General features: G+C 36.6%; 4 protein-coding genes and 1 pseudogene across 4 annotated transcripts; 3 read left to right on the top strand and 2 right to left on the bottom strand.

Annotated features, from left to right (window-relative positions):
- Positions 1-21,065: 21,065 nt before the first annotated feature.
- LOC108977325 (achaete-scute complex protein T8) lies at positions 21,066-23,999 on the top strand. The gene has a single exon (XM_018946942.1). The coding sequence runs from the start codon at positions 21,431-21,433 to the stop codon at positions 23,603-23,605; it is 2,175 nt and encodes a 724-aa protein (XP_018802487.1). The 5' UTR covers positions 21,066-21,430; the 3' UTR covers positions 23,606-23,999.
- A 31,628-nt stretch (positions 24,000-55,627) lies between these two features.
- On the bottom strand, positions 55,628-67,107 carry LOC108977308. Its single transcript, XM_018946918.1, has 8 exons — positions 66,708-67,107; positions 65,791-66,623; positions 65,134-65,721; positions 63,997-64,116; positions 58,759-59,053; positions 57,964-58,689; positions 57,727-57,839; positions 55,628-56,338 (listed from the first exon to the last, which is right to left on the bottom strand). The coding sequence occupies exons 1-8, from the start codon at positions 66,931-66,933 to the stop codon at positions 55,748-55,750; spliced, it is 3,492 nt and encodes a 1,163-aa protein (XP_018802463.1). The 5' UTR covers positions 66,934-67,107; the 3' UTR covers positions 55,628-55,747.
- An 11,201-nt stretch (positions 67,108-78,308) lies between these two features.
- Positions 78,309-79,903, bottom strand: LOC108977327 (leucine-rich repeat-containing protein 57). Its single transcript, XM_018946944.1, has 4 exons — positions 79,826-79,903; positions 79,593-79,749; positions 79,388-79,522; positions 78,309-79,320 (listed from the first exon to the last, which is right to left on the bottom strand). The coding sequence occupies exons 1-4, from the start codon at positions 79,847-79,849 to the stop codon at positions 78,734-78,736; spliced, it is 903 nt and encodes a 300-aa protein (XP_018802489.1). The 5' UTR covers positions 79,850-79,903; the 3' UTR covers positions 78,309-78,733.
- A 60-nt stretch (positions 79,904-79,963) lies between these two features.
- LOC108977326 (AP-3 complex subunit mu-2) lies at positions 79,964-81,926 on the top strand. The gene is made up of 6 exons (XM_018946943.1): positions 79,964-80,090; positions 80,256-80,343; positions 80,405-80,730; positions 80,781-80,940; positions 81,002-81,454; positions 81,527-81,926. Exons 1-6 carry the CDS (start codon positions 80,056-80,058, stop codon positions 81,710-81,712), a joined length of 1,248 nt encoding a protein of 415 aa, XP_018802488.1. The 5' UTR covers positions 79,964-80,055; the 3' UTR covers positions 81,713-81,926.
- Positions 81,927-89,043: 7,117 nt separating this feature from the next.
- LOC108977309 lies at positions 89,044-91,475 on the top strand (annotated as a pseudogene).
- The last annotated feature ends 52,704 nt before the right edge of the window (positions 91,476-144,179 follow it).

The following is a 144,179-nucleotide window of genomic DNA, read 5'->3' on the forward strand; positions in this document are numbered from 1 at the left end:
TCGTCAATAACCAAAATATTCGTTATTGGTCACTGCATGAGTCACTATTGCATCCTAAACAAATTGCGGTTTGGTGCAGTTTATGGGTCGGCGGCGTCATTGGGCCGTACTTTTCCGTGACAAGCAAAACCGGCACGTTACTGTGAATGGTAATCGTTACTGCCAAATGATAACCGAATATTTTTAGCATGAATTGGATGATACAAATCGATTTACTGAAAACAAAGTTTGGTGAATGTGTTGTCTCACCAAAGAGCCCAGTCAATTGGCCATCTAGATCGTGCGATTTGACGCCGTTTGACTATTTTCTATGGCCCTACGTCAAGCCTATGTCATGGAAAAGCAATCGCGTTCCGTACATAATGCCATCGAATGTACTTTCACAGGAATTGTAGCGCTCTTATTGAAAAATCCTTATATTAAGGTACATCTTTCAGTCCATAATCAAATTCTTTATAGAATGAATCCAATATTATCCGATTCTGTATCACTTTCACTTGTCAATATGTTGGGGCTTTTTGTACCTCTAATAAACAAGAGTCATATTATCTCTAGAATTTCAGAGCCTTTGTCTGGGTGAATATCACGTTTTCTTTTCGATTTGATCACACCGATGTATCCACCCAACATTGATTCAGACTTGCCGCTTTCGCTCCACTCTGCAGCTACCTAAGTCCATAACTAGTTTACGACTGTGCTACAGTGAAATTTTATACATAAATTCTCTCGCATAATAGGTAAATAATCGTTCTAGTTTCGGCAGCCACCCCAATCAGCGTGAAAATCGAGACAAACGAAAAATACCACGGACGAAGGCACAATCAATCCGTTTCAAGGATAAGCTTTGATTAAATCGCAGGTGCAGACGCGGCAGAGGAATGGAATGTGAGCGCGCATGTGCGCCGAGGGTGCGTAGTAGCGAGCACCCAATAGCAGGAGTTATCTGCCTATTCTGCAAGTAAAAGTGTATAAAATGGGTAGACACCACCACGAGCCGCTGCATAACGATTACGATTACTATTTTTATGATTTTTAATTTTTTTTTTATAGAAAAAAAATAAAAGAAATACTTTTAAAATATGAGCAGTTTTTTACCAAACAATAAAAAGCCGGAGATACGTTTGATTATAACTGTATGCATGTTTGTTTGTTGCCAACGCTCGGAGGGTTGATTTTTTAGCTCCTGCCAGCAGCTACGAACATTTGTGCAATCCGCTGATTAATTGGTTGCTTGGCTGAATAAATGACTGACTGACTGGCTGACTGACAGAGTGACTAGCTGCCTGTTGTCGCAGCGCACTACGTCAACTAGCTGCCGGTTTGCCTGCGCCCGCATGACATGGCGTAAGGTTAAGGTTCCTCGATTGAGCTCGGTGTCCTGACAGTAATACCGATAGCGCTTGCGCGCCGTAATTGCCACGCAGCTGAGCAGATGTTTTTTATGCAGGCATGTTTGTGTGACTGCATGTGTGTGTATGTTGTTCAGCACGGGACACTGTCGTGTTGGTATTTATCTACCAAACCCCATACAAGCTTATTGTTGTTGTCTGCCTTTTTTTCTTCTATGTTTTTTTTTTTTTACTTCTTGCCTTTATATTATCCTTTGTGCGAGGAAATGAAATTTTATTTCCTTCTTCCCCCCTAAAACGCCATTTTTTGGGTTGATAGACAGTTAAAAAACGACAAAAAGCAAAATAATTTCGAAATAGTCCCGCAGTTGTGTACACATAGGAGTTGCCATTATTGATTCCTTCTGGTATGTATATGCCATTGACGGCTATATCTCGAGGCAATACAAGCCGGCTACCGGTTTGCAGCCAGGCTAAGTAAACTTTTGCTCAGCAAATGACGGAATATAGTTTGTTCTGTTGTTGTAAATTTTGCAGCTCGCCTGCAGGATTAATCTAGTTGAAGTCGCTTGTCGGTTAGTTTTCAGTTTAGCCGGTTTTGGGATATTTGGTTTGGTACGAGCCTGCCCCCTTGGGCGTTACCGCTTAAACATTCTTCATATTTTCGTTTTCGCTCCATTTTTGGTTTACTTGAATTTCTCTCATTACAGGGTTGATTTTTCGGCGATCTGTTTGCTTTGCTGTCGTAATTGTTGCATATCAGTACGGCGATCATTAAACTAGACTGACAGTGCCTGACAGCRTGCGTACATACATACATATATACATATATATATGTACATGCATACGAGGACTTCGTGGAGGGGAGGGTATTTTCTATACAATGCGTTTCTATTGAAAACCATTCTATTATATTATTTGTCGAATGGAAATGCATTTACGCGAAAAATCCATTGTTCTGGCATTTTCCATGAATACGCATGCGCGCACACTTTGCGCACGTGCCAACGTCGAACTGGACGAAGTATTGTTACCTATGTAATTTATGTGTGCAGTTAGTCCACATTTCTATATAAATATGTACATACATATGTATTTATATTGATATGATCGTTTAGAAATTCATCATTTCCTTAATGGATTACTTTAGTAGTTTTGCGAGGCTATAAAACTTAGTAATAAAATTAAGCAATTAAATTAGGGTCTTATAAGAGATGAGTGGTATACTTTCCACCCTTTTAGTAGTTATGGAGGTATGTTGAACAAAGCTTATAAGAACAAATTTTTAGGCTGCCCAGGACAATCTCAGATATAAGCACAACCCTTCTTCTAAACATTCTCCAAACATGGAAAGGTTATGCTAGAAATATATGTACTTCAGCACATGTGAAACTCATTGCTCAATTAGTTGCGAGAAGCATTACGAACGACCTAGCCTGATAGACCTGATCGTGTAATCTATAAAGCCACCAGATGATCAAATTTATTATTTTAGAACACCTAATTTGTATTTCAACATTTTCAGTCAAAAGAATTTCCCTTTTTCCTTCTAAAGCCTTGAGGAAGTGAGGACATTTGTACTCTATGTCTCATATTCTCGTAAAAGGTTGGGAACGGCCTCAACGAAACAAACTTTTTTCTTATTTTGTTTGAAAAACAAATTTGTCTTGTATTATTTTCTACTATTTCAAAATTATTGCACACTAAAAGATCTAAATTATCTAAGGTTAAAAACTGGGCCGAGACAAAGCAGTAGTGTAACTCAAATCATACCTTATTGGTCCTTTTGAGACTAAATGCATTGATTCTCAAGTTAGCGCCAAAGTTCAAATATCTCGCTTTCCATACTTTTTACGAACTTCGAGTGTTGACTGGACTTTATGTTGGCCGCCTCAATAGATATGTTGCAAATCTCTAATCTTTTTGTCGATATGCGAGGGTCCTTTTGATCCAAATCTAGGAGTTTTGAGCATCACAACGAACAAGCGTCTCTAGCAGTTCAAGTGGAATTAACCTAACTTAGATCCACAATGGATGCCTAATTAATAGGATTTTCAATAAGAATCAGGAATATTAACTTCAGTATTTGTATTCTTTTTTTATTAGGATTTGCCCTATCATTCCTTTTATTCTTCTGGTGTCTCTGTGATAATAAATATGATATTGACGAAGTTGGAACTTAATGGATAATATCCAGTCTCAACCGACTGAGCATCCACAGTGTTATTGTTTCAGACTCTCATCAGCCTTCACGCATGCTTTGAATTCTGGCGATTCCACTTAACTTAGTTTTTAAAAAAAGGGGTTTTTCATTCCTTTTCGCCTTTTCGATTTCATGACAACATCAGCTAGTCAGATGGGACAGTTTTTATTATATTGCGTTGGAGTTTGTGACATAAGGTTTCATACAATCTATATCATATACATTCAGATCATATAAATATATGTATGTGCTACTACAATTAATGAAAAGTACGAGTTAATTCCTTCATGACTGTGAGATTTACATATGTAGCCCTCGCATTGCTTCTACGAAAGGAAAACGATGAGCTCTGTTATGATTTACGAGACAGCAATTAAAGGAAGTGCACTAAGAATAAAAACTAATTCTTTTAAAGATTGCTTAGTAAGCAACTTTCAAATGACAGTTCGGGGATTTTCGTGGAAACCGTTAGTAGGAATCTCTTCCACACATTCAAATCAACTACATGCCATATGTGCTCAGCCGACAACACTTGTGCACCTTAAATCAATCAACCAAAGCGATTAACCAAATAAAGCAAACACATCCATTGTCACTGCTGGTGGCAGGATGAGGCAACCAAGGAGCAGTAGCGCTAAGATCACACTTTACAGCGCATAGCTAAAATTAGCTTTGAAATGTGAGCATTTGCCAAGGCAATTCATAAAATTTTTATTTTTATGAAAAATGTATGGAAAGTGTAAAATTATGAATGAATGCATGAGAAGTGGAATGTAGAAATGCCTCTTACAAGATTTACATACAAATGTGTGCTACTTGTCGTCGACTCAAGTGGATGCCGCACCAAATGCGCTCGGCTGCTCGGCTGTTCGTCGCATATGAGTATAAGTGCAGGGTTGCATTGCAAGTTCATAAATTCTCAAGTGTCGTCGACTGCCATGCTGGGCACTTTGCTTTGATAGGCTGCATGCAGGGAAGTGCCGTGGCGCTGACTCAAGTGTCGTAAAGGCACTTTCTTCAAGTGCCCGTATGGACGCATGCGCAACTACAGACGATTCTAAACATAACCCTAAGGCGGCAATGATTTTAAGTGCATTTTGTTTAAGTGAAAGAATCGAAGTGCGAATGTCAATGCAATTTGCGCAGTTGACTGCAATTGATTGATTGGAAGCGAGTCGATTTATATTCGCCGCTTTGTTTTTGTATTTTTTGGAGGTTGTAAAGAATCACTCATTGAACATGATACGAAGTGACTTTGATTTTTTGAAAGGAATTTGAAATTGTTTAGAAGCCATTCTATATATTGTATGTAGGTCTGGGAAAGTTTAAGCATCTTTTTCCTTATGAAAATATTTCTTCTCGCTGCACAAATGTCTCTATTATTATTTATTTCTCGAGCGTAAAACTGACTATATTGATCGATTCACCTTTACAAACCCACTGACTAGTAAAGGAAAGCGAGTCACAAACGAGAGATACTATACCTTCTCGATACACAAAATATTCGATCAGAGCCCAGTATTTGTACAGCTGCTCTGTTTAAAGCCACATCAACCCCCGCTTTTGTATTGATTTCCAAAGCCATTCATGCACCGACGCACTATTGTCACATTTTAATACAATTATTAAAGAATTTGTACCCTCCATCCAGTCTTCGCTTGCCATCTAAATGATCGTTAACATTTACAGTTGACTTGCGGTTGATAATTTTATGGATTTACTTGTATGATAATTTGTGGAACAAAGCCTATCTATCTCTCTATGCCAGCAACTTTCCACCCCCGAAATATGGTTATTAAAGAAATTTAAATATTTATTTACACAATTATCAAGCAACAAAGCCACAAGCCACGCTTATTTCCACAAATAAGCATGCACACGCACACATTATGAAATTGAATGAAATTTGTAGGATATAACGTTCATTCACTTTGATCGATCACTGATCGATGATTAGTAATTCATATGCAAAGTGTGGATAGCAAGTAGCTACGGAGCTCCTTCTCTTTGTTGGCTCCAATTCAATTTAAAGATATTTTCATTTAACAAATTTGAATAAAATACTTTGGAGCACCCTTGGCACTTCCCTCTTACCTGCATACATTGTAAGTTCTTTGTACTTCGAATTTTATGTATAATGTTCTCATGAGTTTACAAAAGCTTGTCGAAGGATTCTAAACTTTTATTGATGTCTTACAAATTTCTTGAATGTATTTGAGTAGGTATTTAAATGAGATTACTTTATTAATATCTTTTCAACCACGAATCTCCTTAGCAAACACCTGTTCAGAAGAGAGGCATAATCATTTCTATTTCTTCACATATTCCACGTCTAAGCAAATATTGCATCTTCGAAATATTTAATTTAAGTGCACAATTTGATTTTTAATTCTGAAAATACTCTTTAACTGTAATATTATACATTTAAACAAGGTTTTACTAATCAAGAGTTATGATCAAATATTAACTTGGCAATATTAGCTTTTTTCTTTTAATAGTACATTAAAACAAGTGTTCTATTACGATAAAAATGGCTTACCGTTCCATAAGTTCAGTTCTGAATTCAAATATAGAATTACTTAAAAATTCATAAGAATACGTTTTGCGAATACGCACGGCTTCAACACTTTCATTAACGCATTTTATAGCTTATTGAGTTGATCAGGGGAGAGCCCTCCAGATTCGTTGATAGCCGCTTCGAGTCTGGGTTTAAGTAACCTTTCATAAGGCATTCTCGCTGTATCAAGCATGTATTGCGGACGATATGCTGATGCCAAGTTGGGATCTCCTTTTCCCTTACTGATTGATTTTACCAGGGTTCAAGGAATATCCTGCCTACGAGGCAGGCCGTACATATTCAATAGTAATGTCGGTCGCTCTGCAGCGATTTTTTTTTCAGAATTTCCGGTAATTTGTTGGCTTTGAGCTTACCAATGGGGAGTTCTTCGAGGGTATGCTGGGGGATTTGCGGAAATCTTCGAGTATGTTCTGAATCGCTAGCCCTTTTTTCCTGTATAGGAAAAAGTGCGTATACGATCTGATTCATCTTGGCAGCGGTTAAGTCAGGCGGCTTTGCTCGAGCGCCGAGTTTTTTAATTACTATTTAACACCCAAGTTCCCAGAGGATTTTGTTAATATCGTCGTGTAGTTCCAAATATTTCATTTTGTTATCATCGGTGGCGTGCTCCAGCTCCTTTTTTGTTGCTTCGTTGCGAAGACAGAGGGACAGTACTTCTGAGTTGTACGATATTTTCAGTACATAAGTAAACCCCCGTTGTTTGCTGTAGGAAGTCTTGGCCATTGATTTTTAACAGGCTCTTTTTATAACCAGCATTGTATCCTCCACAATTTTCCTTGCATTTGTGGGGAACTGCTAGATGGGTACTGGTTGTCCATTGCGGAGGTTAATTTCGAAGTATTTAGTTTCGAAATGTTACACTTTTTGTTCCGTTACGGAAATGTATAATTCTATATCGAGCCTGCCTTGTGTTCCGACTATGTATTTGGTATGTATTAACATATACTGATTACTCTAATTACTAATATGTAATGATTACACGTAGTGACGCCAATTGATGGTTAATACGTTGTGATTATAAGTAATGTTTATTTTAATGACTAATATGTGGTGATTACTTTGTAATGATGTAAGGCAAAGTCTTCTATATACTGATTACTATGTTATTGAAATATATTTACATGTAATGATTACTCTGATGACCAATATGTAATGATAAGTCTATTATGGTTACAGGTAATGATTACTATGTGAAGATTAATACGTATTTATTACTATGTACTGATTACTACCTAATGATTACTGTGTAATGATTACTATGTAATGATTACTCATAGTTATTATTGCGTACTTATTAAAAAGTAATCATTACCGTGGAATGATTACTAAGTAATGATTATTACCAGTATTCTTATACTACTGTATTCAAATGCATTCAATCACACAATTTCAAATACTATTTTGACTTGCCGCACTTTTTCTAAACATTCACACACTTTTTGTTGTAATTTTATACAATGCACACACACATTCTCATTGTACGAGTATAGTATATTGATTACCATGTTATTCTTTCATATCCAAAAACAAAAACCAAAGTTTTATTACACACTTGTAAGGACCAACAAGAGGAAGTAATGTCCTGTGCATTAGACAAACAAAAACAATAGCGACAAATATTTGATTTATGCCGAAAATATTTCAATAGTTCAATAAATCACAGTGGAAGCGATGCAAAGCGAGTTCAAACAAGTCAATTTGGGGTCAAATTACCAACGGAAAACAAAGAGCAAAAATATGTGAGGATAATTTTTATGATGCACTAAATTTCTATGTGAAACATGTGTTGTGCAAGGCGGCAACGGTACGCAATGGTACAGTTATTCAAATGACATCTGAGCAAAGCTAGCAAATTGAAACGGAATCTCAGAAATGTAGATGAAAATATCCCAGAGGTTGTCTAAAGCCAAAATTAATTATTTACAAACACTTTACTTGAATAAATGAAAGAGCCATAGAGTAAAAAGTAAGCAAACCGAAGGTCCAACACATAAAACAATACTTAATCACATGATCCTTTGCATTTCGTTGGTGACTTTCGGCGCACCGGTAAAAATTACAGTAGGAAAAAAAAATTTATCGAAAAACTTGTTAAATATACAATAGTTGTTGAGACGAGTATGTAAGGCACAGAAATGAACAAAACCCATAACAATTGAAAACGGCAAGCGGGCCAACCCCATCACCAACTACCCCTAACTACATAACCTGATCGAGTCGGCTCGCTCACACGTGCAACCCCATGTAGGGTGTGCATTCATACATATGCTTTCATTTATGGCATATTTGATCGCGTCTGCATAAATTTTGCACGCCAACAACAATGGCAAGTTGCCACTATAAGGTGAACAAGCGCGCTGCAAGTACCTACAAGTCGCCCATAATTCACTCAGCAAACAAGTACACATATACACACATGCAATTAAATTAAAATTTTTGTTTGTGCTTGAGCGCAGTATTTCATTGTTAGATTTCAATGCACAATGCAAATTTTCATCTCATGCTCATTGCGGGGTGGCACATACCATATATTTGCGTAACCTACGCGCATGCGTAGCCTTATGTGGTATTCAGTTTAAATCCGCCCTGCAAACCCTTTCATGCAGACTTATATGCCGCTGTTGACTCCAAACAACTGCGAATTTTAATTATGTTGCCTGAAGGATATAAAATTTTGTTGTTATCAGCTATTTTGCATATAATAATAAAAGTTACATATGTATGTATAAGCAAACTTTTGGAGAGTTAGTGAATTTTTATGATATATTTTACCACTTTTGGCAGTAAGATATAATATATGTATACGCTATAGTTAGGTTATATTAGATAGACTGCTTAAAGTAATCCTTTGCGAAGCCATAGAAAATACAAAACAATAAAAATTTGCAGATCCGTTTAATTTCCATTCCGACCAGTTCGGTGGGATATCTGAAGGCATGCGCTCTCCCAAGTACTTAAGTCTTGACCTTCCAAACGCGAGACAGTGAAGAAGAAAGTGCTGAATTGTTTCCACCTCATTTTCTTCCATATAGCTTCTGCAGATGATGTCTGCCCGTATTCCCAACCTTAAAGCGTGGGCACTTATAGGGCAATTTCCTGTTAAAATCTCCACAACTAAGGAGAGACTAGCCTTACTGAGAGCAATCACTTGCAATCGATCTTGGCTCAAAAATCTTTTGTCACAGCGCATGTACCGGCAGTGGTCCAGCGCTGGCCAAGCTTTCGTGAAGCCCCGCAAGTAGAACAATTTCCTGCTATTTCATTGTGTCCTGGCACTCATATCAGTCTTATTGTAAACACATCCGATGCTATTGAGAGCGAGGCTAAGCATCCCTTGACAAACCCTGAACATACTGTTAAGAGTTCAATGCTATTATCTCCGCTCTGCTATCTGAGTGGATGGTCACTTCTTTGAAAACCGTCCGGAGCAGTAAATATTCTGCTACCTTAATGGCTGTAACCCCGGCTTGGAAAACATTGGAATTGTAAGGAAATCCTAAGCTATAGCCTGATCCATAAGAAGCATCTCTCCTCCAATGTCTTCTTCCAGTCAAAACTCCCTCGCTGGTATATGGGAAGAGGAGAAGAAGCCGCCAAAGTTCAATTTGGGAACACCATAATCCAGTATGAAGTCAGATTTGGGAGTATTGAGACATGTGTTCTTTTAGAAACCCAGACTATACGCTATAATCCAATCTAAAATCATTCGAGAATTGTAAAGTTGCTTGAGATTATAATTCCTGAAGATATATTCAAAACTTTAATCGATATCTCAAAAGCTGAAAAACTAGTTCACGTATATGTGAGCAGATGAACGGTCAGACAGTCAGACATGGCTAAATCGAATCAGCTCGACTACTAAGTACAATCTTGTGTGAAGTCAGATATATCCTAGATATTTAGAAATCCAAGATGTTTAGCCCTGACCTAGCAACAGCGCGAAAGAAAGTGTTTAGATGTTTATATCTCATCTTCTTCCAAGCAGCTTTGCCGCTGGCATCGAGAAAAGTTTTCAAACTTAGCGTTTAAATCTTCCATGACTGTTGAAGGGGGAACTTTGCTGTAGGTGAGAAGTCTAGTGACCTCATACGGTTTACCCTGACCCAGCAGAATCACGCGATCACGAAGCTGCAAGTAAAACCCTAGACAGACATGTGCTTTCCGTACTATTATTTGTACTACAATGAAAGCTCATGAAACCATACACCAGCATAGTGACACACATCTAGTATGCCTACCTAGTACATTCAACAGCTGACGTAAATTTTTTTAAATATATAAATTGAAAATGGACGTTACCAAAGTGATAACCGCAAACTACCAAAAANAGCTTTGGGTGTGTTCAATGCGATCCATCGTAGTACATTGCAGAACACCACTGAATTTCAATGGTATGTAGTATGCTATTGTAGTACGGAACTCTATTTGCTTTGGAACAAAAATGTGAAATACTGATGACACACATATAGGTTCTATATTATACTACATTATGTACTACATGTGTGTCTTGGATATAATTGGCCAACGCTATCCGAGCTATGCTGCGGTTCAACTATTCAATAGCGAACCGAAAGAGGCCACTGGAGCTTGTACCTGTTCCCAAACTGCAACTAGTGATAGAGACGTGCCAGGCCTAACAAAATCATTACGCTTGCGGTTTCTCCAATTCGATACCAGAGATAATGAATCAAGATTTTCCTTCACTATTATCGAGTGTACTATCAGAGTGAGTGATCCTCTGCTCTGGAGCAGGAGATCTGTCAATCTGAATGAACAATTTTGTATAATGTCTTTATTTCCTGGTAAATGAGAAATGCTACCATTTTTAGATGTTGCGGGGAATGTTTATTTTCAATAAATAAAATTTACTTATAGTTTAGCTATCGTCAACTGCTTCTTCAATACTAATTTCATTAAATTATTTTGTATTATCGCAAAAATATACTATAGTAGTCAACTCTCGATTGAATATTTCAAGCTTTGCTGTTGTGAAAGACGCGAAGCTGGCCTCTAGGGTACCTGCAGGCCATTCCAGAGACAACATCACGCAGAGGGCCAAGCAGCAATCAAGGCAGTAACCTTGTTTCGCATATCGGTCAGAAGTGCCTTGGGAAGTAGGGCAGAAGCAAGAAGGAAACTTTTGCCAGAAGCAAGAACCTTCACTTCGACTACGTAACAAGGGCATCCAGGGCAAGGAAATAGTGGACACAATTGCCAACGGTGATGTACGGCTAACACCAGAAAACACACATCTGGACAGAAGCATTGTTCAGAAATCAAAACCTGATTATACGAGGTATCTAGGTGCAAAACTGCAGAAGTCATGTGTAAAGCGGTAGATCGGAAGTACACAAATTTGCAGGCACTCGATAGGAGACACTATTGGAACGTAATCGGAATACTAATTGGTCATGGCGATACAATATCCAGGGAACAATGGAGCTTCTCTTGTGCACTTGCCTCGCATTTTCAAGACTACGCTGTGAACTTCTGGGGTCCTCACAGTATTATACACTGGAGGAGGTATCGATAGTGAGGCCACAGAATTTGTTGAAATTTGCGTCAAGCGCAGGTATCCTAAAGGATGACTACTTCATTAACCACCTAACTGAACTCTGTCTGGTATCGCAAAGGATAAAAACTGATCTATGCGTGGCTCATTAGCCTATACCAAACTAATCTAATCTTCTGACCTTGGTATAAGGATATTTCCATTATTTAGTCTTGTAAGTAACAGGTCAAAGCCCAATTCATGGATGCTTTCAATCGCGAGCTATTTTTAATTTAACTTAATATTTTTTTTTTTTTTTGGGATCATTGTTACCTCAAAATATTTCACTCAGGTTGCATTAAGTTTACAGAGAATAAAGGAACTTCAAAGCTGATGTTATGGAGTAAGCCGAAACTTGTATTTATGTTTTTGATTTATCGGGTTCTCGAAAATTTAAAAACCACCATGCGCTGATCATTCGCTGACAACATCCGCAACATTTCGAATATTCCTGAAATTCATTTCACAAAGTCCTTTCAAATTATTTTCTGAAGCGCTTGAGGATAACACTCAAACACAAGTATATACTTGGCATACCCTTACCCTACAACAATGCCAGCGACAAGTTCCTCCACTTCACGATCAGCCACGAACAGCAAATCAGTCAGTCAAAAAATCAACCAGCTGAGCCCAAGCACCGAACTCACCAAGCAACTTACCTGTTTCAATTTCAAAACAATTGATTCGAAACCAGAAAAATACTATATAATAAAAAATCTACAGCAAGCAAGTTCGTTCTTCATGCTTTTGAGGAGCGCAGGAGAGTGATCCTTTCAGCGCATTCATTAGGCGAATAATAATGGAAAAGAAACCCTTTTCTGAAGTAGTAGACACGCATGAATATCCTTGCAAGCTAAGCAAGTACACTTATGGATGCATAAATATAAATGTATGGTGGAATTTATTATTATTTTGCATGTGTATGTGTGAGCGCTTGCATTATGCTATTGTAGGAATACACCCTGTGGCTCAGCGCTCATACATATGTACATATATAAATATGTATAGCGGTTAAAGCACTCTAAGTAGAAATATTTCTTTGTGCTTTTTTGTTGTTGTTGCAATTTTCAGTAGGACGTTACCAAGTCAATGCGTCAAAAAGCACCTTTCAAAGCAATAATGAAGCGGCTGATTTTATGCACTGTATGCGTGTGTTTGTGCTCAGTATTTTCGCTAAGGATTTCTAAAGATTCTGCGAAAACTTAACAACAAAAAATACAAATAACTTCACTCAAAAGCATATTTAATTCGGTTTTTGTTGTTGTTTGGCAAACTTTTGTCGACAGTGTGTTGAAATTTTTCGGCTCCGCCGGAACCGGTACTAAACGACACAAGTTCCAGTCAAGTTTCAAAACGATTCACTTAAGCGCGCAAGTCTACGTCGAAGAGCTTAACACCAGGATATCACTTTTAGCTGCTGGTGTATTAGTATATGTGTGTATGTATGTGTGAATAACAACGTGAAATCATATGATTTATATGCGCGCGTAGCTGTGCGTGTTGGTATTGAAAGTTCAGCGCCCAGTCCACCACAATACCGATAAACTTGAGCAGCATATTGTGCCGCGACTTCGTACTTTTCTGAGGAGTCGCAGAAATACGTTACGATTTTATTTAAATTAGTTCAACACACACGCACACACGCCGAGTTCTGCTCAGACACGCAAAGTGAAATATGGAAACCAGTTGGTTTAGTTAGTGCAATACTTGATTCTTTCAAACAACCAAATAGCACCGCCGAACAAGTAAACTCAGCAGGCAGACATACATACATACACACAAGCAAAATGACAGACCAACTGACAGACAGACAAATAAACCGCTGAAATGTAAATGAAATATGACGAAGGACGTACTGATTACGGACGGAACTGAATATTTGGATATTGAAATGTTTCCGAATGAAAAGTAATAAAAACAAGAAAAAGTTAACTTCGGCTGCACAGTCTGTATGGCAGCAATATGCTATAGAGATTCTATCTGAAAATTGTTTTCAGAAAAAACAAAATAGAAAATAGTCAATTTCAAATGAAAAAAATTCTCATACAAATCCACCGATCGTACTTGAGTCGGACTAATAGTAAAAAACTATGTTCACGAATTTTAATAAAAATGTTTATTATTACAATACAATCATGATCGGGCTTGATTATATTTTTCATATGCTGCTTATAAGCCTCGGTTTCGATGATCTTGAGTGAATTTTGGTTTTTTCGGTTTCGGCTTATTCAGCCTTTCGCTAGGTTTTCATAAATCCACGTCCGCAACAGAAATTACTCGCTCTGTTGTCCAATATCTCTTTTGTGACCTCTGCTCATGTCTTGTCTTGCACTAGATTTAGGTCGTCAATTACGTGTCCAGCATTCACACGCTTCATACTAAAAATATGACCGAATTAGTTGACTGGATCCATAAGGGATGTTAAGATCCTGTGCTATCTCTCTGATACAACACTATAATTTGTTTAACTACGGAATCTCTCAAGCTAATTCTTAACAGTTTGCAGAATTTTTTAGAGACTATTTTATAAAAAAGAATATATATACTGTGCCCAAAAAATAAGGTGATATTGTATTTATTTTGAAAATTCTATATTTATTCTTCCAAATCAATTACATCCCCTTCAAAGTAATCCCCTCCCGATGCAATGCACTTATGCCAACGGATTCTCCAATATTCGAAACACTGGTTGTAGTCACTTTCCTGCATCTCCTCTATCGTATAACGACGGTGTCCCCGGACCGGTCTTTTGAGCTTGGTGAACAGTCAGAAGTCGCACGGCGCCAGATCAGGTGAATCAGGTGGGTTCAGTTTTTGGCGAAATGATCACGAATTACGARKGCAGTATGGGATGGTGCATTATCGTGGTGTAAAAACCAAGAATTGCCTTTCCACAATTCCGGCCTTTTTAGGCGGATAGCGTTACGCCAACGACACATAACGTTCAAATACTATCCCTTGTTGACTGTTTGACCGGTTGGAAGGAATTCATAATGCGCAACACCACGATAATCGAAGAAAACAGTCAACATGACCTTGATTTTTGAGCGACTTTGGCGCGATTTTTTTGGTCTCGGCTCTCTTTTGGCACGATATTCGCGCGATTGATCGGTTGTTTCGGGCTCGTACGCATAGATCCATGTCTCATCGCCAGTTATAATGCGTTTCATGACACCCTGGTAGTTGGAAGGCATCGTTTCACACACTTCAACGCTACGCCTTTTTCCAAAAAATTCAATGTTTTCGGTACCAGTCCAGATTTGACGCGCTTGAGACCCAAAACATCCTTCAAAATGGTATTGGCTGAGCCTTTCCATAAGCCAACTTCATCAACAAGGTCTCTAATTTTTAATTGCGTGCGGTTTTTCAACGCCGAATCTTTGATTTGTTGAAGGTGAGCTTCGTCGGTTGAGTTTGATGGTCGCCCTGGACGCTCTTCGTCTTCGACGCGTTTACGGCCGGATTGGAACTCACTATACCACTTGTAAACATTTTTTTAGACATAGCCTCATCACCAAAGGCTTTCTGCAAATTTCAACAAATTTCGACATCGCAAAAAACGAAAAACTCACTTTTAGCAGCTCACAAAACGACACGTATCTCAAACACTAATGAATATTTTGACATGAAATTTGACATAAATGTGACTGACAGTACTACAACCTAAAAAAAATAATTCTCCAAATCCTTCGAGGCGCGCAGTTTAAATTCAAATGCATTGCTTATATCATGATTTTATATTATTATATAATATGATATTATTTTCTTAAACTTGGCTAGAAAAAGTTTAGGTATTTTAATCTACCAAACCGTCAAAATTCAAAGGAACAATATATTATATATAAAGATTTTTCGAGTCAGAAATGGATCACAGGGTTACCTACCATCCCTACTTCATAGTGCAGTGGATTTAACTAAATTATCAATATCAAACTTTGTGGGGATATATTTCTTCTTCTTCTTTATTGGCGTAGGCAACGCTTAAGCGGTTATAGAAGAGTTTACAAGAGCGCGCCAGTCGTCTTCCTTTTCGCTGTGTGGCGGCAATTGGAGAATCCAAGTGTAGCCAGGTCCTTCTCCAACTGGTATTTAAGCTTTCTCTGCTTCCCCGGCAGGTACTGCGTCAAATACTTTCAGAGCAGAAGTGTTTTCATCCATTCGGAAGGCATGACCTAGCAAGTGTAGTTGTTGTCTTTTAATTCGCTGAACTATTGTATGTCAATGTCGTCATACGAGTATATCTCGTATCCGATGTCCTAGTATTGACTGAGGAATATCTTTATTTCGTAGACTATCTGTATAACTATTAGTTATGTAGAAGCAAAAAGCATTATTACAGATGTTCAGCATGTCTATAATTATTAGCCCTCAAAAAAGGACTTACTTTGAAGGTTGCTTCAGAAAGTAAGGAAAAATAAATCGGATTTCTCTCTTCCAGCTTTAACTAAACGTATTTTTCAGTGTATATACAAATTCTGTATTGACATTTTCAGCCATAATAGCGGCTGCCGGAGATTACTTTTTTCTGGAAGGCTTCTTCTCGGGACTATAATTTAAGGCGTTCGGGGTTTTAAAAAAATTATAACAAAAAAAGGCGTAAAAACACTATATCCCATAGTGACTCAATCTGAATAATTTTTTTTTTGAAAATTTTCTCATTGAATTGGATTTCACCCACGTCGAATTTGGTGATGTTATCTCGTCAAATGAAAAAGTTTCCCATACAATGACTTCAGTCCGATCGATTTTCTATGAGAGCTATATGTAATTATGTCCGATATCGGTTCCTACAAATGAAATTTTCTGCAAAATTTCAGTCCGATATCTCAAGAATAAGCCCGAGTTACAGTGTTGCGGCCGGAATATTTGGAGAATGCAAGAGATTAAAAAGAAAATTTTTTCTTAAATTTTTTTTTTTTAATAATTTTCACTATCGAATGTTTTACGCCTCTAAAGTGTGCTTTAAGCAAAAAAAAAAAAAAAATACTTTTAATTTTTTGAGAATTCTGTTCTATGTATATATCTCTCCCAATTCGATTTTCGCTGTTATTAATAACTCTTTTTTGAAGACAACCAGAACAACCCAACCAACATATTGTGCATGGGTACAAAAAAAATATCTGAGAGTTATTGTAGCGTAAACGCGATCACTGATATCAAAATTGTTCCCTTACTCGCGCGCAACAACAACTCCAGCGCAGATATATTAGCTGGTGTTGTTGTTGTAATTATTTTACAAGACAATAAAGAAACTATAGTACAAAAAAGCAACATACCGATTACAGGACACTTCAAAAATTCCGCAGAACAAACATGCGCACATTTTAATATACAGATATACAGACATACTATACATACATGTATACAAACATACATACATATATAGAATGCATCTAAGCATATGCACAACGAAACATACACTCTTAGTTGAGTGATATGCCCACCCTAATTACACCCAACTGCCCAACCCACTTTAAAGCGACTGTCAAATTTAATTGGGATTTATTACAATTATGCAACTGCAATAACAAAAACAATATTGCACATAAATCTTGGCAATAAGCAAAATTGTGCATTTGTACTGGGAAATTCTTACTTATTCTTTTCTTTGACGCCACACCCTACTTCGAGCATTCCATTTTCTTGCCATTGTCCTTTCTTATCTTCTCACAAAGCGCCTTGCGTGCAATTTGCCACCTTTGCCACACAATTCGCAATTAATTAGAATGCTTAGGAAGTTCGCATTTTTTCTTTAAAACTTCGACTTCATTTCAAAGGCTCTATACCGTTAATTAAGAATTATGGCAATTGAGTTTGCTTCCTTAGTCGCTTTCATTCATCACAGCCGAACAATGCGAAATCATGCACGCTTGCCGGTAAAAATGAAAAATTGCACTCAAACAGCAATAAAACAATAAAAACAATCAATAAATAAATTTTAGCAAACAATTGTTTTGTAAGTACCAACTTCAGGGAAACAGCACAACAACAATACCATATAGATAATGAAGCGCAGCTATTTTTGATCTTCCTTATTCGCACACCTTTTTTCTTGCGCTGCGTCTGAGAATAAGTGGCCACGTCGGGACACGATTTACGCAACTATTGAATTATTATATTCAACATTTATTTTGCGAGAGTGTGGGATAATTGTATAGCTTATCACAGATAGCTTTAATATCGCGATCCGTTTTTGTTAGAATTCTGAATATTCACTTCTCAAAGAAATCCGGATACTATCTTCTTCTAGTTGGATCACTTTCTTAACGGGCTGATAGGACATAAAGCACTGAAATACTCGAAGAAGCTCTGAAAGTATTCGACGCAGTTCCCGCCGGTGGAAGCAAGGCAAGAGGAAGACCACCACTCCGTTAGAAAGAGCAGGTGGAGAAGGACCTGGCTACAATTGGAATCTCCCATTGGCGCCATTCAGCGGTGTCTACGTCAATAAAGAAGAATAAGTTGAAGGTTAGACATTCGCACAGTTGATGTTCCAGCATCTCATATTCTGCCGCACATGCTTTGCCTTCCGCCGAATACAATTTTCTGTAGGTTAGGGATAGGTACCTTTAGGCGACTTCTACCAGTTCATTTTACCGATAAGTAGAAGTTTTTTGATCTGCCTTTGATAGCGGCTTTTTGGCCTGAAAGACTGCATTGTGGACATTTAGTTGGAAGCTTCTTTCTGCGTTACTTCAATTACTTCAGTAGAAGCACGCTGTTTTTCTATTTCACCCTTTGATTCATCGGTGAATATTTAAATTTCGCGTTGAAACTGTTGATCACAGACAGTCATTGATCTTGTCATTTTTACTGGGAAATGAAAAATCTGTACTCGTATTTACAGGTAAATTCTTCATGGACATTCGTTTCCTGGACGCATTGTCAATATAGCCCGAGTTCGTTAACAAGACCGAGTATGATACCGGGGCCGTATTGACGCCTACTTTGGTTTCAATAGCCTACAAATCTAAACCGGCTAGCTTTAAGCATTGCCTCATAGTTCGCTTGAATATGTATTGGCCGGATATTAAGATTGACCTCCAAAGCCTTTGTTGATGTAATTTTATTTTTTTTCGATAATACCATCCACCCTATATTAGTATCATGACAGGTCGTAAGCTTCACGTTGGCGAAATGGTTCTTCAGCAAGAGTTATTGCATCGAAGCACTTTCAGAGCCCTGCTTTAAACTGCTCTCTTCAGAGAAAAATTCAAGATATTTGACAGAGCTCGAGAGTAAAATAGTTCTCCACATTAAGGAGCGGAGATTGAATAGCGAAATTTTCATCCTCCTATTGAAAAGAGAGATTTCTGTTTTCCTAGAGTTGACCGTTAGATAATGATCCCAGTCGACGGAGAAGTCAAGGGCTTTTTCTATTAACCAAGATAGGCGTTTAAGATTCATCTCTTTTTTTCTTTTGTCATATCCCTGCTTTGCATATTTTTCCAGTGAAATCTCTAAACTCGAGATTCTAGTTGTTTATAGGTAAGACCTAATTGCTCTAGTTTCGGATCACTCACGTTAAAAGTATGACGATTGGAAATTGATCCCACAGGTTTATATTAGAGGTTATTGTACTGAGGCTTTACAGAAACCGAATTATTTCTAAGATATTCATAATTAATATTTATATTTCTTACCAAATGCAATTCATATTAAATTTAGGGACTTTTGCAATGATCTGATCTTGTGTTAGGCAATGTTTTATGGAGTCTTCTAATTAGACTAGGTAATGAGGATTGCACCGCAACGTTAGGTCCTTATACCCTACCCTAAATCACAACGACTCACCTAGCCCTAGCAAATTGATAAATTCCAATATATTATACGTGCTACTAAGACTGTGATTCTTATTTCGAAACATAGATCCAACATGCTGTGCAGTCAATTAACGTGTTCTGGAATTTCAGACTAAAAGTCGCAGAACTGGCAATTCGCACAAGAAGCTAGAAGGCGAGAAATAGCCTGAGGTTGACCTTTTGGAAGGTTGATTACATATTTAAACCTTTTAAGGTTGTAACCACCCATTAACAACTTGGCATGGTGTATGCCTAGGAGTTTTTGCCAATGCTTCTTCCTGTCTACTGATTCATCCTTGCGGAGCAGCTCCTTTATGCTATGGGGACCAACTGCAATGAAAGGTTTCGGTTCCATCACAAAATCGAATTACATATTTACCATACGTACATATGTATATATATATATGTGGGGTATGTAAAATTAACGAATTCGATGTAGTATATCCATAAAATATATAGACATGCTATATATTCTTATATACATTCTCCGATTCTTACTATTACCTCGGGTGCAGTATAATTAAACACGAGCACATAAACCATAAAGGTGGGTATTAACATTAACTGACATACCTTTGTGCATAAGTACACTCATATATGGTATATGTGTATTATAATGATATACAATCGGGTTTGAGCCACCCCTAGGGCAGGCGCACTAGCCACTCATACATATGCAGGAGCACACATATGTTTAATAATTGAGAAAATAATGCATAGGTGAGCGGAGAGGTGTACAAAATCAGATGTTAGTTTTCTCAGCAGAGCCAAAAGCAGCGGCAATGGCGGCGCGCACAATTGGGAGGCGGCCGCACAACCGCAGCCAACTTCAATATGTACGCGAATAAGGCTAAACTATGGCAAGGGGAGACTAGTAGCTGCATATGGTGCTATAAAGCGTTAGTGCCGGCACCCAAGCTAGGGGTTGAAAACATGCACTAACACACATACACACTGCCACATTGGCGCAAGCGCATTGAGGTGACGTGCTGCTGCTGCGCTCAGCGCTGCGCATGTGTAACGTTAGGAACGACGCTAAGGTATGTTTGTATAAGTGCTCAATTCAATTTTATTGTGCAATTCATATGCATGGGTGTGAGTGTGTGTGTGACGTTGTGTCTCTCTAAATTCAATTTACGGTGTATTGTTTTGCAGCAGACCTTAGTGTTATTAAAGTGCTTTACATACACACCAACACTGTTACGTGTAGACGATCAATACGCGCTGACGTTAGCAGAGAGGTAGAGCGCCAGGATAATTTTTTTTTTGTTTTTCGTTTTTTTTTTTTTTTTTTTTGTTTTTATTTCTGTGTGTCTCGCCCATGTATGTGTTGGCATTGTGCCACAACACCAACAGTCACCGAAGTCATTTCCTGCATTTTTTGGTGGATGGATAGATGAATAGAATTCAATGCTAAACATTTTCGACTGACGACTCGCCCTGTATTCTGCCCAACCGAGCAAAGCAGCGCTGCCCAAACTGACGTTGCTATGCCGTGTTTTGTATGCTGCGGTGTGTGGCAAAGCAAGGTAGGACGTTTGTTGCGAGCGACGCCCCATGACATTTCATTGCAAGACATCGGGCACGCGACAACACAAGCAACGCAGCTGTCCTACCAACAGGATCAGGACACTCACCTCTCTAGCAACGAACGGCGTACAGCGACTGTGCGTAGACAAATGAGAAATTCAAAATTCGGTGTACTTTGTGAAAATTCGTCAGTGCTGCAACGGTGTATTCCCAAACGGGCCAGTGAACGTGCTGGTTGTGGCGGGAAAATAAATAAACTGAATTTTAAAAAATATTTTTGCATAAAATATCATTAAAATAACAAAAGCGGCAAGTGTCCATTGTCCAGTGTGTAAAGGAAACGTCAAGAGCATCTTTAAGGTGGGCACGTGCGCTAATTAGCAGCTCCCCAATCAGTGGCGCCCACACGGCTTGCGTATGGCGCTGAGCATACTCAGCTATAACGTGCCGCAAGGCCAAAAGATGAGCACCAAAAATAACAACAGCAAGAGTGGTGGTAATACCGGTGCCACCACGCCCACCGGCGATGAGAATGCACCCAACAACGGTAATGGTGGATGTACCACCATCAGTCTTGGCAAGTCCTTCAGTCGCATCACCATGCAAAATGTGTTGAGTGAGAGTAGCGGTAATGCGCTGAATATCAGCAACAACAGCAACGTCAACACGATCGTACGGAAGATCAAAGATTTCGGCATGTATGCGAGCGTAAATAATGCAGGCGCGTTGAGCACTACAATGACTGGAGCACGCAAACGCACGGCCAGCGAGGCGGCTAAAGCAAAAACGGACGCTAAAGCAACTGACGGCAAAACGGAAAAGTCTAAAGTACCCAATAAGCGCACGAAACTCGCGAATAAAGATGAGAATGCGCGTGAAAAGCCAACCAAAGCCGTGGCCACAAAAGCTGCCGCCACAAATCCCAACCGTGCAAAACCAAATACGCCCGGTGCGAAGAAACCTGCTGGCACACCCGGACGCAAAGGCTTACCGCTACCACAGGCGGTGGCACGGCGCAATGCACGCGAACGCAATCGCGTTAAGCAAGTGAATAACGGTTTCGCAGCACTGCGTGAACGCATACCCGAGGAGGTGGCCGAAGCTTTCGAGGCGCAAGGCAATGGACGTGGCACGGTGAAGAAGCTCAGCAAGGTAGAAACGCTGCGCATGGCTGTCGAGTATATACGCAATTTGGAGCATCTACTCGGCTTTAACTTCCCCATCGGCAGCGATCGTGGAATATCGCTCATGCATGGCGGTTCGTCAAGTGATGATAGCTTTACATTCATTAAGGACGAATTCGATGCGCTCTCCCCACCACGGGATGACACCAATTTCGATGATTCGCTGAGCAACTATGATGTCAACGAATATTTGAATAGCACCGATTTTGGCAACAATCAAACGATCTCACAATCAGACCTTTGCGGCGCAACCGATGCAGACGCCTACGAAATGGATCTACTACCGAGTCTAACGACTATCAATGGCATGCAGTATATACGCATACCCGGCACCAATACCTATCAGCTGCTCACGCCGGACGCACTCTTCATGGGCAACGCACCGCATTCGCCGCCAAACTCCAGTCTCGATGATGAGTCCTTTCAAACCATAATCGACACTAATTGCCTAAGTCCTGTGGTAACAACATCATCGCCGCACATTTCGCCATCGTCTGCAACGTCAATTAACGCTGCACCTGCCACAACTGCAGCGTCGCTGGTAGGCGCGACAGCCGCATTACAACAACGGCACCGTCCTGCTGGGGACTTGATCGACGAGTGTGTAAATGTAGCGGTTGCCAACACATTATCGCGATCGCCGGTGCAATCATCCCCAACACAGCGCACAATATTACATCAACAACAACAGCAACAAGATCACCAACAATATCAGCCGCAAACACCAACGCAGGGGTCGTCCAACTTATCACCTGCCGATAATGATGCACTTTTATTACAGACGTGTGCCACAACGAGTGCCACCGCCGATGAAGTCGATGGTAATGAGTGCCGCACGGCCAACGAACGCCAACGGTTTGCCGTGGCATTGGCAACCCCTACAATGCTGTCGTTGCCTTCGCCGCACGCGATTAAACAGGAATGCAATGATACATTAAGCGACTTTGTCCCCTCCAATTCGGCGTCTTCGTCCAAGCATATGTCCGCGGGCGGTGCAATGGTATTCCAACAACAACAACAGCAATTGCAACACCGTTTATTACTTAGTCACGCGCCTTTGTCCACAATGTCGCCACCGTTGGAACGTTGCCGGCCAAGTGTCACACCGTCGTCGCAGTTAACAACAAGTGCAAGCACATCGCCAACATTGTTGTTTGTGCCCAACGGTGCTACAACCCCCACAACACCGGGCCTGCCATCATTCTACGACAATGACGCGGATAACGCTTTCTATGAGACCGCGCACATGTCCTTTAAGAAGGAATATCAGCACGCCTTGCTCGATGTGGCGGCAACAGCAAATGCCAGCGACGCGATAAGCGGGCTGCCGGACGAGAATATCATCGAGGTGTTGGACTGGTGGGAGGCACATACACCCAAATCGGAAGGTGGTGTGGCATTGCTGTAGAATCCACCCAATTGTTGTTGTTGTGTTGGGGTATATGGGGAAATTTCTTTGAAATTCTTCGCTTTGCTGCGAAAATTGTTGATGACGCTTACATTTTCCGAAAATGATTCGAATTACTTCTTTAAATAAGGCTATCTTCACTTTTACACTTAAATTTATTCCACTAAGTTAATTCTTTGTACATATTTATGTATATACCCAGTACATATAAGTATATATATATATTAACTCTAACAATTATTTTAGTTAATGCCAGTGTTATAAACAAGTAAAAAAAAGCAAAACAAACATTTACCGCTAAGTTATCTCGGAAGACATTTGATTAAGTTTATGGAAATATCATTAAATCGGTTTTGGTTAAATCATAGTTAAAATTATTACATATATAAATATACATATACATTTGTACTGATAAAATCTGAAATAAAATTATTCATTTATAATAAACTGTGTTTTATTCTTGAGTTTAATTGAAATCCTCCATTTTATCATACCGTGGCGACCCCAGATGTTTACAGCGTATTCTTGACAATGCGGGACAAATGCACAAGAGATGCTCCATTGTTTCCCTGGTGACTTGCTCTAGACATTTCCTGCGATCTGTGAGCCCTTTTCTGCGATCGTGTGTCGGGCCTGATCCTGTTTTCGCCACTAAACAGTGACCAGTATAGTATTCCGATTGTGTTCCTACAGTCTCTTCTATCGAGTGCGAGGAGAAATTTTGTGTACTTCCGATCTGACGTTTGCATATGACATTTGCAGTTTTGCACCCAAGTAGCTTGTTCCTTCGGATTTTGATTTTCTTTACCTTGTTTCTGCTCAGATCGTCGTATAGATAATGCATGGGTTTCCCAATGTTGATCACGTTTTCGGGTATTAGCCGTACCTTTCATGGCTATCTCATCCACAATTTCATTGCCATCGATGCCTTTGTGGCCTGAACCCAGTAGAAGTGAAGTTGCTTGCTTCTAGCTACACTTTCTACTGCTGCCCTGCTTCCCGGTATGCAATACTGTTTTCATTGCTGCTTGGCTGTCTACTTTGCTATTGACCCTGGAATTGTCTGGCTTGTAAGGACGTAAACTTGAAATGTACTGCAGTAAAAAATTTGCTGCTTTCCAAACAAAAATCGGTTTTAGTAAATAATCTCTGAGTGGATTGAAAAATCGTTATCAAAATCGAACCGAAAAATAGTTGTCAAGAAACATAGTCCCTCGATTATTACCTAAAAAATATATCTTAGGGGGATCTTAATTCGATCAGTAGAGTTTCGGGGTAGTTTTCACCAGCGACACTGAAAACAGGGTTCTAAGTTTTGGGAGCTGATTACACTAAGTAAAAATTCTGACGAATATGCTCCTCACTTTGAAACTATTTGTCAGATCAATTTCAAATGTTCGGTGAAAATTTTCAAGATTAAGTTTTTTGAAATTCTCGAGTGGATACAACCTTTTGCGATGTTCTCGGCAAAAATAATATACCGTTCCTATGACAGTCGTGTCTAAGTAATCGTAACGAACTGCCAATTCGACACCATTCCTCGAAATTACTTCAGAAATGTTTTGCGCCGCTACAGCCACAACAACAAAGACATATATTATATTATAAAAAGTAAGGCACTGGCTGTTGAATAAATTAAATAATAATTATTCCGATCAACTTTGAGTTGAAATGTGCTTGCAGAGTGCAAGAACTGATGGTATTCTATGATTTTGCTGATATTTATGTTCTGAATATTGTCACAATATTATGTGATCGTAAGTCGTGATGTCGGCGATGGTTAGATCTGATATTTGTATTAGCTCTTATTGCATCTGATGCGTATTTCGAGCTTTTTTTATATTTATTTTATATACAGTATGACATACTCCACGAATATCTATGTATGATAATTGTTGTTCAACTTCGTTTACGTAGGCCCAACTGTTGGGGAAATAGTAAAACATATTCGAAAATCCTTTCATTAAGGGATCTGCTTTTTGAAAATCAGAAAATGATTGCCGCTCTGCTAAAAAGTTTATATTTCATATCTTTTAACTCTGTTGGAGGAAATATTTTGATGAAATGAAGTAGTAAGTTAGCGACGTCTTTGGGTTGAGGTGTTTCTGTTGAATCAATCAAGCGCAGAGACCAATTCATGCTCGATATGCAATGCTTCGTTAAACATTGTTGACCAATTAACAAATACTCAGTTATGTATAAAACATTTAGCTTTTATTTCGAAAGCATGTACATACATATAAGTATATATTTTTCCTCATGCCACTTATTTCAAATTTATTCAAGCGCATGCGTACTTACATAAATCTAAACAAATATTGAAATTAATGATAGAGTTAATTGCATTTAATATGCGACAAGATCGAATAAAGCACTATAAATTATCCAGTTTATGTGGCAGATACCGCAAGTTATCCTTTCGGCATACAAACAGACAATAAGAAACCGTTATAAAATTATCTTAAATTTTTTTTTTTGATCTGCTCAAACGGGACACTACCGAAACCACAACCAGTCCAAATACGGGCAAACCGGAAACGACCTGCAACAACATGCAACATATCTACATATGTGTGTATATATGTATAGAACAACCATTAATGGCATAGAGGAAAGTAATAAAATTAATGAACGTAGTTGAAAGCAGCAAAGCATTTTAAGCATTTTCCTACTTGTCCACATAAGGTAACAGTTTTGTTGGTGTCTTATGAAAATTTCAAGCCAGTATGCTTATGTGTATGTATAAGTGCGTAAATATGTGGAAGTGTGTATATATGTATGTATGCATGTGTGGTGGTATATGGTGAGAACCAATCCCACTGGCAGTCATTAAGCGCACAGGACATAAAGTAGCTACTAACAGCAATGTCCCAAATAAGTAAATTTATGTAGGAAAATATTTACAGACACCACACATTTATATATATGTATGTACGTGTGTATATATGCCGCCAACGGTTTTCAAATTCCTTTTTTCTGCTCTCTATTTCCCTCGCGCTGTCTTCTGATCATTATAATCTTCGTATCCGTCCAAGCATGCAAAGCATATGGCATTGGCCAAGGCACCAAAGGAGGGGAGTAATAGCACACATACTTGTATATCAGAGACAACACGGTGTGCCATATGACAGCGCAATAACTGCTAAGTAATGTCGAGGCGGTTTCTTAGTTTGCCTGCGACAAAAGTGTGAAGCAGCGAAATATTCAAATGAGACGCGCAGGCGCAATGACAGAAACCCATCACAATGATGAGTCGCAATCGACTGCCGGCTTTTATACCGGCGAAAGGTATTTCTCACAGCGCTAAATGAACACACATACATACATACACATTTTCGATAGATTACTGAGGCGCATAAAAATATGAATTTATGGGAAATCTTGCGTAATCATCGAAAATTGTAGAGCGCTATCAAATATCCTGCAATGTCCTGCCTCAGGATGATTCTGTTATATTTACGCTTGAAGAGGCCATTATAGTACTTTTTTTCCAACAACATAGGTAAATAAGCTGCGCAGACGCAGATAAACAGTTATGTTTACATATTTACATTTAAGGTGTGTGTGTGTATGTATGTGCGCCAAGCAAAATATCAATCCGCATCGATGCTTGAAACTATTCAATGAACTGTAGACCAGTAAATGCAAAAAAAAATCGGTTTATTAAGCCCCAGCAGTGGCTGAAGTGCATGACTGCCAAATATGTTAACGCGATGACTGACGGCCTAACTGAATGACTGTCTGACTGTGTGATTGTCTCGCTGAGTGACTGACTGTTAGTCGAACAGACAGTGTGCGGTCTTTCCGCAGCATTGCACATCACAATTGGGTATTGTGAAGGCTCAGCGCGCATACATACCTTGCAGACAACTATCTGCCATATTGTCCTCCAACAACAAGAACATCAACACGACAAGGCCAACAATCGCGCAACACCGATCGCGCACGATTCGAACGGAGAGCGCGTTTCGAACGTGGGAAATTGGCGGGCTGTGCGCTGTGTGTTTACCTTTAATATATGCTTGTGCGTGTGTGTGTGTGTGCTGTGCTGGAGTCGCCAAGTGTCCTTTTCCCAGGAGTTGGGTGTTCAATCTTCACATTACCTTTTTTCAATTATATTTAATTTTTTTTTTTTTATAGATTTTCAATGTTTTCGCTCTGTTGATATTTGTTGTGCTTATGGTTTTTGATCTGCTTTTAAAATGCGCATGCCAAAGAGCCTGATGCTGTCAGGCTTATTGATTTAGGCGCTGAATCATCAGGTTTTTTCGAAAGTAAATTTGATCAAAGATCAGAATTATGCAATTTTTGCGGCAATTTCTCAGCCCAATGCGATCGTTTGGGATCGAGAGCTATGATATATGAAAAATAGCTTTAATACCCTTCACAGTTGCGTTTATTATAGCATGGAATGTTATAAAAGGATCTTTATCTTGATTTTGAGCGTTTAGTTTGCATGACAGGCATATGATGTAAATATCCGATCTGAACGAATTGCTCGGTCAGTTTGTATGGCAGCTATATGTTATAGTAGTTTCAGAAATTATAGCTTAGTCTTGAAAAATAATCCTCGCCAAATTTGGTGAAGATATCTTGTCATAGAAAAAAGTTTTCCATACAACAACTTGATCTGGATTATTCAATTTGTATGGCAGGTATGTATATGCTATAGCTATCCGATCTAAATAATATCACTTGGATATTATAGAATTGTCATGGGCAATATTTTGAGCCGAATTTGGTAAAAAAATCTTGTGAAATAAAAAAGTTTTCAATATAAAAATTTGATTTGGATGGATCAGTTTGTATGGCAACTATATGCTAAAGTAGTCCATCACAAAAAGTACTTCAGAGATTATGGTCTGGTCTTGGAAAATAATATGTGTCGAATTTGGTGCAGAAATCTTGTCAACGAAAAAAGTTTTCCATACATCAACTTTACTAGAAACGGTCTATTTGTATGGCAGCTATATGTTATAGTAGTCCGATCGCAAAAATTTCTTCAGAGATTATAGTCAAGTCTTGGAAAATAATGTGGCCCAATTCTTATGAAGAAATCTTGGCAAATAAAAAAGTTTTGCTTACAAGATCCGGATTTAACCGTTCAGTTTATATGGCAACTAGTTACAATAGTGGCCCCATATCGGCCATTACAAACGTAAGCAGCTTCTAAAGAAGAAACGAACGCATGCAAAATTTCAGATCGATATCTCAAAAACAGATTGACTAGTTCGCGTATATGCCTGAGACAGACCAGCACGGCTAAATTAACTAAGCTCGTAGCGCTGATGTATCCGATGTTTCCTTCTAATTACTATAGACTTCGCAACAAACTTAATTTACCCTGTTGAGGGTATAGAAATATTTTAAAAATAAATGTATAAGCTTTTATATGCAATCATTTCGGTTTGCTGTCACCAGCGGGCCTTTGTAAGTACAAAACTGAAAACAACAACAAGAAAAGTATTTCTTATCCCATAAGTCGGTTATCCTGCGGCGCTTTGCAGCCATTCTTCATCAGCGTTGCCCCGCAAGTAATACCTTTAATATATCACCGTGTAATTTACATATTCATGCACTTAATATTAATTTCTCAGTGCAGTAAATTTATGCTAATTTATAAGTAACCTTAATCACATTTTTTTCCATGCCAAGCGACAGGCTTTCTTACTCTACTTCTTTTTATGCATGCATGCACTCCCATATAATGGCATACTATGTGCATGCGCGCACACACAAGTCACACCAAGTCTCGGCTATGGGTGCGATTTTTCCGTCTTCTGGGTGACATTCGGCGCCTTTAAAGTTTCACATCGTTTCTTTTTTTCGGCTTCTCATAACACTTTCACTAATTTCACGCCTCACTTTGTATGCGCAAATGTATATTAATGCGTGTGTCTGTATGTTAGCGCCAAAATGCATACGATTACCATAGACTCTTACTTATGTAATGCTAATTTTCCTTTGACTAATGTAAGGTGTTATGCCATGTCAAATGAACTTGAAATTAATTCCTTTCAAGATTTAGAACAAAATATTTGTGTGATAAATTAGGTGCATGGCGAATGTGTGTAAATTTGCATGTGACAAGGGGGTTGGTCGCCTCGCATTCCGATTTCGGCATACATGTAATTGTGTAATTTTTCTCCCTGTTTCGAGATGACAGATCTGTAGCATTAAGAATTAATCGTAAACGTTACAAATGATCACGGAACAATGCGCATAAAATGTGCGCTTACTTAATCTTGCTGTCAGAAAATCGGTCGGTCCCATTACATTGTTGTAACTTTTCGTAAGACTGATAAATGCCGAAGCATATGATTTTCATTGTTTGTCTAGCTTCTTTGCATTTTGTCATATCGTCTGTTCTAAGCATGATCGTATAGTGTTTCTAAGTTATCAAAAGTTTTCAGCCTTTTATTTAAAAAACCATTTACATGCTAAGAGCCCGGACAAAAAAAAAACATTTTCATGTATTGTAATAAAAATGTTTATTATCACCTTCAAAATAGGATCTTTTGGAACCAATAAAAGCTCATCTCACGAACAATTAAGGGGAGTAGCCTGCTTCAAAGGCTTCAAAAAATCGATTTTTTGAGGATTTTTTTTAGGAGGGAAAGGAGTAATTGATTAAAGCGAAATTTCTGGGGTTTATAGTTGTATATTTAAACCACAATTCACAAATTTTTTGAAAAAGAAATCTTTGACATTCTGCCTTTGGGAAGCAATTGCCCGATGCATCTCGCATGTGTATTTGTCGGACGGCGGGCAGGATGCAGGTCGCAAGACGCAGGTCTATCGGAAACAAAAAATGCAGAGAAATTCATATTTTCTAATAAGTTATCTTTTAGCTAAACTAAAAAAATTCACAAAAAAGGTGTAAAATTGTACAAACTCTTTAAAAATGCAAAAAAAATGGAAAAAAGGGGTTCCCTTCGAACTTCGAAAATATTTCGGATTCCCATCTATAACTTTGGGGACATATTCTTAGATTATTTTTAAAGAGATTTAAGTAAAAATAATAATAAATCGATGTTTTGATGCTTCTAAAGCAGGCTCCCCCATTAATAATTTTTTTTTTTTTTTTTTTGTTTTTTTTTTTTGTTTTGTACTCATTTTAGAAATTTTTGATGTTGTATTCTGTTTAGCACTCATTTTTGAATCACCATTTATTATTTGAGAGTTTCGATGTTATATTTTTAAACCTACGTCTCATCACCAGTAAAGATGCATTTGATGAATGTAGGATCCTCAGCTTTGTTGTCAAACATCAGAGATGCAGTACTTTTGGTTCGAGTATAGCATTAACACGCTTCATGCCCAAAACATTAACCAATATGTGTTAATTCGATCCAAATATTATATTTAGATTCACTGATATCTCCCTGATGCCAACACAACGATTTTGAAGCACTAAAAGTTGTGTATGATCGAGTCAATTGGGGCAAATTTTTGATGACTATCAACCTTTACTGAACATTTTGTGTAACAGTGTCAAATACAGTATAATTCTCCAATGTGGACAGTCCTTGTAGCCATACACCTCCCATAACCAGACAATTTCATGAACACAACGTTTTGATTAATATTTTCATACAATCATACAAAACCAATTCCTAAAAACTAAACATGAAAACGTTCCAATAACCGAAAAACAATATTTTGGCAATATTTCGTTCGTATTATCTCTGATAACCGGACCAGATTTCATAAATGAGTACCCAATTTATAATTGTCGTTTTATTTTAATTCTCATTAATATGTGGACACTTTTTACTAGCATAACACCCAAAATAATCATGGCATTTAAATTGACTTAAGCTGGTGTGGTCTGTTTCGCGGTGGCTCAACGGAACCTATGGAATGATTATCAATCATTCACTTCTGCTGACATTGGTTCGCATTCATTAGATCAATAGAAATATAGTTCTGAGTTGCAACTTCTGACTCTTAAGAATACATTTTAAGCTTATGTTTCTGCCTCGTCCCCATACTTGGACAGATCTCATAGGTGTCCGGTTTTGAGAAATTATTTGTCTCCAAAGCTCATAGTATAAAACTCATTACATGTTTAGTTCTAAAGACTGCACGCTCACTTATCCAACAAATATCTTGATAATATTTCTTGAAACTTGAAAAAAAACTTAAATCCTTAATAAATAGTGCATTGCTTTAAAACTCAGTAAGCTGTAACTATAAGACCTACATATATTGGGATAAAAAAGTACCCAGAAATTGTAAACAAAAATGTTTATTCTGTCGCCTTCACAGTAATCTCCACCCGATAGAGTACACTTATGCCAACGATTTATCCAGTCAACGAAACACCTTTGATAATAACTTTTTGGGATGACATTCAGCTCTTTCAGTGAAATTTATTTTTTCTCTTCGATCGACTAAAAACGGGTTCCTCATAGCGGCAGTTTCAATTTGGGGAACTTTTTCATACCCAAATATCCACAAAAATCATTCGGATGGACTTGCGAGAGACATCGATCTCTCTTACCATCTCTCACTTGCTTAACAGTTCTCATGGTTCTTCAACTTCACTTGTTTAATATTTTCATCAGTTGAATAGGTCGAGGGTCGTCCAGATCGCGGCATGTTTTCAACGATCTCTCGACCGCCTTTGAAGGCTTTGTACCACTCGTAGGTTTGTGCTTTTGACAAAACTCCTCGTATGCTTTTTCCTACATTCGCAACAATGCCGTACGCGAAATTTGGCTAGGAATACAATATTTGGCCAAATTACTTAAGCAGCTGCTGTAGACAAAGTGGTTGACAGATCCGGCTCATATTTGGCATAGTAATTAAAAACAGGCCTCCAATTTGGCGAAATACATCATTTTGAAATATCATTTTCCCGGGAATTTTAATTACAACTTCCGGGGGCTTTTTTGTAATAATGTATAGTAATAATAAATTTCCATTATTAGTTATTTTTTCGCTTCAACGTTAAGAATTTTCCTTGGTAACAGTTTATTTACTGAAAGCCAGCAGTAAAGTTTTTAGTTTAAGAATATTAAATTTGATCACCTCTCAGCTTTAATTTATGGCGATGAGAACCAACCAAATTCAGAAATATAATGCCGATGAGGACGAGCAGTGAGTCTCACATTAGTCATGTACTCGTATAGAAGGTTAAATGATGAATGTTAGAAATTAATTTAGGGTTATAAATTCATTCATAAGTCATTGAGGCGTGGTCTTCATAATCTCTGCATTCATATATGTGCATATGTATGTGTAATGAACTTCAGAAATAAATAATTCATAATAACTAATTTACTTAAATCTCCAAATTATTAGTACGAGCGTAACCAACTAACACCGAATAAAATTCACCGGTACTGTTTGTACGAATACCATAAAAGCAAGCTCTGTAACCGAAGAAATGCTCTCCTTCGCAACCTTTAACTGTAAGTGCAGCAGACTGCAACGCCCGCAGCAGGTGTTTCGCTCAAAATACCGCTACGCACACGTGGCAATTATAATATTCACAAACAAGCACATTACTGCCGACAAACCATAAAGCACGACGTACAAGCACAGCACCTGGACCAGCAGCACCGCGCCCACATTGCAAGCGGAAATTGCATATCAACACGATCGCAATGGAATCGGTGCCGCGCAATTTATGAATATTCATTTCGCATTTGAAAAATATAAAACAGAATTATAATTGCACGTTGCAGCGCATAGTACCGCTATAACAGCAAGGCATAGCGGCACATGTTGAGCGCACAAACTGATATACAAATACAGCAACAAGGTGAAATATCACCCTTCCGTTACGAAAGCAACAACGATCACGCTGCTTCAAGTTGCCACGAGGGTGCACCAACATTGTGCGCTAGTCTGCAGCATAGTTTGGGGCGCAAAAAGGATTGTAATTAAATCCCTCGCAAAAGAAGAACTCGCCGACTGCGACAACGCGATCCTTAATCCGCAGAGAGAATCAAAATCATGCACTGAACCTGAATGATGTTTACCTTGCCACAGAGTATGAGCGAAAGTAGAGCATGATGCGGCAACGGTAAATCCGTAAGCCAAATAAAATGAATCGAAAAATATATAAATGAGTGTTTTGCTATAAGCCGAACAGCATTGCGCTCGAGAAGTAAATTGGCATTTGACAATTGATCGTGAAATGAAATACAAAACTCGGATCACTGATTTTTTTTTTTTTTTTTTTTTTTGCATTTCGCTTTGCCATTTTTCTATTATCTTTGCTATTTATTTTCTTCTTGCTTTCGGCTGCTTTGCGTGCGCTGCCATTTGCAATATTTTTGGGGCGTGTTGAATTACAATTTTCCATAAATAATAAGCATAACGGCATTTCGTTGCATAAAGTTGAGATTTTCACCGGATTTTTTATTTTTTATTTTTTTCACTCGAGATGCGCAACAAGAACGCAAACTAGGGCAAATGTACGTGCAACATGAACACAATGGAGAAAGCAGTGAGTGAGCGCCTTTTGTACTTTGTCTAACGGCAGTACATAAATAACCGTAAATTAATGCAGACAGTTAGGCTCAAGCCAAATTGGAAAGGTGCTAGCGGCGTTAAACGGCCAGCTAGCATTACACGCAGGCAATTGGATGCGTATGCAACGTGGCAGCAAGGAGTGGCGCAAGCGTAGCGCCCACACTGCGTGCAAATATTCGCTCACACACACAGAGTGAGAGTAGTAGGCATAAAAATGCAATCAAGCTGAAAACTCCAATTTTTTCTGAATTTTTTGTGGTGCAGCTGAAAACAGGACTCCTGCCACACATCACCTCATTACATATAGCGCAGAACGAATGTTATGAGGCAGCGTCAAGAGTCCGTGTCTTTCTCTCTCTCTGTCGTATCTGTGTAGCGTGCCAAGGGAGGTTCTTCCGTTTTTTGCCAACGTTCTTGTTGGTCACACACACACACTTATTTGGCAATCAGCTGACATTTGCATTGTCCTGCGCTACCTTGCTTCCTGAATTCTTATTCCTTTTATTTTTTTGTTTTTTTTTTTCTTTGTTTTTGGTGAAAAATTATCATTTGTATATGTATTTAGGCTGTGCTGCCAAGAGGATACTTATGATTTCGCATGTGTCCTATGTGCGCTGCTTGGCAACCCCCTGTGAGACTTTTAAAAATTACCTTGCATTAATTTCTTATTTCTTCCACTTTTCTGCAATATTTATTATACATTGCGTTTTGCTACTGCTCACTGACAAGACGTACGTTAACCGTTAGCGCGCCGATTGTCATGCCCGTTGATGATTGGTTTTATTTGAGCATTCATTGAATATGCGTGTAATGGAAATCTTTTCATTTCGGCAGCTGTATTTTCCCCGCCGCTGATGCAATCGCTTATTCTCTTATATGTACAATGTGTCTGTTGATTGTTGTTGCTGCGTCCATTGTTCGTCGTTTTTGGCACTTCTGGCTTCTGGCAAGACAGTTGGACCAGCAGCCTGTGCTGCATATACTTGTGTCTTCGAAGACATTGGGTCGCCGCCGCCACCGCCGCCGCCACAGTCTCGGCTATTGTCTGCGCTGAGCGCAGTTAGAATTTGATGCCATCTTAACTGTATTGTTCATTGCAGACTGCTGCATTTGGCGGCGCACGTGGTAATAACGGTGGCGGTAGCAGTTGGACATAAATTAAATTTTAGATCTGTGATTGCCTGATTTTTATAGGTGATAAATATAACTACCGACGCTATGCGCCAATTCTCATCAAAAGAATTTTTGCTGATCGTAGTGGTGGCAATGGGAATATATTTGTGTGGGGGGTTGCGAAGACGACACCCGATTTTTTTGTACTTTGGCGAGGAGCAGATGTTTACTTGTAGTTTAGAGTACGTTGAAAGCAATCAAGTGGCAGTAATCTAAATGCTTTTGGGGTATCAAATAAAAATTTGAAACTTAATTCAGTTATCAAATTTAATGTTTGCTGCACTTAGAGACGGAATTTTTCACACTAAAAATATTTTCTCTCCTATTGACCAAATCTGGCTGCTGCTGTATAATTTCTGCCTTCAAACGCTCCAATCGTTCATAATATAGAATTCTGTTGCAGCATAACCCAATCATTTTTATGAAACGTGAGATATAGTTTAATAAAGCCATATACAGGAAAAATAATGGATTTCCTTGTATTAAACCTTCCCTAGCACTCAGAAACTCTGATGCCACATAACAGCTATCCAAAATTAAGTCTACAAAATAATTTCTTAATGTTTCTGATATTCTAGAACGAAATTTAAGCAGTTCAAAAAAATAAGATTTTTTTTCAAAAATATAAGAAGTCAAGAAACGTCAGATGTCTGGTTATGGCAAAAAATTCTGAAAATTTCTCATACATTTTCATGAACCTAAGTTTTTTGAAACCAGAAAATCTGAGATATCCCAGAGGGGCTTCTGAAGATTACCGTATGATAAAATATAGCACTTCTAGTTGTCTGAAAGTATCAATAAAATCAAAACGTCTGAGGAGTCATTTTTTGTTTCTATGTTTGTTGGCAAAGCAAACTTAAGTTTCCCATTCGTTAATTGAGGAATATGATCATTGTTTTTGCTTTCATCTTTCAGTAGCATATTTATCTGAGATGTCTTTCCTTTCCAGAAGCATTTAAATATATTTGTTTTCTTTTTAATTTTTAATCCAATCACTTCACAATACCAAAACCTATGAGGTATAAAATTAGATTTTCGCAAAAGACACAATATTCCTGATACTATTTCTTCAGATATATTAGTCGGGCAAGAGTCAAGTGTATTTTCTCAGTTAACTTAACATACTATACAAAAAATATCTAACCTTAGTTTAGCTAAGACACACACCTGTGCAAAAATTTCTACTAGAGAATAATTATTGTAGAATGAATCGATGCGATACAACACCAGCTAATTGAAAAAGAAAAAAAATTAATGCGATGGAAAACCTAATTTGATACACTCCTAAATTATCATGGTGATACCGATAAGTAAAAAACTGAGAGAAACTTATCCGTGAGACTCAGGGTAAAATGAAAGATTTAGTAATATATGTAAAGAAAATCTCATCAACAAGCGAATCTGAGTAAAATTCTTGGCAATTTTTTAAGTGTTTACTGCTTTGATTACTGCAATAAATTATGTTAAAAGGGTGGGCCATTTTCGGTTTCCGATTAAAAAAAATAAATAAAAAATAAAAAAAAACTTAAAATGTAATGGCAATTGTATATGATCATTCAAAAGAACATTCTTTGGCATTTAATTTTCAAAGATTATCTCTTTCAAATATTGGCCGCAGCTACGTCTTAGATAGTATAACCGTTGAGTCCAATTTTCGATGACTCGTTGAGCATTTCCAGTGGTAACTGGCAAATGACACGCACGATGCTTTGCTCCGAGGTCTGAATCGATGCAGGATTGTTTGAATAGGCCTTAGACTTTATCTAGCCCCACCTGAAAAAGTCTAACGGTGTGTTCACACGATGTTGGTGCTGGTGGTTAGACGAAAGTTCATTTGATTGTGTCTAATATTACTTTCTATCCGGTGGCTTTAAAATTGATGATAACTTTACACAATCTTCTCCACATTCTTTTGGAATTCTACACGTGTTAATAATGGTCTCAGCACTCAGGATGTAAGAAAATGCAGTTAACTTTTTCGAACAAATATAATTTTGAAACCAGAAATGCAAATTTCGGTACTCTTAAGAGAACTTCAACCGTTTCATGCTTTCAAACGCTGCCACAAAACCAATATCCCGTATAATCAGTTACTAATCCACTTTCGTGGTATTTCTGCAACGGTCAATAAGACTAATCCGCTAATTATTTAAACCGCAAGCTAAGCGAAAGCCGATTCTCCAATAATGCCACAGCAATATGCTTTAAATAAGAGCAACAGCGAGATTTGAATTCATAAGCACTTAAGAAACAGAGCACACTTAAGTAGCGCACGGCTAAGTCTAAAATAAAGTATTTACTTGTGGCTCAAGTGCCAAAGAATGCCAGGACACTTTAAGGTTACAAAAACAAGAATAGTCCTAGTGTATGCGAATAAAATAGTGCAGAGTATTTGAATGTTTGAACATGTAACTAAGCTAGTAGAGCATTATAGGTTATATTTGGCTAAATTGTATACCTGCCTATCAACAATTAACTACTTATACATGTGTGTATGTGTCTGTATATGTAAATTGTGAAGCGTTTGAGCGTTAGGGATCTCTTTGGGTTTCTAGCCGTCTAACTGTTGCATCGAATGCGAATTAGCAAACGAGTTCTCTGCTTGAATGCTCAAAATAATTTGGAATTTTCTTATGCCAATTACTAAATTTTATAAGTGAATATGTATATACATACAAACATATGTAAATATATGTCGATTATTTCATGCTATGCCTTTCGCCAGCTCAAGCAATAGGCGCTCTATTATTTACTTGCCAGTCATTCAACCCGAAATAATTATCCTTATTTTTTACATGCCACAAGTTCTACTTCGATGGTACATATATACATAAATGAATGTATACATTCCTAGCTGTCCTGCACTGCATATTCGTATTGTTTCTGTTTTTGTTTTTACCCATAGATTCTCCTTAGTCATGCACCGCCTGACACTGTCAGTCGCTCTGTCTTATTTGAATATCCTTAAATTACTGCTCTATGGTAAAAATAAGTAACGCAACTCATGTGAGTATCCTTAACTTACATACATATATGCGTGTATGTATGTGTCGCATATGTGTATCATATTGGTACTTGTGGCATGCGTTATGTTGCATACGCATTTATTGCTTACATGTAACATCTTGATCGCCGCATTCGTAGAAGCAGAAAGGAGTAGTCCAATTTCATGCTCCAAAGCATACGAGCACAAATGAACATATACTATACATATACATATGTGTGTATATGTATCGATGTATCGTTGTAATGTTGCATAAGCTAAAAACAAACAGCGAAGCATAAATTTAACTGTAAGATCGATACGATAAGTATATATGCGATCGATAGACTGTTAGCTTAGCCAGGGAAAAATGCAAATTTCTGCTTACTCTTATCGAGCATATAATCATATCTAATGCTGCCGAATGCTCTATATATTAACATACATACTTATGATACTACTATACTCGTATGTACGTGCTACTACATATTATACTTATGATAAGTATGTACATATGTACCTTATGATTATATCGACACATGCTCTATTTCCATTAGCTTGATCATATCGTGCTTCTATGCGACCCCACCGCTTCTTATCTACACTTATACAAATACACATACGCAACGTTCCACTGCCTTCACGTGTCCTCCATATGTCGCCGATTAGCGTCATCACTTGCTCTCCTTTCCACTTTGTACTCTTCGTGCTTGTGACATTAGTTTGCTTGTGGGGTGTCAACAAACTGTCCTTCTATCGCATATACACACTTATTTGAAATGCACATGTTGTCATGTAAAAATTTTGAAAACGTCATGTGCTCTAATTAGATATATGGTATATACACTTAAAACTATGTAGAATTGTTTGTAAACGAAATAACATTGCTGAGTAAAGGGGTCAGAATTCAATTATATAAGCCTTAGAGTGAGTTCGGCGTCGCTTACAAGGTTTGCAAGTATTTTTTAGACTAAAATATGATGCTTGCTTGCCAATACTTTACTTGAATCAATCATATTACTCAAATTCTAAACTTCTAGGCTGCAATAGATGAATTAAGGGAGAAATTAAGAACTAGATCTACATAGTATGTACATATGTATATATTGGATAGTCGAAAAAGACTTTTCGTATTTTGTGAATAGATGTCGTTGCAGTCGTATATCGCCAGTGTTACCAATCGCATTAGGTCATACTATATAATGTTGAAAAGATGATATTTTAAACTTCAATAAAAACAAGAAAAAACGTTACAGCTAAATACCCTTCACAGGCACATTTCTGTTAGTAACTATGTGTTCAGTTCTTATGGAAGTTAAATGCTATAGTAATCCATTCTGAACAATTTTTATGGAGATTTTATTGTTACCTTAAGCAGTAATCCATGCCAAATTTCGTTAAGATACCACGTCAAATGCTAAAGTTTTCCATACAGGCCCTTGATTCCTATCGTTCGGTTTGTATGGCAGCTGTATGCTATAGTGAGCCGATCTGAATAATTTCTTCTGATTTTACATTATTTCTATAAAAAAATAACTCATACCAAATTTCGTGAAGATATATTGTCAAATGAGGAAGTTTCCCATGCAAGCATTTGATTTCGATCATTCAGTTTGTAGGGCCGCTATATGCTATAGATAACCGATTTGGACAAGTTTTTCGGGCATTACATTGTTGTTTTAGAAAATAATCTATACCAAATTTCGTGAAGATACATTTTCAATTGTCAAAGTTTTCCATACAATAACTTGATTCCGATTGTTCAGTTTGTATGGCAGCTATATGTTATAGTGTTCCGATATCGGCAGTTCCGACAAATGAACAGCTTCTTGAAGAGAAAATGGCGTTTGCAAAATTTCAAAATGATATCTTAAAAACTGGAGGACTAGTTCGTATATATACAGACAGACAGACAGACGGACAGACGGCTAAATCGACTCAGCTCGACATACTGATCATTTATATGGGTGTTACAAACTTCCTGACAAACTTAATGTACCCTGATCAGGGTATAAAAAATTAGTTTCGGGGAATTTGGAAAAAAGTTACTGCTGTACAAAAGAGACTTAAAATATTGAAGAAATTCGCTATATTTTGAAATTTTTGTATAAAAAAGGGAAAATGCCACGCAAGCCACCAATGAAATTTTGGAAGTTTAAAATGTTTTAAATGAAAAATGTAAGACTACAAAGCTGACATAAACAGCAACTTTCTAATCTCAAGAAAACAACAAATTATATAAAAATAAGTACAGCCAATTTTGGTGAAAATTTTTCAACAAAACTCGAATTTTTCAAAATATCACAACCTCCGGCTCCAAAAACAAATAAAAAATTTAATTTTTTATAAAACTTTTTTTATTACCAAATAATTTCCAAAACTTTTCGTTATTTTTCAAATTTATTTGATTATGATTTTATTATTACACATTTATTACTAATAACATTTGTTTAGAAATATAGAATATTTTCTCTTCTAAGTGAATAGTTGTTTTCTTTCTAGAATAAATTCTTCCGTTTTATTATAGACTTCAATTTTCTTCGGTTAGGCTAGCCAATATCCGTTCTTTATAAATCTCTATCGTGATGGAAATAAGTAAATAACATAGGCATTTAAACTGAAGAGTTGAGTTTTTCTGATCTTGGTATTACTTTTAATAAAAAAAATTACACAACAATCGAAGATATGTATACTATTTCCTTAACTGGCTACATTATTTTCTCATTTGAAGTTTAAATGTATTATGCAAGTTCTTTTGATTGTTCCTCTAAGCTTTTCACCTGCTTTGGCATCTGTTACCAGCATTGGCAAATTTCGATCTCCTTAGAAGCACAAGTCCAACGATTATTGAGTTACAACAATAAAAAAGTGGCTTTGATTTGAGAGAAAGTTTGTCAATTTGAATGCCGTCCTTAGTGGAGCTCTCCGGAGCCTTAAGTTGTTAAAAGCACTTACTTGATTCACTATTATTTTTCTCGATTATTCTCTGCACTTTCGTTGAAGTTTTCCAAATTGAATGATATTGTTTTTAGTAATAGTGAGTGCAAACAAGCACTTCAGCTTGAGCATAATGTTAGAAGTTTATTAATACAATATTTTCACTTTAAAGTAAAAACCATACCATGGAGTCTACGAGTCTCGTCTTTTCCCTAGGATCCATCTGAGATCTCTATGATATATATGTACGTAGGTTGCCTTTTATATTTCCGGATCCGAGAACAAATAAAGTGAATAATCGAAAATCACTTTATTGTTTTTCAAAATATTCTCCTTTTGCATTTTTAAACTTTTTCTCGCGTTTGAACCAATTGTCAAAACACTTTTGGCAAAAAAAAAGTTGTACTATATACCAGTCATAATTTACCGACGTTTTTCTAGTGGTATGGTTGCGATATGTTCAGTTTTCCCGGAAAAACAGACAACCATTGGTTTGGCAGTGCTTCGACTGCTGTTTACTTCCAGGCTCAAACGCGTAAATCCACGATTCATCACCTGCCCCAATGTTAGGTTTTTTCGACCAATCGATACTAGTTTTTTTGAGCAATTGACAAATTGTGTGAGATAAAATGTGAAAATTATATTTTTGTTGAGTCAAATGTTCATGCAATATTGATCGAAAGTGAACGCTATTTAATTCCATTTTTTTTTTTTCGTCAAAAAGAATAATTTAAGTTACTGTAAGCAACACAAATAGTGATCGTTCGTAAAAATGTCCTGAGTGTGCATGTCATGAAAAATATCAAACTTTACAATAAAATTGTGAGTTTCCAGATTTCAACACTAGTGTTGCCGAAATATATAATATAACCTACGTATCAACTCGGTGAGCAAGGTTTACTAAGGAACATATGGTTTATGCATCTAATTCTTTGAACGCTATTTAAAAACTAAAATAGCTCATACTTGAATGAGGGAATTTTTATAAGTTATAAGTAAGTTTTTTAGAGACCTTCAAAAATAAAAATTTTCCGTGAAATCGTCATTATTTGTGTAATAATTTTTTTTTTTATTAATTCCAGTGGATCCATTGCTTTCTTATCAATCTCACTTGAAAGTGTGTAAAAAGAACAGTGTTTCAGATCAACATATTTATTTAAACTAAAAAATCGCTCTGTGCAATAAAAATCTTGAAAAATGATTTCATTGATGATAATGGATCTACTAGGTTTACTTTCTTCAATTAAAAATTAATTGATAGATTCTGAATTCTTCCCAGATATTCGTTAGAGAAACTTTCGCTTTCATAGTTTTGTTTAACTTACTTTTCCAACATTTATGGCCTACATGTTTACTTTTTTGCTCCATTATGTTAAAGAAATCTTATCTAAAATATTTTTGCGCTTAAAGAACGGTAGTTTCTTAGATCAAATAAAAAGTTTATACATCCGCCTTAGTCGAATTCTAATTCACATTACGCCATTTTTACGAACTTCCCAGTAGATGGCATGGATTCTGGTCGGAATATAATGCTTATACAATATATGTGATAAAATTATGGAGGTTCGCAAAATAGTGAGTTCTAAAAGATCTAAACATTTTCAAGCATCTCTGTAAACATGCCGATATTTTCTTTCCATTTCGTACTCGAATGATTTTTGAAAATGAAATGAATGCTACGAAATGAAGAAAAGCATTGAAGTGCCGTCAAGCGGTGTAGTCTATCAATCTGTAATAATCATCAAGAGAATAACAGGTTCGGACACTTCACAGAATATATAAGTACATACATATGTATACGTACATAATATGTATGTATGTGAGGTTAAGTTGCAAATTTCTGACGCATTTACAAATCGCAGCACAACAAAAGTCTAAGCGGGATAATCGGTGTGAAAAAGAAGTGCTGAATGTCACACGTTTATGACCGTCATATGTGCACACATACATGCATACACAACCATATTCACACTTCAGCGTTTGCATTACAATAACAACAACCGTGACAACAATGTCACCTTATGTGAATGGCCAAACGGCAAGCCGTACGCAACGATTATTGCACAAAGCCAAATGTTGTTGCAACTTACGGTTAAGACGCTGTGCATTGTCAGTGCACTCTTTTACAGCGAAATAAATTACTATACAGTTATTATTTCGCTTACTTCATTATATTGCAGACTCTTATTTTCTCCATTCTCTGGCATTCTTTTCGCACTGCCAATTGCCAATCAATGCGAAATCATGCAACAGTAATGCGTATGAGTTGCATGTGGCATGAATTTCATTTATCCTGTTTTTATTGTGATTCTTCTATACCACAGTGATTGCCATTGCCACACACTCCAAGATGACTTTCAAACGCTCGCAATTATTGCTAAAATCCAGCGCTCTTGGAACACCCAGCGTTTAGAGTTGTGACAGTTTCTGAAAGATCACCAGCAATGTCTTTATTACTTCGGTGCCATTCAGCAAAAACACACAAAAACAATATTGCACTGAGTTTTTCATTGGAATATTACTTTACCGCTCGCATCAGTATTTGATGCAACATCTTAATCAGCAGTCTGTCTGGCGGCGCGTTGCGTGAGTCCTTTGAACACTTAAACGTCTACCGCTGTGGCTTTCTTTGCCAAAATTTTGCATTCATTATTTGAAGATTTTGAATTTTTTTGCAGTCTAATGTTTGCAATGGCTTCAAAAATTGTTTTTGTACTGGCATAAAAAAGTATTTGAAATTCAAAAAAGCGATATTGTTGTCATTGTATGCGTTTTCTTTTCTTTTAAATGTATTAAAAAGATTTTTGACGACTCAATCGTCTGGACCACCGGCAAAGTTTTAGAAATTAGTAAAAACTCATGGGAAATCCTGGGTAACTAGCAGTTTTCCACGGGTAAGCTGTTGGAACTACACCAGCTAAGAAGCATTTTCAGTACTCTCCCCAGGAAATAAAGATAATTGAAAACAAGAAAAAAAGTTAACTTCGGTTATACCAAAGCAATACAAAATATTCCTTACAGGAACTTTGATCGGTAAGTTTGAATGACTAAATAAATATTGTAGTCTTCCTTCGAAGAGGCAATAATATATGCTAAATTTCGTGAAAATATCTCTTTATATGAAAATGTTGTCCATACTTGTTTCCACCAGATGAGCAGCTTCTTGGTGAGAAAGAGACGGGTGCAAATTTTCTAGTTGATATCTACATAACTAAAGGCCTGTTTCGGGTATATACAGACAGAAAGACGGACATGGTCAAATTGACTGAGCTCGTCCCGCTGATCTTTTTGTATATACTTTATGAAGTCTCTGACGTTTCCTTTTGGGTGTTACAAACATCGTTGCAAACTTAACAAGACAATTGCAAAGCTTTATATATTAAGAAAATCGCAACTATCGGTATTGACGATGTCTCGGAAGTTTCACATATAAAACTTTTTGAATTGATGAACTTCATAGGAACCACAGGTTGGTTCACAGAGACATAATATATTGTCGGGATTTCAATCCCATCTCAATCGTCAGATGTCCACGCTACCGGTCTACCTACCCGAGAAAGGTATTTAAATTGTTCATTTTAGTAACAAGATCCAAGCCTTAAGTATAAAAGATTACATTTTACCTTTTCTAATTTAAAGATTAATGCTTCAAGTTTATATCTGAAAGGGGTATTGAGCAGCAGCATCCCTTGCGAATCAATCAGTATTAACGTCATACCATAAGAAAATACTTTCAACAAAATCCATAGACATTTTTCAATTTATGCTTCATGACCTTTATGTTTTTTGGACTTGGGATCTCTATCAAATCGTCTTTTAAAATAGCTCAGAATTGACTACATTCTATGCCATGTCCAAGCAGCCTTAGCATCATTTCTTCTGCCGAGAGATCTATTATTAAACAACCACAAACTTAATATTGCATTTCGTATATAATGCTATCTTTTTGAAGACCATTTTCACTGTAAATTTTATTGATTTCCATTATCTGTAGAAGTGATAACAAATTATTGGGATTTAGAGTGGGGTATTTATCCATTTCAGAGTATTATAATTTAAACATTAGATCGGGTGCCTTTTCCAAAATGAGAATTTATACCAAATAGAGCGGGTCAAGTTTTTTCTACATATTAAATTGTGTACACGGGAAAGGTTCTATGGAATATTCTGAACAACTTTGCCATAGGAACTATGAGTAAATTTATAAGGAAAAGTTTGGAAACTCTGAACAATCCGTTATAAGGGAGATATTTGATAAGTTTCATCCACATTTCATTTGGATTTATGAAAAACTGTGGAAAAATGTTTATAATCGCTAAAAAAAAAACTTTGCCTTACAAGTCGTTAGTCGTTTTCGACCCAAAATCTCTTTGGCAAAGTTTTTTAAATCAACCGGCTCTAATAGTGAAGGAATCACTTCCTCAGGCAATTCAGTCATACGTACATTGAGTCAGGTTCAACTAATTCTCATATCAAAGCTGACTGTTAACTTTTATGAAGTTGTAGTTGATTGAAGCCCACGGCATTTGCTTGTAAACAAACAGGGAAGTAAATATTAAAAATAAAAATAAAAATATAAAATAATAAAAGTTTTTCTATAACGCCATCTTGCGAAGATTTAAACTATAGTTTTAAGTATTCGACGAATCTACTAACCGGACAGGGCTCTATTGTAATAATTGATATCCGAATAGTCGTATTTCGACTAACCGTTAATTTTTAAGAACCGTTCGTACGTACGTACTTTCTACGTATATACATAAGTTTACAGCAACTTTGAGGTGAAAAAAATTAAAGGCCGCTTGGATTTCAAATGATTTTCCTTTGTTCAAATACTCGCTTTCAGAGCAATTATTCGTATGGTCGCAATACAAGGTGTTTTCCAAAGTAAACAGGACTTTGAAAAAAAAAGAGAACAAATGATTTTTTCGGCAAAATCAATTTATTTGATTCAAACTAGTCTGCTTCTGCTTCAATACAACTGTTTGCACGATCCAAAAGCATGTCGAATGAGTGTTTTAGTTAGTTGGCCGGTATGGCTGCCAGTATGCCGGTGCAAGCCTTTTGAATGGCCTCTACGTCTGCATAACGCTTTCCTCTCATGAGCAAATGCATTTTTCCGAAAAGAAGAATACGGACGGTGCCATATCAGGTGAATACGGGGAGTTGTTAATGGTTAAAATGTGATTTTTGGTCAAATAATCAGTCAACGATCTGAGCAATTGTTGGTCGCCAGTCAATTTGTGCAAAACAAACTGTGCACACACCTTTCGTAAGCCCAAATGTTCAGTCAAAATGCCATAAATCGATGTTTTGGAGATGTTCAATTCCATTTCCATGAATTTTAACCCTGATTTCGGCTGATTTTTGATGAATTCACGCACAGTTTCGATGGAATTTCGGGTGATCAGGGATTTTGATTAGCCCACATGTTGATCGTCATTTATGTCCTCACGACCACTTTGAAAACATAGAAACCACTCGTGCACTCTACTACGGGATAGGCAATCATTACCATACACTTGTTTCATCAATTGAAATGTTTCGGTAAAAGTTTTAACAATTTTAAAAGAAAATTTAATGTTGGCTCTTTGTTCGAAGCTCACTTTCGCACCGATAACACAAACATACTGACACTTAAAAGGCAATAACTTCACTTTCAATCATTGAAATGTCAAGAAACAAGATAGCAGGTTTAAAGCATCGATCGACATATAGATGGCGCCACGAGGGGACGCTAAACTCAAAAGGTCCTGTTTACTTTGGAAAGCACCTTGTATTGCGATTATTTGAATAGTATTAATAGGTTAAAATTCATATGAACGGTTACAAGCCGAATATATTTTAATATCCCCAATTTAAACGGCATAAAAACCAGCTCATCAACACGTCCAAAATCTCGCTTTCTTCTATATGACTAGAAAACTGCATTGAACACTGCTTAAGATACATATCTCCGTATATTAAGGATTGCAGACCACTTGAATTAAATTGCTAATATTGTTATTTGGTGTTCAAATTATTTCCCTATCAAGGAAATTGTTTATCTCTACGTCCTTTCTAACGTATGTAAATACTTCCAAATTTTTTGCTAGATGTATGGAGGGAAAGATATCAAATTTCGCGAAGTATACACTCTGTAATGCATTTTGGATCCGTTGCTATAGATTGATATAGTATAATCCTCCGCTACTTAAATTTTTTTTATTTATATCTAGAAGGTATTCATACCTGGTTCTGAATATCGCTATGTCCATTACTTTTCTTATTTCAACTACTTATCTTTTTGATTTCTAAAGCAAAAAATGTTATTATTTTCTATATGAAAAGCTGTAAGGATTAGTCGGACATGACTGGCCCCTGGCAGCCCTCTGTAAAGTGCTAATATAACTTCGGTTTTCCTTCCTCTTACTTATCCTACCAATTACTGAGTATATTTGTTCAGTTTAACAGTTTTTTATAACTTTAAACTTACGCTGGCCTGTTATTGGCATTTTGGTGGTATTTCGTTATCATGACTTCTGAATTAGAAACCCTTTAAGATTCTGTCACCACTTTAACTGTGGACATATTTTTCGTAGACGCAATTCAGTGTATTGAATTTTGAATATTTTAAACACCAACAACAAAAACAAAGCACATCAATAATTTGAAGCACTTCATTAAAATATTGTAAATTTATAAATTGATTTGCACAGTTTGACATTATTCCTGCATAAATATGCCGCAGAGACAATCATAAATTACTGTCAACAACTTGTTATTGTCAAACAAAACGCTTGCAGTAAAAAAAAACTTCAAATAAAAAAATTTCACAAGCGCGACGAATTTTCCGAAGTACAAGTAACGGCGCAACCCTCTCACTGCGACAGTGACGAAAGCGAAACCCCCGGCGCTTGCGACAATGATGAGCCCAAAGCTGCTGACACCTTTTTAGCGCGCATGCGTCACATTGCATTTGCAAAACTGTCAAGGCGGTTGGGTGACAAGGTGGTGTTGTTGGAAACGATTGGGTTAAAGAAAAACTGTATTCAATTCCAAGTGTCATGTCACACTTGAAACTTTGCAAATCGCAAATTTAATATGAATAGTAGAGACAAAAATTAATCAAGTAGAAATGTGAGGAACAAAGCCATCGAAAGCGGTGAAGGATGCATGTGAATCAAAATGAATGAATTGATTTTTTCGAATGTAAATCGTTTGATGAAAGGCATCATTAGGCAGCATAATGATGTGAGAGCATTCGAAAAAATATTTTAAATATACACAACAGCATGTTGCTGTTGTACGTTTATTTGTTGTAGATAGCAGTAAGGATCAAAAGGATATGCAGAGATATCCTCATTCATATTTCATCGATTTTTTTTTTTTTTTTTTTTGCACACTAAATCACATATAAAAGCTAAAGATATTTTTAAACGCATTTCCTTGGCTGCAAGTATGCACATAAGCACTTAAGTTGCCGGAGTTTTTGTTTTTCCATTGTTTTTTTTTATTTTTATTTTTTCTGTTATTGCCAAGCCACCGCCATTTCCACACAATGGCATTAGCATTTTTCAGTTGCTTAAGTACACAGCACTTAACAGTGTTGTTGCAACGAAAAGCGCACAGCTTTCGCAGCACTTCAGTTACATACACCCGCCGATCAGCGATAAATGAAGTGTCAACTTAAGTTAGTGAAAGGCAGCCACACATGCCAACTTAATACCGACGAATTAATGCCCAGATATTGATCAGCGATTGTTTTGCTGTTCATGTTGCTGTTGCTACTGCTGTGTGCGAGTTGAGCGCGCCATAATGCCAAGTCATCGATTTGCGCTTGCAAGCAAAGCAAGTGTGTACATATGTGTACCATATGCACTTGTGTAATGGCGATATGAGCCGCAGATTGAGCCGCAGATTGAGCCACAGATTGTGGCATGTAAATATTTTGACATCAGCACGGCTTTATTGTTTGGTCAATTGGTCATTTCAGCTGGTTAAAATATTTATTTTCTTCTTTCCATCGCTGAAGGTGTTGCGAGTGCTGAAAGGCGGTGGCGAAGCAGCGAGCTGATATCTTTCCAGAGGAAGCAACGCAAAGTCTACAATGTTGTGGCTAATTTCGATGATTTTTTTGATAAGGTTGCTCTTTATTATCAATAGCAGTGATCCTTACTAATTAGCTCAAGATTTTTGGGTAATGTTATCACTTTAGATAATATTTACTTATATGAAACAATTTTACATTAATCTTAATTAGTTGAAAAATAGAGAATTCTATGTTTTTCAATGAGGCAATAAATGTTGTTAATTTTTTAGACAGCTGTTATTTTAATAACGAATATACTTAATTTAGTTTTTAATTTGTTGATGAACATACTTATTCCGGAACAACGTTTACAAATCGTACAAATTTATTACCAAAACGATATTGCTCAGCGATGGCTCACTTTTTATAGAATTGGCTCATTAATGAATAAACTTGTCACATTTAAAGTGATGATAATCCACAAGACATTGTTGAGATGTCGCTACATCCACAACAAGTCATGCGATTATAGGTGTTACATAGAATATTTTTGTAAATTTTGAAGTTCTTCCGAAAATTAAACTGAAATTATATTTTTTTTTTTTTTTTTTTTTGGAAAAATGTCTGCCAAAAAATTTTTTTCGCCGTCTAAGTTCTAAGTTGATTTTAACTAAAACACGTTTTTTTCACTTTTGATGATCCTGTAAAGAGTTATCTTGCCAACCCGAGCTTAATATATATATATTTTTTTTTTTTCAAAAATTTTGTTTATAACAACAAAATATTTCATTTTTTATATGAAAAAGAAAAGCCATGTAACCACCTAACACAGCTGGACTGTTTTTGCGGGGCTTGTGAAGTCACTTGTCTACGCAAATGAGTCGGAAACGATAATGAAGCTAAATTACGACTAATAATAAATTATATGAGTTTTATTTCTTTTTGAAAACTAAATGTCTGCAAATCAATATTTGAAAGCACATAACCTTGTCATACTACTATTCCTTTAAGACTAGATTTGATTACCTACTTAAACCTATCAATCATTTTGTCAAGGTCTTGCTTACTCAACGTATAAAGAATATCATCAATCTCACTACTTACCTGGTACCACGCCCAATACTTCTGATTATACGTAACTGAGTTATATAATGTGAAAACAGCAAGTTTGGAAAATGATCTAAAGATAACTTCGATGAAACTAATTTTTTTTATTCTATCCGTAGATACTACAATATAAATAAATTATTTTATGGTTCTGATGTAGTTTCTTGATTTACGTGGAATCCAAAGATTTTTCACCAGATTTCGTTTTAACAGTTTTTAGTAATATACATACAAGTTTTTAAATAGTATGTTTTTCGTTCTGCTTTTTTCAGTTTGAAGTCACGGCCTGCTATTGCTGTCCGAACACTCATCGTGCAAATTGGGTAAGTCATATTATTATTTATTATGCTATCTTTGCCACTTTCTTGTTATTTAGTCATATTGTCTACATACGAGTATACTTTGCTTTCCCAAAAATATCCATAAAAATAATATACTTAATATTTCTATGGATCTAACATATGATCTATTGTTATCAGTCAAGATAGTCGATAGAGAGGTTACTAGATGTGTATAAGAGACCGCTAAATCACATATAAAAGCTAAAGATATTTTTAANTAATATACTTAATATTTCTATGGATCTAACATATGATCTATTGTTATCAGTCAAGATAGTCGATAGAGAGGTTATCTGACAGTGTCTTATATTTTTTTTTTTTTTTTTTTTTTTTGCCGAAAGCAAGCGCTACTTGTTAAAAAAAAAACGTGTGGTTTCCAAATCTGTTTGTCTGTTTCCAGACTATTATTGTCCTATAATGTATTTGATATTTTGATTTTCGATCAACCAGTGCTTCCAGCTGTAGAGTGTAATTCTTCATAATTTTGAAGAGACATCACCTTTCATCCGGACCACGTTTCACACTGTTTATTGCAAACAAAGAGATTTCTTATGTTATATATTGAGCACTACAACTCAGTAACAGGTTAATTTAGATTAGATCGTTGGGTTGATCCTAAGCGATAGATCTTACTTGGACAGATATTCGTACTTTCCTAAAAGTGGGTCGTCAGATCCTATAGATCGACGAAACGTGTTGAGCTTACCCAGTATCTTCTATTCCAGCGACTTTTCTAAGTGAGTCAGAGGAATCTGGAAGTCGCAAAAGTTTTAATTGTTGACAGGCGCTCGTCGAGCACATTGGAAGTCTATAGGCCCAGCGCTAGAACGTAAGAGGTCATCATAGAGCCAAAAAGCTTTCAATGGAATGAATTTGTGGGTACGGTGCCCTCTCTTTCAAGCCATCGGCTTTGTAGTTTCTGGCGATTTCAATGTGACTAACTCAGTAGCGAATAGTTTGACAATTAAATCCCAGTAGAGTAATAGAAAAACTAACCGATTCTTCATTTCAATTCGCACTTCTACACAAATCACATAGTTTAGTTATGGGTAAAAAGAAAATACAGTTACGCATTGTTTTGATAATCATCTTTAGCAACTGAAAATCTTTTACCCGAACGCAAATTATATTTTTATCAAAATTTCAGAGAATGTTTACTTATTTACTTATATCCTAAATGAAAGTTCTACCTCTTATGTCTAGAAGCACTTAAGGATACTATATTGTGTGTGTTACTTTTTTTGTAGCGAAATTTGTTGATAGATCTCATTCCGTAATCCTTTAACGCCTTGCTGACAACTTCAAGTGGTGGCGCAAAACGTTTGAAAATATTGTTGATTGATTGATTTAAGTGCCACTGAATGATGGATTTTGATCAGCTACTTGTAACGTTTTATTTATGAAGAGTTTGCACAGCCTTTCAACACATTCTATTGGTTGTATGAATAAGAGCATCCTTTTTTCTGTGTCAATTAAGATTTAAAACTATGCTTTGATAACCAAAATGGTTGGCTCAGCTAAAAATTCGAAAAATTCTTATTGGTGTTCTTAGATATTCATTTCAGATTTGTGATCTAAAATTATTTGGGTTCAATGCTTACATATCTGAAATAGTGTGTTGAAACGTGCGTTCGTAGCTGTTAAAGAAAAAAGTATTTCATATCTACCAACTAACGATATAAACTGTGTTTTTTAGACATGAGGTGTTAAATAAGGAATAAAATATGTACAATTTAATAGCATTACCAAGAATATAGCTCAAAATATTTTATTTAAGTATTTGACATTATGTTCGGACAAGTGACCACAATTTTCGACCACGTTTTGCAGCAATTGGGACCATATGTTAATAATAATTCTCTTACAAGGCATTCATTCTCTCCGCCTTAACTGTTTGGTCAAACTATTTCTTATAACCCCACAAAAAATAGTCCAGCGATGTTAAACCGCATGTTTTTGGATGGAACATCCCAAGCAGACTACGCAGAATAATACACTGACCTAAAGTTTTCTTCAATAAATTGATTATTTGATTGGCTGTATGGCATTAAGCCATATGCTGCTGAAACCAAGGGTTGTTCACATCAAGAGCCTCCAATTTAGATACGAAAAAGTCATTAATCCTGACCTCAAGTGAATATAATGTTATGGTTGGATTCAGTTTCGGAGAAATATGAACTAATGATTTGATGTAACGGCGTCTCAACACAGGCTTGTAGATACTTTGCAAAATATTACTAAAATTATTGCGCACTATGTTGGATGAACTCATTCATGTCTTCTTCGATATTCTGCTGTACAGGAACAAAAGTGTCTACGGGATACATTTTACGACGTCTCTGAGGTTCCGCATTATATATTAAAGCAACCGATGTAGTAGTATTTAATTTTCAATGGTTTCCTTCTTGATTGGTGTTTGGCACCAATTGGATATTCCAAGTGTAGCCAGGTCTCCACCAGTTCTTTGAAACTAAGTCTACGTCTTCCTCTGTTTCTCTCGGCGTGTACTGCGTCGAATACTCTCAAAGCTGAAATATTTTCTTCCACTCGGACGACATGACCTCGACAGCGTAGCCGCTTTCTCTTAATTCGCTGAACCCTTTCAATGTCGTCATATACGAGTATCTGTTTGTTTGATGATAGGAGATATTCGTCTTGCCCTCTTTTACTACCAGATCCATTTGCTTCGCTTCCTTATCCAGCAGTAAATTGAAGAAGTCGCATGATAGGGAGTGGCCCTACCTGAAATCTCGTTTGCTATCGAACGGCTCGTAGAGGACCTTCGCGATCATGACGGAGTTTTTTATTTTACTCAACGTCAGTTAACACACACAGTTTACCTTTTCCTGCTGTCGAAGGTGGCTTTAAAATCGTCAAAGAAGTGGCGTGTGTCCTGTTACGAGTCTTTTCCAAGATTTGACGCATGGTGATTATGTGATGAGATGTTCATTTGCCAGATATAAAGCCACACTGATAAGGTCTAATCAGTTTGTTGACGGTGGGCCTTCATCTTTCACACAATACGCTCTATAAAACCTTATATGCGATGTTGAGGGGTTTTAACCCATGGTAGTTGGCGCAGATTGTGGGGTCTCCTTTCCGCTCCCTCGTCATCGATTGGGGAATCGGATTCACTATATTCTGGTCTTTTGCTTTCACTGTCATTCAGTAAACTGGAGAAGTGTTCCCTCCATAATTTTAATATGCTCTGGGTTAACCTCCCGATTTTAACTAATTACGCACTTTTCATTTGTAGTATTAGTGTTTCCAGAAGTATGCATACTATCATAGATAGCTACTAATACCGGCAGAGCTGAAATTGCATTGCCGAAGTGTAATATCTGTTGCCAAACTAGTTTTTCATTAGGCCTGTTTTCAATACAAAATCTATTTGATGATTTTACAATTAGCGCACTACTATTTCCATCTTTCACCATTGAAAGTATCAAACTCTATCGTCTTCCTTAATCCAAACGAAGAATTATAAAAGTTTTGCTTAAAGCTTACAAATGTTTTGGGACCAATTTTGTGCTCTTTATATTTTTGTAAGCACAATGCTATAGGCAGGTACCTATTATAACTGTTGCGATGCTGGCACACCCCTTCAACTGCAAAATGAATTAAGCTTTGGGAACTATTTCGAATTTCTGTCTATTAAATATTTTTCTTTCGATGTGCAAAACAATCGAATCCGGAAATAACCTCTGATCCTCTGATATGATATGAAACTAATACTGATTGCATTTATAATTTAGTCTTGTGATAATTCACATCTCCTCTTCTGACAGCTTGCCTTACCCTTCTTGCGAAATCTAATTCCTGCTACAAATCTTAAGTGTAAATACGCAATTGCATGTCACGGAAGTACTATTCTTCACGAATAACGGACTACACAAATCAAAGGATTGAGTGCAACGTATAGATTTGCCTTGACATATACATTCGAATACGCGCGCGGTATAAAAAATGGAGGTGAAAAAAAAATAAGCAATCAAAGATTTTCACTTTCTACCAAGGAAAGTAGTTTCTCGCTGCGACAATACTTTCACAAATGTGAGATATGTGTGTCTATATGCACACATACCTCAAAGTGAGACGAGAAGACATGTAAAAGTGGGAAACAGTGAAATTGCAAAAGGATTGTGTTGCGGAAATCCTTTCCTTTCCCAATAATAGCCGATGAGCCAAAGGTTTTTTAATCTAATCAAATGTGTACATATTCAGATATATATTTAATATAAAAAATAATACTACACACATACGCGTTTATTTATATTGTAAAAATTAAATATCTGCCTACTTCCGTCCGTCTTAACAAGATTAATGAAAGGCTTGCGAAATTGGAAATTCGATTTTCATCGCTTTGCCGAATTGTCGATAATCTGTCGATAATACACACCAACGCGATTCGCAACGCCGATTTACACATTCGTTTTGCCGGTGTAAACAAACGCATACATACAGACACACTTATCACCCCCAAAATGATGGCAACTGAGGAGTACCAATATGTCTGGCTGCAAGTGCGCATACATTTCATTTTCATCCTTGGCTACCGATAATACTAATGCCATTAGCGTTGGTTTCCATCTCAGCCTTTGCAAAATAATGGAATTTTCCAAACTACCTGTTCGAGCGGTTTGAAAATTTTCTCACCTCAGTCTGAGCCTGCGCGTTTGCGCGGGCTGTAAGCGTGAAATGCGAGTCGAACTCGTCGTGAATGCCTCGTTGTAATTTAATACCGTTGATCATTAAGACGATATGTTGCCGGAAATCGTCCGCGCCCATCTTCCAGCTCTCTCATATGAGCGCTCAGGTTCACAGCCATTCATTTCATTTTCATTTCATATGCCCACATACATACTTACATACAAACGTGTTTATTGCAAACATATTCAATTTTCTTCATGCTAATATTTGCAGAATAAATATTTATGTGAAATACAAATGAAACTATACATACATATATACAAAAACAACAATTGCGTATAGACCACTAAAAAATGCAAACCATATTTATATACAATTCAAAGACAACTAAGGTTGACATGATTATTTATAAAGTTGGCAATAAATTAAAACATTCCGTTTAGCGGCGCTCCTCACACCTCACGTCTGGTCAGCACAACCTTGAAACCATTAGCCAATTTCAAAATGATATCACCTTGCAATACAAATTGTTTCTCATCCACATTCGAGTGTATTTCAAATTTACGCACCAACGTCGAGAGTAAAACTTTCAACATTAACATGGCATATTTACGTCCTACACAACTGCGTGGACCCGCACTGAACGGCACATAACTGTAGTAATGGCGTTTCGATACTTTTTCCGGCAAAAAGTTATCCGGATCGAATTTGTCCGGATTCTCATAGCAATCGGGACGCCGATGCACAGCATAGTTGGCCAGCACAACTGTCGTACCCTTCGGTATTGTGTATGGGCCGGATGCAAGTCGTACATCTTCATTAACTTTACGCCCGATTACCGGTACTGGTGGGTAGAGACGTAGCGTTTCTTTAATCACCCGTTCCAAATACTGCATTTCCAGTGTATCGGCAAAGGTGCAATCACGCCCCAGGTCATCGGCGAATATTTGTTTTTGCTCCTCGTAAACTCGTGCTTGCACATCTTTATGTATACCGAGCAGCGATAGCACAAAACTGGAACCGGCTGAGGTGGTGTCGTGACCCTGTTGGAGGCGAATGAGAAACAATGAGTTGATGGGAAGCAAGCATTGGTTATAATTTTTAAATAAATACTATAATGGGAAGAATTAGACTATTATATATAAGGTTATAGAAGGAAACCCATGGCTCGGATAGAATTGTGGTGAATTTTCCGAGAAAAATTTGCAAAAAATTGTTGCAGAGCACTGGAGCATACTGAGCACACTGCGCCCGAGAGTTTTTGGCGCCGATGTCCCCTCTCTTCTTCTCTGAATGTAAATATATGTACAGGGTTTCTCCGGCTCAGCCCGATTTAAAAAAATGTATTGAACCAATCGTTGCAATTCTTTAAAAGCTTTCAAAATAGGCTCCTTCAGCGCTGCAAGCGCGAGTTCCAAGCATTGAAGGCGTCACGGAAGGCACACTCCGAAATAGCCTTGAGAGCTGAGGTGCATGCTGCTTTGATCCCCTCTGTTGTCTGAAAAAGCTTGTCTTTCATCCGCCTTTATAGGCAAGGAAACGAAAAAGTCCGGGGGACCACACCTGCCGGCCTCGATTAAGTAGCTGTTCACAAGAAAGGCGATGTGTTCGATCGTTTTCACTTTGAATTTGCCCATTCTTCCCTTTTTTGGGCCCATCACGGGCTTTATTAGCGACCTTTTCCCGGCCCCTCCAAAAAGACCCGGTGCCACCGAAACACACCATTTCTTGCTAAGGCAACATCTAGGTAAGCTTGCTTGATTGTATCAAACGTCTCTGTTGCAGATTTACCGAGTTTCACACAGAATTTAACCGCGTACCTTTGCTCTAACGAACTCTGCATTTTCGGCTTGCGCCACTCGCAGAAACACATCGCTCGAAAATGTTTGTCTTGACTCTCCAGGTACTCGGAGAAAATTGACCAGCCGACCAGTTCGTTAGCTAGGAACGCCCTTTACCGAATCCAGCAGCGGTGGAAGGAAATCAGTCCTATTACTTACCGGACAAATCCTGTATATACCGATATTTCTTATATATATTTTCGTGACCACATTTCGTATAACATTGAAATCGTTCTTTCAGATTCAACGAGAGAGATGACAAAAACATTTCTAGTAGCGAAAATATGAAGCGATGGAGAGCCTGATTCACCTTCTGCTAAAATTTTAATAGTTCTATTAAACTTAATTCTAGTAAAACACAAATGTAAATAATTTCATTGCAAACTAAACTGGCTTGATAGAAAGACTTTGTGAAACACCGATCCGGTTCAAATTTGATCAGATGGCATATTCGTCTCAAGATTTCATAGTTTTCTATAAATAAACTCACAACTTCTTGCTAATTGTATGATGTTATACAAACGATAATAAAAATGTATTTCCGTCACCTTTATCTATCCATCTTCCAAATATAAACACCCAAATCATACCTCAAACATAATCGTATTCACTTCATCCATCACATCCTTCTCTGTCCACGCAATATCCGGATTCTTTGTCATCTCCACCATCGCATCTAAGAAAGCCAAACGACGTTTAGCACCTGTACGAAAACAACAAATTATAAAAATATAATAAATTAGTTACAGCTTTCTCTAGCAATTGTATTATTAGCTAACATTTTCATTAATATATGCGGTACATTTCTTAATTGCCATCAATCTTACCCACATCACTCTCTTCATCGATTTCATCCAAATCGTCACGCAGTCCTTCCTTCTCCCTACCATTTGCGCGCTCATTTAGCTCATCCTGTTGATCCAATACGCCATCTGTTTCCAAATTGAAAAGTTCACGCCGCTCTGCGATGACACGCCTCGTTAATGCTAAAATAATGCTCATCATTTTATCACAACGCTTGCGCAGTTGCGTCCATTGATAAACGAAATCGAAACGATAATGCGCCTTGACCTGGCGTTTCTGTATGATATCGCACATTTCTAGCACTGCCTCTGCATAGCGAGCACATTCCCTGCCAGCGGGTAACTGTCTCATGCCCATCGCAGTGCTAAGCAGTATCTCCACCGTAGTCTGACTCATATGCTCGTGCACATCGAACTCACGTCCCAAGTATTTTGCCTCTAATCGATTGGCGATTTTTTTCGAGTGCTGCACAAATGCCGGCACAAAGCTCTTCAATATGCTCTGATGAAAGGTGGGCGCTATCATTTTGCGATGTAGGCGCCAATGATCGCCCTTGCTGATGAGTAGACCATTACCGAACCAAGGCTGAAAGAATCTATACTCATTGGACTTTTCCAAATGTACGGAGCTGTTGAGTATGATTTCAAAGTCGGCGGGATTTGTCAGAAAGACTACCATCAAATTGAAGAAGCAACCGCTAATGGTCTCGCCATAGTAATGGAAGTATTGTATTGCTTTCTGCACCATTTCTGTTGATGAAAGAAATGAAATGTATTTATATCTTTCGCTTCAATTAAACGCTCAAACTTATCACTCACCTGCGGGCGTAAGGCCCAATATTAAATGTGCATTGCCAATCAAGGGCAGCACCGGCGGTCCCGGTATACCTTTCAGCTTCTTATAAGCATCGGTATTACGAAACCAAATATCATAGAGCGCTAATGCCAGCAATGCACCGATCAAACTTATATAGAAAGGACTCGTCAGGATGTACGCCTTTGCTCCGGTAATATGTTGTGTTGCGGTTGCGTTTGTGTAGTCCATAGTACGCTTAGCTACTGCACTTCTGCTTCTGCTGCAAAGAACTGTTTGCCTAGACTTAATATTGCTACACTTTTAATGCATCTAGAATGTTTCCAGCGGCTGAGCAAGTGTGACAACGTAAATGCATATTGATTTTGGGTGAAGTCTCTTCGCTTATAAAAATAGCCTATTTGAAGGTAAACGATTTGCAAACACAAATATGGACATTATGTGCAGCTCCACAATGTATATATATGTATATATTTGTTTCAAAGTTTTTTTTTTTTTTTTTTTTTTTTTTTTTTTTTTTTTTTTTTTTTTTTTTTTTTTTTTTTTTTTTTTTTTTTTTTTTTTTTTTTGCATACGCACTCCGAATGACGTATTTTTTGATTGCAAAAATTTGCAATGCTTAATAAGTATGTCATGAGGTTTAGTGCCTTTTGTGATAGCTCATGTCGGGTCGTTGTGGTTTAGCGGTGGACTGCCAGTGCGCTAGTACTAGATTAGAAGCCTTGTTATACCCTGAATAATACCCTTATTAATCAAACGTTGAAGACCATAGAGATCATAAAATATATAAACGATAATTCAATTCGACGCTTCCTTCAAATTTTATTGGGAATGTTTATTATCGTTCGAAATAACATTCTTTCACCTTTATTTATTTTTTTTTTTTTTAATTATCTCCTTCAAATTTTTGGCTCGGCTACCTCTCAGATGGTGCATCCATTGAGTCCAATTTTCGATAAGTCGTTCGAGCATTTCGACTGGTAACTGGCGAATGACACGCGTGGTGTTTTGCGTCAAGGCCTGAATCGAAGCCGGATTGTCCGCATAAACTTTACACTTTACATATGCCGTCGGGAAAAATCTAACAGTGTGATATCACACGATCTTGGTGGTCAATCGACCAACCCAAAACGCGAAATTATCTGCTCACCGAAGTGTTTACTCAATAAATTCATTGATTGAAGCGATGTGTAGAAACCAAATCTCGCTCCCTCTTGTTGAAACCAAATATCGCCGAAATCTCGAGCTTCAATTTCAGGTATCAAATAGTCGGTTATCAGGGCGGGATAATGGTCTCCATTGACGGTTACGACGGCTTCGTTCATTTTCTCGATGAAATGCCAGCTCTTGAATCTCTTCAGGTTGCTCTTCACAGAAATGCTTATTTACATACCCATTGAGCCAGAAGTGGACCCCCATCAGGAAACGAAATTTGACGCAAAACACTTGAAGAGCCTAAAAATATTGGATATAGAAAATTGTATTTCTTGTATGTTGATATATTAATTACTTTCAATATTCTGTTTCTCATTTGTTCTAAGCGCCATCTACCTGTGATATCTGCTATAACTTAAACAGAGTATACTTAATAGGGTGGTTCAGACCTATTAGCAATCGGTTACTAAAGGAAATGAAATCGCTAACGCTTAAACATTAAATATTTCTGAAAATTAGGAAATAAGTATAAGGGTGTATGAAGAGAAATCCATTATAAAAGTGCATAATAAAACTTGACATTTAATGCTACCAAACAATAGTGGGTTAAAGGGAATTGAAGCTAACGCTAGTATAAATATAGAGTTTATTCAAGTCAGTAATGTGGAGACCCGACCGAAAAAGAGTAATAGTAATCCAATTTTCTTCAGAGTGATTTTCATGGTATATTAAAAATTTTGCTTACCTTTCCACATATACCTATGCTTCTTTAGTTATTTTAGTCCTTACTAAATATTGACATTAACAAATACTTTAATATTTCTTCATCACTTTATTGTAATTCTATCTAATTAGAGAATGATAAGCTTTAAAAGATAGAGATGTGTTCTCTTGTGAGTATCCTCCAAAAAAGACCTCACTCCTGAAAATATCTGGAACACTGAGCTGCCGAGAGCTAAAATTTAGATGAGTCCCAAAACTTGAATCCTCAGTGTTGAAAGACACAGATTTCTCCTCTCACTATTTAATGATCATATTAGAAAAGCTTAATTTCTCGCAAAAATGTATTATACAATTTTTCAGCATTTCATTACACTATCGTAAACTGAGCCTATTTATTTCGGGGGTCAATCATACTGATTGTAATGTTTTTTTCGTCTGTTACTCTTTTGGTTCTATAAGTTAAAGTTTGACTTTTTGTCATAAATATAGAATACTATTTTGAATTTAGATGGCTGATCAAAGATCGCATATTGCTGTATGTAGTCCTTTCTGAAGCCATAGAAAAGAAGAAGTGCCGCCATTTCGGTGAGATGTTTGAAAGTATGCGTTTCCAAGTGTCTAAGCCTTGACTTCCCAAACGCGGTGCAGATAAGAATGAAGTGTTGAGTTTTTTCTCATATTTTTCCATATAACTTTTGCAGATGGCGTCTGGTAAGGTTCCCAGGTTAACAACATGGACGCCAATAGTGCAATGGCCTGTGAAAAGCCCCAAAACGAGGGACAGGCTAGCCTTACAGAGAGCAAAAAGATCACTAGATCTCTTGCGATCGATATTTAGCCAAAAGGCTTTCACAACATCGAATGTATCGATGGTGGCCCTTCGCTGGCCAAGCTTCCGCTAAGCCCAGCTATCTAGTAGCAGAACACAAGAGAATACGGGAGCACCAATCCATTCCCATTCTACCGATTACTAGGGTGCCTTTTCTTGCTAGCTCATTAGCTTTACTATTGATTGCGCTGTGGCCTGGCAGGCAGTATTATCACAAATACACTCGTTGCTTTATTAGCGAGGTTAGGCAGTCTTCGAACAACCCTAAACGCACTGTCTCTTCTATCTGTGTGAATTGTCGCTTCTCTGAACTAAACCGCACACTTGAACTTGAGTTTACTTGCAGTGTGGTCTTTCTAGAGCCCTCCAACACAAAAATACTCCATAGAACATAATGGCTCTTCTACAGCAGCATAAGTCAATCGATGCCTTTTTGCTCTCTCTCTTCGATATTTGGCTTCCATGACAGCTTCCTATCCAGGATGAGCCATACATATTACACTGCATCCGCCGGTTGCAGACGGATGTCTCTTATTTGTTACGACGCTGAGATACTCAGGCACTTTCCTTTAAACATAACTACTGCAAGGTGCGTTCCAAAGTAAATATGACTTAAAAAAAAGCAGAACAAATGATTTTTGCGGCAAAATAAATTTATTTTATTCAAAATAGTCCCCTTCTGCTTCAATACAGCTTTTTGCACGGTCCAAAAGCATGTCGAACGATTGTTTTAGTTCATTGGCCGGTATGGCTGCCAGTATGCCGGTGCAAGCGTTCTGAATGGCCTTTACGTCTGCATAACGCTTTCCTCTCATGAGCAAATGCATTTTTCCGAAAAGAAGAAGCCAAATCGGTACGGGAAGTGCTTAATGGTTAAAATGTGATTTTTGGTCAAATAATCGGTCAACGATCTGAGCAATTTTTGGTCGTCAGTCAATTTGTGCAAAACAAACCGTGCACACACCTTTCGTAAGCCCAAATGTTCGGTCAAAATGCCATAAATCGATGTTTTGGAGATGTCCATTTCCATGAATTTCAACCCTGATTTCGGCTGATTTTTGATGAATTCAAGCACAGTTTCGATGGAATTTCCGGTGATCACGGATTTTGATTGGCCCACATGTTGATCGTCATTTATGTCCTCACGACCACTTTGAAAACATAGAAACCACTCGTGCACTCTGCTACGGGAAAGGCAATCATTACCATAAACTTGTTTCATCAATGTTTCGGTAAAAGTTTTAACAATTTTAAAAGAAAATTTAATGTTGGCTCTTTGTTCGAAGCTCACTTTCGCACCGATAACACAAACATACTGACACTTAAAAGGCAATAACTTCAGTTTCAATCATTGAAATGTCATGAAATTCTCACTAGACAATCGATAAAGATAGCAGATTCCAAGGCATCAATCGACATATAGATGGCGCCACCAGGGGACGCTAAATTCAAAAGGTCGAGTTTACTTTGGAAAGCACCTTGTATTGCGATTATTTCAATAGTATTAATGGGTTAAAATTCATATGAACAGTTACAAGCCGAATATATTTTAATATCCCCAATTTAAACGACATAAAAACCAGTTCATCAACACGACCAAAATCTCGCGTTTTTCTATATCTTAATATCTACTCATCCAGAATAAAGTTCGCAGTTTTCGCCAAATAATGGCCAAATAATAATAAATAATAAGATTAGAAAACTGCATTGAACACTGCTTAAGATTCATATCTCCGTATATTAAGAATAGCAGACCACTTGAAATAAAGAGTGGTTCACAATTGACATTATATAATTATATCTGTGCAATTCTTAAAATTTGATCTAAAGACAGCTATTTGTAGAGTAATCTGTGAAGTTTTGGTAATTTGTGCTAAGATAGTCAGTTAGTGTTCAAATTATTTCGCTTATCTCTATGGCATTTCTAACGTATGTATATACCTCCAAATTCTTTGCTAGATGTATGGAGGGAAAGATATCAAATTTCGCGAAGTATACACTCTGTAATGCATTTAAGATCCGTTGCTATAGATTGATATAGTATAATTCTCCGCTACTAAAATTGTTTTTATTTATATCTAGAAGGTATTCATACCTGGTTCTGAATATCGCTATGTCCATTACTTTTCCTATTTCAACTACTTATCTTTTTGATTTCTATAGCAAAAAATGTTGTTACTTTCTATATGAAAAGCTATAAGGACATGGCCGCCAGTATGCCGGTGCAAGCCTTTTGAATGTCCTCTACGCTTGCATAACGCTTTTCTTTCATGGGCAAATGTATTTTTCCGAAAAGGAAGAAGTCGCACGGAGCCATATCAGGTGATTACGGAGAGTGGTTAATGGTTAAAATGTGATTTTTGATCAAATAATCGGTCACAAGCCTCCATCGATGAGACGCCGCATTATCGTGAAACAAACGCCAACTTTCATCTTCGCGATATTCGGGCCGAACACGTCGAATACGGCGCACCAAACGCCGTACGTAGAATACCAGATTAACGTTTTGGCCAAGTGGAACAAACTCTTTGCTTACAATACCCTTGGAATCATAAAAACAAATCAACATTGGCTTTACTGTTGACTCCTTCATGGGCGAGTTATTGGGTTTCACCTCGTCCGGTACGTTCCATTCAAAACTCTGTCGTGTCGTTTCCTAATCAAATTTTAAACACCACGTTTAGTCCAATCACAATATTGTAAAGGAAGTTTTTGTATCGACATATAGATGGTGTCACAAAGAAGCGCTAGATTCTAAAAGTCCAATTTACACCTTGTACATCGTCTGCATAGACAGATTGCTGCCACGATCCTCAAGATTTTTAAACTGGTCTTTAACGACCAAGATCCATAGAAGAGGAGAGAGACCTGCACCTTGTGGAGTTCCCCTACTCACATTTCGTCGAGCGAGTTCGCTAGCCCATCTTTTTCAATCACTCTGTCGCACCGAAGACTGAGAGTGAGTTATTTCTTTAGTGAGTGTAATTCTTTTATTAGCAGATCCTCTAGTTATTCTTACGATGTTCTTACATATCTGCTGTGAATGACGCTTTCATAATAAAAGACATAAAATGGCATAACAAACGCTCCCTATATTATAGGCGACCTACAAGTCTTGCGGGTTCTAAGTTCCACACCAGGGAATTGCTTATAAATATGCGATTGCTTTATATTTTATACATTCTGTGATCTGATTTGGAAATCAATCAACAAGTGCGACAAAGCGCAAATGTAAATGAAACGCGAAATAAATTTCCATTTTTTCAGCTTTCTACTGCGCTTGCTTTTTATTATACTACTTGTTTTTGGTTAGTTTTGACTCTCCACACTTATCACTAGGGTTAGTTAGTTAATTTGGGAATCTGTTTTGATTAAAAATATTTAGGGCAAATTTGATAAGCCTTCTCCACTTAAAAAAAATCGTTTAATTTCATCGATCACAATTGGCTTCATTTCCTAACGTTTCCTCACGACCGTTACGCTGTCTCGGTTCTCAAAAAGTTTGGCTTATCTGAAAATATATTTCTCTCGGAAGGTGAACTACTTAAAATAATCGCAAAAATATGTGCACTCTTACAAAGCTAATTATAATTTAATTCGTCATAGGTATTAGAACAAAAATTAAGAAGAAGTAAAGAAATGAGAATTCTTCAGCACCCATTTACGCCACAACCGGTTGACGTTTCTGCAGCACTACATTGAAACCATTTTCCAGTTTCAAAATAATATCGGCTTGCAACTTCCAATCGGCCTCGGTCTCATTGCAGTGTATCGTGTAATTACGAATGATGGTGGAGAGCAACACCTTCAGCTTCAACATGGCATACTTACGACCAACACAACTACGTGGACCGGCGCTGAATGGAATGAAACTGTAATAGTGACGTTTGGCCATGCGTTCGGGCAAGAAGTTGTCGGGATCGAACTTGTCAGGATTGGCATAAATGTCGGGACGTCGGTGTACGCGATATTGCAGTACCACCACAGTGGTGCCCTTTGGCACAACATACGGCCCAGATGCCAATTTCACATCGCTGTCGACGCGACGCGCAATCAACGGCACTGGTGGGTACATACGTAGCGTTTCCATAATGACACGTTCCAAATATTTCATCTCCATGGTATCGTTGAAGGTGCAGTCACGCAAGAAATTATCACCAAAGATAGCTTTTTGCTCTGCTAAGACCTTCTCTTGCACATCTTTGTGCATGCCCATCATGCAGAGCGCGAAACTAGAACCCGCGGAAGTGGTATCGTGTCCCTATAATGGTTAAAGGCGAAATTTTTAGCAAAATCGTTTTTTAATATACACAAACCGACGGCAATTTACCTCAAACATAATTGTGTTCACCTCATCCATAATATCTTTCTCGTTCCACTCGATCTCGGGGTTCTTAGCCATTTCTACCATAGCGTCCAACAGCGCTAGGCGACGTTTAGCGCCCACATCATTCTCATCGATATCATCCAAATCGTCACGCAGTCCACCGACCTTCTTAGCGGCTGCTTTCTTTGCCGAATCATCGATCTCTTCAACAATAGCATTACCCTCCGCATTGTAGTTTGCCTTGCGATCCATAACGACACGCTTGGTCATGCCCAAGATAATGTTCATCATCTTATCGCCCTTTTGACGCATTTTCGTCATGTTGTAGATGGAATCCAAACGATACAACACTTTCACTTGTCGCTTGTGTATGATATCGCACATATCTACGACGGCCTTGGCATACTCGAAACTCTTATTACCTTCCGGTACCTTCTTCACACCCATAGCGGTGCTGAGCAAAATCTCCACAGTTGTTTGTGACATATAATCGTGTATGTCGAATTCTTTACCCACCTCCTTAGCCATGCGTTCCACAACATTTTTGGAGTGTTGCACAAAAGTTGGTACGAAACTCTTCAAAATGCTCTGATGGAATGTCGGCGCAATCATTTTGCGATGGTGACGCCAGTGACTGCCGCTGCTAATAAGCAAACCATCACCGAACCATGGTTTAAAGTAACGGTACTCTTCCGATTTATCCAAATGATTATTGCTGCTCAAAATGATCTCAATATCATTGGGGTTGGTGAGGAATATCACCAGCACATGACCTAACGTAGCACGCAATGTTTCACCTAACTGTTCCAAGTAGGCATTACCCTTGGCCACAACCTCTGCAAATGGGAAAGACGAGCATTTAAAAAGTTATAGTTTTCGAAACGTAGTGAATTATTTGCAAAAGCTTTCCAGTTACCCACCTGCATTCGAACAGCCGAACACCAAATGCGCATTACCCAAAACGGGTACCTCTGGCGGACTGGGTATATTCTTGGTCATGCGATATTCACGCGAGCTGCGACGCCAGTACTCGTACAAGGCTGCAATCACCACCACACCAATCAATGAGGTCCACAAGGCACCCAAGCCACCGCTGGCCGATGCCTGTGTAATGGCCTCTTGCACTGTTTCCGTGGCAGCCGACATTTTCTTTTTTCACTTTGCACAATTATCCTTTTGCACTGTTAATCCCAATGTGTTATATGGAATTCCTTATCCCGATATAACTGTGTACCACTGCTGTTTCTTGTAGGTATCTTCTCAAACAATTTTTGCCGTTCCAAAGCACGGCTAACACTGAACTGAATGGAACAATGGACTTGTATGCAATTTTATGGTTTCGAAATGAAATAGTAATTTTCCAATTTACAACAATGTTAATCAATTCATTGAGTCAATTTTAATTAAGAAGGCATTTTTTCGAAATGGATTTGCATATATAATACGAAGAAAGACAAAGGGGGATAGTATTTCTAAGCATATAAACTTCAATTTTTGTTCTTGTGCTTATAAAGTTAATGATATAGAACTACATAGTACATCGGTATATATACTCATATATTGTGACAAAAAAGTACCCGGAAATTTTAATTAAATTCCCGGGTTCCCCGTTTACAGCAGCTGCTTAAGCCGATACATATCGGTAGTACAGTTCGATTTTACAATGGATAATAATATCAAACAAAGAATTTGTCTGAAGTTTTGTATTTCTAACCAAATTTCGTGTGCGGAATCCCTGCGAATCTTGGAAAAGACTAACAGCGATTCAGCTTTGTTAAAACCACAAGTCTACAAGCGGTACAAAGCCTTCAAAGACGATAAAGAGATCGGTGAAGATATGCCTCGTTTTGGACGACCTTCGACCTCTTCAACTGATGAAAATATTTAAAAAAATAAGTTAATGATATGGCCTTTTCTCGACTCGTCTCAATAAAGCTGCTTTTTTTTTAATAAGGGTACCGTCAACCGGTCTTTTTTTACAAGCTTGATCGTGCTAATTCCGACAGTCTGGAAAGGAGTATAACTGCTGAAGAGCATGAGTTTTACATGTTAATAAGTCAAGAATCATCATAATGGAACCCGTTTTCAGTCGATCGAAGAGATAGAACAAAATACGCTGAAGGAAGTGAAAGCCATCTCAACCAGCGTGCTTGTGAAAAGTGTTTTGAGAACTGGATTTCGGGCTCATTTATCACTAGCCGTGCCATTTGAATGCACAAGGCGTAGACTTTTGTATTATTGCTATCACGTTTCACCTTCTCGTTCAAACTATTTTCAGGTTTCGATGAAGCTACTAACGTCCGATATGCTTTTTGTAGATACCCATTCGATGTGTGGTGCTTGGTGGCCTTCAAGTGTTCTGTGTCGGATCTGCGAGACGGCTGAGCATTCACAGAGAAAGTGAAAATTGTTTTCTTTATTCCCACTTTAGACACATGTTCTCCAAATGGCCAATGACCTGTCATGATAACAGTTAGTCTGTAGATACTTTTCCTGGACCTATTTAATAAGTCGGTTGTTCTTTTCTTGTCATAAAATGGCTATATCTGTTTAGTTATATTTATGTCATATATTTTTCCATCTGTTATTTGCTAATTGTTGAAATTGTATATTGAGCTCTCTCTTGATCGATCCTAGCGGGCTTGGTATTAAAACTGCCTCAAATTTGTTCAGGAAATCTGCTGCCTTTGCCAACTCTTCTGCTTTTTCATTACCGAAAATGTTACTGTGGCTGGGAACGCAGATCAAGTCTAGGTGGATCTTGTTTTCTAGTGAGCTCAGTGTCTTCTTGCCGTTATGTATTAAGCTAGAATTACTCATGGGCAACGACAAGGCCAGAAGAGCCGCGTGGCTGTTCGTGTATATTGTTGTTTGTATGTATCCTCTCGTAGTTATTCAATAGAGCTTCGCAGGCCTTCTCTCTCTCCACGTGGGAGATGCTAGCCGAGTTTGGTGGACGGATAGAGACAGAAATGTCCAGATCATCGCAATATACTTTCATCCATTATGTGCTAGTCGGAATAGACTGAGATGATATCTTTCTCCTCTATTATTATGCCTTATTAGAGAGTATCACCACAATATAAGTCCATATTGAAATCCAGCATTGGAAGTATGTAGTTTTATTTATTAGCATTTACACTGAGTTGTCTTAGCATGTCACTATGCTTTCCATGCTGCTCTTTGTATTCCACTTAATTTTCTGACTTGTGACGGTAATAAATTAAATATTATTGAGCAACCAAATATTTTTATTTTTAAATACAATTTCCGGGAACTTATTTGTCACAATGTGTACAACATATGATCCAAAATGTGAAATGCAAACTAGTGCAAGCTCGTGCAGTATACTCTAATTCACTACACTGGCCGTTTTAGAACTGTATAACAGGGCAAACTTATATAATCATTTGAACCCCTTTCACTAACCCTGAAAGAACAGGGAAACTGATATTATGAAATTCTACATTAGCTCTATCTAGACAAAGTCCATTTCCATTATCTTAGAAAAAAGTTAGCAAAGAGAAGCTCGTAGGTAGCTGTGAATGAGTAATCAAACCCTCTTCTCTTCGACTACTTATAAAACAATTTTTCAAGATTTCCCAAATGAGAGCTCAAACAATTTCAGATTTTTTCAAGAAGGTTGAGAGTTCACCTTCATTTAAAAAATATCAATATGCCAGATGCGATAGGTAATTTAAATGATTTAGCAGTTTCATCTACTGCTTACGAAGAAATTTGGAACCGCAAAAAATTATTTCAAGAAGGTTGAAGAATCCTCTACCATCGCAGAAGAAAATCGATATTCAAGAAGCAGCAAGCAATATTCAATGAACAATCTGATCCTCCGATCCTAGTTTCTTCTACTTCTTATGGAGTAAACTCAAACATATACATGTATTTCAAATAGAGATGAAGAACCTTCTATGTCCACTCCAACAATATCCAGGGGTATCAATAATATTTTTAAACGCAAAGTTTTGACTTCAAATTGAAGAGATTTTAAATATAATGACCGATAATCTTTAATGAATCATCTCTCTCTAATTTTTTCATGAGACTTTGGTCTGACGTCCGTAAAACAACATTAAAACTCACAGAGATCATTGGGTGGAAGCATGTCCACATAGAAACAAGGTATTACGAGCTATCCGGTTTTAGTCAGTTCTGAATAGACTAAGCAAAAAAAAGCGTATTCCTTGAATTATATCATAATTAAATTGCGTGTACTCCAAAAATTGGAGCTCTTAGAAATTATATTCGAACTTTGTAAAGTTTTTCAGTCTCAAAGAGCAGTAAATGACTTCATAAAACAAAAATAATTATGAAAAACTTGAATTCCTGAATTTTGCAATTGTTTATTTTGTTGGTTTTATTATTGTATTAATTTACATGGGTAATAAATTAAGCGATGACTAGCTAGTATCCGAAGCCCAACAACGTGTTGTTTGCACTTTGGAGCCGACCTTGCATTTTAGTGCAACACCCTGCCATATTCTGCATTGACACATACATACATATATAAATGTATTTACTTTAGACATGGATATTTAACACTGATATTGGGTCGTTCACTAAGGATTTTCCTTTTATTTAGTGCGATTTAAAAACGATTTTTTATTGTGTAAAAAATTTTTGGATATTATATTTTATCCATTTTGATGCAATACCTTCAGGCTTCTTGTGGATCTTATCCTTTCTCGCATAATTTCTTATCCTTGCAGGCAGAAAACTGGTGCAGATATTTTTTAACGCCCTGATTTGGATTGAAGGTTCTCTCATCTCAAAATATTTGCAGAGACCGCAACAAGTGATAGTCTGCAGTTACTAACTCTGGAAAATATGGTGAGTGCGGTAGCATATCCCCTTCAAGCTGAAAAAGCTTTTGGCCAGTCATCAAAATTGTATGAACACTATACCCTTTCTATTGTTCAATTCTGCCTTCTTCTGTTGGAGCGCGTCGCTCTCTTAGTTCAGCTGATCACAATAGACCTTAGAAATAATAATGGAAAGAAATTTTTCAAACTAATTTTGGTATTAACATTCGGTCAACATATCTTTGCCATATACATCACATAAATTTTGCTTTGCTTGAACTGCATGTTTTCCCTTGTGATAAAACAGTAAAATATCCCAAAAATGATATTTTCGATCGTTGATCTGCGATAGGACACCAATTAGAAACTATTCGACAAATTTTAAGAATTTTTTTACAAACAAGACTTACTATAACAGCTCTTCAAATATACATATATCGGTAAAACTGTTAAGTGTGAAGTTGTCTGTGATAAAATTTAAGGAAATCAGCTGTTTTCATCAAACGAAATTACTTAGTGAACGACCCAATATATGTATGTATACAAGTACTTTCGGAAACAGTATTTCATTGAAGAATCCATAATACGTACGTGATAGAAATCAAATAGCTATACTTGTATTTGGCTTTCGCCGATTGAATCTTATTAAGCGAGCTTTTACTTTCTGAATTTATATTTATTGAATCATTCGTACATGGATTTCCTCGAAAAAAAAGAAACAATTTTTTCTCATATAAAATATTAAATATTTTATTCCAATTTTTTATTGTTACAAGCATACATTATTAGCAGCGAAATTCTGAAATTTTTGTAAAAAAAAAAATGTGGGAGCATAAATCCATACAAGATAATTTTAAGTCAAAAAATAAGCGTGAAAACCTAAGTGAAAGCCTTAACTTAGAACTTGGATGAAGGGAAAACACTAAAAATTTAATTTTGGGCAGACATTTTTACAAAAAATTGAAAATTCTAGTGAAAATTTCGCGAAATTTTTTGTCTAATAGTTGTAAACGAAAAAAAAAAATTCTTCGTCCAAGCCTTTAAGAATTGTATCTCATAGACCTGTGTAAAATTTCATGAAGACGGTTGAGTAGTCCTCGAGAAATCTTGCCAACCGACTTCAAAAACACAGTTTCAAGAAAAGCATTGATTCCTACCGATTCTTATAAATTATGCAAAATCACAGTGTTGTTTTTCATAAATAAATTCAATTTCTTCATCTCTCTTTTACCGATGGTAAACTGGTTGTTCAGGATTATTGATTAGGTCTGTAACTCTTTGGTTTAGTTATAATAGGCAAATGGTGTAATAGGTATATTGCTGTCGTTAGACGCTTTTTAATCCATATACCATAAGAAAAGTTCATTTTAAGCCATTTGTCAATTTGAATTTTCTTAAAATTAGTATAAGCTCCCAGAGATGAGGTTGGTTTTTTCTTTTTTTTTTTTTTTTATACGATTTTTTATACGATGTATGCTTAAGAGGCGGAAAAGAAGGGAGTCCACAATGAGGTTTCCAAAGATTTTGTGGGCTTGAAACGCGCTTGTACTAATCCATGAAACCTTTGTTGTAGTAAAGATTCGTTCCAAGGAAATTTGGGTCTACGCTGCCGACTTATCCTCGAAATTCAGTTCTAGCTATATAATCATAAGGATTCAAGTTTCGATAGAGCCTGTTCAGCAGTTTTAAGCGATTCTACAACAACTCAATTCGATAGGAAATAGTTATCGTATATTGAGACTCCATGCTTTATTTTAAATATGAGAATAAATTCAAAATACTTTGGGAGAATTTTTCAAATTTTAATTTAATTTCTTGGGCTACACTGGTCTGTAGTGGTTTCTATAGATTGATTTTGTATATATAGTATTTGTGCCCACAGTTCGTGATACTCTCAATAGTTTGGAAATATTTGCTCTCGTTTACTTTTCAATCTTTATTGACATCTTATTTCTCAAATATTAGAAAGTTTGACACAAGATGACAAATATATTTATAATGTCAGTTTTATATTAAAAACTAAGGATACATTTAAGTAAACAAAGAGAACAATTTTTGAAAATATGTTTTATATTTCAAAAAATTCCTTTTATGCGCTTTTCTTGTCTAATTTTCCAGATGGAAATATCTTTTTAAGGCCCAACAGTAATTTGCAACCATATGACGACCGTATGACGATGTCATCAATATTCCCTTTCCCATTGATACCTTTTTTCCATCACATTTAGAACCTGCTGAGTTATCACTGTCTCTTACTATATTTCGGCACATTTTACATAACTTCTTCGTAATTTACTGTGTAAGATAATAATTGTATTATTATTTTKCATTTAATAAATAAATAAACAAAATTCTTCGCAATTTGGTCCTTCATTGTTTCCTATGAAAATTTCGTCTATGAAATCAAAATTTTTCCAAGATTCACTTTACAGTTCTGTGACTTTCATTAATTTGAGAACCAGTAAGTTTTTCACCTTTCAATTTTTCCGTACTTAGTTCCAAAATGTTTCAAACAATATCTTCCACGTGCAGCGCTTGACAAATGCCTTTATTCTTTCTAACTTGGTCACATAATAAATCACTTAGATCATTTCGAGAAAATTACTCTGGTGTAGATGTTTAACTGTCTTATTCACTTCCGTTGGTAGATTGTACCGGTATAAGGTTTCATTGTTTCTTAACAATCCATGCGATCAAATATATTGTTGTGCAAAATATTTCTGATTTTTTCAACCGTCAATTTTAAAGGTATTCTACTGTATATACGAAACGAAAGCAGTGTAATATATTCGGAAGTTATGTGCGAATATGCGTTGCCCTCTAATTTGTCAGTAGAGGCCTTTCATTTATAAAAATTATTTTGGAACTTTTCTACTTAACATCAATGTACATTAATGTAAGCAAAATAATTGAGTGCAATTTCATAGTATTATGTAGAATGCAAATCAGACGAAATTCGAGAAACACTTTCGAATTCGGAACAATGTTTTTGGGAAATTTTCCTAATTCGGCAATGTGACCGATTGCTTTGATTTGAAAGGTTTAAGTGCCGCGCACAATGCAAACTCGCTTCCAAGTGTTTACACAGCACTAAGAACATGTTGGTTTTGTTATTTTTTCTATAATTTTTGTTGTTGAAGTACTTAACTAATGTGCCACGCAAGAAAGTGACGTCTTAAACAAACTAAATTCACGCATTATTGAATGGGCACACTAGCTGCAAAGCCCTTAAATGCTGGACGGACGCGCACTACTCGCCTACAAGTGCCCACACACACGCGCATACTAGCGCTCGGAATAAGAACACGTGGAATTTGAAAGCAGGATATGTGCTGCTAAATGAAGCATTTCACATATTGAGGATACTTCCTGTGCAGCACGCGCAAGTGAAGCATGTCCTTAGACAGGAACGCGCGCCTGTACAACTATTATAGTGTCCCGGCAATGCTTGAATTAGCGGACGGCATACACTTGTGATCCTTGCCGAGAAGGGCCGCACGGGCGCTGTCAAATCAAAACAAATCTACCAAGTAATGAACGCTAGCGAAGATCACAGGCAAAAAACGTTGAATAATAAATTGCAGCACTTAACGAAACGAAATTGAAAACTTAAACGACTTGATATGGAGTTCACAGAAACAACAACACAAAGAGTTCTGCTCAAGTGTACGCAAAGGTCGCCTGACATAAAAGTGAAAACAATGCACATTTCAAAGACAATAAATAAATAAATAAAAGCACATAAAATACATACATACAGAGATAAATAAATATAAATACCATATATGTATATTATATATGTATAACTAGATATAAATAATATAATAAACACGACTTGTTCATCATTTATAAATACACAACACAAATGAAATTGAGAGCAATATCCTTCCGGCTCCCTGCCAAGGTACGTCTACCTTTGACAGTGAATGCTCGAACAGGATATGCACGATCGCGCATAAAAACGTCAAGAACAAGTGTTATCCGCTCTCAGCGCACACAATCGAATTGTTAAATGCATTCATACGCAAAATTCAACAAAACCCCTGCACAATGACAGGAGTGGGGCATAGAAATGTAAAGAAGCAAAAAATATACACAAAACTGGCATGAAAAGCGAAAACCAAGCGCTAGCGGAAGTCCAGTCACACTGTCAGCCGCGCAGAAAAGCCAAAAAATTCACTACAATACACTAGACGGTGCATAAATTTATTTTTTGTTTTACATTTTTACTCTTAAAATTTTGTTTCTTGTTTTTGCTCCGCCATCCTTCACGCGCACTTGCGATCACACCGGAAGTGGGTGATTTTTTCTTCCTTGCAATTTCATTGCTCACTCGCACATACATACATATGTAAAGGATATAATTTTACTTGCGATCGCTCTTGTTGTTTCGCTCTTCACAATTGCTTTTGTTGTGCGCTGATTTCTTGCGCTTCCTTGCTTTTCATTTACATTTTACTTCACTTATTGTTATTATAATTTGTCTTGTGGTTAAATACAAGTACATGGTTCGGTTCGGTTTGGCTGATTGACCATTTTTTTGCGTTGTCTTCCATTTATGGTACATTGACTGCAAGATTATCAGGGAAAGATATTTGCATGTGCCATGTGTAAATATAGAAACCGAACAGTTTTGAAGGCGTTCCCATGGGCATACGACCGGGCGACCGGACTTTTAGATTTTAATATTCAAATTGAAAATTACTCTGTTGGTTAAAATTAAACAAGGTGTGTTCCATTTATATGTCGACTAGTGCATTAGAATCTGCTATCTTTATCGATTGTCCAATGAGAATTTCATGATAATTCATCGATTGGAGGTGAGGTTATTGCGTTTTAAGTGTCAGCATGTTTGTGTTGTCGGTGCGAAAATGTGCTTCGAACAAAGAGCCAACAATAAAATTGGTAAAACATCTTAAGAAATTTATGGCGTTGATTGCCTATCCCTTAGCAGAGTGCACGAGTGGTTACAACATTTTCAAAGTGGTCGTGAGGATATAAATGACGATGAACATGTGGACCCATCACAATCCATGATCACCGGAAACTGTGCGTGAGTTCATCAAAAATCAGCCAAAATCATCACTGAAATCCATGGAAATGGAATTGAACATCTCCAAAACATCGATTTATCGCATTTTGACCGAACTTTTGGGCTTACGAAAGGTGTGTGCACGGTTTGTTTTGCACAAATTGACTGACGACCAAAAATTGCTCAGATCGATGACCGATTATTTGACCAAAAATCACATTTTAACCATTAATCACTTCCCGTATTCACCTGAGGGAAGCGTCGAAAGCCGAAGTTCAGAGCTTTGATCTGCTAAACCTAACATACTACCAACTTAAATCTCTCCCACTAACGGATTGACTCCTATTCTGTTGTAACTATCTTAATATAGTCATGATGGATGTTGCCGCTTCGCGCACATAAGCACAGTAAAATTTTCCAACGTTAAACAACACCTAGTACAGTTTCTAACTTTTCCCTTATATTTAGAAACCGAGAAACCACGTCTTCAAAGTCTGAAGCCGGCTTACGTTAAGTAGGTTATAAATCCAAGTTCCCATGTTGGCTAATTATCTACGTATGAATGTCAAGTATAAGGCTGTGGATCCAAAGTCCTTTGGTTAGGTTTGCCACGGTTGCTGTCATATGATTATGTTCTTCTTTGAAGTAATCGCACACACTCTCCTCTAGTGCTAGCCAACTTCACTAAATTTACCGAAACATACATTCGACCGAGATGTTTCAAACTCAACCTGTCAAAAGCTGAGCGATAGTGATGAAGTGCTGAGTTGATTCCACCTCGTTTTATTTTTCATACAGCTTTGGCAAGATGCAACCGAGAAGATATTGAGCCATACAGCGTGTGAGCAAGTATTTCAGGGGACCTCATACTGTCTTACCTCAGCCAGGATAATCTCGCAGTCGCTTTTTTTGTTTTTTTTTTTTTGTGATTAAAGCGTTCCGAGCTCACGGAAGGTCTTTAGATCCAGAGCTAGAGTGAAAGAGAACAACGGAGTATAATTTCGATCTCAACCTTATGAAATTATGAATAGGAATATCCTCTCTAGCAAGTTCATCGGTTATGCATTTTTGTGACCAGTTGGATGAACAAGTTGGACTATAATGTAGCCTAATTTACCAGCGGGTACAGTTTTCAATGCTTTATTGAGTAAATAGGATTGTGAGTGGTGTGCTTGACACCAAACCACAGATAAGTACAATCAGCAGAGAGTTTTATAGAAGCACAATGGAGTTTAAAATACCGCTACTTTGAGACATGAATAAACAAAAATAGTAACAAACAGAAATAAATGACAAAAGAGAGAGATGTCAAATAGAAAGCTTATATAAAACAGTATTGCCAGATTAACACTATTAGAAAATAAACTCAAAACTAACGTAAATAATCCTAAACTTCCTGTCCGATTGAGTCGGTCGATTTAAAATCCTCCTTTTCTAGCCATAGACAGAGTTTCTGGATAGCTCGTTTCATGTAACCTCTAGGGATTCTCAACGTGACATTGCGGACGCACCATCAGCTGCGGGAATGGACTTTTGTCATTCGACCCAGCCATCACTGAGTTGGAGGCAGGTTCTCTAGTTCGACTTTTTCGTTGCGTGAAAAATTTTAGTTCGATGTCTCAAAAAGTGAAGGCAATAGTTGGTACAGACAGACAGATCAGCGACCATAGGTAAATCAGCTCAGCTGTTTCATATCGTTATACAGTGCCATAAGCGAACAATGCCAGGGCCAGCCTTTCTTGGGGTACTCTCTTTCTGTATGATACATACTTCGCCACAAACTTAATATATCCTGTGCAAGGTATAAAAACAACTCGTAAAATATGTGGGTGATGAGAAGAAGATGAGAATTTAGTGGTAGATCACTTCAAAAGTGTTTTACACTGGAAATACTGTGACGGATTTTTCGCACGGTATTTGTATATACATACCTTGAAATAATCTGATTTTCACTATATTGCACAACAACAATTAAGGTTCATCCGCTTTTGGTATTTAATAAAGTCTATTGAGTCTGTCCGTTAATATACAAATCTGGTACGTATGTATGCATGGTAAACGAAAAGCCTGCATCTACATAAACATGAATACATTGGGGGCGTATAACACCCCATTAGTTCTATCAAAATCCTTTTCCATTTGTTTGCCAAGTTTATGCATAATTAACGGTGCTGAGCCCATATTCAATTTGGGAATTAGCATATGTATGTCATTAAATGTTCTCACACATACRTATGTATGTATGTATGTATAATGTAGTATGTTTAAACGTATGCATATGTAATATTAGTACAATTGTTATTAATTCTCACTTTGGTATGTGTTCGACGGTCCCATTCACCCTCAAGTAACCTTTAAGTAAATCGATGCAAAATGACTCGGTCAAATGTTAACCATTTCGAAATGCAATGAATTACTTTATATTAAACAAAAATATTCTCTCAAGTGAATTGTCACGTCTAGACTAATATAGGAATACTTATTATGCATAGAAATCATTCAATATGCCTTTTAACTTGCCTCTTTTTGAAACAGAGTATGCAAAACTTGTGCTGATTCAAAAATTCTGCTTAAGCCTAAAGACTATATTTTAGTAATTTACATAACCTCACATATTTTATATATAATTTAGTAACAAAATAACGCAAAATTTCACTGTGTTACACATAAAAATTTATTATGGGCCTTTTAACTGTATTATTAAAACAGTCTTCAAGGTGATGTAGAGCAAAAATACATTTATAAATAGTTATAGAAATACAGTTAAAAATAAATACAAATATGTTTTTAATTAACTAGCTTTTCGTTTGCCGACAAAAGCATTATTCAAATTGCAGCTACGTTGATTTCCAAGCGCATACATAAGTAGGCACATTTATTTATGTATAGTGCGCTACAAATTCAATGCCATAAATATTTAACTAACTGTCTTTTATTATATGCATTAACCATACTCCATTAACTTGTGTCATTTTCTTAGTAGGCGCGCTTTACGTATTATATTGTGACACTCAATGCACTTATTTGTATTCCAGCAGCAGTTACACTAACATAATTCGTCTTTTTTATCAACAATATTATTTTTGCTTGTTTTTTCTTAGAACATTTTTTTCTTAACTGCCGTATAACGTTCCATGTAAACTTCGTAACCTTCTAAATCAGTAAACTGTTTGGAATTGAAGAGATTGCCATCAACAGACAGATTGCAAATTTTTGATTCCTTTAATATGCGTGGCGTGAATGCGTTGGCCTGTAGGCAATTCTCTTCGAGACGCAAAACCTTTAGTTTCGGACACGCTGCAATCTCTTCGGAAAGTGTTGAGATTTGATTTTGATTTAAATTCAGCTCAGTCATGTAAAGTGTGCCAACTTCAGCAGGTACAATTGTGATTTTATTGCGTGACAAATCCAATACATCGAGATGTTTGAGACCACACAACATGGTGGGGAATTCCTTAATTTGATTATTGGTCAGATTAACAGTTTTCAAATTATTGCAGTTCGATAGTGTTTTTGGTATTTTTGTAAGGTAATTGTTCATCACCAACAGCACCTCCAGTTTCGTTAATTCGCCTATAACATCTGGTAGTTCAATAAGTTTATTCCCACTGAGGTTCAAATGTTTGACCAGTGTGAAATGACCCAACTCATCCGGTAAACGCTCAAAGCGATTTTCGGAAAGATCTGCAATTAAATAGAGATAAGTTAGACTCAAACCAAATACAGTAAGGTTAACTATGTATGTACTTACCAAGTGTTTTAAGGACATTTGGATAATTTTTCAATTGCGGTGGAAATTCTTGTAAGCGCTGTAGTGAAATCTTTAGTATGCCTGTTTTCTGCGCTGTTTCCAGGTGTTGACGCACTTGTTTGTTACCCATTATGTCTAGCGGTTAAAAATTCCCACACAAAACTTATTAGCGGTTTAAACAATTAATTAGTAAAAAGAAAATTACACTCCGACGATGTTTTTGCTTCCAATTGATGGGTGATATTTTTTGTTTTGCGCCCTGCAAACAGCTGTTGCTGACATTTCTGCGCAGCGGTTGCGACGGCAGCATTGTAGCCACTCCAAAGGAAATTTAACGGATTCATAGATGGCTTATTCGTTTTCTGCTTTATAAACGAAATTAAATACATACGTAATTTAAAATTAATGTTTTATAAAAATATTCCATAAAACACTTGCATTATTTGTTTTATTATAATGCATGTTGACGTTTGCACGTTCAAATGATAGATGTCGCTGTAGGCAATTCGTACGGCAACGCAATTCTTGAACAGCTGTTTACAGGTGGAAGCTCTTGTTCTTTCTTCCAATATTTTAGCAAAGTGTTGGCATTTTATTGCTACTTCTATAATTTTTGCATCAAAACAAATTAAAAAAAAAAACTATTTTCAGTGTGTTTATAAATTGAAATGATACACAGCCTATTTATAGTAAACAACAGCGGGTGAGTTATTTCGAAAACGATTTGAGTTTCTTTTCCAAATTTCGTTGTAATTAGTTTGCTGTAGCCGAATGAATTTTCACTTTGCTACCAGCTGTTTACTTTCTATTGGAAGTAATTATAGCATTCGTCGCATTTCCTTAAATACAAATTTTTTGTTCACTATAGCGATGTTTTTCTTGAAAAACATTGGCGTTCAGTTGTTTCCCGTTCTGTGTGCGACTACTTTCTCGATGCCCAACGCAATGCCCCATTGGTAAGTACAAATAAATCTCCAGTTATGAAAATATCACTTGAATGCTTATCTTATTATGTAGGACGTTCCGCCCGTGATTTCCACACCCCACTACTACCTCATCACAGTGCAACGCAATGGCATATCGCTTGTAGCTGCCTGCAAGCAGGAAGTGCCGCCATTATTCGTTATTGAATTCCTACACCGTGTGATGGACACATTTCAGGATTACTTTGGTGATTGTTCTGAGTCAATTATTAAAGAAAATTATGTAGTCGTGTATGAGCTGCTCGATGAAATGCTGGATAATGGTTTTCCACTTTCAACGGAGAGCAATATACTTAAAGAGCTTATTAAACCACCAAATATTTTGCGCACCATCGCCAATACAGTTACAGGAAAAAGCAAGTAAGTCACAAATAAGTAAATGTGAACAGATTACTCACTATTATTTGCAGCGTTAGCACTACTCTGCCCTCTGGCCAGTTATCGGCTATACCGTGGCGTCGTAGTGGTGTACGTTATAATAATAATGAAGCTTATTTCGATGTCATTGAAGAGGTCGATGCCATTATTGATAAGTCCGGCTCAACAGTATTTGCTGAAATACAGGGTTATGTATGTAGTTTTTTGATAAATATTTATGTTTACTAGAATAAGTCCGTTAAAAATTTTACAGATTGACTGCTGCTGCAAGCTGTCTGGTATGCCTGATCTCACGCTCTCCTTTATGAATCCTCGCCTCTTCGATGATGTCTCATTTCATCCATGTGTACGCTTCAAGCGTTGGGAGTCCGAACGTTTACTCTCCTTCATTCCGCCAGATGGCAATTTCCGTCTAATGTCTTATCATATTAGTTCACAATCCGTTGTGGCAATACCTGTTTACATAAGACATAATTTCTCTATAAAAACTGGTGAACAGGGACGCCTGGATTTGACTGTCGGTCCACGTACCACACTCGGTCGTACGGTGGACAAAGTGAAATTAGAGATTACAATGCCTAAGTGTGTTTTGAATTGCATTTTAACACCAAATCAAGGCAAATACACATTCGACTCGGTTACTAAGACATTATCGTGGGAAGTGGGCCGCATTGATGTCTCTAAATTGCCAAATATTAGGGGCACTGTAAGTCTAAGCATTGAAATAGTGTAATAGTAATGACAGCGTTGCATTTATACAACATTTTCTCTTATTTAGGTATCAATTACACCCGGCAGCACAAATATCGATGCGAATCCCTCTATTAATGTTCAATTTTCAATTTCACAACTGGCTGTTTCTGGCCTGAAGGTCAATCGTCTGGATATGTATGGCGAGAAGTATAAGCCATTCAAAGGTGTCAAGTATATTASTAAGGCGGGCAAATTTCAAGTGCGCATGTAAGGCGCTCAAAAAAATAAAACTTACACCTTCTCGCCTATTCTACATTTAATTAGTGAATTTAACGCATATGATTTTAAACATACAATTTTTTTAGCATATGAAAGTATTTCTGTTTCGTTATACAGATTTAATTCCAAGACTCTTTTTTCGGAGTTGCATGTAAACATGAATCTAAAGACTTTAAAGAATAAAAATTTAGAGTTATTATTCTAAACACATTCTCATTTTCAGATATGCTCAGATGCTTTATTAATTGATATTTGTATTATAAAAAAAAAAATAAGTTCCTCTGACCTTAATATTGCAGTCGATGGCGTCAAAATTCCATCAGTCAATATCCCTGAGCCTGTAGGTGTGACTTTCGACAGCTTGTGCTCCTACACTCCTCGACCACGATTATTGTCAACGTACAGAGCCACAACAAAATCCTCACCCTCTAGCCGGCAGCACATGGGGAAAGAATAAAAAAACATTGTTGGCAACATACAAGGCAATCGGCCGTCCGGCCCTTAACTACGTCGCCTGAACGCATTGAAACGCAGACGAGGAAGCTACAGACTTGTCAGAACACTGCACCCCGCACTACGACAGGATGCCTCTTGATGTCTCCTATCGAACACCTGCAAAGTGAGGCCCCATTGTTCCCAGTTAAAAAGTTCATGCTGGAGTGCTTTCGCAGCAATCATCCCTGCAGTTACCTGCTTGGATCTAAATCCCTCAACTACCTCGACGAAATCAAGCAATACGCCGACCAGACTTTGGACGCAACTAACTTCCGACAAACACTGATCGCCATTCACAGAGGAGCCATCAACACCTTCACCCACTTTCTGTCAGTGAATGGCGTACTCGGAGTCAAACAGACGAAAAGCTCGAGTTGGCGCGAGAAACGGGAGTGAGCCTTCCTTACGCAGCTTCGTTCTGGATACTTAAAAATCTTACTTATCCAGAATAGACCCAGACACATCAAACTGTGTATGTCCATCAATCAATGAGTCTCCGCATGACACTAACCATCTCTCTGCATGCCCTACTAACTCTACTTATCTGACACTCTTCTCCCGTTGGTCCGACTCCGTCGATACATCACTTTTTTTTTTGGGCCTACCGTTGGTTGTTGTTGACGTCGGCGACAACTTAACCCTCTTCTCATCGCAAAGTGGCTTAGGTACGCGTTACAACAACAATAACAACAACCCGTAAAGAATCTGTTCCCAAGAAACGAACGGATCCGAATTTTTAATCGGCCAAGGACTGCCAAATCTGCACCGTTCCTCCAAATAATTTCTGCCGCTGCAAAACCAACAACAACARCAAGCCGCAAATAATAATCAAGTTGATGCTGAAATAGACAGTTACAAAGAGAAAAGAAAAGGAAGCAGAAGAAAGTGTTTCGCAAAACTGCTGGAGTCGTGTTGTTTTTGTTGTTGTAATGATAGTGAGCACTTACCAAAAATTGTTGAGGAACGCTGCGGAGTTATTATCAGCTCTGAGTGGGATAGAAATGCATGTTCGTCCCGGTTCCGAAAGCCGTGGAAACGAACTTCTCCATCCATTTTTGGCTACGCTCATCAAAGAGAAGATCTGGAAAAACAGTATATTAAACGCCATTCTTGATCAGGGTAATGTCTAGATTGGCCTCAATCACTTTCTGGTAGCTAATGAGTTTTCTTTTTACGAAAAAAATCTTAAAAAAAAAAAACCAAAAATCAAAACTTCCATTGGATATACTCAATACTGTATAAACTCAGGCACGTAAAGTTTCATGCAAATACATACAAACATATATATAGTACACATAGGAGACACATGAAGAGCCATGCATCACCTCACCTCACCTCCGAAGGCACTACACTCCGCCGCTTGATATATTCGCTGTTGTTGCTATGCCTGTCTACGCTGAAACCCACTGTTTGTTGAACCAAAGCAAATCAATAGGAATTTGTGAGTTGTTAAAATGCAAAACTTGATTTTATGCGCAGACAAATATACACACAAACACACACACATATATATATATACATACATACATACAAACACATTTGCAACAAAACAGTGGAGGCACACATTAAAGTCTAAAGTCAGCAGGTTACTGCAACTGCATTTGAGTTAGCAACAAGTTGCAGTGTTGGCGGTGGCGACTGCTGCCTCTCTTTATAGATAGTTGCACTGCTTGGCAGTGGCAGCATTTTTGCATTTTAAAACTCTTCGCCGTTGAGGCTTTGTCGCGATAGACATCGTTGATGCAGTGCCTGCAGCATTTGGATGCTGCGAGAAACCTGTTTCTGGCCATAAGTGGCAAAAACCATTTTAGTTTACTTTATTTTATTTTATTTGATTTAACTATCAAAATGCATTTTTAATGACCTTTTTGTCCAATGCAATATTGCATGAAAATGGAAAATTTTTAATTGTTATTACTTTCGTGTTTTATAATAAAATTGTGTACTATTTCACTAATGCTTAAAGGACGGTGACTTGATGATCTATTGCATCATTAACATGCATTTGCATTGTTATTATTATTATTATTATTATTATTATTTGGAATATTTGCTTCCAGGACAGTCTTACTGTGGTGGGCAGGGTGGCGCATTTTTTGATCAACAAATTTTAGATTAAAATTCGAAATTTAACTTTTTTTTCTGAATTGAAAATTGATTTGCTTAATCCAAAAATTTGATGAAAAAATACTTGAATTCTAATTTACTTAAGGAATCGGTAGGGTAATCTTTTTTAAATTTTTTTTTTTTTTTTTTTACTTAATAAAGCCCAAGAATAATAATACCGCTTGACGTTCGGAGCGCTCGGAGTGCATACCTCAAACTTTAAACACGTTTTTCTCAAAACACACTTTTTTAAACTGGCGGATACGATTCCGGTCGAACTACTGCTTAATTTTTTAAAATGTTCACAAAACGCCTGCCTATTGTGTGGTATTAGTATTCATAGTTTTTTATATAATTTATTGACAATATTATGACGAAATTTAGGTAAACAAATATGGGGAAATTACAACAAAAAAAATGTAATTACTTTTTTATTGATCAACATTTTTTCATGATTCTAGTAGGGACGATAACCATTCACGTACTTCTTAAGAAAAAATAGGGTTTTTGAGTTTCAGATGATCCAAACATGAGAAATCGTGTCCGCCAGTGAAAAAACGCATCTCATTCACCCAGTCATTTCTCCGACAGATGTCATCAAAATATTCCAAAAATTGTTTATGCACTCCACGTTAAACCTCATGGTATGTGAAAAAAGTTCTATTGTAGAATAAAAATTTCTACGAAAAAAAAAATTTCAAAAAACGACATTACCCTACTGACCCCTCAAAAAATTGGATTAACAAATTGAGAAATCGATTCTTTTTGTGGCATTATCGGATTGTATATACTGTAATAAACATTCTCTGAAATTTTGAAATCGAAATTTAATTTATTACGGTCGCTACAGCGCTTCTTGTAGAAAGTGGACAGAGAGTGGGAAAAATCTTTAAAGGAGTTTTTGTCAGAATGGTGGTTTTCAAATCGTTTTCCTTTCTTTCAAAACAAGAATTTTGAAGATATCTAGTTCCAATTTGGAGAGCAGATTTTTATTGTGATTCGCTATCACTCTATGGAAGCTTTTATTTTTGGTTTTGAAATCTTGCTATTAATCGAAATAAAAAATCCAAAAATCTTGTGTTTGAACAAAGTGAGAATCTGTACGAATTTACTGAATTCGCATGTATGGTATTTTATAGCTTTGTCTGAATCGTGCCAAAGCGTAAAAAATACTACTTTTTGAAAAACGTGCTTAAAGCTGACTGTATGAAGTGATTAGCAAGTCAAGCTCATGCAAAAAAAAAAAAAAAAAAAAAAACAACAACAAAAAGCAAAAACAGGAATAAATCCACATTTCAACAGATTTTTTGACTAAAGCGGTATATATTATATATATATTTATATATACAAGGGCGGGTCGATTTTTTCTCTATAAAATCGCGTTTGCGGGAAATGTTCTACCGATTCAGCGATTTTTAAGGAGAACTATAAAAAAAATTTAAATTGACAATTTTATGAAAGAATTTTATGAAGTAGTTGTCCTATCTGACCGAATCCGACAAATGAATGAATAGAAACTGACGAACAGATTTTTATGATCCCTAAAAATTAGGGGGATACAAATCGCTGACTCGAAACCGGTTTTAGACCAATAGTGGCTTTGCCAATGAATGATGTTGAGTTGACAGTCATTGGCTGGCTAAAAATTAGGGTCTCATGCGGTTACTTAAAGCCGACGACTGTCGTGCTGTCGTGGGAACAGGTTCACTCTGTGACAAAAGGTTCACGCAGTCCACAAGTTTTAGATATTGATCAGCACTAGCTGAGCTCATTGAAGGTTGAAGAAAGGTCCAATGTTAGATCGGAAGAGGGCATCGGAAAACCGATTAACTTCCATTCGGAAGTGATTTTTATACCCTGAATAGGGTATATTAAGTTTGTCACGAAGTTTGTAACACACAGAAGGAAGCTTCGGAGACCTTATAAAGTGTATATATAATATAAATGATCAGTATGTTGAGTTGAGTCGATTTAGCCATGTCCGWCTGTCTGTCTGTCTGTTTGTCTGTATATATATAGGAACTAGTCCCTCAGTTTGTAAGATATCGTTTTAAAATTTTGTAAACGTACTTTTCGCTTCAAGAAGCTGCTCATTTGTCGGAACTGTCGGTGTCAGACCACTATAACATATAGCTGCCATACAAACTGAACGATCGGAACTAAGTTCTTGTATGGAAATCTTTCACATTTGACAATGTATCTTCGCAAAAGTTAGCACAGGTTGTTTGCTAAAGCAAACATGTAATATCCGAAGAAATTGTTCAGATCGGCTTACTATAGCATATAGCTGCCATACAAACTGAACGATTGGAATATAGTCCTGGTATGGAAAACTTTTGCATTTGACGTGGTATCTTCACGAAATTTATAAGTAGGGCTTGCAAAAGAGGCTTGTAGAGGCTGAAGTTATGATACAGCTACCTTATTCGCAAATTTTGGCTTCATCATGTCGAATGTTATATTATTCAGCTTCAAATATATGGCTCTAAAAATGGATCTCCCAAAAGGATTAAAAACCTTCCTATAAGTTTAGAAACATTCCTGACGGATTAAAATGTGCTCGATCGAAGCCTTTCACAAGTATGCGGCTAATTAGTTTCATCATTAGTATTCTGTAGCAAACTGAAAATAAAATCTATTTTATTGAAATATTGGTGTGAAATGGTAAGTGGGAGTCAATTTCTGAATAACTTTCTGAATAACTGTTCAGCAATATATTAACCTATCGACACATGCCTGAAACAATCTTAAAGCATGTAAGAGCATTATGCAAACTATCACTAATAACGTCACTATTGCGAAATAATCTATAACTCAATACTATGTGTATGAAATTATTCAAATAATGAATGCTTACCTTTAGCCCGATTCCAGCGGATCTTTCCTTCGCACAAATATTAAAAATATTCCTAATTATCATTTAATTACAACCGTTAAATTAAAAGATAAATAATTGATATGTTTGTACAAGTATATTTACTTTATCAACAGCGTTTTTATCTTTAAATTACAGTGCAAGCGTGCCCACTTTTCCATTTAGCTCAGCAAAGCGCGATTATTTCGCGTGATTTGCATATTTTTTGTTCAACAGATTACTTAACTCTTTTTCCACTTGAATTATACATTATAAATGTTCTTAACGTCATGACTTGGACTTTGCTGGGTTGTTGAATTGCCTATGGAAAAACAAAACCGAAACAAAACGAACAAGCAAGCAAAACAATAGACTTAAGCAACGAACTCATATCGCGCTAGCAACATAAACTCCAACCAACAGTAATATGATCGTATATGTGTATATAATCGTGCGTGTACATTTTTATTTAATTACTGCTGTGCGGACAAGACCGTTTTGTCAGTTTACACCGCGATTTGTGACGTGACGAATAAATTAATGAATCAGTTCACAACTATTTCCGGTGCAAAAGTGTGTGCGATACGCAAAAAAAGTTATTTTCAAAGTTCACAAAGTAATTGTTATTGCCAAAAAGGCATGCTTTATTATATTTTATTCAACACCATGCTGCTTTGCGGTTGAAATCGGGGAAATTGGCTTGAAAGAGACATTCGATTACACTTGTTTGAGGTTAATTAAAGCGGTTTTTGCACGAGATAAGCTCTCTTCGCTCGTGACTAATTTGAATTCTGTTGAAATTTATATTTGATGACGAGTTTAATTAATTTTTTTTTTGAGAGTTTTTAAGATAATGTAGCAGTAAAAAACTTTTTTTTTTTTTTTTTTTTGTTTTAATTAATACATATGAGGAAGTCAAGGTTTTCAATGAATTCCACCCACAATATCAAGCATACACTTTTTTTTAAATATTATTTGTGGCTAACTTTTAAGTTAGTTAATTTAACTTAATCATTTTCTCACACCCTATACCTGAACCTCAGTGTTACACCGATTTTTGCCAATTTCAATAGTTTGCTGAATTATTTAGATTTAATCTGGTAATTTGTAGGGTGTCTTGTATATGTCGCGATTTGACAACCCAAGTGTTACAATTATTTGGCAACTCTCATCATTATCGTAAACTTTGAAATTTTTAATATTATTGTATAAATACGCAGAACTCTATGACATATAATCGTTATTTGGGTTGTTTACAATAACTTAAATTATTCTTTTCGTTCAAAAAATTGAATTAAGGTTAATCTTTCCCCGCTCATTATTCCAAACCCGTTCCCTTGGTTGTGGTTTCGCTAAATAGTAGATAGGGACAACATCCGATATGTTTTACGTAGGTACCTGCTGACGACAGCCTTACCCCACGGTACTCAAAAGAACAATGGATCAAATCAATGCGTTGATCAGCGCCCTGAAATTGCATGGCATTTTCAGTACCAACTGGCAGTGTGGAATGGACACACTAACCCCTTGGTGGAGTTCGAGGCCCAGTAAGTGACAAGCGGTGGAAAGACGGAACTAAAGAATATTGTGCCCTGGTCACCCTGGATGTGAAGGATGTCTTTAACTCAGCAAAGTGGGCAAACGTAATCAAGGCTCTGTATGACATAAGCGCTCCTCAATATCTTATGGAAATTCTTATAAATTATTTTGAGAACAGGCGACTATTATTCGATACAGATAAAGGCACCAAGAGCTACTCGATTTCGAGAGGAGTACCGCAAGGCTCGGTACTAGGCCCCCGTCTATGTATGATGGGGTACTAAGGAGACACCAACCGAAAGCGATTAGTGGCTAAACACCTCGACAAAATGCCGAGCAAACGCAATGATTGCATAAGCGGTCTGCACCAACGGATCTCGTCAATGAGTTTAGAACTGGCTGAGCACAAGGCCGAAGTCTTGCTCATAAGTACAGGCGCTTGGCATCATCACAGTGAACAGGCTAGTGGTACTAAGGGTTATCAGTGCTTTCCGAACAATTTCAAGTGATGCTGCAGAAGTAATAGCCAGTATGATGCCTATTGACATCAAAGGTGACGAATACGAACGAGTATAAAAATTATCAGAGCCATTTATAGGAGCCAAAAGAGAGAGTGAAAAGTGTAACGATATTGTAGTGGCGTTGACCTAAAAGGACGGTGGACCTACAGATTAATTGATTTCCATCTAACCTAAATACTAAGTGGGCATGGGTGCCTTAGAAGCTACCTGCACAGATTCCAGCACGACATTAGTCCGAATTGTTCGACGTGTTCAGAGTGCTTTGAAGATTCTGAGCGTGTATTATTTTATTGCCCTCGCTTTTTAAGTACAAGGGAAAAACTACACTCGGTGGTAGTTTTACGGTGGAAAATTTTACGACACTTATGTGTCAGTCCACTGAGAACTGGAGTGCTGCCAGCGAAGCGGCAGCATCAATCATGACGTAACTTAGACATATAGAGCAGAAGAATAGGCATCCGTCAGTCCGTGCCATAGAGGAAACTTAAATGTTTTATCACTCCCACGAAGTAATACGTAACCAGGTAGTTCCGTGAGAGAGTCTGGAGTTGGGAGTATTTTAGATTTAGCGGATTAAAGTTCCGCACTTTGACTTTTGATGCTTAATTTACACTATATATTTACATTCTGTCTATACTTAGACTATTTTACAACAATTGCAATACTCGGCTCACATTTGATTATTGTAAATTTATTAACTAAATCGGTGGAAAGTCATAAAAATCATCTCATCCCAACATTGCCCAGACGTCACTTTTGTTCGAATAGATATTGTCATGTATCGAGGAACCAACTTTCAGTTGCCACTCACGAATAACCCCTCCTCCTCGCCTTACGCCGCGGTGGTGACCTTAACGGAGGCGCCATCCTCTCCTCCGCGGATTACGTGTCAACCATTACGGTTGTAGACCCCGAGTCGTCACTTTCAGCGAGGGAGTCAATCCACTTCCTCCGTGGCGGAGGCATCCCTACTTTCGAATTTACCTGCCACGTAGGCTGATCCGCCGGCAAACAAAAACACTGACTCAAAGACTACCAGCACAGGCCAAACCCGGTACAGCTGCTCGCTAGGCGCGTGTGACTGAACATACAGAAAAAGCTGGCAAACGCGCAATGCTTAGTAGCCAGCACAAAGCGGGAAAAGGTCACTCACAAAGGGTGCCGCACGGAACTTGGTCTCCGTACCAACCCGAGTCGACCGATGTGAAAAATGCACCCAGCCACACCGTGGGCTGAAAAGCTCACTACTACGACCAAACAAGACACAAATCTAGCACCTCCCGCACACGGACAGGCACCGGCACCTGTTGAGAAAAAACTGCCCAAGTACCCCTGTTACACGGGCAACTGTACTTCAGATGCTCAGCACAACTCTGATCGATAGGTAATTCAGCCGGCAGAAAACACCAAGAACACGGTATAGAACTGAAACTGTGTGACAGCCCAGCAACTACAACCGTATGGCAACATGCTCCAACCACACTTGAAACACTTGAAAAACACCTGTTTCAAAACTCGAACCGGGTTTTTTGTTTTTTAAAGCATCGTAAGTCGGAGTGCGGAACTTTAATCCGCTTATTAGAGGACTGGCACATAATTTCAGGCATTTTGAGGAAATGTTCAGATATTTCACTGCAAAAACCAAAAAAAACACCAGAGTGTTACAAAAGAGGAAATGAAACTGGCTAAAAAGTTGGAAAGCGAAGCATTAGTAAAGGAGTACGGTATATATGTACATGACAGATGGCCACAAGGAAAAGATAAGCAATTTTAGATTGGAACTTCCAGGACTATTTCGCGGTGGGGGCGAAAAATGGGCATACATAATTAAACGTCGCATTGAAGCGGAAGAGTTGTCTATTAAATGCGGAAAAGATTCGAAAATTCCATCCGCCACCACCGGGCCAACGATGGAAGGAGGCGAGTCATGATAACACAGTACTTGGACGAAGAATGTGCAAAGCCAAGTCAAGTATATTATGTTGAATCCCTCGTCTAAATTAAAGGGAGAAAAGCATCACATAAAATATGAAACTGCCCGACGTTTAGCTAAATCTATAGACAAAATACGTGCCACATATTGTAATGAATGGAAATCAAAAGAAATACGTGTCCGACAACGCGTCGTCGCTTGGAATTTCATTTATAAATTTTCTCTGAGAGCTGGTAAAGCTATTGTTGTTGTATTTCATTTCTTCGGCAAAGATTCAATTCGCTACACCAAAAAAATTGAGGTTTAAAAACGAGTGTTCAAAAATCTAGAACTATTTTTGGAGAATTAAAAGGAATGAGACTATCTGTTTGACAGGCTTAACACGAACATTTGAAGGAGCTTATGGAAGGGCTCACTGCCAAAGTGCTTCGTATCTACAAGGCCTCAATTACATTACAAAACCAGTTCGATTTACGCACCGAAGAAAGTATGTCACCTGCGGAGAAGTTACTTGCCTATAACCGCGCTAATCGTGCAGTAGCCATATTATATAACCATCAATGTTCAGTACCAAAAGGACATGAAAAATCAATGGAGAACTTGAAGGAGAAGATACGTCAGAAATGCGAGATGATTGAGAAAGCCGAGTCGGACTATCATGATCTTAAAAAAGCAGCCAAGCATGGATCTGTAAAAGAACGCTTTGTTTTTTTTTTTTGTTTTGTTTGTTTTTGTTTTGAGAAGATACTCATATGCCGCATTCGAGACCACGGCTAATCAGTATTATCTTACTATTTTGGACATACAAAACAGTACGCCTACGTACTAAACTCTTAACTCCGTCATCTATAGATTTGTGGGAAGGCTCTGCGGGACCATCGCTAAGCATTACATCGCAGGGCTCACGTCAATTAACTCATTATTTGCGGCTTTAGCTTCGCTACTTCTATGTTGTTGTACTCTTCTCAGCTCCTGTAGTATCAGAGCTGTCATCCTATCCATGTTATACCATACTTGTCGAGTTTGCACATATATATCAGGTGTTATTCGACCTGCCACTTCCATCTCCAGAGCCTGTCGCTCTGTTGTGTCTCCGGCAGTAGAAAAATATATGCTCCGCATTTTCGCTACTGCTAACACAGAAAGAGCGGGTAACTTCATTGTCATGACCGTACCTGTACAATTGAAAATCAGGTAGAAATCTTTCCTGATCATAGTATTTCTGTGTATCTGAAATGGTGTGAATCGCGTTAACACTTCCCCCTTAGCCCCCATATACCTAATATAAAGATTTTCCAACTTCTAGGTGACACTATGTTAGATATATCGGCCAATATTTGAGTTATCTCAATAAAAATAACAGAACTTGTTTTACTCATAAAAGCGTATCTTTGTGCCTAAAATAAATAAAATTGGGCGAAAACTAACCTAACCCCCATATAGTTTTTATCAGTATTTTAGAACATCCGACTCAATTTACTCCATWTGATTGGTGATGGTACGCGGGACCCCCTAATAAATCTAAGGGAACATTTAATTAGTATTGGACATGTTAACAGTACTACCAAAAGTAAATAACAACGGGTCGATACCACCCCAACTCCCATCGCCCTTCTTTACTTACTTTAACTTTTATGTTTACTAATCTGTGATTTTAATATTTTATAAATGTCCTTTTTGTACTTGGAATTTTATTATTTAATTTATTTTTTATTAATTTTACAGATATTCACTTCTTTTCTCCATATTTCATATACTCAACTCAAAATCATCCCACAAAGAACCGCACTGTCGATAATAATTAGCAAAAATCATCAGCTCATTCAAGTGAGTACTCATTTAAATTATTAATTAAATGTTCTGAACTAATAGCAATATTACTGACGGCTAATAAGTGCAAGCTTATATGCATAAATAGTATGTAAGGGTATACAAGGAATGTTTCAAAGTAAACAGGACTTAAAAAACAACAGAAAAATGATTTTTTCGGCCAAATCAATTTATTTTGTTCAAAATAGTCTCCTTCTGCTTCAATATAACTTTTTGCATGAATGAACGAGTGTTTTAGCTCGTTGGCCGGTATGGCCGCCAGTATGCCGGTGCAAGCCTTTTGAATGGCCTCTACGTCTACATAACGCTTTCCTTTGAAACGTTTCGGTAAAAGTTTTACCAATCTTAAAACAAAATTTAAAGTTGGCTCTTTGTTCGAAGCTCATTTTCGCACCGATAACACAAACATAATGACACCTAAAACGCAATAACTTCACTTTCAATCAATGAAATGTCATGAAATTCTCACTGGACAATCGATGAAGGTAGCACCTAATGCACTACTCGACATATAGATGGCTCCACCAGGGGGCGCTAGATTCAAAAATCTTGTTTACTTTCAAACGCTCCTTGTATAGCTATTATACATGTATGAACCACTACTGGCAAGCGACGAAAATTGTACGGCACGCGTTCACGCGATGCACGCAACGGTTTTCAGCTTAGCCCACGTAATTGTGTGCAAACGCAACGCTGCTCAGTCAGCCGACATAAGCAGTCAGCAACGATACCGCTAAGTCGGTAGGCAAATGATAGATAAATGACAAGTCAGTGATTTTATAGTCAACTATTGATAAAGAAAAAAATAAGAATCAACAAACTAAACGTGGCTTCAGTGACTGACATTGATAAATGTCTCAAGCAGCAGTTGGTTGGGCGCTCTCTCTCTATTTTTCTCTCTCGATCGCTCGATTAGCACGATTATCAACACTTCTACTCAATTTGTCAGCGGTCGAGCTTCTTCCATTAACCGCAATTAGTTATAGTAAATGCGTTGATGTCAATAATTTTTAATTGCGCTCACCGGCGAAAACAGCGCGCAGCATGCAATATTTAACCACAAACTAATTTTTTTTCAACGCGTTAATGGCAAGTAGAAAAATGCATTTAAAAATGCCGCTTTGCATTTATCAGCCGTGGAGATTTCAACTTTAACATTGACCTCAATCACGACACTGTCTGCCGCTCAATGCAACGATAAATCTAAATGCTATTTAGCACGGCTTGTGCATTCTCATTGCCAATGGCTGCGCTAGGTGACAGTGATGCTCAACGGCAGCCAAAAAGCGCCGGCAGCGTGCACTGATCGGTCAAAAATGTTTTAGCTTATGGGATTTTTGAAGTTCCCTGTAGGAAATATTAGTGTTATAAATATTATCAAATTAAGAACTGGCATGCGTGAGCACAATGTTATTTTGAGGCCTTCTTCTTCTTCTTTATTGGCGTAGACACCGCTTATGTGGTTATAGCTGAGTTTACAACAGCGTTCCAATCGTTTTTCCTCTTCGCTGTTTAGTGCCAATTGGAGATTCCAAGCGAAGCCAAGTTCTCTTTTCCAACGGAATGAAGATCGTCTTCCTCTGCCTCCTGTCGAGATTGCGTCGAATACTTTCAGAGCTGGGCGTTTTCAACCATTCGGACGACATGACCTAGCCAATGTAGTCGCTAACTTTTAATTCACTTAAGGGGATACTCTAGTCTCGAGGCTCAAATTTCGAGTTTTTTCAACAATTAATAAAAAAGAAGCACTAGATATTTTTACTATTAGTCTGTTATCAATTTTTTATTAAACTTAGAGAGACAAAATAAATTAAAAAGAAAAAAAAAATTTCATCCAGTTATGCTAAAAAAAAAAATAATTTTTTCATAAAATGGCGGCTACTTTGAAAGAAAAAGGTCGATTTTTTCACCACTTTTTTCAATTTTGTCGATTTTTTTAAAATATTATAAATTTAAAATTTTTATTTTTTGTTGTTTCTAGTGACAGAGATATATTTAAAGAATATTCATGCCAATTTTGAAATAAATCGGCTGATTAGAACTTGAGATGTTGTGGCTACCGCATCAAAAAAAGGAGGAGAGACGCGTTTAAAGTTTTACGTTAAGTTTCGGGCAGCGTAATAGATAGAAAGACAGTTCGCTCAACCGGTCTAGTTGCCACGTCACTAAGATGGCTATAACTTTGAAAATAATAATGAAATTGAGTTTGAAAAATCCTTTTAGGGAGATATTTTTGAATATCAAAACTTCCGATTTTTTTCAAATTTCTAGACTAGAATACCCTCTATATATATATATATTAACTATACCATTGTCGTCGTTGTATTTCTAGGCTGACAATTCTGTTGACGTTAATACTGGTTTCAAGATAAACGAAATTTTCTACGACTTCGAAGTTTGTTTGATGAAAGAAGATATTTCGTCTATCCTTCGTTCACTACCAGACCCATTTGCTTCATTTCCTTCTCCAGTCTGGAGAAAGCAGAAATAACAGCGCGATTGTTGAGGCCAATGATACCAATATCATCGCTGAACGACAGCTGCCGTACACTCTTATAGAGGATTGTACTTTTTATACTCTCGCAACAAAGTTGCTAAAGAGAGTATTATAGTTTTGTTCACATATTTGGGTCATATTTGGACGTAATTTTTTTTTTCAAAAGTGGGCGTGGCCCCGGCCCCTACTAACTTTTTTGTACATATCTCGAAAACTACTATAGCTATGTCAACCAAACCTGTCTCTTATACACATCTAGATGTGTATAAGAGACAGCAACCAAACTGTATAGAGTCGTTTCTTTTAGGCATTTCCATATACAGCTCAAAAATGGAAGAAGTCGGACAATAACCACGCCCACCTCCCATACAAAGGTTATGTTGAAAATCACTAAAAGTGCGTTAACCGACTAACATAAAACGTCAGAAACACTAAATTTTACGGAAGAAATGTCAGAAGGAAGTTGCATCCAGGTTTTTTTTTTTTTAAATTTGAAAATGGGCGTGGCGTCGCCCACTTATGGACCAAAAACCATATCTCAGGAAGTACTCAACCGATTTCAATGAAATTCGGTATATAATATTTTCTTAACACCGTGATGACATGTACCAAATATGGGTGAAATCGGTTCACAACCACGCCTGAAATCTCGATTATCACTTTATCATGCGAGAGTATAAAATGTTCGGTGACACCCGAACTTAGCCCTTCCTTACTTGTTATATTCAGATTTGCGGCGTGAATTTTTTTCTCCAGAAGTAGATTGAAAAAGCCGCACAATGGGCAGTGGCCTTGTCTCAAACCTCGTTCGATATCGAACGGCTCGGAAAAGTTCTTCCCGATTCTGACGGAGCTTTTGGTGTTGCTCAACGTCAGTTTACACAGCCGTATTGGTTTTGCAGGGTACCAAATTTAGACATGGTGACATAAAAGCCGCTCTTTTTCCCACTGTTGTTGGTCCTCTTTTCACGGGTCTATTCTAAGATTTGGACCATGGTGAATATCTGGTTAGTTGTTGATTTTTCCCTGCCTGAGGTCACACTGTTAAGGTCCAATCAGTTTTTTGACGGTTGGCTTTAATTTTTCTCGCAGTACGTTTGATAAAACCTTATATGTGATGTTGAGTAGGCTTATCCCATTGTCATTGGCGCAGATTGTGGGATTTCCTTTTTTGTGGATTTGGCAGAGCACACTTAAATTCCAATCGTTGGGCATACTTTCGTCCGACCACATTTTACAAAGAACCTAATGCATGTTCCTTATTAGTTCTTCGCCGCCATGTTTGAATAGCTCGGCCGGCAATCCATCGACACCCGCCGCTTTGTTGATCTTCAGACGAGTAATTGCTATTCGAATTTCTTCATAGAGAATCGGGTTTGCAGTTGTACGTAAGAAGCTTGAAATGCCGTTCCAATGTAAATGTTAGGATCTAGGAGCATACGAGCGTCTAAAACACCGGAGACTTGTCTTCTGTCTATCGCAACATGATCGATGTGGTTGGTTGCTTTTCGATCCGGAGACAGCCAGGTAGCTTGGTGCATTTTCCAATGCTGGAATCTAGTACTACAGATAATCATATTTCGGGCCCTGGCGAAGTCGCTGGATTTACCGACTGTTGCGCCGAAGATACCTTCTTAGCCCACTTTGGCTTTAAAGTCGCCAAACACGATCTTCATATTGTGACGGGGGCAGCTCTCATAGGTGCACCCCAAGCGCTCATAGGAGACATCTCTGGTCACATTGTGCTTCTCCTCCATCAGGCGTGGGCGCAAAGCACCAAAGAACTTCTCTTTGATGCAGATTGTGGCTAGACGTTTATCCACCGAGTTTTATGCCAGTGCTCGGCGACGGAGTCTCTCTCCCACCAAGAATCCCACACGCTATTTGTGGTTCTTTATATAGCCACCGTAGTAAATGCCACATGGACCTACTCGTCCCTGTCCCTGTCACGTCCATTGCATTTTTTGGACGGCGGTGATGTCAGCCTTTATTTTCACGAGGACATCAACCAGCTGGGCAGCGGCAACTTCCCAATTAAGCGACTGGACATTCCAGGTGCGTGCTCTCAAATCATAATCCTTAACACGATTGCACTTATCCGTGCTGTTGTTGTAATGTTTTTTACATGGTGGGTCCCAAACCCTCCGCACAACCCTGTGGAGGGGATGTTTCTTTCGATTTCTCACTTTAGCTCAGACAATATTGGTCTAAGGCCGGAAGTCGTGAGCTGCTTGAGCCATAAGTAAAAGAATCGTTTCTGTCCACTTCCAAGTGAATGGCGATCAGAAAAATTTCCTCACTTGCGTGAACTTCTACACATGGCTCCATCCTCCAACGAATGTTACAATTTAGTAAACCCTGAGGAAGGACAGGAAGTGAAGAAAAATAATTCAGAACTTCTTGGTATACTGATCACTTTCCACTTGGGACGATACATGCCACAGAAACTCCATTCCTCTGCATTGCTGCGGGTATAAGCAATGTACGGCGGTATGTCAGTCTGCGAATGCGCTGAAGCACAGAAAGCCCAGTGGCTACGCGCCCAGCTACTAGTTTTATCCACGCCACAGCGAATAGAACAATAAATATATACATATGTGTGCATGTATGCGTGTGTAACAAGTAATATAACTCAGCTTAAGAAGACGCGAATGAGCATTTGTAGAAAGGTTGCTATGAAAGATGAATTTGGAATTTTTACTAAAGCGATTCGCTCAGCTCGGCGCTCAGCAGCAAAAACGCTTAAGATTAATGCGAATTTAATCGCTGGAGTATTGTGTTGGCCAACTAAAGTGGAAGTCAAGACACTATTAAAGCGGTGAAGCAAAATATTTTATATGGTTATATGTACATATAAGTATGTTATTTGTATTTATTACGCCATGCTGCGCCTTTAGTTGGCGCCCCACAATGAAAGCGCGCACCAAAGACTCCACTTTTTCAATAGATCGCTCATTTTCTTCGCATAAAATTTCTAGAATACAATCTTCATGCTTATTAGATGACCGAACATGCTGCAACGAATCGTGAGAAAACTATATTTTCCTTGTAGCAACTGGCCTTTCAAGCACCAATACAGATATATATGATATACACATGCATGCAAGCAAATTGTTTACTTGCATATGTACTTGTATGTTTGTTTGTAGATATAATAGATACTCTGGAGCACTTGAAAATTTGGGTTGGGCATGGAGAAAAAACTCCACTTGAGCCGCCGCCTTCACTTTATATTTACTGCTCGTAATAAAAGGGGTTTAAGTGGCCTATTTGAGTGTGTATGCGTGTGTATTTGAACGCTGGTGTAAGATGGTTTAGCTTTGTGAGCCACATATGTGGGTGTTCATGCTGCGCAGGCGCAACCGCAATCGTAGGCGCGTACATTACATAAAAGAAAACCAGAAAATACGTCAACTTCGGTGGATTCGAAAATGTAATACCCTTCGCAGGTGCCTTTATTGTGACATTAAAGAGTATTAAAATTTATATATTTTGATTTTCAATGCTCAGTTTATATGACAGCTATATGCTATAGTGACCCGAACTGAACAATCTGTTCGAAAATTGTAGCGTGGTCTCTTAAAATAACGAACGCCGAATTTCATGAAGATATCTTGTCAAATAAAAGAGTTTTCCGTACAGAAATTTAAGCACGATGTTTGGGTACCACATGAGTTGCCTGTAAATAATTTAATAGGCCGTATTAACATCAGCGTTTGTTTGGTGAAACGAAATGAAATCGAACCATTTCTGATACGAATGGTAACAGGAGACGAAAAATGGATCAAATACGACAATAAAGTGCGAAAAAGATCATGGTCCAAGCGTGGTGAAGCTCAACAAACGATCGCAAAGCGAGGATTGACGTCTCGAAAGGTTATGCTGAATTGGAAAGGAATCATCCACTATGAGCTACTCCAGCTGTACTGTTTACTATCATCAACTGATGAGATTGAAACAAGCAGTCGAAGACAACGGCCAGAACTGATCAACAGATAGGGCTTAGTCTTCCATCAGGACAACGCTAGACTACACGCATCTTTCATGACTCGGTAAAAGCCCTTGGTTAGGAAGTGTCACGCATACACCATATATATACGCCCTGACCTTGCACCATCATACTACCATTTGTTTCGGTCAATGCAGAACTTGCTTAATATAGTGAAGTTGGCTTCAAAAGAAGCCTATGAAATTCACTTCGTTTACACCGAGGAAATAATGTCTCTAGCGGAAAAATGGCAAAAAGTGGTCGACCGAAATGGTGCATATTGGGCTCATTAAAGTTCATTATAAATATAAAAAAAAATTAAGTTGAATTTGAGTAGAAATACGAAAAGCCTTTTCAACTAACAAATAAATAATTTACGTTTCTTCTTGACCAAAAAAAAGGTATATTCAGGGTATACAAATTATTGTAGCGCGTTGGCGTTGGGCAATAAAGGTGAACTGCGGCACTCAACATGTGATCAATGATCATTACAATGGTGCGAGCAGACATAAAATGGGCTATGAAAAATCGAAGAATCACATTAAAGTAGAGAATCGAAGAAAAAGTGGGTGCGTTCACTTCATTTCAAACTTAAGCGGCATATATGAATGTGTGTATGTATGTAACACTTATGTAGGCATGCATGTGTGCATGAAAGCAAGTATCACTATATAGAATTCTATATGTAGAATGAGACTAGAGAAACTCTGGCCGCCACACAAGCATTGCACTTCTTGACTTCACTACTTCAGTGCATACTTCTTCGGCATACATTCTACCTCTACATAGCACACACACATACACACTCAGAAATACAAAGTACGGCATGCCAGTGGACTGTGTGGCATATCAAAGTTCGATTTTTATAGTTTCAAGTTGAATGCACTGCGCGCACCCGATTTGCGAGTTCTCATCTTTTGCTGTCTCGCGCATAGCCAAAGCATTATCTATTTTATAGCCGTGGCCAGGTTTGGCTTTGTTAGCTTTGTGCGCTTTGTTTGGACGCTAAGTTGTGGCTGAGCCGTAAAAGATGTACAGCGTTAGTGCCACATGAGCTTGCTGCTGCTGCTGCAGGCTGCTGAGGCTGCAAAGTTGCACTGTTGCAGTGTTGCAGTGTTTGGTGCTGTCCGCGGCCAACAACGCCGCACAGAAAACCAGTCAGACGGCTATTTTTTTTTAACAAAAGCAAACACAAATGCACACACTCACTGCTGCATGTTTGCATAGGCACACCCATACAGGCAAATATTTAACATTCTAGTGTTGTGGTGTTTGTTGTTTTTTTTTATTGTGCGTTCACTTAACAGCTTCGCATTTATACTGCATACCTATAAAATATGGTCGAAAGCCGCACATATGCGCAGAAGATACATTTACACATGCACACATTTAAGCATAATACAGTCACTTATACTATATTATAGATATGCATATGTTTTTATATACAAGTATATGCTTACTTAAGTGTTTGTGCCGCCAAAAAGTGCAGAAAAAAGTGTGTGTCTCTTTTGGCCTAACTGCCGTTGCTATTGCTGTCATCCAAAAGCGCTTACAGCCACCAAACATACGAACATACATACATTAAAATTTTTGAGTGTGTGTCTACGCCGCCTTTTCTTTTTCGCTTTTTTTCGCGCGCGGTCACAACTTATCGGCAGAATTTTAAGTAAACTGCAAGTGACTTGCATGTCTGCATTTTGCTACGCGCCCGAACCTCTTTGCTTCTTTCCACTTTTTATGCAGTTTCTACCAGTTATCTTTATTATTATTAGCTTCCTATGCTTTTCTCTTTTTGTTTTCTTCTTTTGCTAATTTGTAATTTCGCCTCGCCGCATATTATTACCGCAGAAGAATTCACTTTTATGGCGCTTGAAGCTCGGCTAACTAACTAATATTAATTACAAGCGAATATTATTATTATGCAAATGTTAAATGCAATTTTGCTGCTTTTAATTACTTTACAAAAATAATTAAAAAATCTTGTGTTCAGCAAATTATTCTGTAATATATTTAGTGCAGCGTCATTTATTAAACAAGAAATTTAAAATTTGTATAACGATCATTATATTCCGTCCCGAATTTGAATTAATTTGTTAAATCACGTAAAAATGAGAAATTCATTCAATTTAATTATTCATCTTCTTCCGCTTAGCATGTTGGAAATATGCTTAAGAATACGTCAATTGATTTAGTAGCTTTTTTGTCCGCTCTATAATCTCAAGAACGGGAATGTTTATATAAGCATCACCGACGTTTTCTTGCTATAGTATAGCCTTTGTGGTTTCACCATATCAGCGTCCATACTAAACTGTACTTCTTTCCAACAAATATTCAAAAGTACATAACTCGTTATTCATTTCTTTGAGACTATTACACCCTCTTCAAGAAAATCTACTACATAGTTACAGCCAATGTTCTGACTACCTTCAGCTCTTACTAAAATTTTAGACAACATAATATTACAGGATGTATCAATATATGTATAGTGACATAGAAATAATATCTCAAATGAACTAAGCAAATAATCCTTATATTCTTTCTTCTTCTTCTTCTTCATTGGCGTAGACTTGGCTTACGCAATTAAAGCCGAGTTTACAACAGCGCGCCAGTCGTTCTTCTTTTCGCTGTTTGGCGCCTATTGCAGATTCCAAGTCTTTCTCCACCAGATCTCACCAACGGAGTGCATTTCTTTCTCTTCCTTTGCTCTCCATTCGGACAACATGACCTAGCCCGCGTAGACGCTGTCTTTTAATTCGCTGACCTATGTCAATGTCGTCATATATCTCATACAGCTCATCGTTCCATTGTATGCGATATTTGCCATAAATCCTTCGCAGAACCTTTCTCTCGAAAACTCATAACTCTGACTCTGACAGGACGGGAATATTGAGTGACTGGTAGAGTATGGTTTCGGTTTGTCGAGAGAGGACTTTACAAGAATTATTCTGCGTTGGATTTTAAGGCTGACACTGTTGTTAGTGTTGAGGCTGGTTCCAATATAGACGAAATGACAACTTCGAAGTTATGAGTGTCAACAGTGATGTAATAAGAGATATTTCGTCTTGCTCTCGTTCACTACCAGACCCATTTGCTTTGCTTCTATGTCCAACCTGGAAAAAGCAGACCTAACCGCGCGGTTGTTATGACCAATAACAATAATCGGTGTACGCCAGCTGCTGCAGACTCTTGTAGAAGATTGTACCTGCTCGAATTAACTCTGCAACTCTAATTATTTTCTCCAAGAGTAAATTGAAAAAGTCGCACCATAAGAAGTTGCCTTGTCTGAAACCTCGTTTATTGTCGAAAGGCTCGGATATGTATAGTACTTCACGATTCTAAAGGAGCTTTTTACACAGCCGTTTTAGTTTTGCGAAGATACCAAGGTCAGACAGCGTGGCATTAAGCAGCTTGTTTTGGTACTACCAAAAGCAGTGTCCATTTTCTTTTTACTGGTCTTTTCTAAGGATTTTAGTCCGTTTTTATAGAACTTAGTCATGTCTTTTCGAGAGGAAGTGAAGAAACTACATTTTGACAGCTTGTTTCTAGTTTGTAAGCGCTACGCCCTTTCAGATATGAAATGGGTTTTCTCTCCAAACCATGAAAGGTTCTCAAAGATTCTGCTAATGAGCTGCTATCCTTGGTTTTTCAAAATTCGAAATTGTCGGCCAACATTTGTTAGCATTTGTGATCTGTAGTCAAACCTTTCAATTAGTTGTGGATTTGTATCTTATGTACCCATGAATATATATTTATGGTTTTTATGCTTAACTAACTGAGTCATGTAATCAAAAACCTGTCTGAGAAGTTTGCATAGGCAATGGCTTCGCTTATCTCACCAAATAAGAGTTCAGCGATGTTAAATCGCACGATCTTGTAAGCCACCTAAGAAGCTGATTATGCGATATATTGCACTTACCAAAACTTTCCTTCATAAATTGTTTGCTTTCTCCAATTCAGGCACGAAAAAGTTAAAGTCATTATTCATGACTCTATAGTATTCCCCAGTATCTGTAACATTATGGCTGCCTTAATTTTTGAAAAATTATGGTACGAGTATAACCAAAGATTTCCGCTGACCCTAGAGTACCACAAATAGTGACTTTTCGTGGATGAAACGATGTCTTAACATTGGTTAGATTCAGTAAGCTCGCAAACCAAGATTCTTTCGCAAAATGTTAAATTAAGTGAAATATTCCTTAAATTTTTACATGTGATGGTGGTCTCGGGGGCACAACAGCAATAGAGTCGTCAATGCGCAATATACGCATCTCTAAGTTGCGCGCTATCAACTAGTGTAAACGTGAAACCGTTTAGAGAGATAGCTTCGAATTTGCTTGCTGTACTTTTTATCGCCTATCACAAAGTTTTTTATGCCCTGAACAGGGTATATTATAAATTTGTCACGAAGTGTGTAACACACAGAAGGAAGCGTTGGAGACCTTATAAAGTATATATATCAATGACTAGTATGTTGAGCTGAGTCGATTTAGCCATGTCCGTCTGTCTGTTCGTCTGTCCGTCTGTCAGTCTATAGATATACGAACTAGTCCCTCAGTTTTTAAGATATCGCTTTGCAACATCATTTTCTCTTCAAGAAGCTGCTCATTTGTCGGAACTGTCGACCACTCTAACATATAGCTGCTATACAAAAGCAATGATCGGAATCAAGTTATTGTATGGAAAACTTTCACATTTGACAATGTATCCTCACAAAAGTTGGCACAGGTTATTTTCTAAGGCAACATAATTTTCGTAGAAATTGTTCAGATGGGTTAACTAAAACATATAGCTGCCATACAAACTGAATGATCGGAATCTATTGCTGGTGTGGATAACTTTCACATTTGACAAGATATATTCACGAAATTTGGTACACATTATTTCCTAAGGCAACAATGTAATATCCGGAGAAATTGTTCAGATCAGCCAACTATAGCATATAGCTGCCATACAAACTGAATGATCCGAATCAAATGCTTGCATGGGAATCTTCCTCATTTGGCGATATATTTTCACGAAATTTGGTATGATATATTGTTCATAGAATTAATGTAATATCGGAAGAAATTGTTCAGATTGGCTCACTATAGCATATAGCTACCATACAAACCGAACTATCGGAATCAAGGGGAACTTTCGCATTTGATGTGGTATCTTCATGACATTTAACAAGAATTACTGCTTAAGATAATAACATAATCTCTGACAAAATTGTTCACATCAGATAACTATAGCGTATAACTTTCATACAAACTAACGTTTTTCTTGTTTTAAGTTAAAACCCTTTCTTCAAAAGTAGCCAAGCATATTAAATGTTGTTGCAGTATAAACTTTAATATTTTCTTTTATTATTATTATTTTTTTTTTATACAGAAAATATTAAAACCCAAAAACTGTTCAATTCGATTATAGCAAGGTGAACATCTCAATGCAATTTCAAGCCTAAATTCCCCTTTATTAAAGTTCATATTTCAAAATTTAAGTTGCCATAACTACGCCTCCCTTGCAGTTTACTGTCGTTTTGTTGTTGCCTCTGTAGTCGTTGCCGCCACCAACACACGCACACACACTGCCATGTACGCAGCCAGCGACCGCCAAGTAAAGTACGAGAGCAAGTTCGTTGCTTAAGTCTTTTGTACGCAGCAACACAAGAAAGCCAAAAAACTCGCATAGCTTTTGACGCATATTTAGTCCTTTCGCAGAAAAAATAAAGATCAAGCAAATAAGAATAAAGTAATAATGAAAGGGTTCCACACTCAACGTTGCAGTAAAAGTAAAAAATATCACATTTTTAATTAAATGTTAACGCCAGTCTCGTCATAATGGCGCATGAGTAGCAGCCGACTTGAGTGCAGTGTGAGAAACACAACAACAACAACCAACCGACAGTCATCAGCAGTAAACTAAGTTGACTAATGAAGCATACTGCTGACAGAGCCGCAGCAGCCACAGAATAAGTAATAGCAAGGAAGGAGGAACGGCGGCAGCAGTTGGGGCAGTAGCCGTGTGGCAGTTGCAGCAGCGGCGGTTGCAGTGGAGGCTGGCTAGTGAAGTGCGCGCCAACTAAAACTTGTTGCGTATTGTGAATTATTGAGTTTTAAAGGCGTTTAATTAATTCCAATTCTAACAGCAGGTCAAGTAGTCAGCAACAGCAGCGGTGTAGTGGCAGCAGGCACAGACTACAACGGCGACAGCTAAGTAAGCAACTAGCGAGCGAGTCAGTCACACAGTTAGCAGTGAGTAAGTGGGCAGTAAGAGTGGTAGCAGTTGAAACAAGTTAACACCAAAGTATATGCTACAAAACCAAAAAAAAAAAAAAAAAAAAAAAAAAAAAAAAAAAAAAAAAAAAAAAAAAAAAAAAAAAAAAAAAAAAAAACAACAACAGCAGTTAGCAAGTGTTCATACAGTCACACACACACACACGAATAAACACATAAAAGCATCGAAATCCGTATGTTGCTAGCCATCAGACGGCCGTTGGTTTCGTAGTTGGAATTGGAATTGGAGTTGGAGTAGCCGGAACAGCAGCAGTAAAACAGCGAAACTAGCAACAGCAACATTGCCACTGTCACTGCCACTGTGACTCCGCTGCGCTGTGCTTATTGCGCTTATTATGCTTCTTGTGTTCACCACACACACACACACCACTTTTTATTTCGACGTTTTAATTTTTATCTTTTCATTCTACACCTTTTTTTGGTGTCTACAATACATTTTGAATTCCGCTTTGTTTTCGCTTTTCGGTTTCGTGCTGCTTTAACTCGAGAGCCATCAAGTAATTTATTTATTTTTTAACACGAGTTTCGATTCTCAGTTCAGTTTATTTCCAATACCAATACACCAAATATAAAATACTGTTCGTTGTCTATACACATACATATTCATACGAAATTGTATATGGCATCTGTCTTCGTGTATATTTTTTAGTCTATTGGCTGCTGAAGGTCCACAGGTTAAACCGTGCTTATTGCTTCATCAGCGTGTTTTAAATTTTGAAAGGAATTGCGGTATATATGGAAATTTCTTGTATATTTGTATGCTTATACTTAAAAAGTAAACAAAAAATACAGCTAATTAATCATTTCGTTCTTAAAATAATGTAAAAATATGTAAGATAAAAAATATATAAGGTAGTCGAAAAAGTCTTTTCGCATTTTTAAACAAATTTAAACTTATATTTTATTTTATATTTATAAAGAACTTTAATGAACCATGTATTCACCATTTTGGTCAACCACTTTTTCTCATTTTTCCGCTAGCGACATTATTTTATCAGTGTACAACATTTTTGGTTTCTCGTCAAAAAACTGCGACAAGTCATTTTCACAGGCTTCTCTCTAGAAGCCAACTTTACTCCTTTAACGAGTTCTGTATTGACAGAAACATATAATAGTCCGATGGTGCTTTATGGTGGATCCAACAAAACTTCCCAGCCGAGCTCTTCCAGTTTTTGCCGAGTCATCAGAAATGTGTGTGGTCTAGCGTTATCCTGAGGGAAGGCGAAGCCCTTTCTCTTGATCAGTTTTAACTGTTTTTTTCGATTGCAGGTTGGAGCAGCTCCTAGTGAATGATTCCTTTCTATATCGGTCCTAGCTTGGCGACCATTTTTTGAGCTTCAGCATGCTTGGACCATGATCTTTTTCGCATATTGTTATCGTATTTGATCCATTTTTGGTCTCCTGTTACTATTCGCTTCAGGAATGGTTCGATTTCATTTCGATTCAGCAAACATTCGCAGATGTTACTTCGATCCATTAAATTTTTCACAGACAATTCGTGTGGTTTCCACATTCGAGCTTCTGTTTGTAGGCAGCCTTTTTAAATGTTCCAAAAGATCGTTTGATGATGAATGTTAAGTTCCTTAGCGATGTCCTGGCTACTTATGTGACGGTCCTGGTCAATCTTTTCCATAATTTCATCGAATTTTTCAACGATAGATCGACCCGAGCGAGGTGCATCTTTCACATCGATATTTCCAGAAGGGAAGCGAGCGAACCATTGTTATGCTACACAAACTGATTCGGCATCGTCTCCGTAAACTTCACAAATTTCATTGGTGGCTGTCGTGGCATTATTCCTTTTTTATAGCGAATTTTTTCATTCGCTCATTTTTGAATAGCTGTAACTTTTTTTCAAATTTTGTTTTGGTTAAATGAAGCTTAAAATCTCACCTTTTCAACATTATATGGTATGACACAATGTGATTGGTAGCGCTAGAGATATACGGCTACGACAGCTATTGACAAAATACAAAAATACTTTTTCGACTACTCCATATTTCTAAAATCTGATTTCCTTAAACAATAATAATGAAAGTAACACATGTATATATATATATCCATATAAGAAACTAAAAAGCGGAAAAAATTGTGTTCACAGAAAGCTTAAATGCTCTTTATGACTATAATATCCCTCAGAATGAACTCATTAACAATATTAATACATACATATTATATTTTTTTGGTAATTGAAAATCCCATTTATTCACATTGCAAAGAGCGAACTAATATACTAATTTCTGTGTGTTTTTGTTTTTTGTTTTTTACTTACTTAATCCGCCAGTGTCATTCTAAATAATTTCTTGCATTTCCGTCTATTCATCATTTAGCAAGTTTTTTATCGCTCAAATTATTAACTTTTTTCAATTATCGCGTGTTAATTCAGCAAAGCTTCACACCCTTTATTGCGCTCTTTAATTTAATTATAACACAATTTTAATGATTATAATAACAAAACTGTTGGGCACGTTTGTTCCTGATGACAATACGCAAATTTCGCATCTGGGTAGAATATTTTTATATTCAATATTTTCTTATTTTTATTTGCAATCGAATGGAAAGTTTTTGTCAATATTTATAAAGAGATGTAGGCTTTATAATTTACGCGGTTATAATTTCATATATAAGAAGAGAATACGTTACTACCCGTTTAACACCCTTCTTATATACAAAAGATTCTTTACAAGAACTTTATTTCGAGCGATCAGTTTGTATGGCACCTATTTGCTACAATGAACTGATATGAACTTTATTTTAGTCCTTAGAAATTGCCAAATTTTTGAATGGAAAGTGATGTTTTCTTCTCCAAACTTCTAGTTGACTTTTACGTAATCCATTGCCTTTATCTATTATTTGGAAATCCAAATAAAGATTGCTTTGCACATTAATATCCTTCAAATATAGATATATGTATGTATGTATAGTATATATAATTCAGTCTGTTAGTCAGAAAGTTTCAATGTTTTCTTATCCTAAGGTGTTAAAACAAAACAAAGTTAGAACTCATTGCATAATTTCTTAACACTTTAGCTCAAATTGTTTTAATAAGCTCAAAGTATTACTAAATATTTGTTTGCAAGTTGAATTTGCCACTTTTAGTCGTGTTGTCATTTATCACCTAGCTTAATTAAATTATATTATACACTATATGGGTATTAATTTGTGCATCCAAATGCTCTACTAGTATATTCTTTCATTTTTGTTAAATGCTAAGTAGAGTTTCTCCTCACACTTGTAGGTTGGCTGTTACGTTAGTCGTTAAAAGAATGGTCTCACAACTCAAAAGAAAAAAGATTTGGTTAGTTCGCTGGATCTTTGAATGAAAGGAATCTACATACATGTATAACATGGCAACTAGTATATTAAAATTTAGAATATAGTATTATAAGGGAACTTTATATTACTAAATTCATCACATCTATCTACTATCATTTCTTGAGTGCCACTGAAAGAAGTAAAGATTATTATTTGTGCCTACAATACATGTATTTAATTTTTTTTTTCTGGCGCGCTGTTATTAACCCGGCTATAATCGCGTAAGCGGTGTCGGTGCTAGTAAAGAAGAAGAATTAAGGAAATATTTGTACTGCCAGAAACTTCTTCAAACTTTTCATATTACCTTTCTGATGAGAGTAAAATAGCCACCACGAAAAGCTTTGCCCGCTACTTAAACTGAATGAAAACTATTTGTGATCTATCCTCTGACACCCACCTGAAAACGTCTAAGGAAGAAACTGTTGCAAACAATGTGCAATTATCATAGAGCATATATCAGTTCGGATTTTGAGTGTAATGCAGTGAAGATAAACGAGAAATTTCATACGTTTAGCTGTTTTTAAGGGATCAGTAGGGTAATCTTTTTTAAAGAAAATTTCTGCTCCCTTTTCTAATGTAGAAATCCACTTTAATATTGAAAGGTTTCGAAAAAGGCCCAAAAATAATAATACCGCTCGACGTACGGAGTGCCCTAAATGCACACCTGGCACTTTAAATGCGTTTTTCTTAAACCACACTTTTTCTAAACTGGCGAACTTGATTCCGGTCGAACTACTCAACCGATTTGCTTAATTTTTTTTTTCTTAATGTTCACAAAACGCCTGGCCAGCGTCTCTACTAGATTCATACTTTTTTTTATAATTTATTGACAATATTATGACAACATTTGTGTAAAGAAAAACATAGGGATAAATTAAAAAAAAAAAATTAATTTCTTTTTTATTTATCAAAATTTTTTCATGATTCTGGTAGGCATGGGTTTTCGTGTTTCAGATGATTAAATCGTAAAAAATCGTGTCTACCAGTGAAAAAACGCATCTCATTCGCAAGCCATTTCTCCGACAGATGTCATCAAAAAGTTCCGAAAAAATTTGTTTATGCGTGATGAAAAGTGATCCCTTTTCGGAGATTGGTTTTCCTTGATTTCTTGAAAGACAACTGGCGAAAAAATTCTTGTATGGTGGTGTTTTGAAGCACCGTTATTGTTTTTAGTCCCACCAATATCACTTGTTGTCTCAATCTCATGATAGATCACATGAGGATCTTGCTATATCAGTTTACATCAATAATCAATTCAATCTAGATCAACACCTGATTTTCATCTAGGAGTGATAAGCAGCGATAAGCACAGGGCCTTCATGAAGATTCATCGCCAAAATCTGAATTGAGTTCATCTATGTACACTTCATGAGTTAATCCATTTTTTGGTCGCGATGAATATTTTAAGTTACTGTAAACAATAAAATTAGCGCTCGTATGTCAAAACATTATGGGTATGCATACCATCAAAAATGCCAATCTTTACGATAAAATTGTGCGTTTCCAGAGTGCAACACTAATGCTGCAAAATCCCGTAATATAAGAGGCAACCTACGTAGTTTAGAGATTTAATTATTTTGTGGATCACGAGAAAGCATCATATTTCAAAATAATATAGGGTGATTAAATAATAAATTCTACAAATTCTGGACTACATATAGAAAGCTAAAGAACAACATGTTGCGACATATTTGTCATGAGAAGTCCCTAATTTATCAGGCTGTCCACGTACTTCAAGCTAGTTAACTTTTACAAACAAATATCTGCTCGAACTAATCGATACTGTGTGCTAACAGTACTTTTACACTTGAAAAAATACATTTGCATTCAAAGATACAGTTTTCGGCTTTTACAGGGAGCTTTCCAAAGTAAATAGGACTTTAAAAAAAGTAGCACAAATGATTTTTTCGGGAAAATCAATTTATTTTAATCAAAATAGTCTGATCCTGCTTCAATACAGCACACGGTCCAAAAGCATATGTCGAACGAGTGTTTTAGCTCGTTGGCCGGTATGGCCGCCAGTATACCTGTGCAAGCCTTTTGAAAGGCCTCTACGTCTACATAACGCTTTCCTTTCATGAGCATTTTATTCATTGATCGTCATTTATGTCCTTACGCCCTTTTGGAATCGTTGAAACCACTCGTGCACTCTTCTACGGGATAGGCAATTATCGCCGAAAACTTGTTTCATCAATTGAAACGTTTTGGTAAACAACCAATTTTAAAACAAAATTTAATGTTGGCTCTTTGTTCGAAGCTCATTTTCGCACCGACAACACAAACATACTGACAGTTAAAGCGCAATAACTTTACTTCCAATCAATGAAATGTCATGAAATTTTCACTGGACAAACGACAAAGATAGCAGTTCGCATCAGTCGACATATAGATGGCGCCACCAGGGAGCGCTAAACTCAAAAAGTGTATGTTTACTTTGGTACGCACCTTGTATTTCGATTCGTTTCGAAACAAGTCAGCTAAATCTCTCGATTTTTATACTTGAGCCATTTGCATACGACCATTAATTAAAATCAGCTTTTGTGCCACATAAAAAGGAACAAGTTGAATGCCCAGTTTTTTTCGGCAAAAAAACAACAATAAATAAACTGTTGGTCTTTGCATTCATATGCAAATGCAGGTAAATAAATTAACGGCAAACTTCCATGGTAATCTACCTTTTTTAATATTTTTCTAAACGAATGTTACTCCTTTAACTATATACCTATATATTTGTGTGTGTGTCTGTATGCAAATTCGTATGCTACAGATTAAAAAATCGAATACAAATATTTAAATTGATTTCGATTAATATCGGCATTAGCGCTTTAATATTGTATATCTGTATATTTATGAATGCAGGTGCCACACAATGCTTGCATGTATATATGTCAGCATATGATATTCAGTTAACAAGTTGAATAAACAGCGCTTTGTATTGGCTCATATGCGTACTGCTGTCGTATAGTTGTATGTTGAAGGCGTTTAATTGCCTCATTAGCAGCTTTTTGTTATCGGTTTTGCTTATTTAAGTTTTGTAAAATCGTACTTTTTTATTGCTCATTTCGATTTTTATACAAATTTGTTTAGTACAGGTGTTGTAAAGTGCTAACACAATTCGCTGCAAGTTTGTTCGCCATTGTGCCGACTTAAGCAGCGCTGCTTCTTATTTGTTTGGCACAAAAGTTGTAACTCGTCGGCAAATGTTTAGGTGCTTTGTCTGCACTTCTTTCACATTTACTCAACGTGTCTTTGCCATTAGCATACAAATGTTGCACGAAGAGATGTGCAATTGCATTTGCACTATTAACCGGCGTTTGAGGCAGTTAGCACTTTGGCAATTGCTTGCCGCAATTGTCGGTGCGCATGTACTTTTCAATTACTGCTTATGTACATACATAGCCGATTTACGTATTTACTGATTGAGTGTAAATGTTGTATTCAACTTGTTTAAGTGGTTTTTTTTAGTGGTGAAAGCTGCTCCACTAGCATTGCAATGCGAAATAATGCAAATTCGTAAACGTTGTTTTTATGGGCAAATACAATGTACAATAACGACAATCGAGTTAATGTCGGCATGAAAGAATTGCTTCACTTTTCAAAGCCAAAAAATGCAATTAAATGGAATCCAAGTTTTGCCGGATTTTAAAATGCCCTATTCGAGGTAGGAAATTTCCAGCCTGCTGTGGCGTAAGTCTATTGAGACTGTAAGCAAAATAGCGGCAGTAACTTTCTGATAATTAGGGATACCCATTGGATCTCAAGAAGTCTCGCAGTGTAAAAGAGATTACACTCTTTTGGTGTATCACTTTGGTTACAACACACAGTGATATGTTCTTTCATTTATCCCTTTGACATTCCCTCGTTTTCCTCTAACTGATATTTTGTAATCAAAATTAAAATTATATTATATTATTACTGATATATCACTAAGTTGTGTTGATAAATTTGAAAAGAAAAATCTTAAGCTAATTAAATGCAACGATTACAATCTGATTAAATTTGACCAGGACTGACACAAAAACTGAATTTTCAACCCAAATTATCGCCTCCAAATTAGGACCTGTTTCAATATAAGCATGACAACGCTTAACTCCGTTTTCCATACATTTGCTATAAGCGGCCATGGGTGAAATGACCTGTTTTGCCTTCATAGACCTGTTCTGTAGATCTTTTCATTACCTACATACAACTTTGTTATATAACTTTTTTTTTATAGGACTCGTAGTTTTGTATAAAATCGATTAAACCGTTTTTAGTACTTAAAAAATGAACCACTCACTTCTTCATGACTTCAGATGGCGAATGGGCGATCCTATGAGTGTCGACCTATTTTTAATTAATTTAATTTTTTTTTATTATTGTCAAAGACTTCTTCAATAGTATGTCAGTAGATTTGGATTTTTCGATTTCATCTCATTTTTAAACACAACACATCATGACTACACGACCTTTATTTAATGCTTTGTGTGTCTCAATTTTCTTCGTTTTTTTTAATTTTCCAATAATAGTGATATGACTCATTTAAAAAAAAAAAGACACAATAATTGTTGAGGGAATTCAATTTTTTTTTTTTTTATGTGAGTGCAATCGATACAATTAGGCTATGAATGTAAATATAACATCATTTAAATGGCTTCATTCCATTTCCTTCCAATTTTCGAGTACTATTTCTACTAAATCAAGTCGTATGTCATTAATAGCATTATCATGATCAATATACTTGTAGACTGCTCAAGCTTGACGAGAGTATGGTTTATTGCCAAAGACCAAGTTGTCATTTGAGACAGTCGCAATTCTTGAGAACGACACGGAATCGACAAATTGCGGTCTTGGGCAACACTTGCCTGAACATTACAATTATTTTCATTAATTCGAACGGCACTTGACCATCTTGTAAGGAAAGGTATCCATTCTACTTGTATTTGTGCTTGTAGAATTCTGACGTCATTTTGCAAATTTTGTTTCAAATGCAAATCAAAATCGTTTAAAAGTAGAAATATTACTTTAGTACTTTAGGTACTAATCTGGAGTGATCTTTTCGATAGCTTACATATCCATAAGTCTAATCTGTTCTTTGCCATCAACTTTTTACTGTAGAAATAATAACAATAAAACGGATTCAATGTATGCTACTACTTAAGCATTGACTTAGCAGTTAACACTTAATATACGCTCTCTATTGAAATGCATTTTACATTGATGCATATCAAACAATCTTGTTTGGTTCTTTGAAAAACATATTTATATCCGAGTTCTATATCTCACATCTGCAATTTAGGATGCCACATCAGTTAAGCTCTAAGCGGCTCCTTGCTACTCATGTACAAACGAATGTTTCTGTATTGCAAATTGCCTCTCTCGTATTACTTGCAACACAAAATTAGTTGCAAGCAACAACACAACATCGACACTTTAGCTTATATACACTAGTGGCCACGCAAAACTTACCTCTATACTTTCTTAATTTTTTTCGCACTTTTTCGTTCGTTCGAGATTTTTTTCAGTTTCACTTCTTTTATGTTTTTAGTAAGCAGAAGTAAACTAAATTATATTATCTAATTATAATTATAGTTTTTAATTTATTACGTTTAATGAGTAAAGCACAAACTAACTTTTCTGTGTTTGGATATAAGTGGTCGATTTTATAGTTTTTCTATATTTTAATTCGATCAATTTAATTCAAAAAATTAAATAAAACATTAATTTCAATTATAGTGTAAATGAAATTAAATATAATTTATATAAAATATAAAAAATATCGTTCTTTCATCACATGTCAGCCGCTTACATTGCGGGCTCATTTTGTAAAGCCCACTATYTTTCAATTGATTTATCTATAGCTGAATATGTTTTGTTTCTAGTTTCTAGTTTCTTATTTTTAAATAAAAAAATTTCTATAACACAAAAAGAACCGCTATAAAATGTAGTCAAATATGCACAATACTTGAAAATTTTGAGTGGTAAGGTTTGCGTGGCCACGACTGTACGTAGCAGTTTGCAAATGTACCATAAACTAATTTAAATTAAGAGTGAGCGAGTAAAATTGCAAAGTCAAAAACCGCTGATAAGTTACCCTAAAATTGAAGAAATGCAAATCAAAGCTAAAGGCCAATATTGTGCAAGATATAAACGGACAGACCAGTTTTTTGAAACATTTTATGCCATTTCACACAAACAATTCACCGCTAAGTTAGGCACGAATGTTTAAGTCAAAAACTATTTTAACACCATAATGCGTGTAGCAATAATAAATTTGGAAGGCAATTTTTTGGCACAATACTTATACACAATACAAGGTGTTTTCCCAAAAAAAAACAGGACTAAAAAAAAGCAGAACAAATGGTTTTTTTCGGCAAAATCAATTTATTTTATTCAAAATAGTCTCCTTTTGTGCACGGTCCAAGAGCATGTCGAACGAGTGTTTCAGCTCGTTGGCCGGTAAAGCCATAAGTATGCCAGTGCAAGCCTTTTGAATGGCCTCCTCGTCTGCATAACGCTTTCCTTTCATTGCACGGTGCCATATCAGGTGAATACGGGGAGTAGTTAATGGTTAAAAGGAAGGTGTTCTTCGAATGTTGGATTTTGAGCAATTTTTGGTCGTCAGTAAATTTGTGCGGAACAAACCGTGCACACACCTTTCGTAAGCCCAATAGTTCGATTAAAATGCGATAAATCTATGTTTCGGGGCTGTTCAATTCCATTTCCATGAATTCCATGAAATCGGCTGATTTCGGCTGTTTCGATGGAACTAATGATGATCACTTATCATTGGCCCACATGTTGATCGTCATTTATATCCTCGCGACCACAAACGTTTAAACTATTCGTGTACTCTGATACGGGATAGGCAGTCATCGCCATAAACTTGTTTCATCAATTGAAACGTTTCGGTAAAAGTTTTACCAATTTCAAAATAAAATCTAATGTTATCTATAACACCGATAACACAAACATGCTGACACTTAAAACGCAATAACTTCACTTCCAATCTATGAAATGTCATGAAATGAGTTTAAAAGTCCTGTTTACTTTGTAACGCTCCTTGTACTCGTATTCAGTACCTAGAGGCTTGAACAGTTCTTGTTGGATTTGGACGATTTTAATCATAAGGTGAAAATGGTACAGCGGATTCTGAGATATGTAGCTTATCGAAAAGTGGTCGGTCCCTTGTCCATGTTCCGATTTGGACACCGGCTCGTATGAAGTCTTTTCGTACCACCTCAGTGTTAAAATTTAATGTCTCCGGCATATTTGGTGTTATTGATTTATCACCCTTTTGTTAATTTTCAACATTACCGTAATCTGAATCTTGTCTTTTCGATTTCATCCATTTTCACACTGCCAATAGGAGTTGTCACAATATTTGCGATAGGCGAATTTGGTTGTTGTAGCTCAAGGCATTAACAGATATGTACATTAATCTTAAGAAAGAGCTGAGCCAAGCCCACTTTTTCAAATTTTTTTTTTCCAGAAAGTTTTATGTTTGATTTAGAGCTTAGTTCTGGCCCTTTATAGGTTTTCGGTTACTGGCGTTTTTTGAGCGCAGCAGTGGTCCGATTACGCCCATCTACGAACTGGCATATCAAGTTTCATCAAGATATCTCAATTTTTATTCAAGTTACAGCTTGCATAAACGGACGGGCAGACAGACAATCACGCGGATTTTAACAATTTTCTTTATTCTGATCATTAACATAAATATACATGTATATATATATATATATATATATATCGAGACAGTATAAAAATAATGATCTTCAAATCTTCGCCACTCAAAGACTTTTCCTCTTCTGTTTTGCGACTAAACAATGATTATGACGAGATCAATTAATCAAAAAGGTTGTCTTTTTTGTCTGTAGTTTTTTTTTTTTATTTGATTAGGTAGCTTCTCCAAAATGTTTACGAAGAATGGTCCCGGCTAATTTTGAAGTTAGTATGCAACTTAATTAATCGACTGTCCCACTTCTGAACTATGGTTTTCTCGGTCTTTTTTAAAGTGTGGTCTGAGGCTCTCATACCTAGATATCTCCTATACTTGTAATAGACACAATTGCCTTCCAAATTTTTTCTTATGATAACTCCTTTTTCTTTATGAATACGTAAATACAAACATTTACCAAGTGAATAAGTGAAATGAAGGAGGGATACTTATTGCCTTTCTTAGTATAATCAATATGCTAATTACAAAAATTAGCTACCCTAATACAGATTACCCTCCATGTATAGGCAAAGGTCCATATACGCTTATACACATTTCTTTTATGCATATTTTGTTGCAAAAGCATTTACCGGCGGCTGGTGAGTGTCTGCCTTTAGAATTGTTTCCATTTCAGTTTCCCAGCCGCGATTTGCAATTTGTGGCTTCAAGTTGACTGGCTGCTTTTGCTACTCTTGCATCGTTGCGGCTTCTGCTGCTGCTATTTTGCAGAATATCTCCGCTTCTTTTAAACATTTTATAACTTTTTGTCTCCAACTTCCACGTTTTTTTAGCTTTTTCCTTTGTGATGCTGCTGCCGGCTAGTATATACTCGTTCAGCATAATTCATGTGAACATGAAGTGAAGTGCCGTTGTTGCTGTTGTCGTCGGTGATGTCGCAAGTCATCCAGCTTCAAGTCAGTAACCAAGCCCGAGTTAACCGCAATGCAAGAAGACCAAAGCAGCCACAGACTTGATTTGGCTTACGACTTTTTCTCGTATAAATTTTCAGCTTTGTTCTTACACACACACACACACAAACACACGTGTATATACTTCAGCATTTAATGCTGTTTGTTCGATTTGCGGCATTCCATATCTGCTGCATTCGCGTTGCCATGTACAAAAGCCTCCACCACAACGACTTGTCGCTTTTGTATGGCTGCGCCTCTTTCAAGATCAAGAACCCGCCTGAGCGACAATGCTGTGCTGGTGGTTGTGCAGCGCTGATTTTTTTCTGCCGCGCTGCCACAAACGCTTTGGTATTCATCTTAAACCGCTTGGATGATTCAGTGTGCTCTTGCGTTGTGGCACGCTATGCCTGAGCGGCGGCCACGATCAATTTGAATAACAGTCCTTCTTGTTGAATGCTGCACGTATATTTCTCTTTTGCTTATTTGCCTTTATTGCTGTTGTTAATGCGGCTTGTATAATTCTACTTTTCGCGTGTCTTAATCTGATTGCTTCTCATTAAAGCTGGCAACGAAAAAACCAAAAACAAAAAATCGTTATCGACAAATGCGTAAGATTGCGAAATACTTGACTCTTCGTAGCTCGTTGGTGTCTTTTGTTTTATTTATTTTCGTTTTTTTGGGATCTTGCTTTAAATCCGAGTTCGCATGCCACTTGGGAGGTAAATTTGCGAAAAGAATTTGCATCGGTTTATTTTAATTTTTTTTTTTGCTGTACAGCAAGTTGTTGTGGTATATTTAGTTCTTTTGGCATTTAAGATAACATATAAAAACCTTAAGATTTAAGAATATAATTTTCTACAATATAAGTAAATAAAGTATCTGAAATTAAGTGGAAACTTTGAAGCAAATAAATGCTATTTTCAGAATCGTATCATAACGACTTTAGACTTGTTGGGTGTCTACTCTCATTGACACGAATATTGTAATTAACTAATCGGCTTTAAAACCATAATTCTATATAATAATAATTTGCTAGAATAAGGCATCAGGGAAACAATCTAGCATCTCTTGTGAACTTGCCCCGCATTGGCAGGATTACGCTGCATGCATCTGGTGTCCCCACGATATGACAACTGAAAGATGTGTCGATAGTGAGGCCTAAGAGTCAGATCGCGTCAAGCAAGCATCCTGAAGGTTGACTACTCCCCACGGACCTATTAACTGAACTCTATTTAGTATCGCAAATTACCAAAACTAACCTATTTATTATGATTTTGATAAGTCAGTTTGTGTGATAGTTATAAGCTGTAGTGGTCCGATCTGAACAATATGTTTGCAAATGGTAGCAATGCGATGGGTTCTTGAAGATACCTTTTTAATTTAAAGAATTTTCCATACAACCACTTGATGGCGTTCGTTCAGTTTATATATCAACTTTTCTATAGATGAGATATCGGTGATAGTTCTAGGTCTAGTAGGACTAGTGCGCGTGTATACATACTAACATAACTAAATCGACTCAACCATTCAGCCTCATCATTTCTATATGTACTTACCTTATAGGGTCTCCGACGTTCTTTTTCTTTTCAGGCGTAGCGGTACGCGGTATATCCGAGTTTATAAGAGCGCGCCAGTCGTTCTTCTTTTTCGCTGTTTGGCGTTAATTTCAGATTCCAATTGTAGCCACCTGGTCCTTTCAACGGAATGGTCTTCGTCTTCCTCTATTTCCCCGACGGGTATTGTGTCGAATACTTTCAGAGCTGGAGTGTTTTCGTCCATTCGGATGACATGACCTAGCCAGCGTAGTCGCTGTCTATTAATTCGGTGAACTTTGTCAATGTCTTCATATATCTCATACAGCTCATCGTTTCATCGACTACGGTATTTGCCGTTGCCAGTGCGCAAAGGCCCATAAATCTTCTGCAGAGCCTCGGAATCTCGTAACGGCGACTCATCAGGTGTTGACATCGTACATTCCTTCGCATAGCAGGACGGGAATAATGAGGGAAGTAGATTTGGTATTTGTTCGTCGAGAGAGTGCTTTATATCCCAATTGTATACTCAGTCCGTATAAGCAACTGTTGGCAAGAGTTATTCTGTGTTGAACTTCGAGGCTGACATTGTTGTTTGTTTTAATACTGGTTCCAAGATTAACGAAATTATCTATGACTTCGAAATTATTACTGTGAACACCTCGTTCACTACCAGACCCATTTGCTTCGTTTTCTTATCCAGTCTGGAGAAAGCAGAACTAACGGCTTGTTATGACCAATGATATCAATATCACAAGCGTTTGCCGTCAGCTATACATTCTTATAGAAGACTGTATCTTCTCTATTCAAATCTGCAGTGGGATTTATTTGTAGATTGATGAAGGCGCATGATAGGGAGTCTCCTTGTCAGAAAATTCGTTTAGTATCGAACAGCTCGTAGAGGACCTTCCCGATCCTGGCAGAACGTTTGGTATTGCCGAAAAAAGGCCCCCGACGTTACCTTTTGGATAATACATTTGGAACGATGAACCAGAGCTTCCACTGATGATTGAAGTGATCGTTTCTTAACGTTTTCATAAGATCGTTGGCTTTTAAGCCCCCTTAGGGATTGCTCTTTTGGCAATCTTAATCTACGTGAGACAAGACACATGAATCTTTAAAAATTTAATATTTTAATATTAAACGAACCCTTTGTCATATTTTACATTTATGTAAATATTTCGGAATATACTTGATTTAGACCCAATAAGATTGTTGTAGATTAGACAAACCCCCAAACTCATAAACTCTAAATCCGTTACCTGCAGTTTCATTTCAGTAAGAATGTATAAAGAAAAAATCAATGAAAATAGCATCTCCTATAAATATTCCTCTTTATCAGCGTCATGTTCATATTTTTATAATTTTCTTGTGGAAATTTTTACTCAGTACTTTACTGAAGTCGAACTATGTTCCAGTTAAGTTATATAGTAAAACATACAAACAATAGTAATAACTTACGATCACCCTAGATGATCTTCGCGTTGAGCGTGTGGTCTATGTACCAGCTGTTGTTTATAAAGAAATTTTCTCATTTCAGAAATACACTTTGGTATTACAGTATATTGCCTTGACCTCTTTTAATAAGCCAGAAATGGAGAAATTGAAAGCAGTTCCCAGTTCACGAACTCTAATTGTTGCTGGGAAAAATCCGCTAAAGTTAGTGAATAATTTCTGTTTTAAAAATTTTACTATAAAATATTTTTATTCCTTCTTTTAATTATTTAGCTCATTAGTGTATGTCACCTAGCAAATACTAGCACACAAAATTCTACTACACCTTCATCTCGTTTTCGTATGATTTTATTTTTTCCGTTTAGTTTTTGCTGCGGTTTCTCTCATGAGGATTGTAGATATTATCACTTAAATTTATTGCTTGCAGTAAACTATTTTTTTAAATTTATTTACTGCTTAAATTTCGTAGTTTTATGAATAGCTTGCATTACTAAATTCTCAGACAATTCTTCAAGTATCTTAATGGGTTGCAGAGCCAATAAATTATTTCGAAAGCAAAGTGGAAGTGAAATATGTGTTGGCGATACTATGTATATTGTGGCATATACATACATAAACATGTGTATTTCCATACAAAATTTTATGTATGTATGTATATTAGGGTGTTCTTTTTTTAACTATTAATTTTTTTAAAATCCCGTCACGAAATTTCATTGGAACTGCCTTAAAAAAATCGATGAAAATTTTAGCCCTTGTTATTAACATTAAGGACTGGAATAAGGCATGTAAAAATTTTCCATTGAAAATACACGATAATAGTAATTTTTTATCTTTAAATCTCTATAGCTCAGAGCATTTTATGGCATCGCTTTCACTTTAGACACATATTCCTCAGGATTGAACACTCCACAAAAGTGTCCATTGCGACAAAGTCGAAACTCACACCGGCGAGGTAGTACGGAGCTCTAAACCTGATTTTTCCACGAGATTTCGCATTTTTGTTTTGTATATATCGACAAACTTGTAGGAAATTTTATTTGTTACAAAAAAGATCCGAGGTCAAAATCGCTAACATTAATATATGGAATTTTCATAGAATATTTAATAAATACAAAATAATAGTTGGGTTGAGTAAAAATCTAATTCTTTGAATTTACGGCCATGAGATTAGATATTTTATTACCCTGGCCGTTCATCTGCCGTTCTTTCATTCTCCCATCTTTGTTGCCATGTTTTTATTGCATCTTTCTTAATTTGTTCTATTGCGCTCTTATTATTACCGGATGATTTCTTTAGCATTCAGTGCTTTTTCCTTTCGAATGCATCGCCTGACACTGTTTGGTAGGCTGAGGCGACTCTGAGGGCTGAGGTGCAGTTTTCCTTTTAAAGTACGTCTGCCCAGATCTCTGCACCGGATAATAAGAAACTTATTGTCGTCGATATTAGCAGCTTTCTCTTTTCTTGGCTGGGGCTTCCTATGTTTTCCGTTTGTTGGCTCAGAAAGTTATTTTGGAGTCTTACGCCTTGGTAGTTTACTGCTTTTTGTGTCCTAAGAGTATCCGCAGTCGTTTGTATGCTTATCTCGAAAAGTATGTGCTTCTTTGTTAGATATAGTAGCTCTGTTTTTTCCGCAGCGAGCTGGAGGTTGTGTGAGTCGAGATATGCTTGCGTCCGTATCATGACCTGATTTATCCTTCTTCGCGCTCTTCTGTTTCTCTTGCTATTATGCTGCAATGTCGTCCGCGTAGCCAATTAAGTATGATTTGTCTGGCCTTTGTAGTTTTAATATAACGTTGTAGCTGATGTTCCACAGGTCTGGGCCTGGAATGGATCCTTGTGCTGCTCCTGGCGTGACCGCTATCTATCGTGATTCCTCTCTAGTTTGGTACAGCAATTTCCTGTTGCTAAGGTAGCTCCGTAACACATCTCTGAGGTAGCGGGGAAACCTAAAGCTTTTTTCAACAGCGTCGGTCATATCCATCCATATAGAGCCGTTGAAGGCGTTTCATATATCCGCTATAGTTACTCTGCCGGGTCTAAGGCCGTGTTGTCTAGGGGACAGTCCTCCAATTACATTGATAGCCGCTTCGAGTCTGGGCTTAAGTAGTCTTTCATAGAGCTTTCCCACTGTATCAAGCATGTGTATTGAACGGTATGTTGATGGTAAGTTGGCGTTTCCTTTTCCCTTACTGATTAGCAGCAACCGCTATTTTTTCCAGGGTTTAGAGAATATTCCGACTTCAAAGCAGGCGTTGTACATATTCAATAGTACTGTCGGCCGCTCTGCAGCGAATATTTTGAAGATTTCTGCTGGAACCCCGACCGAGCCGGGTGATTTGTTGGCCATGAGCTTGCCAGTGGATRGTTGCAGTTCTTCAAGGGTAAACTGAGAGATTTGCGAAGATCTGAAAACGTGTTCTGGATCACTAGCCTTTTTTACGTGTGTGGGGAATAGTGCATTAACGATGTGATACATTTTGGCAGCGGTTAAGTCAGGTGGTTTTACTCGAGCGCCAGTTTCTTCATTACTCTTTTATACACGACAATATACAAATATTTATTATAATCTAAAAAGGTCGAATGAATATTTCAAATAGACCGATCAAGCCATTTCGGAGAAATTGAGAAATTGAACAAAATCGAATTGACTCTGAAAAAAGTGTTTCAAAAAACCGCGTTTAAGGTTTTTGGGAACCGATTACACAAAATAATTTTTTTTTTACAAATACGCTTATATTTCGGTAAGTTCATATCAGGTTGCAATTTATGAAATATATTCTCAAATATATGTATATTTGCACATTCCATATACATACATATATATCCCAATAAGGACGATTTTTTGAAATTCTCAAGTGAATATAACCCTTTAACGAATAACTTAAAACTTAATCTTCATTTTTAGTACGAAAAGGTTTCAAACGAATTAAACACCATAATGATTTAGGTTATAAAGGGTTGAAATATGTTGTTACACCTCGACACAAGAAGTATCTAACAATTACTCCAGTGCAGGATCACTCGTAGATTTTCTATGCTGGGTATAAAAATTATCGTCTAACAATATCGCATACTTTCAGTGAGCGAAAATTATTAATCAATCAAGAGTTTAAATGTGTTTATAATAATTATAATATAATTATTTATAATTAATGTAATTACGTCGATGTTTCAGTTTATTATTTACAAACTCTCTCAATTCTCCGATTTCTCACTTTAATCAATTTCGGAATCTCATATCAGTAGCACAATTTATACGCGCCATAATACATAAGTCGATAACGGTTTTCAAGTGGGTTACCTGAGCGGCATACAGTCAGAAAATTTATAATATACAACATACTTAATCCTACATACATATATGCATATATGTATATGTATGTATATCATATTACAATTTGTATCGTAAAAAGTTTAAGAAATTTAGCATTGTTTGCACAAATTAGCCGCGAGTCCGCAAGAATGCTATAACAATAAATAAAGCTAAAAATACAAGCATTTATATAGAGGAAATACATAAATATTTATTCTATTGTATTAACATAAACATGCTGGACATGTGTGTGTATGTGTATGAGTATGCTTGTAATGTAAACTAACTGCAATCAGTCARTTGAGACACCAGCTACCACTCAGCTCAGCTCAGCTGTTAGTGGCTTTTATGACGGCTTGAATTGTACCGGCGATTATGTCGCAATGTTGGCTATACAATTTTCCCACGTGTGAATTCGGTTTCCTTTTCATCGCCAACATATCAAATAACTGCCAGCAATTAAAATAAACACGAGTTGCTGTCGCTTGCCACGTTTTTGTGAAGAGCAATTATAAATACGTGCATACATACATATGCTATACCAACGTTTACTTACATACATACAGGGTGGCTGATGAATTTTGCTACATTAAGAAACTCAAATAATATATATATTTTTTTTTCAGTGTATGGAATTCAATTTTCTTTTATTCATGTTAAAGCTCATTCAATTTTATTAAATATAGCTTAATTGTTTTGAAAATAATGGAATTTAAATGCCCCCCCCCACCCCCTGCTCGTTGATGCATGTAACCAGATTCGTTAAATAGAAAAAAAGTTATTTAATTTTTTTTTGGTAGCGGCTTTCATCAGCCACCCTATACCTATGTACATTATATGGTCAGTTATATTGCTTATGGTCTTATAGATGCATTACTTAAATGCTAAAAAGCGGTTTGGTAATCAATGGATCGAAAATCTGTTATATATAACATATGTAATAAATGCAGAGACTTGATGCAATTATTTGACATTTTCCTTGTCATTAAATTAAAAATATCACAATATCCTAATTAGTACAAATATAATATCATTATCATATGAACCAACAAAAAAATTATTCATGCCAATTTTCAAACAAATCTGGAGATATCGTATTGACCATTTCGAAAAAATTTTTTAAAGTTATAAAGGAAACATGTCTAGTGTGACAGCTAAAAACAACAACTATTTTTGGGTATTCAAAACAAAAAAGGGAAATACTCTGTCGATTGTTTTGAAATTTCAATGAAGCAAATAGCGAAAAATGTTAGAGAATTAAGCGTTTAAAAATGAACTGGTGAACCGGACTACACTTTAAATGGCTGTAACTCAAAAAATATTTGATATAACAACGGTTTGAAATTTATTATATTATTTTTAAAGATATAAACTATCGAAATATGAAAAAATATGATTTTTTCCGAATTTCACACCGGGCGTGTCCCTTAATATAAGACTAAGCTGGCAGAGATGCCACGTCTTGAAACTACTATTACCTTGAATTTTGAAAAATCTCTTTGGGAGAATTTCGAATATCTAAACTATGTAAATATAAAGAACTTCCTTATAATTTCTAGACTTAATAATTTCAATTCATCCGAAGAAAAATGCTCCCATAACTAATTAATTTTTATTACTTTCTGCTGGCATTTGGTTATATGAACGATTTTGAAAGCTACCTGCAATAAAGCTCAACGCTTGTAGTGTAAAATGATATTTTAAAGTTAAGTTTTCTTTGCTAAATTTTTTTTTCATGGTTTCTGTTGTGAAAGTGTCTCGATTTCCATTAAAACAGCACGTGTCATCTCTTACAAACCAAACATTATTGAGCAAAACTGTTAATCCGATTGTCCTCTACTATGCTAAATAGCTTCCTCTGTTTTATTAGGGGACTTATTTCATATCAGAAATAAATACCTCACAATCACTTCTACTTCTTCTTTACTTGCGTAGACACGGCTTACGAGTTAACAACGGCGCGCCAGTCCTTTCTTATTTTCACTTTTTGAAGTCAATTCGATATACCAAGTGAAACCAGGTCCTTCTCCATCTGATCACTTCAATGGAAGGGAGAACTTCCTATTCCTCTGTTTTCTCTACTGAATCGAAAACCATCAAAACTGGAGAGTTATTTTCCATTCTGACAACATGATCTATCTCGTACAACTCATCGTTCCATCGACTGGGGTACTCGCCGTTGCCGTTGGACAATAGATCTTTCGCAAAACTTTTCTCCAGAACACTCCAATCCCACTTCAGTCGCATAAATTACTAAATTGATCCTATTAGAGTCCCATTATAGCGATTGAATATCATTCCTATTTAGTCATAGTACTATGCTAAGCGAATATTAGGGGTTTTTCTTTATGAAGCTGTTCAAACAAACCGGCAGCACTAGCTGTGCAACCTTGCGCTAACACTAACGGAAAAATAAAAATTACTGTATCTGGTAGAGAGATGAGGGTAATGCATGGATTGCTTTCGCTCATATTTGGTACCAAAGAGCTAAATATAGTATATATACGTGGTAAATATGGTATGCTCTTAGTTTGTTTAAGTTTTTTAAATTATTTTTAATAATTAATAAATATATTATTATTATTTATGTATATATAATAAAAACACATCTAAAATACTTTTCATCGATTTAAAAAAAATAAATATTCATATATATTTCTTAATATTTTTTTTAATATTGTAATTCTTAATATGCAATTTAGAACGCCTTAGCAGAGATTACAGCGAAATCATATGTAAATTTATATCATATACTCTATGTACATAAGTATGTATATTTGTATGTAAATGTCATGCAACAAAGCATTGGATAATCTCACTATTTCAATTAAAAACGTAATGAAATTCTGATTTTTCAAGCTCAGGTTTAAAATAAAAAATAAAAACAAAAATATTTTATTTACTACGCGTCTATTCTAAAGAGTTTGCGAAACAGTGCGGCGCATTACACATGCAACAAAGCGAATATGTGATAAATTGCTGGACCAAACCATATATAGTATAGTATTTACTATATATATAGTTGATATATTTATGCAAGTGTGTCTCTCTCTGTGTGTGCGTGTGTGTACGGGTATGGCTGACTGGCGCGCTATTTTGCCAGATTGACCTTGGCTGTTGAAATATTCACATGCCACGCATTTGACCCAAACGAATCGTGTCGGGCACCATATCAAATGACAATACGAAACACTGAACTGTCATTTTCGGTTTAGTCTATTTATTTTTTTCTGTTTATACTGCTTCAACTGCCTCTCTGTGGGCTTTGTTGGAGCCGCTGCGTGTGTTGCAATTGCAAATTTTTATGTATGCACGTTGTATTATAATATATGCATATGTATATGTATTATATATCTGCACTTTTAAATATTTTCGCAACGAAATTAAATTCAATAAAAATCAGCACATTATTTGAAGGTGGCTTATGAGCGGTGGCGAGCATTCAAGCGTTTAAACTCTTGCCACTCAATATGATAATATCAGTTTCACTTATAATGCACACATTATACATATACATAAATACAGATCCACTTAACAATTACTGAACCATTAGCTACTACTAACCACTGTCATAAGTTACTGTTTTAGAGGGTCATAAGTAAATTGACAGAGATAAGAATTAGTATATGAACTATACAGGCGAGAAAAATTATATTAGCATTATTAATGCAGTAAAGTTGCCTACAGTAGATCCACAGACATTATCTCAAAAATCGTTGAAAAGTAACAATATGATCCGACTAAAAAGATAACTGAAAACAGTGTGTAATTATGGTATACAGAAAACTTGGTATACAGTGGCGCTGATATTTGATTGGTAGTAACTTGGTGAACCCTTGGATAGAAGTCGTAAAAAAATTTTGTGTATTTTACTGTGGGATTCATGAGTTGGTAATCGTTTGAGAGACATTTCCTTCATTTCCATGGAATTATAATACAAGTATGAATTTTTGATAAATTGGTCGAAAGCATCAATTGTACTGTGTCTTTTAAAAGTACACCTGATTGGAACTTATGGTTGGAAAAATACCAAATTAGTAGATAGACTTTTTTAGGATGTTAATTATCTTTGGCAATAAAAAAATAAGGAAAAGTGATATATTATGCAAACTAACCATTGATCTCTTCGGTTGTTAAATTGCATTTCCACTTTTAGGAATGATACGAGAAGAAAGCATGTGACTTAATAGGGTTAACATTATAATCTTGCATCTAATATTGAATTTTGATTTGAAATTCTCTCCTGCAAAAATGATCAAAATTGGACTAAAACCACGCTAACTTCGCATTTAACACAATTTTGTATTTCACTTGATTCTTTGACTTTCCAGTACACAAATCAATATAAAATATTGCAGTAATAATTCGTTTAAAGTATACCACCTTATGACCAAAACATTTCCAAATCCAAACAAAAATTTTCAAACCCCTAGGTCCCAAATATGTCGACCGCAGTATCTATAGTTAATTTTTGAGCGAAAATATCGATCAATATGTGAGATATACAATTCAAATTCAGACAGAAACATTTCCTGGCAATAATATTTCTGTGTGTCAAAAATTGGTTGGATCGTATTAATACTTCCCGGAGCCCCCATATACCTAATACGTATAAAGATTTCGAACTTTATCGTTATCTCACATTTTTTAGTATGTATCTTAATGTTAGGTTGTCAAATATCTCCCTTCCGCCTTTTTGCCATTTGAATTGCGCGGCTATGTATCCGTATAAAGCGCTACAGAGCTCGTATCTGGTACTATACTTTACATCTTTGAAAGGTATTAATATAACCTATAAAACGACGCTATGCATGATTTGTTTGGATATTGCGTTCAAGTTACAGACATGTAAACATGGAGTTCACTAACTCCGAAAATCGCGCTATTTTAAAGTTTTCCTTCGTTAAAGGTAAATCCGCTAGAGAAACTTTCCGTGAAATTAATGGTGTTTTGGGGGATGGTACTCTATCACTTCGAACTGCGGATAAGCCAGCGGCGGACAACCTGTGACGACGAATACCGGTCAAATCATAGAAAACATCAAGTTAGACCGACACGTGGCATCTCGTGACAACGCCCAGAAGATGGGAGTTAGTCACCAAACCATATTGATATTTGGGTGCCGCAAAAAAACCTTCGGGACCGAATCAACGCCTGCGATATGCTGCTGAAACGGAACGAACTCGACCCATTTTCGAAGCGGATAGTGACTGGCGACGACAAATGGATCACATACGACAATATCGACTGAAAAAGGTCGTGGTCGAAGGCCAGTGAATCATCTCAAACTGTGGCCAAGACGGGATTGACGGCCAGGAAGATTTTGCTATGTGTTTGGTGGGATTGAAAGGGAATCATCCACTATGGCCAGACGCTTAATTCTACCAGCTACTGCAAACAACTGGACCGCTTAAAGCAGGCGAACAGCCAGAAGCGTCCAGAATTGGCCAACAGACAGGGTGTAGTGTTCCACCAGGACAACGCCAGACCACACACTTCGTTGACGACTCGTCAGAAGCTACGGAAGCTCGCATGGGAGGTTTTATTGCATCCACCATATAGCCCGGACATAGCGCCAAGTGATTACCACCTGTTCCTGTCCATGCCGAACGCCCTTGTTGGTATAGTAGTATGGTATCAACAACCTGATCATATCTTTTCACCGGCCGGTTGTATTTAATCTGATAATTATGCGTTTGATATACGCTAAGCGTCTAACAATCGTTAAGTAATAACTTATAATTTAATATATCGTCTCATATGAGTCGTAGCTCATGTGCATACTACAAAGCAGATATGTGTGTATATATATATGTATAAGTAAATAAATATAATAATTGCAGCTTATCATCACTAGCGTGGAGAAAAACGAGCTACTTAAGTAGAATACGCAATGACTTAATTGTGCCAGTGTCACAGACCCGATCCACACGTATCTGAATGCATACTTACTATATTCCTAAATGCAATTAAAAAATAATCATACTCGTATAAAAGTATAGTATATAAAATATAGCCGACATATCAAATCGGTATGTGCATACGTATAAGTATTTGTAATGTCATGACGTGCATAATTGCATTCAGGCAGCTTTATTCTCATTTCTGTTTCTTATCGAAAACTACTCGTCCAAAGTCTGGCGAGCGTAGAGCTACTGTGTCTCTATATTTATTATATTATCAATTTCGGAATCGGAGTTATTAAGCAACTCAAGATTAATACAACATACCAAAGCATGCCTGCTAGAACTTCATGTGCAAGTAGACTCTACAAAAATTTACTTCGATTCTATTTCGGAAATTTTGTATAACCTTATCGTCAATGATATGAGCTCCCTTTTCATTTTCGAAGGAACTTTAGGACTTTCTGTAAATTGTCGTATTTCCTAGAAGATCTATTGGCGCTTCCTCTGTCTGTCGATCTTCACTTTCTTTTGACAAGTATAAAGCTATCTTTTCAGCCCTTAACAATCCTCCATCGCAACTATATAATAAAAATAGGTACAGTTCATATACAGTTCATATTTTAAGAAAGAGTTAAAAAGGCATCGATGGGCTTATACTACTGTACAAGAGCTATTGGCAAAAGGTGTGATGTCTCCTTAAAAAGTGGTCCTCTGGCTCTACGGCACCTTAGTCAAGCATATTATTTTTTATTGGTCTAGAAACGACCACACTTGCAAAGAAACTCGAGAGCGTTCATCAGATCTAGTGATCTCTGTGGTCTCAGAAGACATGCCTCTCCCTCTATTCGCGTCCATGCTGTAAAGCTGGGAGTCTTACCGGACGCCAAGATGAGGTGAAACAACTCAAAACTTCCTTCTTGAGGGCTAAACGTTTGTGAAATCAAGGTTTAAACATGTCTTTATTCGTCCCACCGAACAGGCGGGAATAGAAATTAAACAGGGGTTTTCTTATGTCTTCACAAAGGACTACATGTAGCAGTCCACGTGCGACCTCTCTAGATCAACTATCTAACCTAACCTAACCTATGTCGTATTTGTAATAATAGTTACATATCTTCGATTCGTCACTTTTCTGTTCAGTATCTTTCCGCTCTGCCTACAAACAAAATTATCGAGTCTTCAATGTTGTCAATTTTTGGTTTGCATTTTTTAGACCTGTTTTACTATTTTGAATGGTTTAAAAGTCAAATCAAAACGCACTTTATATTTTTTTTTTTTATATTTTTTATATTTATTTGACAAAGACAGCTAATTTTTATATAAAGCAGGGTCGAATCTGCTCTTTATAAGGGCTTTGAACCGATTGTTTTTTTTTTTTTAAATGGCAACCGAAAACCAAAAAAAAAATCGATAAAAGTAGTCCTCTTACCTCTTCGATTTTTATAGTGGCCTTGATATAAAGTTTCCGCTTATTCGTGAAAGGTATAACATTTCCGCTTTGCCAATTTTTTCCATTTTTTGTTGAGCTCGTGTCACATATACTAACATAATTAGCTGCTGGGCATAAATTCAAAATGCGTTTGCTTTTTTTTAAACAATTGACTCTCCGCTAATATGATCTTATTATTGAGGGCAATACTACTAGTTGTTTATCTTTTTTTTTAATTTTTTCCTCTACAGCGTCACTGAGTTTAATTCAATTTGTTATGCTAAGCGTTCTCTGCCACAATTTGCATTTGCTTACAGTATGATGGAAGAATTGCAAAAAGGCAGCAGAAAAAATACAAAAAAAAAAAGCTTGAGTATGAATGAAGATGTAAATGGAAGAAGTGAACGCACTCAACTAAGAGGATGACTCTGTCGTGTCAATCATTTTTGTTGCAATAAAATTTAATTGTTATGAGAAGTAAAAAAAATCATAAACATTTGGTTGGTTACAAGTACATAAGGAGTGTACTTGCTCATCTTTCGGAATCGTCGACTTCAGTATATACATAGCTAACAACAATTTTTCCGATCAAAATAAAGTATTGTATGGAAAACATTTTTATTTGGTAATAAATCTTCACCAAATTTGACACTGATTATGCTTAAAAATAAGGTACAATAACTACTATAGCATATAGCTGTCATACTAACTGATCGATCAAGGAAAATATCTTATTGCACTTCTAATTCTACGGCGCTACAGACAGATTACGTGAAATTATGTCAAAAATGGGATATATGAGTTTCCTATCTACCCAATTTGTTTTGGCTTTCATTATATCTATATGTTGTTTACCAGATTATACTAACTAGTTGTGAAGCGTCGCATATTGCTTCACCTTACCATACTAGGATATGACCGGTTATGCTTCAAACAATGATTACAAAACTGAGCTGGCTAGAAGATGGTCTTCCTACACTACCTTCCTGAAATTCAGTATTCCAACTATTGGTCATCCCATTATGTTTCCTGTGCTTTACTCTTTACTTTTATACTTCCTAAAATATCACCCTTTATGTGTGTGTACAGAAATAAAGTGAGATGATGAACTCAGGTTAAAAAAAAACGCATACACTTATTTTAATAATTATTATTAAAAATATATATTCTTTATGATAAAATTCAATAACATTTATATATTCGACAATTTACGTCATTAACTTTTTAATTGCATATTTGACAATTGTTGCTTAATCACGTACAAAGAAAAATTATCGGTTTTATGGTCGATTAAGCAAAAACGTGTGAATTCATAATATTTCCCACCCATTTTGGTACCGCAACTAATTCACGGTAATATAATGAACTGTAAAAACACTTAACTTTGGAAATTAACAAGTCCTCAACCTATGTTTACATTTATGAAAGTCAAGAACCAGATTTTACATTTGGGTTCATTTAACCTTTTATTTACATTTTTTAAGGTCAATGACCTTTTTTGTTTACGTTTTGTGGGTCAACGTCTCTTTGTTTACATTTTAGGAGGGTAATACTTTTATTTTTATATTTAGCCAAGTCCACATCCTTTGTTTACATTTAGCAAAGTCAAGCATATCTCTTTTATGTTTACATTTATCAAAGTCAAGAACCAAGTTGAGATGCTCATACGCACCAATATTAAGGGTTGGAACTGGCACCAAGTGATTACTACTTCATCCATAGATAATTTGGTCTTGAAAAGTTTGGCACCAGATACACTTGTGGAATTCTACTGTCCTATTCTTTCCAATAGGGACAAGGGTCTAGGGTTTAAGGTGAAAACAGAAATAATTTCGTTAAAGCCTAATATGTTAATATGTTAATTCGATGTAGTTGATCTTACACATTACAGTGTTCACATGTTTCTTCTTAAGAAATAAAAATCGGAAAGGAATTCGACCAATACTTTTGTGTGGATGGAGAATTTTTCCTTTTTTGTTGTGCACGATTGTTTTTTAATAATTCAATATATTTAAAATATGATTCAATAATTCATTAGTTGACCAAAAATGCCCTTAAAAAGCCTGATAACATTATTTTTATTATTTCATTTCATTTATAACAAATCTTTCAATTGCGATTTCTTTATGCACATGCTGATATCGGTGAATCAGGGTTCCTCTTATTGTGCAGTGACATGGTTTAATTTACTGGAACATGAATCACAAAGGTTCCACCACATAAATGACACAACAATTTTATCACAAAAATGTAAGTCCATTAAGGTATAGTCATATTTAAATGTAATGCAGAAATATATAAAATTATATATGACAACAAAGAGTGAATATTGGAAATGACAGAAGTTTTCATTTCAATTGGTATTTTGTGGAAACGAGATATGAAATTTACGTATACAAATCTGCAATATTAAAAAAAAAAAAACATATTTATATACTATACACTATGAACTAATTTGTGCATCCATTTTTTAGTTTATTATATTATAATATGTACTACTATGAGCAAAAAATAGTTAGACTTTGTTCTTAGTTTAAAAACTCCTAATTTATTCTTCAAAATCTATGTCGGCCTCTCAAAGCAATCCTACTTGCACCTTACCAACGTTGTTTCAAATTATCGAATCAATTATTAAAGTCAATTTTCGGAATAGCTTTCAATAGCGATTCACATTTAATGTCTTCAAAACAGTTTCCCCGGAGTGGTTGTTTGAGTTTGCTGAATAACCAGAAGTCACACGGAGCTAAATCAAGCGGATACGGTAGTTGCTCACGATATTGGTTGAAAATTTTACGAATACTTTCGCGCAAATGCCGCATAAAACTTAGATAGTATTCCTTGTTGACAGTTTCGCCGGTCGGAGGCAATTCGGAGTGCACGACACCTCGATAATCGAGAAGACTGAATCCTGATATTTTTTTCGTTTTTTGATGTCTTCAGCTTACTTATGTCACGATATTTAACCTAGTGATCGTCGGTTTCTGAAGACTCATCGGTAGTAATAATACGTTTAATGACATCCTGGTAGTCGAACAGCCTTGTTTCACAGACGTGAGGTTTTTTTTTATCGAAAATATTGACTGACAGTCCGCCCGGCCGTCTATCTGTGCAAGCTGTAACATTGAGATATCTCGATGAAACTTTGTAGGCCCGGTCATTGGCAAAAAAGAATTACGAGCTCGAAGATGGACTTCGTCGAACTACTGCCACGCACAGAAAACTTTATTAAACGAAAACCCATAAAATGCCGAAAATTTTCTCAAGTAGCAGATTGAAGAAGTTGCACAATAGGGAGTCGCTTTGTCTGAAACCTCGTTCGGTATCGAACGACTCGGCCAGGTCCTTCTCAATCCTGACGGAGCTTTTGGTATTGCTATAAATATATCAGTTTCGCCTTCTCACTTTACCTCACCTTCAAACGGATGTTTTTTGGCTACCCAAAGATATTTGGTCTAAGACCTTTTCTCACTTCATGAACTTCTAAACATTACTTCATCCTCTATATAAATCTTTATTGTAGCAAGCTGAATGGATTTTAATGAATTCTAATTGTGTGATTTTTATTCCATTATCACTTTTCCCTGGTCAGTTATATGTACATATAATTGAATCACGTATAAAATTAACAAGCTGAGTTTTAAATTTAGCTTGCGATTACCACAATTAGTCATTTCATTAGGCTCATTTCGTATAATTTCTTCTTAAGGGGTCAGTAGGGTAATCTTTTTGCAAAAAAAAATTTCTGTTCCCTTATACCCTTCTGTTCCCTTATACCCTTCTGTTCCCTTATACCCTTAGAATTAATATAGAAACCAACTTTACTATTGTAAGGTTTTGAAAAAGGCCCAAGAATAATAATACCGCTCGACGTTCGGAGCGCTCGGAGTGCACACCTCAAACTTTAAACGCGTTTTGTCTCAAAGCACACTTTTTTAAATTGGCGGACATGATTCCGTTCGAACTACTCAACGGATTTGCTTAATTTTTTTTTTTTTTATTCACAAAACGCCTGGCTATCGTCCCTACTAGATTCATAGTTTTTTATATATTATAATTTATTGACAATATTATGACAAAATTTAGGTAAAAAAAACATGTCAAAACAAGAAAACACGTTAACTTCGGATGCACCGAACATAATATACCCTTCACAGGTGCATTTCTTTAAGTAACTATGTGAGCTGATCTGAACAATTTCTTCAGACATTACATTATTTATATGAACAATAACACACACCTTAATAAAATAAATTGTGAAAACAATAGAAATTGGGTTGGGTCACTTATCTTACCTCATATTAATCATTTATTAAATTCAACACATGTTTCACCATTTTAAATAATGTGCTGTTAAATTGAAATATGTAAGTGTGCTTTGAATTTATTATTCCAAATACACGACAAATTAATGTTGCATTTGACTATATATATAAATTTCAAATAACTTATTCATGAGGTACTCATATATAGAAAACGGAGCAATGACTTTATTAATTAAAATTTTGATTTCGATTTTCATTCATTTTTAATGGAGAGCAAAGTGGGTAATGAGTTTACCGGGTGGATTAATATTATTATTGAAACTCTTTTGTAGTTTGTTGCATAAGAATTTCTTAGGATTTTTTCAAAATTTAATATAATATAATTGCCTTTGATATTAAAAAATGTTAGTGCGAAATGTTCAAACTAATAAAACTAGTTTATCTTCTAATTGTTTTCAAATTTCCTATAAATTAACCATTAAGTACTTGCCAAATAAGAACATAAAGAAAAATGTAAAAAACCAAATATCTCATTTACAATTTTTTCGCGCGAAAATTTACAGCTGATCAAGCGTAAATTTCTACAGCTTCACTTGTATATCTCTTTAGCGATCACCATTTACGGTCGCTACTGCTAAACCAAATCCATCGCTTCCATATATACATACATGTTTGTAGTGTGAATTTATATATCCGGGTACAATTCCTCATGCATACAAACTTATCGAGCGAATGTAAATAGCTTTTAGCGTAGTTCATGGGGCAAACAGCGTCAACGAACCGTTTTGTGCAAATCGTCGCACTCCGGTACCCATCAAAATTAAGGCAATAAAGCCACCACTTAATAGTTAGAATTGTTCCGCAGCTGAGTTTTGCCTGGCGGATTAGTAGCGGAACGTAGGGAGGTGTAGGTTGTTTAGTGACCGTCAAGTGAGCTTATGCTGGTGTACATATAAGGTGGGCTCAAAAAGTAAGATAGCGCAAATTCTGCGAACTTTGTCTATTTAAAGTTTACTTTAATTTTATTTTATTTGAAAGCTGAGAAGATGACAATAATTAACCTCACTCTGCAAGCAACTCTCAGCTAATGAAATCTTTGAGTAAAAGCACGTTTTTAAAGCTCCGAAGATTCTTCTTATTTTGTAAATTGAAATGAAGAAAGATTTTTTAATATTAAAAAGTTAAATCCATGTTTCTCGGATGACGTGATTTGAACACAGATATAACTGTTGGCATAAGTTTCTTTAAGCGGACTGACGTTAATGTTTATATATAAAAGAGTTTTTAATGGAAAGTGGAAATCGCCATACTTATTGAGCATACCTCGTAATTATACACACAGAGTATACCACCCATACAAAGGCTTCAATTAATATATTCTTATTTTTGTTCCTTTTCAAACTTTTCGTACTTTTTCTTAATGAATGTGCACTTGCTACTGTACACATTTATATATACACATGGTATATGTGTATTCATAGATACATATATACTATATTACGAAATTTTTATCGTTGGCTTAAGCTCTTTTATGTTAGACTTATAACTTTCACTCATAAAAATCTCCTATTTTAGAATAAGATAATGTTTTACTTTAAGTTCGGGAAAAACCATCCAAAATTGCTTTGTAATCTTTACGATGAAAGCATTGGTATTTTCCAATGTGTTCCAATAATGAGCTTGATCCAATATTCATAATTTTAAGTCTTCTTCATCGTCATCGATTGGGGAATCGGATTTAGCACATCCAGGTGTTATGTTTTTACTGCTGTTCAGCAGGCTGAAGAAGTCTTCAATCCATAATTTCAGTATGCTCTGGGCATCAGTACAACCTTTTCCAAAAGCCAATGGTTTCGGTTGCAGCTGTACGTAAGGAGCTATAAATGTCCATGACCATTTTTAACATTTTTTTAAACTAATTTTTGCTAAAACTTAAACCCTACTGTTATAAACATTTGTAGGATATATTCAGCACCAGTTTTACTGTTTCATAGAAATGGTTGCAACGTTTTATGGTACTCTCATTTCAATTTCATATATTTACATTAACATTTCGTGACTTTCTGCCGTCGCTGAAAATTCGCTGGAAACATTGTCTTATCTCCATAAAAATATGTTTTGAGATTGTAAATTCTCAAAAATTCAAATTATCAATGATATATGTATGTATGTATCTAGATAAATACATATATTCTCTTTGTCAGTTCCTGCTTTTTGTTTATTTACTTTTTTGTACTGTATGTGTTTTCTTCCAAAAAAGCAAGCTTATGCGCATGCGCAACTTCATACAACTTAATCAGCGAGTGCCTGCTTGCCCACTGAACGCTTGAAGTAATACATATAAATGGATAGTTAAAAGACAAGTCAGCAAACAAATATTGAAATTCATAAAGTTCAACATACTTTAAAGTACAAAAAGAAAAAAGCGTACTTGTGGACATTAGGGTTGTTCAGATGTGTGATAAAAAATGTATAATAGACTCCAAAAAAAACCCAAGGTATACATACTTGTATTTACTTTACATTATTAAAAGTAGTTGCATTTACCATATATAATCTGCAAATAATTTTTTATGTTTTTTTATTATTTATTTAGAGACTAGGGGAAACTATGAGAATAGGCTACTTAGGCCTTTGTCGCAGAAAAATTATGTTATTCAATATTTATATTGCACTTCATTGTAATTATGATACTTTTGAAAACAAGTCACCAAAAATCAGTTTAAACTATCAAAAGACATTTTTTTAAATATTTATGATTTGGAATAGAATATGTCGTTTAATGATATTTTCCATCTATAAAAATACTTAGATATAGTAAAGCATTTCTTGGTAAAAGTAGGTGAACTTAAATGGAAACAGGGGGCAATCATAATTTTACTTGAAATATCTTAACTGTCCCAGAGATAAAACGAAGAAATCATCAAATGAGTTTCATCGATAATTTCTACGAAAACCGTTTCAAATGATCTTAGCATGCCAAAAGTGTTCTAAGTTTGATAGAAATTGTCCAAATATTTCATCTAGTATATACAGAGTGATGATAATAAAGAATTTGCTTGGCTTTGATTTGCGTCAGATATTTGTTTTGACAGAAAAGTTCAATGCAAGCATTTGTATCACACCGTTCACTTAAAAATAGGGTAAATGGTTTTTATCATTCAAAAGAACATTCTGCGGCATTTATTTTTTAATGAATATCTCTTTCAAATTCAAATCTGACCACGCCTACGTAACAGATGGTTCCTCCGTTGAGTCCTTTTTTCGATAACTCATTGCAGCATTTCGAGTGTAACTCCAGTAACTGGCAAATGACACACTTGATGTTTTGTTTTTGAATCTCTTCACGTTGCTCTTCGTTCCAAATGCGGCAATTCTACTTGTTTTCATATTCATTGAGCTAGAAATGGACCTCATCGCTGAACGTTCAAAAATGTCGGATCTTCTTGGAACTATTCAAGAGCCCAAAGAGCGATGTCGTTTGGGAATATCGAGCGGCTTAGTTTAAGATCTAGAAGTAAATAAAAGGCGCCGAACCGACTTTCCGCGGTCTTCGAGTACAGTTTCAGCTACGGCTGCTATATTTTTTTACTGCGTGCTGGACGTGGCCTATTCGGTCCAATATTATCTAGTAATGAATCCTGGGTCTTAAGATGGTGACGGTGCTGCAAATAGTACGCTTAGTAGGCCGATTATTTTGATAGGTTTTCGTTACCGAACGTGAATTTTCGTAATAAAGTTGAACAATTGATAGGCGTTATTCAGGCATAAGTCTTTTCACGCGTGATCTGTCGAAAAGGCTATTAAAAAAATTACCTTATTTTGGATCACCCGTTAGTTTGTAAGAATAAAAATCTTTGCAAAATATTTTAACATAGACATATAAATATACTATTTCTAGATGAAAGTGTTTCTCTGATAGGATAACATCCATATCGAATAATTTGTTACTAGTTTTCAAAAAGTACATCCCTAACTTGTCAAAACTTTTTAAATATTTACTTACAAAATTTGTTTGCATAACTACAAAAATAAAATAAATAAAAGCAAAGCAAAAACAAATTAAAGACTCATAAAAATGAATAATACCAAAAAATAACACGTTCTTTTTTCGAATGATTTCTTATACTCGTATCTCGCACACCTACAAATGTCATAAGGAGGCCGTCTCCCAGTGCTGGACTTTGCTTTATTGGACTGGATTATGAATTCTGATATGGATTACGTGCCGTCGCCAGGAAGATGAAACGTCACGTCAACATGACCGCAGCCAAATAAATATAGGAGATACAGATACACACATATATATGTAAGTGGACACACACTTACAAATAATATATTATTTTCTACTGTATTTTAAATGAATACATAATAAGTTGTAGTTGTATTTAGTTATATGTGTAAGTGTACACTTGAGAGGTGATATCAATATGCTGAGGCGCACTTATTGCTCCTTCCTCTTCCCTAGGTGTCCACAATTGTTTGGTCTCACGTAAAGATCAAATATCGCAATGTGATGCATTGCCGCACGTTGTGGCGAGATAAAATCACATTTCTATACAATTTTGCTTGTATTTATTTTTTTTTTGTTGTATTTCTAGCGCTTTGCTCGCACCGCCCTCACTTTTTTAATGTTTATTAGTATTTTTGTTTTTGGTTTTTACTTTGACAGTATGCAATGCAACTATTATTTGTTTTTGTTTTGCTTTGTCGGGGCTTTGCCTTTATTGGAGATAACGCTCCGAATGCACTAATTTGCTCCAATGGGTGCTTGGGCACAAGCGATACAAAAGTAAACAAAATATTTCATTACACAATACGCATGCCACATGGCATACGGCATAAAGGCACGAAATGAAGAAAGATAATGTTTGACTTACCAAGAGTTGTCTTCAAAGTCTTGATCAGTCACTTGTTCTCTTTTTTGCATGGTTAACGGGGACAGCGAAGTTCTACCGGGTTTTCTGATAGGCGTGATATGATTTCTAAGTGTTCTTTCGGCCATTTTGAATAAGTAATTAGGCTCACTTTCATCTGAGTGATAGGGTATATAACGAAACTGTCGAATCTGGCGCGAAAAAGTTCACAAACTATTCATGAAATTATTCAATATGCAGCAAAAGGCTCTGCAAACTCTCCCACGTGTGACGGTGTTGGAAACATTGATCATCACCTACATGTTGGACGGATGGGTCGAAATCTGCAGCGCGAGGAAACCTCTCTTTTGACTCTAGGAAAACAGAGAGTCCTAGAGACGTTTATTAAACAAGTCCCGAAGAAGTGGGTCAACTGACGTCTGACCGTTGTGTAAAACGGGTCTTGCAATATAGAAGTCCGCGTTAAAAAAGGCAAAGAGGACCTGCACGGAAAAGCTTTTGGCGTATCCTCGTCTCACCGGACGCAAGGACGCAAATGAGAAGTGAGCCCTAAACAGTGAACATACATTTAATGTGTTCCCTTATGCTCACATCCCGAGCAATACGTCCTATGGAGGGATATCTCTTGGAATACTGAAAGATGATTAAGCGGCCTTTGTCGATTTTGATGATTTGATGATGAACTGCGCTTGACCTTAGCGATGACTTCGTTAAACCAATTCAAATCCGCGGGACCGAATGGCATCATACCAGCGCAACTGCAGCAGGCTGTTAAATTGTGATGCAAGGAACGTTGTCACCTACCTATGTGAAGTGCATAAGACCAGGTTACACCCCGGGGGCCTGGATCCGCGTCAGAGTTACGTTCATCTCGAAGGCTAGTTGAAGGCTCTCACGTTTCGGCCAAAAACTTCAGGCCCATCAACTTCTCCTCCTGTGGAGAGACTGATGCACTGGTACACACGGAAGTAAAGTAAAGTAAAATAAAATGGGTGTATATTGTCCTGCATACTATCATGTAAAGGCTTGAGGAAATCAATAGTTTCAAAGAATTTGCTGTTTCCACCGTCCTTGAAATTGAAGAAGCTTCCCATAATGTACTGTCGGAAGCTGTCGTAACTTTTCTGAACGGTATTGGAATTGAATCAAACCCCAAACATCTCATTTTTAGTCTTTTATGCGACAAAGTAATTGAAACGGTTGATTGTATTTAAAGACGATGTAGCAAGTAACAAATTGAGCAGTCCAAAGTGGTCTTGCCACTTACCCCAATAAATCCAAGATTGTTTATTTACTAGAGAATACAAGATCTCGTTGGCACTGCTACCCCATATGGAAGACATCCGTCTGCAAATTGCAGATACAGTGAAATATCTAGGGCTCCTCTTGGATAGGAAGCCTTCTTGGAAAACTTGGATTATGGTGTCGCAAAATTGAACTCTGGTGGCTCCTTCTCTACCCATATACCGGCGAGGGAGTTGAGGGTCGGAAGAAGCCGTTTGAGGAAAGGGGCAGTGAGCTTCTTTACAGATGGGTCAAAGCTTGAGGAAAGGTTGGTGGAGGGGTTTGCTCTCAGGAGCTCTCTATCAACTGAAGCATCAGACTTTCTGATATTGCAGTTTTTCCACGCCAAGGTTGCAGCCATTACGGCTTGTTTAAAGATCAAGTGCTTATTTATCGCAAAGAAAAAATAATTTTTTTGTGGATGCCACAGGATTATTTCTAAAGGCGCTTTATCTCGCCGTATTATTATTATTATTATTTTTTTTTTTTTTTTTTTGGATTCCAGGGTAACTTTCGTAAGGGAATTTGATCGAACACCTCATTTTGAGGTCAAAATTTCATCTAAAAGTCTATAAATAAATCACAATCGTTTATTATTATTGAAATTCAGTTGTTCTTCTTTATTCAAATGTTCGTCTTTCATAATAATTAACTTAATTATTATCTAAAAAAAATATATATGTGTATACTTAAAATGTATTTATCGTTCTATTAACAAAAAATAGCATAACTCCAAAGTACTCACTTCTCAGCGTGCGCTTGTTAAAACGAAGTCAGCTGCTTGGCATGCTACACACATTTTTTGTTATATCGTCGCCTTTATACATTCTTATACATATATATTTACCGTTATTGCTTCTGAGTCTTTATATTTTTATAAATTAATTTATATATGTATGTCAAATAATTAAAATTACAACTAAAAATAAGTTGAATAAACTTTAAAGTAATACATATATATTATATTCAAAGCGCTTACCGGCTAATTGCGAAAAACACTCATATTTCGCGTGCTTTTATAATAGAGATTATAAGCTAAAATGCTAACCAAAAAAAATTAGTTGAATTCGCTTCACTTTCATCATCATGTTTATTACATTCTTTATAAAAAAAAATCAAAAAATTGCGCTAAAATTAAATATGAAACTATTTATTTTTTATTTAATTAAATTATAACAAAAGGGTATGCTAAATAAACTCGCTTACATTTACGAAAAAAATTTCAAAATAAAAAAATTTAATTTAATTAATTTAAAAATATAATTTTCAATAAGCAGTTTTGTTGTTTGTTTGTATGTAGTAGAAGCAGTATGCGTTACGCCATCAAAAGTATTTCAAAGTATAATTCGCTGTTCTGTACCTTGCTTAGTTACGTTTATTTGTTGTTGTTTATGACGATGATTATTATGTGTGTTTGTGTATGCAAATGTCTTTATAAGCATTAAATTTTTTTACCCTAATCAGCGGCGCCGCGTTCAGCAACCGTTACGAGTAAAACGCTAGCAGTATCAATAATAATAAATTTCTTAATCAATGATCACAACTCTTATTTTAATATGTATGTATATAAAAAAAAAATTGAATGCTCATTTAGTGTTTTCAATTTTTTTTGTTTGCTTTTCCTTTTTGTTTTTGTTTTCTTTAGTAATTATATATGAAAATGTATAGTTTCAGTATTTGTTTTTGTTTTTACTTATTTTTTACTCTCATTAGCAAAAAACTAATAGAATTGAAATTCACAGGCTCAACTTTATTTTTATATTTTTTTAATAATATTTTATTTTTTCATATTTCTATGAAGTTAAAAAATGTATTTCTTTTTTTAGAATGTTAACTTTGCGCATTTTGATTTGTAGGCATTACTTTTAATGGAGTGCTGTTGTTGCATTTTGTTTTTATTTATTTATTATTTATATTTTTTCGATAATTTGTAGACTTTGCTTTTTATTTTCGCCCAATATCAGATAACTTTATTTATGTATAATTATTTCTTAAGACTTAAAACATTTGTATACATACATACTATAGTTGAAATATGTAAAATTCGCGTCTTGATATCGTATTTAATGTGTAAAATATTAATTTATTTCAATAATTTTATTTAGGCATGTCACCAGTGCGTCTCTACACCTGTATTCATGTATAGAGAAAGCAGTGGCATACCGTTATCTGGCTGCATTGCAAAGGAATCTCAACTCATGTCATCTCATAAGTGTGTGTATTTGTGTGTACAAATGACTGAGCATTGTGTGTGCAAACGTATTTTTTTTTACTTGTATGTGCGTCTTGTATATTTGTGTGTTAGTTGCTTGCAGATTGTAGTTGTAGATATGTAGGTATGTGGCTTGCATGTATATGGTGTTGGAGAATGTTGAAGCATCTTAGTTTAGTATTCAGTGGCACTCACGTTGCTATTCGCACAAAAGAAGTGACTG

This window comes from Bactrocera latifrons, unplaced genomic scaffold, assembly GCF_001853355.1.
Source record: "Bactrocera latifrons isolate USDA-ARS-PBARC rearing strain unplaced genomic scaffold, ASM185335v1 scaffold_87, whole genome shotgun sequence".
NCBI classification, from domain to species: domain Eukaryota; kingdom Metazoa; phylum Arthropoda; class Insecta; order Diptera; family Tephritidae; genus Bactrocera; species Bactrocera latifrons.

What these genes read in the sequence shown, in the direction of transcription:
- LOC108977327 (XM_018946944.1), bottom strand. Translation starts at nt 79,849, where the DNA reads ATGCATTATAATAAAACAAATAAT. An exon ending in ATTATAATAAAACAAATAAT is followed by an intron (nt 79,750 to 79,825) that starts GCAAGTGTTTTA and finishes TTTATAAAGCAG; the next exon opens with AAAACGAATAAGCCATCTAT. An exon ending in AGCAAAAACATCGTCGGAGT is followed by an intron (nt 79,523 to 79,592) that starts GTAATTTTCTTT and finishes TTTAACCGCTAG; the next exon opens with ACATAATGGGTAACAAACAA.
- LOC108977308 (XM_018946918.1), bottom strand. Translation starts at nt 66,933, where the DNA reads ATGTCGGCTGCCACGGAAACAGTGCAAGAGGCCATTACACAGGCATCG. An exon ending in GTTCGGCTGTTCGAATGCAG is followed by an intron (nt 66,624 to 66,707) that starts GTGGGTAACTGG and finishes TCCCATTTGCAG; the next exon opens with AGGTTGTGGCCAAGGGTAAT. An exon ending in TGAATACGATTATGTTTGAG is followed by an intron (nt 56,339 to 57,726) that starts GTATGATTTGGG and finishes CGCCTCCAACAG; the next exon opens with GGTCACGACACCACCTCAGC.
- LOC108977325 (XM_018946942.1), top strand. Translation starts at nt 21,431, where the DNA reads ATGGCGCTGAGCATACTCAGCTATAACGTGCCGCAAGGCCAAAAGATG.